A 144179-nucleotide genomic window follows, 5' to 3' on the forward strand; every position below is an offset into this window, starting at 1 on the left:
TAGAGATTGACACTTACAAATAAATCTAGCTTTGTGGGCCTATAGAACGAGTATTCATACTCCTACTAGGGCTACTCTTTTTTACCTTACATATGGTGCTGAAGCAGTGTTACCTTTAGAGGTTGAGATTCCTTCACTTAGAATTTCTCTCAAAGGTCTAGTTATAGATGAAGACTACTATGCCATGAGGCTTCAAGAGTTAGAACTTCTAGATAAGAAATTTCAAGCATAATTTGACCATATGAGGGTTTATCAAAAGTGCATGTCCAAAGCCTTCAACAAAAGGGTTTACCCTAGAGAATTCCAAGTGGCAGATCTTGTCTTATGTGAAAATCCTAAGAATCAACAACATAGAGATCAAAAGGGAAAATTTGAACCTAATTGGCTTCAACCTTACATAATTTAGGCAACTCTTGGGTTAGGTGCTTATTTACTGCCTACAATAGAAGGAGAGCAACTCCCTGATCCTATCAACATCTTGCACCTGAAGAAGTTATATCCATAATGCATGTTCTGTCTGGGGGAATCCTTTGTACATACTTATAGATATTGAAAAAAAATGATATATTGTCTCTAAAAATTAGAAAATGTCCTAAAAAGATGACCATCTTAGTGAAAACCTAGCAATAGGAGTTTGATGTGTCTAAAAAAAAATTATATATTCCAAAAATTAAATTAAAAAAAAATCAAAAAATTGCCTTGGTGAAAATTGAGAAACAGGATCCTTAGTAGCAAACATACAAAAAATAAATGTAAAAGTCCTGAAAAAAGAAGAAAAAAATGAAACAATTGCAATAAAATCCAAGTAGTGAAAACCTAGAAACAGGCACTACTTGAGGCCTTAGGACCCCTATTTCTTAGTGCATGTCCTTGACACTGAGCCTTTCACCACCATACCTTGTCCTTGTTACCCTTGTTTGAAATTGGTCTTTGTCTTTGTGTAAGGGGCATAAATGTGTTAGCTTTGGTCTCTTGGATGCATTAGTCTTCAGGACACCTTACGAATAGTGTTTTTTTCCAACACCACCCCAACTGTATTTTTCAATAAAACCCCTAACATCTAGTGTTTTCAACACTTATTAGTTTGGGCTTACCCAATTTTGTCATGTGATCTTACCTACTTTCAAGAATTCGATCCTTATCCTTAGAACTCAATATTAGTTAACAAACTTAAATTTTTAAACACAAATACTTACTACTTAAGCTATGTCATGCTCTTTTCTTTTTGTGTTGGCTATTATTTATTTTTGTTAATTTCCCTTATCTAACAAGTCTCTTCAATATGCATAGCCAGAGGACTTGGGGCATGAGGTATTTTTTTATTTTCTTTCTACTTGTGGGTGTGGTCTTGAAACTCTAGAGTGTCTCTTTTTGTCCCCTCAAAACACTTAGGAGATTTGAGGCATCATCCTTGGCTATTTTTGTACAACTGTTCTTATAGTCATCCTAACATCTATGCCTTGATGCAAGCATGGTTTTTCTACATTAAATTGGGTGAGTTAAGATTGAATTCATCTTGACCTTTATGTATTTGATGCTTATGTTAGAATCTTTCCACATTTTGATATGATATAAATCATATCTTCATAGTTGTGCTTGTGAGTAGTGATAATTGTATGATTTTTCAATTTCCACTAATAATTGTCGAATGATGAAAATAAGTTACTTAACATTCTCTGATAAATGATGAACACAAAATCCTATGTTATAGTTGCTCTATTGCAAGTACACCTTTGCATTTTCATGTACCTTGCATTGTTAGACTTTATGTTAATTTGCATTTTTAGTTTGCATTATGAGTTTGAGAGAGTTTTCCTTCGTCTTTCTTGTGGAATTTTAATAAACTACGATCATGTTTGATCTTCAATTCCTTATCTTCTTTCGTGATCTCAATAAAAATTTTCTATCTTAAATGGTTGATTGGTTTTGGGGCATTCTCTTTCTTGAGGAAAATTCTCTTTCTTCTTGCCATTTCTTTCCACCTCTTCCAAACTTCTATTTTCCATTCACTTTCACCCCACTTCTTTTCTTCTAATTCAACTTTGGGGCATAATCTTTAATGCTTGATGATCTACCTTGGTTTTTTGATCCTTATATCTTTCATCTTACATTGGCAACCTTATCTTTTGTTTGATTTGATCAAATTTATTAGTTTTTTGTTTCTCCTCTATCTCATTTTGATTTTGATCATGAGGGGGTAGTACCTATCAAAATTCAATCCTTGATTTAGCTTTATCAATCTTTTCTTTTCTTGGGGCACCTCACTTGAGATTCTTATCTCAAACATGTCAATTACCTATTTACATAGATGTTGATCTTGTCTTTTTCAAATCAAAATTGTATTCTTTGTCTTGATGTGTTCCCAAATTGATTGCACATATGGGTTATTTTGTAATCCCAATTCGGCCTCACACTTCAACTACATTCTTTGACTACATATGTTCCCAAATTGACGACACATTATTCAAAGAGGTACAAATGTTTGCACCCTAAAATGGTCACCTAGACTATGGGCCCCCATTTATCAATTGCTTAAATCAATGCCTTACAATATTTTATCAGATCAATTCAAATTATTTTCCTTGATCTAATCATAATTAATTCAATTATTTCAATATTTCCTAAGGTTTGATCATTTTATCCTAAGTTTTATTTAATTAAAAGAAAACTTCTCTTTTAATAAAATAAAATAATCTCATTTAATTAAAAGAAAACATCTCTTTTAATTAAATAAAATAAATCCCCTTTTAATTAAAAGAAAATCCCTCTTTTAATTAAATAAATAAAATCCTCACTTAAATATCTCTTTGTGATGAAAAAAGGAAATAAAAAAAATAAAAAAAAATAAAAATCCCTTTTTTCTATACTTAAATGCACATATTTCTAAGTGGGATAATTTTTTCCTCTTTCCACTTTCTTGTAAACACTCTTCTTTTCTTATTGGTGGAATTTTGTCTCACATGGATCAAACCCTATTAACCCATATTGGTTGTGAGAAGCCTCCCACCTCCACACTTGACTATATAAGGAGCCCTCTCCTTCTCATTTCATAAGAAGAAGAAGGTTAGTGGATATAGTATTGGTATGTTGTAGGTTTGGAGAGAAATTTTGGAGGATTTTGAGCATTAGGGTTTGAGCCTTAGAGTTTGGAAATTGGAGCTTCATTGAAACTTCTCTCTTCTTGTATTTTTCTCTCATGCATCCATGGCTTCCATCATCATGTTTCATCCTTGCAATTTCATTTTAGCTTAAAGTCATATTTGTTTTCATAGATTAATCTTGCTTTGTTATTTCCTTTCACTGATTAGATTTCCTTTCTTGCATTGCATTTCATTTTTATCATTTATATTAGCTTGCATCTTCATTTGTATACATATTTGATGATCATGGAGACTTACACTCTTACTTTTCCTCTTTTAATCTCTTATTTTATTGTGTACTTGCATGAACACAAACTAGGTCAAACTGAGGGCCTCCATTACAAACCCTTGCACTCCATGAATAGAGAGCTATGAGTTGCCATTTGAGATCTCATTCTTGAGAAATATTGGATATAAGGATTCATAGAAGTGTCTAAACATTTTAGCACACAATATTAAGGAAGAGTAAGATAACAATTTGATGCAAAATGTTTATACGTCTTATTTAAGATGTTTGACATGGTTATCGAGTTATTGATCTAAAAGTTTTACTTGGTATTGAATTATTTTGATGCCTAAAAGATATCTGGATATAAATGATTCATGCCCCTTCTAATTTATCTAATAGATATCACAAATGAATATATACAAGAGGATTTCATATTGTTGGAGAAAGATCTAGCATGCTTGTTGTTTGATAAAACTAAGTATCAATTTTATTTGTAGAAGCATAAAGAGTTACAAAGGAAACATTCCTCTTTACAAATTGAATCATTTATCAAAAATAAAAAATAACTAACTACTAAAGATCAACCACCATACTATATTGACTTATTCTCACCATACATAATAGATACTTACTATGTCCTATATTAATAATATGGGGAAGATACCAGAACTAACATCCCTAATTAGATGTTGTTAATTAGTATTGATGTTCAAGTAATGAATGCCCATAGGAGTTATGACTATACTACAATATCAGCCAACAAGATTCATGAAGCCTTGTAACATTAATGAAAAGAGAACTTCCAACTTTAGGTATTATTCTATTTTGATGCATATTTTATTGCATATGGACTTAAGGCATGGGACCAAGAAATCCAAGTTTAACATGTGGTTGGAGATGAGAATGTAATAGCCTAAGAGTGGACTTACATTTGAGAAAACATAGTAGAGGTTCCTCATGGATCTTATTTGAGAATCATTTTATGAGAGATACCTTAATGGAGCTATCCCATGGCGATTGATAGATAAACATAAGAAGTTATTAAGGAAGATAAAGATGGTAGACCATAACTAGTGGTAATGATTCTATTATAAATATCACATGGTCACAATAGTTTTTGGGAGTGTTATGGCACCAAGTGCATTACCCATAATTGTTCTATATAGAATTTATTTTCTTCACATTTTGCATCAATTGGTATCTATAGAGACTATTATTGTAAATGGATATCATAGAAGGGATACTTCTTCTCAACTCAAGTAGTGATTCATAATGTTTATCATTTTTTAATTAGGAGGGGATTTGAAGTTATACCAATTAAGTTAGATCAATACTTCCTACCCACTAAAATTGATAAAAACTATAATCTAGATAGATTCATAAAGAAATATTTGTAATAATGTGTTGGGTACAATTGTTCAATTGTGTGTTGTCTTTGATGTTACAAAAATGTCATATCAGTTATTAGATAGAGTCTACTGAGCTTAGTTGGTCAAAAAGGCAATTCACAGAGTCTACCGAGCTCAGATGGTTAGCAAAGAAAATTATAGAGTTTAACGAGTATTTCTGGAGTTACACTATGGAAGATAGTTTCTATCGAGCTCACTCACACATCAAAGGATTTTGTGGTAGAAGTTAGTTTCCACCGAACTCACAAGGTCAGCAAAGGAAATTTAGTGTTTATCGAGTTCACTCGATCTCCAAAGGATTTTGCAGAGTGTGTAGTGTTTACCAAGCTTTAGTTGGTTAACACTCGAAATCATTTCTAGAGTAGTGTTTACCGAGTAGGGTCGGCCAATGAAAGATTTCATTATTTTGGGAAATAAAGTTTAATTGTTTCATGTAAAGTTTGTAGATGACTGATGTAATGATTATTGGTAAATGTAATTTGTAAATGAGTCAACTGGATAATTTGTATGGTATAAATAAAAGGTCAAGTTGTGAATTGAAGTACGATGAATGAATGAGCAAGCGTGCGAGTGAGTTAATTATGTGAAGAAGAAAGTGTGAGAATTTTTTGAAGAAGGATCAGTTATCCTTGAGGAATAGCAAAGGTGTATTTGATCAGAGAGGATCTAGTGAAGCAGAAAAGAGATTTGTAATAGAAAAGATTAGTTGTATCTCATTCAGGTCACTTCATTGTTACTTTTTCATCATTGTAGTAGTGATTCCTAAATCTTTTGATAGAGTTGGTTTAACAACCATTTTTGTAAATCATCTAACAAGGTGGATACTTCTATTGAATTGTTCTCAAGTCCTCTAGCAAGGCCACTCCTAGTAGGGTGTTTAAATCCTCTAACAGGGTCACACCTAATAGTGTGTTTTGTAACCTTTAATAGGGTTAGCTCCTAATAGGGCTCACTTCAGAAGAGTGAAAATCGGTAGCTAGTTACTTGGTGGTTTTTCTCATATTGGGTTTCCATGTTAAATTTGGTGTCTCTTGTGTTGATGTTATTTCTTTCATGCATGCATGCTAAATCTTTGTGAATGCTTAATAAGTTAACATACATCTATCGAGCTACAACATTTTTCTGTGTGGCTATTGAGTGACAATAATAACTAAGTTTATAAGACATCTAAGGGATCTATGGATTTTTTTTTGTGGTAACTGATTCACCCACCTCTTAGTTACTCCATCTATATTTCCAACAATTAGTATCAGAGCTTTTAGTGCTTGTAGGAAGGATTTCAAGGATCTAAGCTAAAGATTAGGATGTCTTACAAGAGGGAAATTCCAAGGCTTAATAGGGATAACTTTTCTGCATGGCAAGGTCTCATGAGACTCCATCTAGCTTCCATTGGAGATACATGATTAAAATATTTTGATGAAGAATATGTGACTCCTTCTAGTACACTATCTATCAATGACATTGCTGAGAAGAAGATTCATAGCACCATGATGATAGACATTGCATCTGCCCTGACCTATGAAGAATTTGATGATGTCAAGGACTGCATAATTTCCTTTGAAATGTGGAACAAGCTAAAAGATATCTATGGAGGTGATGATAATGTGAGAAGAGCCAAAGTAGAAAGTCTAAGAGGACAATTTGATCAAAGGAGGATGAGAGAGGATGATAACATTGCCAAATATGTTGAAAGAGTCAAAGTAGTTGTCAGTGCAATCAAGGCTTTTGGAGGAGACATTGAGGAGGAAACAGTTATAAGTAAAGCTCTTTGAACATTACTTCCCATTTATGCAATTAGAGTTTTTGCAATTTGAGAAAGAAGATGTGAAGCAAATCATAAGATAAATTTAAAAGCAATAGTAGGAAGATTGACTACATTTGAGCTAGATAACTATGACAACTATGTTCTAGCTTCCAAGAACAATGAATCAACATTTGAAGCCCAATTTTCACTCAAAGAAAAGGGCAAGAAGATAAAGGAATCTTAGTCAAAAAGTGAAGAAGAATCAAAATAGAGTTTTGATAGTGATCTTGAGGTAGTTGAAGCTCTACTAGCAAGGAAATATTCTAGAGGCAAAGGTAAATACAAAGGTAAGGTTCCTCTAATTTGTTTTTCATGTGAGGAAATATCTAGGTGCCCAAACAAGAAAAATAAGGATGAGAAAAAAGGTCACAAATGCAATGGCAAGAAAGACTTCAAATAATTCAAGGACAAAGGTAAGAAAACATGTTTCATGGCTAAGGATTCTAATGATGGTGAAGATGAAATTGTTTACATTGCTGTAAAAGATGAATCTGATAATGATGAGGAAGATAAAATGACACTTATCTCTCATGTGAGAAAAAAATGATATATGGATCATAGATAGTGGTTGCTCTCATCATATGACTGGTGATAAAACTAAGTTTGAACATTTTGAAGACTATGATGGTGGTAGTGTGAGGTTTGGTAATAATGAACCTTATTGCATAAAAGGAAGAGGAAGAATCTCACCAACCAAAGAACTTGTATGTGGTAATGCCTATTGGGTTGAAGGACTAAAACACAATTTTTTGAGTGTAGCATAGCTAATCAATATTGGATTCAAAGTGGAATTCATGCATGGAAAAGAAAGACTGCTGGATGACAAAGGATAGCTGATTGGATCAGGCATACAAACAAAATGTAACTTGTTCTATCTTGAACTTGGTGAATGTTCATGCTTTATTGCTCAAGTTGAAGAAAGTTGGTTATGCCACAGAAGGTTATGTCATGTGAACTTTGATAATCTGATAAAAATAAGAAAATTCAGGAAAGTAAGATGCATTCCTAGTATAAAGAAACTTGATGTTGGTCTATGCAAGAATTGTCAGATTGCTAAGATGGGAAAGACTAGCTTTAAAAGTAAGAACTATCAATCTAAAGAATTTTTGGAAATTGTGCATAATGATTTGTGTGGACCTATTGGAATTGAAAGCTATACTAGAGAAAAGTTCTTCATTCTTTTTGTTGATGATTACTCTAGAATGATTACTGTCATGTATTTGAGAGAGAAATCATAAGCATTTGAGAAGTTCAAATGGTATTTGGCTAGAGTAGAGAAGGAAATAGGGAAAATATTGAAATGCTTGAGGTTAGATAGAGGTGGTGAATTCATCTCCCATGAGTTCAATAAATTTTTCATTGAAAGGGGAATAAAAAAATAGGTATTAGCACCTAGAACTCTTGAGCAGAATGGAATAGCTAAAAGGAGGAATAGATCTATCATGGACTATGCAAGAACCTTAATGATTGAAAAAACCATTGCTATCAAATATTGAAAGGAAGCTATCAACACTGCAGTTCATACCTTGAACCGAGTATAACTGAAGAAGGACTCATTCAAAACCCCCTATGAGTTATGGTATGGCTATAAACCCAATGTGAGTTACCTAAAAGTATTTGGAAGTAAATGTTATATTCTAAAAGAATCTAAAAAAGGTAAATTTGATGTGAAGGGTGATGAAGGAATATTTTTGGAATATTCTTGCAAAAGTAAAGCATATAGATGTTTGAATTTGTCTACTCACAAAGTCATAGAAAGTGTACATGTGAAAGTTGATGAGTTTGCAGAAAGGACTAAAGAAGAAAGCAAAAAGGAACCAAAAGATTACAGGAGATTTGTTTTCATTGAACCTAATACAGTGCCAGATACATCTGTCAATCAAGAAACTTCTACTCCCGAGTCTTCAGGCATCGAGTTGCAAGAAGTTCAAACTGAGCTACAAGAACCCGAGTCATATTCGGATGCTACCAAGCCAATGCCTACCGAGTCTAAAGGACTTGAACAAAAAGCAGAATAGCCAAGACCCGAAGTTGAAGTGAAAGAGGATGACAATGCAATTCATTCAAAAGGAAAGGAACATGTATTAGCCAAGTATGTCAGGAGACATCATGTACCAGATTAGATGATTGGAGATAAAAATAAAAGTACTATGACAAGAAGTAAGCTAAAAGGTGCTTGTTTACTTGCTAATTTTGAACCTAGAAATGTCAAAGATGCATTAGAAAATGAGAGTTGGATTGAGGCTATGAATGAAGAGATAGAGCAAATAGAGAAGAACAAAACATGGACTCTTGTACCCAGGCCTAAAGATAAGAATGTGATTGGAACTAAGTGGTTATTCAGAAATAAGTTGAATGAAGATGGTAACGTGTCAAAGAATAAAGCTAGACTGGTATGTAAATGATACTCTCAACAAGAAGGAATAGACTATGGAGAGACTTTTTCTCCTATTGCAAGATTGGAAGGTGTCAGGACCCTACTTGCATATGCTACATACAAAGGATTTAAGGTATATCAGATGGATGTCAAATCAACATTTCTCAATGGTATACTAGATGAAAAAGTCTACATTGAACAGTCTAAAATTTTTGTTGATCCAAACAAGAAGGACATGGTCTGCAAATTACACAAAGCATTGTATGGTCTAAAACAAGCCCCTAGAGCATGGTATGAAAGATTGTATAACTATCTTATTCAGATTGGTTTTCAAAGAACTAATGATAACAGTAGCTTGTACATCAAGGAAGGACCAGATAGCAAGCTTGTTTTGGAAAAAATATTTGTGGATGACACTTTGTTTATAGGAAATGATGATCTATGCAAAGAATTTTCAGAGCAAATGAACAAGGAATTTGAAATGTCAATGTTTGGTTAGATTAAATACTTTGTTTGTCTTCAAATTCAATAGAGTAAGAATGGCATCTACATCACTCAATCTAAATACATTAAGGAGATACTAAAAAAGTTTGGCATGGAAGATTGTAAACTAGTTGGAACTCCTATGTGCATTGGACTAAAGCTTACCAAGGATGATGAATCAAAAGAGGTAGATCAAACATTATATAGATCATTGATTGGAAAGTTGTAGTATGTAGTTCATACAAGGCTAGATATTTCTCTTGTAGTTGGTGTAGACACCTAAATTTGATTACACTATTTTAGTAATCCTATTTAGTTATCTAAAAAGGCATTATTAATTAAATTTCTATTTAATTAATCCTTTGTCATCCCCTAGTTGATTAATTTAATTAATCATCTATAGTCCTAATTGATAAATCAAATAATCTATTATTTATCAATTAAATCCTATTCTTCTATCTAATTCCAAAAATCCCCATTTATTAAATAAATCTATTTGATAAATGAAATCCTCAAATTCAAAAACCCCTAACCTATCTCTAATCCTCCATTTAGCCTAATCCACCCCATCCACCCATACTAACCAAGCTTAGCCACTAACTCACCCACCCTCATTAATGCCATCCACTTGCACATCTCTAACATCCCTAATCTAATCCTAAACCCAAGCCTAATCCACCCCCTAATGTTGTCACATTCCTTAAACAAGTTTAAGACTTTCCTAATCCAAACCAAAGTCTCCCCTCAAAAAAACCCAACCACTAAGTCATGAGTGCTCTTACAAAACATAAAGACTCTTACAAACCCACTCATGACTCTTACACCCATATTCCACACTCTTCCCTCTTCCACACTCATTCCTCTTACATCCCTCTTACATACTCAACCCCACTCATCATGACTTTAACCAACCCTTTACCCTACCCTCTCACACTCATCCTCCTTGTGACAAGTGTCACCTTCCCATTGGTGCTAAACAAGCACAATCCATGTGCTCCCCTTTGAGTGCATCTTAGCCCTCCTTAAGCCTTCATCCATCCTTGCATCTAAGCCCTCCATCTCTCTACCCCTTAGCCTATAAATTGAATCCCATCCCAAGCCATTTCATCAACAATCTTTGAGCTAAAGTTACCATGCTATTTTGAGAACCAAAGCCATCAAACATACCCTTATAATGACAAATTGAGAGCTCACAAAGCTACCAATTTGCCATTACCCACCTCCATTGAAGTAGCTTTTGAGCATCTTGAGCATACATCCACAACAAAAGGACACATCTACAGAATCAAGAAAGCATGGAGTGCTCTTTCTTGTGAGGTTTGCACTTCTTGTTTGCTTTCTTTGTCTAAGCATATATGTGAATTTAGTTTTTGGTTTGTGAATGTTTATTTTATTTTGTTAATGTTCTTTGCATACTGATTCTGGTTCTACAGTTGGTAGTGTAACAAGATTTTTTGCAAAACCAAGAGAAAATCACATGATGGCAATCAAAAGGATCATTAGATACTTGAAAGGCACTGAAGATTATGGATTATGGTACAAATTTGGAGGTAATCTAGATTTGAAAGTGTTTACTGATGCAGATTGGGTAGGAAACATTGATGATAGAAAGAGTACAAGTGGAGGAGCATTCTTTCTTGGAAAAAGGTTGGCTTCTTGGACAAGCAAAAATAAAAATTGCACATCCCAATCTATAGTAGAAGTAGAGTATGTTGCAACAGAAGTAAATTTCTCTAATATTGTTTGGTTCAAATAGTTATTGGAAGGCATGAAGGTGGAAATACAAGAACATATTGTTATGTTCTGTGACAATACAAGTGAAATCAACATATCTAAAAATCCAGTGATACATTCGAAAGCCAAGCACATTGTAATAAAATATCATTTTGTCAGAGAATTGGTGTAGGATAAGGAGATCAGATTGGAATATGTCCATACAAAGGAAATTTTTTTTGACATATTTACCAAGCCATTACCTAAGGATGCATTCTTGTATCTAAGAGGTAAGTTAGGGGTCAATCCCCTATTTGAGGCTCACTAAAATGAAGTTTTAGTGATGCATCAATAGGTATCAATTTGAAGATCTATCAGTTGATGCAGCATAATCAAGGAAACATTGCATATGAATTAGTACTCTAGGTACATTGTTACTCATTTGGTTTGTGTTGTGTTGTCTTTGGCATGTGTTGTCAAAGAGGGAGAGTATACTGTGATATCATTTTGAAATTTGAATTTGATTGTGGAGAATCTGCTATTTATGTAATTCCTTCATAGAGGGAGATTACTGTATTTAAGAAGTTTGTTCTCAAATTTCATTCTACTATGACATGTGTTTCCATCAATGCAAAAGAGGGAGATTGTTGGATACAATTGTTCAATTGTGTGTTGTCTTTGATGTTACACAAATGTCATATTAGTTATCAAATATAGTCTACCAAGCTCAGTTGGTCAGCAAAGCAATTCATAGAATCTACGAAGCTTAGATGGTTAGCAAAGTGAATTACAAAGTCTATCGAGCATTTTTGAAGTTACACTATGGAAGACAGTTTCTATCAAGCTCACTTAGGTGTCAAAGGATTTTGTGGTAGAAGTTAGTTTCTACTGAGCTCACAAGGTCAGCAAAGGAAAGTTAGTGTTTACCGAGTTCACTTGGTCTCCAAAGGATTTTGTAGAGTTCACAGTGTTTACCAAGCTTTAGTTGGCTAACATTGGAAATCATTTCTAGAGAAATGTTTACCAAGTAGGGTCAGCCAATGAAGAATTTCAATGTTTTGGGAAATAAAGTTTAATTGTTTCATGTAAAGTTTGTAGCCGACTGATGTAATGATTATTGGTAAATGTAACTTGTAAATGAGGCAATTGGATAATTTGTATGGTATAAATAAAAGGTCAAGTTCTGAATTCAAGTAGGATGAATGGATGAATGAATGAGCGAGCATGCAAGTGATTTAATTGTGTGAAGAAGAAAATGTGAGCGAATTTTGAAGAAGGATCAAATATCCTTGAGGAGCAACAAAGGTGTATTCAATTAGAGAGGATCTAGTGAAGCAAAACAGAGATCTGTAACAACAAAGATAAGTTGCATCTCATTCAGGTCACTTCATTGTTACTTTTTCATCATTGTAGCAGTGATTCCTAAATCTCTTAAGAGAGTTGGTTTAATAGCCATTTTTGTAAATCCTCTAACAAGGTGGACAATTCTATTGAATTGTTCTCAAGTCCTCTAGCAAGGCCACTCCTAGTAGGGTGTTTAAATCCTCTAAAAAGGTCACACCTAATAGTGTGTTTTGTAACCTTTAACACGGTTGGCTCCTAATAGGGCTCACTTCAGAAGAGTGAAAATTGGTAGCTAGTTACTTGGTGATTTTTCCCATATTGGGTTTCCATGTTAAATTTGGTGTCTCTTGTGTTGATGTTATTTCTTTCATGCATGCATGTTAAATATTTGTGAATGCTTAATAAGTTAATATACATCTACTGAGTTACAACATTTTTCTATGTGGCTACCGAGTGACAATAGTAACTAAATTTATAAGACATCTAAGGGATTTTTGGATTTGTTTTTGTGGTAATTGATTCACCCACCCTCTCAGTTACTCCATCTATATTTCCAACATAATGCTCCCCCACTTTAAGAGAATAAGCCTAAAGATTGGATCAAGAATGTAAATGATTATGAAGAGTTCATGAAGATGAGGAGGAGGTGGTATATTATCTAACATATTGAGAACATGAAAGATAATGAAGATAATTACTCCCCTACACATAAGTTTTGGGAAAATGGTGAACTCTCTCCTTAAGATTCTTGAAAAGGGACTAACCACATCCTATGGATTTTATAAGTCTAGTGGTTGTATCATGCATTGACAAGTTGATCTTTTGGTGTAATAACAACCACACTTTTAATCTAAGTGGTATCAAAGGTTAGTTATAAGTTCAAATCCCCTTTCATAATGATGAGATGGAGATTATTGGAAAATTATTTTTCACTTTCCTAAATATTTGTGAGAAGGTACTAATTGCCTCATGTGTATTCTATAAGTATAGTCATTGTATCATGAATTTATTATTGAAGCTTGTTGTTTAATAGAAACCACACTTGTAACAATAAGATGACACAATATGTAGAGATTAAGATAAGGATGCTTGCTACTTTATATAAGGATGCTCATGACATGAACTTGAGTTACACAATAAATTCAAGAGTTAATGAGCCTATAAAAACTCTTATTAAAGAGGATTATGAATCTTTACCTTTTTCTCATAGCATCTTTTATTGGAGAAGAATATCACCTCAAATTATAATCCAACCTATCCCACCTAGTTTTGAGAAACCATCTATTTATTCTCCTCATGTCCCTAATTTTCCACAACCACCTCCTCAAAATTTATTACTCCTACCTAGAGCTTTCATTACATCATCATATAAGGATCACATGGAATCACATGTAATCCCCATCATCACTAGGGTCATATACTTTATAAAAATTTAGTAAACTATTTGAAAATTGAGCCTTTGTAAGATATTATCCTCAGGTAATCTAATACCATATACTTTTAACGAAGGTTTGATACTAAAATTGAGAAACCCCTTGTACCTTATAAATTTGATATTAAAAAAATAGTAAAAATTTAGGAGACATATGGAGAGGGTAAGAATATTTAGAATAACTAAGGTAGGGGTGGGGGTGGGGCGGTGAATTAGTTATCCTTAGGTCTAGATGTACCAATTCAACTTTCACTAACTTCAAACAACTTATACAAACTCATAAAAGCACTAGTCCATATAGCAACTCATTAGAAATTTAACATATTCATTCAACACTTAATTTATTTAGTATATGTTGACTAATAGTAAATAAAAAATATAGTAAAATATCATGCATCACACATATAAAATTCACATATGTTTGACATGAGGATTTAACATGGAAACCCAATTTGGGAAAAACCACCAAGTAACATGCTACCAATTTTTACTCTTTTGAAGTGAGCTTGGTTAACAACTAACCCTATTAAAGGTTACAAAACACACTATTAGGTGGGACCCTATTAAATGATTTAATCACTCTATTAGGAGTGGCTTGGTAAGAATATTTTGGATCATGCCATTAGAATGTCACATTGATTAAAAGATTTTAAAAATGACTATTAGTTCAACCTTGATTAAAGGATTTTCACTTCCACAATGGTTAGAAAGTAACAAAAGGTTTTATTTGTTAAGATATGATTCAATTTACAAATTTAGATATTCATTCATCTCATTTTCTAGTTTATTGACTAGACTTCATTAACATCTTCATCTCTGATATGTTTGGCAACCCTTCAAGCAATCACACTTCACCAATCTTGTCAATTTTCCTCTGCTACTTTGTACTTTGTAGGTTTTCCAAAAAAATGACAATCAACAATGAACCAACCTTAGAAAAATCTCTTATGCCTCCTTAAATAGGTAGCTTTGATATTTTTCCACTTAAACATCATCGTACATCTTAGGGTTTGATTAAATTCAATGAATCTATCCATCATTTTTTTCTTCTACTCCTTTCTTGATACTTCTAGAAACTTCTCTTTAAATCCTTGCCTTTGATAACATAAAAAAATTAATTTGTGCATTAAATATGCCAATGCATCAATCCTTATCATCCACACATTTTTACTAATCCAAAAATTCAACTATCTTAGCCTCAAACTAGATTATTTCATAAACTATTATTTTTCTGACACTCGATCATCACTATGTTCTTCTACTTGGTCAACACTGTATAGCTTGGTCTCTACTATTCTATCTCACTCATCTTTCACTGGCTTTCCTAGTCTTCATTATTCTTGATCGTTACTATATTTTTCTTCTTCAACTTAGTTGACCAAAAATATTACTCAGCTAAATATTATGTTCCTTAATCTTCTTCTTCGATAGACTGGTAAAAGTGTCACTCGGTTAAGCTTAGTGATCTACTCAATTGTTTGTCTTCTCTTCTATATATCAACTCAATTGTCTTCTTTACTTCATATAATTTTTAAAAAGTACATCATATCATCAAAAACTAAATGATCAAGTGCCCATTGTAATTCCAACATACTTCTCTTTACTCAACAACTTTATTAGTTCATCTAGTTATCTCTCTTTTCAAATCCTCTTCATCAATCAATAGATATGAAACTTTGCACTATTAGTAAATGTCTCTCCATTATGTTTGACATCAATGAAAACATGAAAATTATTCCAAGTGTAGTTTCCAAAAATCTCCCTCTTTGGCATTGATGACAACACCTCTAGTTACCATGCATATGCAAAAGACATTCTCTTGATTTATCATTATCATCTCCCCGTATGATGATATAAAAATCTTTATTAATATCCTTACTTTCATTTTGATTCTCAATCACACATATTCAACTTCATCATGTCTTCCTTTTTGACAACAATCTTTCTCTTTGCTTCATCATTTCTTCCTCCAAGTCATGAATGGTAACTGCAAACATAATATCCCTCACTCATTCTGATATATGGTGGTAACTCAAAAATATACTCTCCCTCTTTATATGTAGCATTTATGGTAACTTGAACACATTCTCCCTCTTTGAAAATAATGCCAAAGAAATCATCCATAGCAAGTATCTATATCTCCCTCTTTACATATACTCAACTTTCTTTGATTTTATCATACATAACATCTTATTAGTCACCATCTGACCAATATTTCAAGATCATTCTCTCTATCATCTTTAACTTGACTCTTTGTAGTCTCATCTTTGTTAGAATTTTAATTGGGAAACTAAGATACTGGGGGGGTGGGTGCGTGGGGGGTGAATCAGAACTATTAATTTTTTATCCTCTAAAACAACTTTATTGTATTCACCATACTGACCATCTCATATCTAGCTTATGCATAAAATAACTTGAAAAATCAAATATTTTAATAAATCTAACTGTGCATCACATCCATGAAATGTAAACACATAAAAAAAAGATTTGGTAACCCAAAAATAATTCAAGTTGAAGGTGAAACTGGGATGGGGATGACACCCACAAATCTTCACTACTAGAGTATCAAGGTTAACTTGTTAGGTTTATAATTTTCATCACATTTGATGATCTCCCCTATGAGGGGTTTGCTATTTTAAAATATTTTAAGACTATTAAGTATTACCTTGATTAAAGTATTTTACAGTTATAATGAAGTAAGGACTCTATTAGGATATTTAAATAGGTATGATAAAACCACTATATTAAGAGATTTTCCTTGATTCAATATGTCAAAACTGATTCAGTACCCAATCGTTCGATCTATACTTATAATTATTGATTATGGATCTCCTCCTTCCAATATTTTATTTGATCTCTCATCTGATATAGATTCACTCTGTCCTTCATTGCTTCATAAGGTTTTCTAAATTTTGTTCTTCACAACTTTCACATGCAACATCCAAGAATTAACTCCTTCACACAATACTTTCTTCCTTTGCACACTTCACATTCTCTTCTCTGATAACTCACTCCACACTTTTAAAGATAGAGTCTGGATCAGCTTATTTAAAGAGATATGTAGAGTCTTCTAGATGCTTTACTTTTTGCCTCTTCATCTAATTAGTTGTTCTTTCCTCACAGTGATTGATGATCCACATCAGAATGTGTAACAACCTCTATAAGAATCTCTATGATCATTAAATGTAATATCCATCTCGGCTCAAAACAATTTATCTCAAAGTTTTTATCATTCTAGACTTTTATGTTCTCTCTATTTTATTTAGAACACACTATCTCTAATGCTCAGTCATAACTTTTCTTTTTGCTATTGCTCAACCTTAACTACACTTGGCTCCTTTTTTACAACTCAATATCTATGTGCTTTGTCTTCTTGAAATTCACTAGGATCAACTTATGTTGAAAGTACTCGGTGACTAAAGACTTGCTCAATTACTATATAGATTTATATATACATGATCATTTACAAATTTTTACATGACTTGGCCTATATAGAGTAGCTCAATCATAGTGATGACCAACTAAATCTACCTTATATATGACTAAGTGTTTGATACTAATAGACAATAGCACTTAGAGTTACCATTAATCTCCCCCTTTGACATTAGCAACAAAAATACTTTGTCATGGTTACATCTTTACAATAATAGAACAAGAGTACTCCCCCTAATCCTATGACTTAGTTCTTATAGAACTTCAAAACATTTTCTTTTACAATAAAATATACAATACATACTTTACATGAATCAAATCAGTCTGATTATAACATTGTCATACCTTGTATTCTTTTTGTCTCTCTAATCTTTGAATCTCTATATCTCATCCATTCTATCCCCTTTGTAACTCATCATTCCCGCTTGTATATATCAATCATCTATATCATCATTCCCCCTTGTTTTTGACACTTATCTCTATTTTTGGGGTGTTTTCTTATGGGGTCATGTAGGTGAAAACAAACCAAATTTATTAATGAATGGTTTATGAATTTGATTGATCATGGCAAGAGCATGATCCCATGTGGTTCCTGCTGATTCCAAAACATGAATCTTTATCTCCAGATTGGTTTCCAAGTCAATCAAACTATGAACAATAGAAATATTATAATCTCTTTGCCCTATATCTATTTTTAAAGTTATCTCCTATTGCATAACCTCCAAATGAGGTATCAACATTGAATGGATGGAGATGATTTTGGCATGTATTTTGCTATATGTTGTTTGTAGCTTGGCCAACCTCCCTTATGCAAACAACAATCTATTATAATGCATTGAGCTTGATTCATCTAACTGAGAGATAGAACCTCCTCATAGCTTCATGTTAGCCTTAATATTGTACATATCTTGTACTTTCTTCACAAGATTTTGTATATTCTATACAAGTGCCTGCAACTCAAATTTTCTAACTACAATGATAGTAGAAATGTTATCTATTACTCTCTTCTCAAATTTCTTCTTAGACTAGCCTTAAGTTTTTCATTTGCCTCAATATCCTCAGTATTAACTTTGTCAATGATTTCTACTAAGATATGATAGGGGCATGTTCATAAATGGTCTAAGTATAAAAGGCATCAATAAACATGTCCTTGTGTTGGTTAACAATTTCTCTCTCTTGCTAACTTGACTTTACCTTGACTCTGGACACCTAGAATGCGAGGAAACAAAAGGATGTCACCAATAATTGGGCCAATGTATGTTCTATAACATTTTCCTCTGAATTATAAGGTACAAATCCCTTATATATAAAATATGCAATGAATTATGTCTTTGATAGATCATTTGGATGGGGTTATGCTCTTAACATGAGAGCAGAAGAGGATAAACTAGGATGTTCATAACAACAAACACCCTAGGTAGAAATAGATTTGGGCAACCTATAACACCCAGTGGAATGGACATCATAAGTTACCTTAAAGTCCTTGTAATAATTCTCCTAATCTAATCTAAATGTAGATGAGTCCTACTGAACTATAATCTAGGGAGAGAGCAAAGATGCACATGAAAGATGAAATGGAATCCACCTTAACTGATAACCCTCTACTAAACTAGAATCTAGTAAAAAATTAATAGCTCCAAATGCCTCTATCCTACAATCCCATAGAAACTATTCTAAGATGCAAGGTTAGCTTAGCCAAAGGAGACAATGAAAGAAACCTAGACATGCTAGTCCAAAATGGAATCAAAACATCACATTACCTAACCACAAACATCATACAAATCCTTCATTCCATTTAACTCTTCAATTCTCACTAAACATCAATAAACTTAGGGGGAAAAGTTGGATAAAATTTTTGATCCTTGTATTAACTATGAAAATTACATTTATAGGTCTTTAGATACCTAGCCATTACAATTCATTATTACATTTTGGAGCACTTGAACTATTTAGAATAGGATAGATAAATAGTTTCCCATTACATAATTATACATTAGATAGAGAAGAAGAAACTATAAAGATAAGGCTAATAATGAAGCATCACATGATATTTATGGCATGATCTTGGTGGTCGACCTTCCTCATTGACATCTGACACCACCCATGGCCTTTGCGATCCTTGGATTGCCCTAAAAAATGTTTAGTCTTCCTTCCATGCCATCAACTGCATCTTTATATTCTAACAAACATCCAAGTTTAAATTATCATCCTTGATATATATTTCCTTATTGGCTGATGAATGTTCATGATTAAGTCCTCACGTGTTGAAAAAGAAAATGTCTTTACCTTCTCCTGAAATGTGGCACTTTTTAGTTTATTTTTGAGCTTAAAACCTTTAGCATGATGTATTTCCTTTACTTTGTCTTGGGAGACCATTGATTGTGGGCCCACTAAGACACATGTCTAATGCTCACATTCTCACTTTGGTTATTCTTCATGCATCTTTGAAAAGCAATAAAGTGATAGGAATTGATTTTCTTTTGTTCAACAACTTCCATAAAGTGAAGAGCTTTTATAAGAGTTAGAAAATCCAACCAACTTGAGCATTCCATTTAGACAACTTATTTGACAAATTCCTTTTTGCAACCCATAGTTGAGTTCGGTCCCACCTTCTCCATTTATTGAATGCTTGTGTTCTTGCTTTGGTTATTTCTCATGCAACTTTATAAAGTAAAAAAGTGATATTTTATGGTAGGGATGATGCATCATTTGACATCACTTGGAAACCAAAGAGGGGCCCATGGGGAAAGGTGTCAACTCATCTCTTCTTCACAACTTGAAAACCTTTAACTGCATTATTACCTATGATGATGTAATCACTGGCTAGAAGGCTACTTTAGCACCTTTGACTATAATTTTATAATCTTCACTCTATCACAACTTTAATTTGAAAGTTAACATTAACATATGTGACTCTGTAATGACCATTTAGAGTTAACTATTTCCTTGTCTGCAAGCTCACAACTTAAAACTCTAACTCATGATTTAACCCTATGAAGTTGTGAATACATGTTTTCACTCCTTTGCAACCCTAACCTTAGGTTACTCTTAACTACTAGTGACAATGTGATGAAGAACTTTCATTGATTTTCCACTTTGACCTCAATTTAAGTTTAACTACATGTGATGATGCAATAGCCTTTGAGCTTTAACTACTATTTCATTCTTTGCATCCTCGCAACTTGAAAAGTCTTAACTATTTTTCCAATAGTGATATCATGGTAATCATCTTGATTTTAGTTGTCACCTTGTGTGCAACTTTGGAACTTAAGATTTTAACTTCCCTTTAACTATGTGATGTTGCAATGACTGCAAACTTAACTACCTAGGTCACTTTTCACAACTTTGTGACTTATCTTTCATCATATGGAATATAAGCTATGATGTTGTGAAATAGGGATTATCACTACTTCACATCATAAATTTGAGAGTTTATTGGGTTGCTTGTGATGGTACAAAAACCTTTGATTTGATCCTCATCTAACAATTAGGAATCCATCTCCAAGTATGCACCGTTGATTTGATTTCCATCTTTTCTCTTGCCACCTTTTACTAGGATGTTTTCATTGCTAGATATTTGAGCTCTTCTTCTATATTGGATTCAAATGCTCTTCCTTATAACTTGTTTCCTTTATTTGCATCATATCCTCTAGCCTTGACATCATTGTTTTTTACTACCTTTTGCTCTAAATATAAGTGTGATCTTTTTTAATGCATCCTATCATCACCATGAACACTTGATAAAAGAATTAGGGTTTTAGAACAACTTACCTCTCATCTAGGAAATGCATAGACTCACCCTTCCTTTCTTAATCATCTAATATGAACAAATACATTAGATTTCTTTTGAATACCCACCTAGGTGCAGACATAGGGATAGATAAGAAGAGAAGTTCCTTAAGGGAAATATAGACATAGACATGATATCATATTGACTCAACCCTAATCTTAGAAATGTGAAAAATATAGAGGAATTGAAAGTGATCTAATAGTTGGCTCTGACTTGAGGGCTTAAGTATGTGAGTGCCTAATTAGGGACCTATATATGTCATGGTTTTGCAAAGAACTTGACAAAAAACACACAACAACAAATCACCTACTTCCTTTATTATAGAAAACACCAAATTGCAAAGATCAATGCCTTAGTTCATTGGTTTACAAAGTCTAAAATAGCATAGGGGTATGCTTTTGTAATTGGAAGGTGGGGAAGTTAGGTATCTAGCACAAAGAGAAAAAAAACACATAGAAAGTAGGAAAGAAAGGAAAGACAACTACACTAGAAAATAGGAAAACACACAACTAAAACTAATTATATAAAAGGGTGGAGTGAATCCCACCTTAAAAACTAGTAACATAAGTTACTCATGTGAAGCCACTGACTAGTTGAGAGAAGTAGGATCATTTCCTTCATAATTTATTTTTCTATCCAAGTAGGAATCCTACTTGTATCAATGTCATGACAACTCGAACTCTCCAAGTATTATGCACGACTTGATTAGATGCCAACTTAGATTTGAACAACCATGCTTTGTTATATATTACTTTATCCTCCTCAAGTCCTTTTACACTCACCTTTTTATAATCTTATAGGATATGAAGATGGTCACACACCTCCTTATTAGGAGTAAGGTGATTAGTGCTAGGGCCTTCAGTTACACTCTCACATAGCTGGGTTTCATCAACCAGGGTAGAGAAAGGCTTCTCCTGCACAAGTTCTATAATTGGATGGGTACCTACTTCATTGCATTTAAGGATAAAATATCCCTTAGCTATGCAATAATCTACATTCTCCCTACCATCCAATGCATCCTTATTATCTTTAGGAATGAAAATAGTAGGAATAAACAAAGGAGAAAGGAGAGAAAATTCATACATTAATGACCCTTCTTTAACTTGATTTAGATTTTTACTTGGGCCATCAAGTGATTCTTTTGTTTTGAAGAGTGGCAAGGACCAATAGACAACCTCTTTCTCTTTGGAAAGAGGACTTATATCCATTGTTGATGCAAAAAATGCCAAGGGCTGATAGTTGACAAAATGACTTTCTTCTTTAGTCAAATCTTGCTTAGGATAGGATTCCTTACCAACGAACAACTTTACTTTGTCTTCTTGAAACTCTTCTTCATACTGGTAGGGTTTCTTCATGGATTTCTCCTTGCATATCTATGAAGCTAATGTTGAAGTATTACATCTTAGTTTCTAATCATTGAATGGATGCTTTAGAATAGGATGATGATCATCAACCTTTGATTTGAGATTTGCTTCAACAAATGTACCTAATGAAGACTTATTATCTTTTTCTAAAACATCAAGAATGTTCACCCGCTCTTCAAAAATTTGGAAATCAATAGAGTTAGCTAACTTCACCAAGGGTTCTTTATGTTCAATTGTTTGCACTTATTTCAACCTCTTTCTTTTAGCTTCTTATAGGTCCTTGAGCCTATGAATATGAGTATAGATGTGATTCCAAAACATCTTTGACATATGATCATCTTCTATGTTGATGTTCTCTTGGGCTACATAGGAGATGCTTTCTCTATACTAATCAAAAAGCTCACAAAGCACCTTGTCATCCATGGCATGTAGTTCTTCAAGAGTAGGAATGAGCTTCAACCATTCTTGCTTGAACCTCACCTATTCTCTTTGCATGTATTTCATCTTGTAGAATATGGCATACACACATTCCCATAGAGATGCAAAAACATGATTTTCTTCAATGTTGATATTCTCTTGAATGACATCAGAGATGCTTTCTTTATATAAAAGTACAATCTCTTATAGTAGATTGTTAATAGTCTCAAAGAGTTCTTGGAGAGTGGGTTTAGGCCTTGGGCTTCTCTTGGTCTTTGAATTTTGCATGGCCATTGAGTTACACTAGACCTTTTTACACCAAAGAAAGTATGTCCTTCATATAGAGTCACCATCCTCCATCTTGGGGGAGAAACCTATTGATTTTTGAGAATACAAACCCAAGCCCTAGTCTTTGATTCAGATCCCTAGCAGAGTCACCAAAAAATTTTGGTTAATAGTTTGTCACTCTTGCTAACTTGGCTTTACCTTGACTCTAGACACCTAGAATGTGAGGAAACAAAAGGATGTCACCAACAAATGGGTCATTGTATGTCCTATATCACTGCCTTATAAATTATAAGGTACAACTCCCTTATATACAAAATATGCAATGAATTGTGTCTTTAATAGATCATTGGGATGGGGTTATACTCTTAACCTAAGAGAAAAAGAGGATAAACCAGGATTCTCACAACTACAAACACCCCAAGAAGAAATAGATTTGGACAACCTATAATAACCAGTGGAATGGATATCACAAGTTACCTTAAAGCCCTTCTAATACTTCTCCTACTCTAATCTAAATAGAGATTAGTTCTACTAAAATGTAATCTAGGGAGAGGGAAGAGATGCACATGAAAGATGAAATGGAATCCACCTTGACAAATAACCCTCCATGAAAATGGAATCTAGTAAGAAATTAACAGCCCCAAATGCATCCATCCTACTATCCCATTGAAACTATTCTAAGATGCAAGGTTAGCTCAGATGAAGGAGGCAATGGAAGGAACCTAGGAATGCTAGTCCAAAATGGAATCAAAACATCACATTACCTAATTGAAAACATCATAAAAATCCTTCATTCCATCTAACTCTTCAATTCTTTCTCAACATCTAGAAATGTAGGGGGAAAAGTTGGAAAGAATTATTGATCATTGTATTAACTTTGAAAGTTACATTTATAGACCTTTAGATATTTGGCCATTACAATTCATTATTACATTTTGGAGTACTTGAACCATTTAGAATAGGACAGATAAATAGTCACCCATTACATAATGATACATCAAATAGAGAAGAAGAAATTGTAAGGATAAGGCTGATAATGAAGTTTCACATGATATTTCTGGCATGATCTTGGTGGTTGACCTTCCTCATCGACATCCGACACCACCCATGGCCTTTGCAATCCTTGGATTGCCCTAAAAAATGTTCAATCTTCCTTTTTCACCATCACCTACATCTTCATATTCTAATAGATACCCAAGTTTAAATTACCATCCTCGATATATCATTCCTTATTGCCTGATGGATGATCATGATTAAGTCTTCGTTGTTGACAAAAAAAAAGTCTTTACCTTCTCCTAACACTTGGAACTTTTTTTTAGAAACAATAGTCCACCAAGATAACTGAGAGGGAGGGGGGTTGAATTAGTTATCTAACAATTAAAATATTTATTTTCTTTAAACAAACTTAACCATTCAACCAAAGTAAACAACAACCATAATAAGATGCAAATAGATAATTACACCATATATGTTGACTAGGGAAACCCTTGATAAGAGGGAAAACCCCAGTAGGAATGATGCCCACAAGATGATGTACTGATATAAATATTACTTGTTAGAGGATGGACCCTATTAGGAGTCTATTACAACATTCAGTACATATGAGTGCCTATTAGGAGTTGTGGTACAATGTATGCAAGAAGACCCCACTACTCAAACATGCAATTTTAACTACAAGAAGAGCTCACTAATCAAACGTGCAATTTACTATTATGTTCTTCTTTCCTTTGTTTTATCAATAAAAACAATTGCTATTAAACCTTATAGACTAGGTCACAAATCTTGGATCAAAATATCAAACCTTGGATCACTCAACAAAACCTCAGCAATGAAGTTTCCTTCACTTCTGCTCTACTCTACTCAACTTCACATTCCTCTCTCTTTGCTACTTACAATCACTTTGCATCAATACAATTCCATACTTCAATGATAGAGGAAAATGTACTTCCTTTATACCAAGTCCATAGAACAATTCCTTGAGTTGGTTGTTAGACCTTCTCAATTAATCATTATAGGACCACATTAAGGACACACTACACTTATTGATAACATTAATCTTCCACCTTACAGCTTGAATATCTTTTCGTACATGTAATATTATGATGAGAAAACTTAGCCATGTCATCACCAACATGTATTCTTCACGTTCTCAACCTAAATTCTTAGAATAACAACTCTACTAAGAGATATAAATTTTTTACCAAAACATGCCTTTGTAAACTCTATCTCAGAACATACAACACCAAAATTTACATAACTTCTTCTAGACTTATCATTTCTTCTTCCAAAATTGACTGCACATACCAGATACTTAGATGTATCTCCCATAACCTTAGATAGTTATAATATTCAACTAGCCATCTGTACCAACTTGATATATCTACTATTCTGCTATCAAATACCACATAAGACTGCTATGTTGACATCAATGACAAACTTAGTCATGAATGTAACCTATCATCATAGTAACTTATCTACAATACTCCCTCATAGGAATATCATTAACATTCATGCTTCAAACAATCTCTCAACAATCTCCCCCTTGGCACTGATGGAAACATAGATGAAAAACATCTAGTTCAAAGAATACCAACAAAAGATTGTTCATCTTACTTTTCAAATTCTCTTCATCAATCATTCTCCCCCATTGATATACCTCAATGTGCTTTCTATCAAACTATCATTCCATGTTTTACTTCTTCTAAGACTATTTTTCATGTTGAACTCTTGCCCCATTGATATCAATGTCAAAGGTTTTAGAAAACAACAAACTCAACAACAACTAATTCTTACTAGCTCAAGTGTCCAAAGACACTGTTCAAAACAACATCTAACAAGAGTCCAAGATGACTCTGTCTATCATAGATACTACCCCATATAGGAAGCATTAACATTCAGTCTAGACAATAATTGTTCTCTATTATGCTGGAATGATGCACTCTTGCATCATCTATTCTAATGTAGGAAGGGGCATAACCCCTAACATACCTCACAAATACTCAAAAGTCTCTTTGGGAAGAGGCTTAGTGAATATATCTACAATCTACTCTTTCATGCTCACATACTCTAATCTAATTTTATTTTTTACAAATTTCTCTCTCAACATGTGATACTTGATAGAAATGTGCTTGGTATTAGAATGCAACATTGTATTTTTAGACATATTTACTATGCTTGTATTGTCACAATGTATGACAATAGATTCACTAATTTCTATCCTTATATCTTTTAGTATCTTCTTTATCCAAACAACTTGATTACAATTATTTGATACTGCAACATATTCTACTTCTATTGTAATTTGTGATGTACAATCTTGCTTCTTGCTTAGCCAAGAAACCAATCTTCCTCCAAGAAAGAAGGCTCCACCACTAGTGCTTTTTCGGTCATCCATACTGCCTACCCAATCAACATTAGTACAAGCATTTAGAGTAAAATCATTAGATCTGTCATACCACAATCCAAACTCAAATGTTCCTTTCAGATATCTAAATATCCTTTTGACTATTGCATAATGTGCTTCTCTTGGATAAGCTTGGAATCTTACAATAATTCCAACTACATTTGCTATATCTGACCTTGTCTAAGTTAGATATTGCAAACCTCTGATCACAGATCTGTACCTCTTCTGCTCAATAGTAGGTATCTCATCCTTTCTAGATAAGTTGTGTCTAGTTACCATAGGTGTTTCAAAGGATTTTCATGTTTCCAAACAAAAATTTTCAATAAATCCTTTAACTACTTAGTCTGAGAAATAAAGATTCCTTCTTTATTCTGTACAATCTATAATCCTAGAAAATATTTTATTTCTCCTATCATAATCATTTCAAATTCTTTCTTCATCTCTTCTACAAATTTCTCATTTTCATCATCATTTCCTCCAAATATGATATCATCAACAAATATTACCAAAATCATCACACCATCATCAATTTCTTTCCAATAAAAATTACTATTTTCCATACCTTTTCTATATCCAAGCTTTGTCAAATGCTTGTCCAACCTTACATACTAGGTACTGGGTGCTTGCTTCAAGCCATACAATACTTTCTTCAATTTGCATACTATGTCCTTGTCATCTATCAAAGGACAACCTTTAGGCTACTCTATGTACATTTATTCTTCATGTTCTTCATTCAAAAATGTTGACTTGACATCCATCTAATACACTTTGAATTTCTTTTGTGTTGTATAGGCTAAGAATAATCTTACTACTTCCATTGTAGCCATTGGAGCATAGGTCTCATTATAATATATTTCTTCTTGTTGTGAGTAACCTTTATGTACCAATATTTATTTGTTCCTTACAACTTCACCTTGTTCATTCATCTTGTTCCTAAATACCCATTTAGTTCCTATGACATTCTTGTCTACTAGTCTAGGGACCAATTCTCATGTCTCATTCTTTAGAATCTGATCCAATTCCTCTTTTGTAGACTTGAGATATCAAACACAGTTCTTCATTGACTCTACTTCTTGTCATCACACCTTTATCAATGCTTCCAATGATCTACTCAGATGGATGATTCTTTATCATATTCTTTCCTAAAGTAGGAGTTTCTATCTCAACTCTTGGCTTTACTGAAGGTTCTAATCTTTGTTCCTGCCTTGGCTCTCCTTCATTTTCCAAATCATTGTTAGTCTCAAGAGAGACTTCATCATTCCTTGGCTTAGCAAAAACATCATCATCTTTATTATAATCAATTATTCTCTCTTGTATCCTAAATTTCTCATCAATTCTCACATTTGCACTTTCCATAATAGTCTTAGCTCTTAGATTATAACATCTATAAGCCTTTCTCTTCAATGAATAAGCAAGAAGCATTCCTTCATCACTTCTAGCATCAAACTTACCAATATCATCATGTCTTTTGATATAACACTTACTACCAAAAACTCTAAAATACTTAACTGTAGGTGAGTGACCACACTATAGTTCATTAAGAGTCTTGTTTGTGTCTTTCTTGACTTGTACTTTGTTCATAGTGTAGATAGGTGTATTCACAGCTTCTTTGCAAAACATCTTGTATACATCATTCTCAACTAATATTTCTCTTGAATCTTCTGTAACTAACCTATTCCTTTTCTCTACAATTCCATTCTATTCAAGGGTTCTCAACTTAATTCTCTTTTATGCTCTAGGATTAGATCTCTGTTCTTCAATTTGATTCCCATTCTACAAGTCATTTCTAGTGAGAACATCCACATTTTCATGGATAGTCTTTGGATCAATAATTGTTACCAAATTTCTATCTTCTACTACTTCCTTTTCCATAACCAATTCAAGCTCATTATCACAATCATTTAAGAATTTTTCCATACTTGCTTTAAATTCTTCATCTTCATTAGAAAGTAAACTCTTTCTAGTTTTCCTTACTCTCTTAGGGCATGTAGATGAAAAATGACCAAAATCATTACATGTCCAACAAGAAAAAAAATTCCATACCTTCTTATTCCTTTTTCATAAGTAGACCAATACCTTCCTTGATCATCATGTCTTCTTTGGATATGGAACTTATGCCTCTATCTAGAAACTTAGTGCTTAATTCTGTACACAATTCTGATCTCTCACCAAGAAGCTCCATCTTTTAAGTGTTAAAATTTCCTCCATTAGATTCAGGACTATCTTTTTGAAAATAACTCACCATTGATCTCCCAAAGCTATTAAGATTTATCTTCAAGGACTTGATGCTCTGATACCAATTGTTTAAAATAATAGTCCATCAAGATAATTGAGTGGGGGGCAGGGGGGTGAATTAGTTATCTGAAAATTAAAACATTTATCTTCTTTAAACAAACTTAACCATTCAACCAAATTAAATAAAAACCATAATAAGATGCACATAAACAATTACACCAGATATGTTGACTAAAGAAACCCTTGATCAGAGGGAAAACCATAGTGGGAATGATACCTGCAAGATGATCTACCAATATAAATATTCCTTGTTAGAGGATGGACCTTGTTCGGAGTCTATTACAACATTTAGTACATATGAGTACCTATTAGGAGAATCCAACCCTATTAAGATTCATGCAAACCCTATTAGGAGTTGTGGTATAATGTATGCAACAATAGCTCACTTCTCAAACATGCAATTTCAACTACAAGAAGAGCTCACTGCTCAAACATGTAATTTACTATTATGTTCTTATTTCCTTTGTTCTATCAATGAAACCAATCACTATTAGACCTTTTAGACTAGGTCACAAACCTTGGATCCATATATCAAACCTTGGATCACTCAGCAAAACCTAGGCAATGAAGTTTCCTTCACTTCCACTCTGCTCCGCTCAACTTCACATTCCACTCTCTCTACTGCTTACAATCACTTTGCATAAATAAAATTCCATACTTCCATGATAAAGGAAAATATCCTTCCTTTATACCAAGTTTTATACCGAGTCCATAAAATGATTCCTTGAGTTGACTCTTAGACCTTCTCAATTAATCATTAGAGGAACACATTAAGAACATGCTACACTTAGCGATAACATTAATCTTCCACCTTGTAACTTGAACATCTTTTCGTACACATAATATTATGACTAGTGAACTTAGACATGTCATCGCCAACATGTCTTTTTCACATCATCAACCTCAATTCTCAAAATAATAACTCTACTAAGAGATATAACAAGTTTAGTAGAACATGCCTCTATAAACTCTATCTTAGAACAAACATCACCAAAACTTACATAAAATGTTCTAGACTTATCATTTCTTCTTTCAACATTAACTGCATATACCAGATACTCAGATGTATCTCCCATAACCTTAGATAGAATATTCAACTAGCCATCTGTACGAACTTGATCATTCTGTTGTTCTTCTATTAGATACCATAGAAGACTGCTATGTTGACATCAATGACAAACTCAATCATGAATATACCATATCATCATAGTAATATATCTACAGTACTCCCCTATAGGAATATCACCAGCATTCATTCTTCCAAAAATCTCTCAACACTTTTTAATTTGTTTTTGGCATTAAACCCTTTAGTGTGATGTCTTTCCTTTACTTTGTCCTAAGAGACCATTAATTATGGGCCCACTAAGACATGTATCCAATGCTCACATTATTTCTTTGGTTATTCTTCATGCATCTTTGAAAAATGAGAAAGCAATAGGCACTGATCTTATTTTGATCAAAAACTTCCATAAAGTGAAGAGATTTTATAATAGTCAGAAACTCCAACCAATGTGAGTGTGCCATCTAGACAACTTATTCTAATGCATATCTTCTTATGGCCTATAGTTGAGTCTAGTCCCACCATCTCCACATGTTGAATGCTTGCATTCTTGCTTTGATTATTTCTCATGAAACTTAATAAATCAAGAAAGTGAGGCATTGATATTTTAAGATCTGATAGTTGGGATGATGCATCGTTTAATATTGCTTGGCAAACCAAATAGGGGCTTATCGGGACATGTGTCAACTCATTGATTCTTTGCAACTTGAAAACCTTTAACTAAATTATTACTTGCAATGATGCAATCATTGGATATAAAACTAATTTACCACCTTGGACTGCAATTTTATGCTCGTTGCTCCATCATAACTTAAATTTGAAAGTTAACATTAAAATTTGCAATGTTGTTATGACCATTTAGAGTTAACTATTTCCTTGTTTGCAAGATCACAACTTAAAACTCTAACTCATCATTTAAACCTATGAAGCTGTGAATACATGGTGTCTCTCCTTCACAACCCTAACCTTAGTTTACTCTTAATTGCTAATGATGATGTGATGAAGAACTTTCGCTGCTTCTGCACCATGACCTCAAGTCAAGTTTAATTGCATGTGATGATGTGATAGCCTTTGATCTTTTACTATTATTTCATACTTTGCATCCTCGCAACTTGAAAAATCTTAACTATTTTTCCACCCATGATGTTGTGGTAATTGTAGACACCTAAATCTGATTACACCATTAGGTAATCTTATTTCGTAATCTTCTAGGACATTATTGATTAAATATTTATTTATTAACTAATAAATCATCATCCCCTAGTTAATTAATTATTTAATTAAATATAGTCCAATTGATAAAATCAAATGATAACCCAAAATTAATTTATCAATTAAATCCCTATTCCTCTATTAAACTAAATAAATACCAAAATCTATTTGATATAATTTTTCAAAACCCCTTTAGTAAATAAATCATTTAATAAATCATCCTAAACCCCTAAACTATCCTTCAAACCTATCGTTACCCCTAATTCAACCCATTCACCCCATACTAACCTCACTTAGCTACCTAACTAACCCATCTCATCAAAGCTAAGCCACTTACCTCCTAACCCCCTTTCTAAGCTAAGCTTAATCCCCCTCCTAAACATGTGCACAACTTTAAGCAAGGGTTAAGACTTGTTAACCCAAGCCAAAGTCAATGGTCTCCCTTGTCCTCTTCCATCCCTATCCAAGAGCATTAATGGCTCTAACATGCCATTAATGCCTCTTATGTCCTTCTTACACACTCTTCCTCCCTTATTACTCCCCTTGACCCTCCATTTTTACCACCCAATCCTCTTGTGACACTTGTCACAAGGCTAGAGCCCAAAAGAAGCAAAATCCATGTGTTCTCCTCTCATTGCATCCTATCCCTTCCTCACCTTCTCTCCATCCTCACATCTTGGCCCTCCATCTCACTACCCCTTAGCCTATAAATTGAACCCTTCCCCTCTCACAATCCATTATCTACCAATGAAATCTTATAATGCCTCACTAACCACTACAACACAACCATTCTACACCCTCAACATGATAAAACTTGTCTTCACCTTCATTGTTGAACCTTTCACCCACCTCCATGTATAACCACTTACGATTTGAATTTTAAGCACATCGTGAGCACACATATCATCTATCTATATAGACACACAAAAGTCATCATAGGGCACACTTGAGGAGCTTACCAATTTTGGTCTACTTTCCTCTATAATTTTTACCTTTTTGTCTTATCATAAGTGTTGTTATTTTCTTTAGTTGTGGATGTTAAGATAATTATTAGTGTTCATATCATGCCAAGTATATAGCGTTACAATAATCATCTTGAGTTTAACTCTCACCTTGTGTGCAACTTTGTAACTTAAGATTTTAACTCCTCTTTTAACCATGTGATGTTGCAATGACTGCAAACTTAACTGCCTAGGTCACTTTTTGTAGCTTAGTGACTTATCCTTCATTACATGGGATATAAGTTATAATGTTGTGAATTAGGGATTATCTCTACTTTGCAACATAAAGTTGAGAGTTTAGTGGGTTTCTTATGATGGTGCAAAAACCTTTGATCTGATTCTCATCTAATGGTTAGGAATCCATCTCCAAGGGAAATTGACCTCTCAACTAGTGACATGGAGATTCTAATGTATTCTATACCATTGATTTGATTTCCATCTTCTCTCTTGCCACCTTTAATTAGGGTGTTCACCATTGCTAGATATTTGATCTCTTATTATGTATTAGATTCAAATTCTCTTCCTTCTAACTCGTTTCCATGATTTGCGTCATATCCTCTGGCCTTAACGTCGATGTTCTCTACTACCTTTTTCTCTGAACATAAGTGTGATCTTCTTTTTGAATGCATCCTATGTTCACCATGAACACTTGATCAAGGCATTAGGGTTTTTGAATAACTTTCCTCTCATCATGGAAATGCATAGACTTGTTAGTTTGTGGTGACTGATTATGAAAGTACTGTACATACTTCATAAATTTTTGGGCAGTGATCAACATTGTGGCTGATGTTATGGCTAACATATGGATGACATGTTGTAACCCTAAAGTGGAATGAAATACTTATATAAAAGGGCTTAAAGTTAGGGATTGTTCCATGGTGGTGATGTGAAAATTGGTTCTTGTGGTAGTATTGAGCTATAAGGGATTACAGATTGTAATCCGGTTGTAATCACTGGGTCATAATAATATCAGACTTGTTTGGTGGATGTAACCCAAGGATTAGGTGAACCAAATTAAATCTTGGTGTCTTGTGTTCCTTTTTGTGTGATCTAGTATTTTATGTTATTGGTTATATTTGGATGTAATTGTTATTTATGTCTATGCTTTAATCCTAACAAGTGGTATCAGAGTGAGATTGTTTTTTTTTAGTTATTCTCTGTAGGAAAGTCTCATGATTGAGTGGGAGTCTCACAGTCAAGTGGGAGCAATGGAAAATGAGGGTAAGCTAAGGGTTGACAGGTTTAATGGCTAGAACTTTCAGTTATGGAAGATGGAAATAGAAGACTATCTTTATTAGAAGGATTTATGGAAGTTGTTGGAAGGCAAAACCAAGAATCAGGGATCTATGTAAAATGATGACTGAGATCTTTTAGATAGAAAGGCACTTGGAAGCATTTGATTATGCTTGGCACCATTAGTGGAATTTAATATTATAAAAGCAAAGACGACAAAAGAGTTGATGCAAATCCTAGTGAAACTATATGAAAAGCCCTCTGCTTCAAACAAGGTATTTCTCATGAAGAGTTTATTTAATATGAAAATGGAAAAAGGTGGATCTATTGCAGATCATTTAAATGAGTTTAATACTATTACTAGTCAGTTATCTTCTATGGGTATCAATTTTGATGAAGAAATTAGGGCTCTCTTTATTTTGTGTTCTTTGCCTAAAAGCTAGAATGGCTTAGTAATGGCTATGAGTAATTCTATTCCTAGATCTAATATGCTAAAATATGATGATGTGATTGGTGTTATGTTGAGTGAGGAAACTCGTAGGAAAACTTTAGGTGGATCTACATTAGGAAGTGCTTTGAATGCACAAAGTAGTGGTATAACAACTAAGAAAGGAAGTAATTATGGAAACTGTAGGAAATCAAGAGGAAAGTCAAAGGGGAGGAGGTCTCAATTAAGAGAACTAAATGACTACTAGTACTATGGGAAACTAGGGCATAAAAAGAAAAATTGTTGGAATCAAAAGAAAAATGAAGGAGATAAACTAGATGGAGAAAAGGAAGGAAATGTGGTAAGTAAAAAATTTGAAGAGGATTCTTTTCTTCTATCTTTAGAAAGTATTGATGATTCATGGATTTTAGATTCTAGTGCTTCATTTCATACTACACCTCATAGAGGTTATTTCATTGATTATGTTCAAGGGGATTTTGGACTTGTTTATTTGGGGGATAATGAACCCTATCATAGTTTTAGAAAGGGAAAAGTTAAGATTAAGTTGCATAATGGGAATCATTGGCTAATACATGAGGTAAGACATGTTCCAAGGTTGAGTAGGAATTTAATTTCACCAAGGCAACTCGGTGATGAGGGTTGCGTAGTTACTTTTAATGATAAAAATTGGAAGGTTTCAAAAGATTCCCTTGTAGTAGAAAAATGTCTGAAAGTAGGCACCTTATATCTTTGTACATGTCATTTTGTTCCTTCTACTTTAATTGTTTCAGAGAAAAAAGAATGTTCAAGAATAATTGCTGCAGTTGAGTAGGGAAAACAAATAGCTGTTGTAATTTCTGATACAATGCTATGGCACAATAGACTTGGGCACATGAGTGAAAAATTTATGAAAGTACTTCATTCAAAGAAAGTTTTACTAGGTCTAAAATGTGTTAATATGGATTTCTATGAAAGTTGTGTATATGGAAAATAAAAGAGAGTGAGTTTTGTCAAGATTGGGAAGGAAAACAAAGAGGAAAAATTAGAGCTTGTGCATATAGATGTATGGGGACCAACTCAAGTATCTTCCCTTGGAGGCTCTCATTATTATGTTACATTTATTGATGATGCAACTAGAAAGGTATGGATTTATATCCTTAGACAGAAATATGAAGTATTTCAAACTTTTAAGAAATGGAAATGCTTGGTTGAAAATGAGACTGGTAAGAAATTAAAATGTCTCAGATCTGATAATGGTGGTGAGTATTCCAGTCATTAATTGAAAATTATTGGTCAACTAATGGTATTTGTAGACAAAAAAATTATTCCAAGGACTCCACAAGAAAATGGAGTGGCCGAATGCATGAACAAGACTATAATGGAGCGTGCAAGGAGCATTAGGTTGCATGTTGGGTTGCCCTTACACATGTGGGTAAAGGCTATTAATACTACTATATATTTGATTAATAGAGGCCCCTCTACTCCTTTGGGTTATGGTGTTCTAGAGGAAGTATGGACTGGTAAGAAGGTGAGTTATTCTTTTCTCAAAACCTTTGCTTGTGAAGAATTTGCTCACATAGATTCAAAAAATAAAACCAAGTTGGAAGCTAAGTAAAAGAAATGTGTATTTTTTGGATATGGCATTAATGAATTTGGTTATAGGATTTGGAATTTTGAAAATCATAAAATTGTAAGAAGAAAGGATGTCATATTCAATGAGAAAGTGTTGTACAAAGATCTGTTGCAGCAACATAAGAAGAAATAAAATGATTATGTAGTGCTAGATGATACTCCAAAAGATGATGTTCCAGCCATTCCTTATGATGTGCAACAAATGTAACAACAAATACCACATACATCAATGAATGTTAGATGGTCAACAAGGAAAATTAGACCTCTAGAAATATTTTCTCCCTCTTTGTATTCAATTTTACTTACTGATGCTAGTGAACCTGAATGTTATGATGAAGTAGTGCAAGTGGATACTAAGATTCAGTGAGAGTCTACAATGAAACACAAAATGGACTCTTCACTAAAGAATAAGACATGGGATTTATGCTAGTTGCCTATAGGAAAAAGAGCTTTATAGAATAAGTGGGTTTATAGGTTAAAAGAAGAGGATAGGGGTAAAAAAAGATCTAAAGCTAGATTAGTTGTAAAAGGATTTGCACAGAAAAAGGGCATTGCTTTTGATGAGATATTTTCTCCTATTTGTGAAATGACTTCAGTTCTTCTTGGAAGAATTGGGACACACTTAGAGGGATATTATTTGTTTATAGATAGTTAGAGTGCCATTCATCTTGCAAAGAATTCAGTTCTACTTTCAAAGACCAAACACATTCAGTTGCGGTACCATTTCATTTGGTTAATTTTGGAGGATGGACAGTTAAAGCTGGACAAGATACATATAGATGACAATCCAACAGATATGTTTACAAAGGTAGTGACAAGGGGGAAGTTGAATTCCTCTTCACCTTTAGTTGGTCTTCTAGACTAAACATGAATAAATGAATAGCAGAGTCTAGGGTGGTTTGATCCAGTGGGAGCCCCATGTGGTAGCAGTATTGCTATAGAATCAATCTCCAAGTGGGAGATTGTTGTCTAGTGTGGAGTCTGATTAGTCCCCAAGTGGAAAATTGTTAGTTTGTGGTGACTAGTTAGGGAAGTACTACACATACTTCATAAATTTCCGAGCCATGGCTGACATAATGGCTGACATGTTGTAACCCTGAAGTGGCATAAAATACTTGTATAAAAGGGTTTAGGGTTAGGGATTAGTTTGTGGCGGTGATGCAAAAAATTGGTTCTTGTAGTGGTATTGAGCTATAAGGAATTACAAATTGTAATTATGTTGTAATTATTGGGTCATAATGTAATGTCCCCTTTTCTGATTTGATATGGTATTTCACACCTCTAATCAGATTTTCAAAATCAAACAACTGCTATCACAAAGATACACCAAATTTCTCAAGAAACCCCAAATCGGGTATGTTGAAAATAGTGCTAAAAGCTTCACAACTTCACAAATTATTAATGAATCTGAAAATGGAAATTTTTACAGAACTTTCAGCAGCATAACAGCCTACAAATTGACATTTCCAGATCCGTATAGCCTTTACACAACAGCTCAAAAATGTAGGACCAAAACTATGCTCATCGGGCTCCCGAAATAGCACAAAATATGCCCGGAAACACCACAAGAACACTAATAATCTATCTCAGAAGTTTAATCACATCCCAATATATATATTCAGCTCTATTTTAACAGCTTAAAGTATAAAATACAGCAGCAACCAAAACTGATATGAAATACTCAACCGGAAACACCAAACTCTTACAAAAATACACCCGGAAACTCACAAATTTGCACTGTTCAGCACAAAGGCAAACTCTGTATGAGCATGCACATGGAATGGCTTCAAACTCCCATCCTTAGCCTTCCTAGAAACCTGCAAAATCCCATTCTTGGGTCTCCCTGGAAACCTGCAAACTCCCGTTCTTGGGTCTCCTTCTCCATAGGTTTGGCAGCCTCTGAAGAATAACAAAGAATGGGCAAAAATCAAGTTCTGGAATCCCCCCCCAAAATGCCTCCAAACCTCTTTAAAAACGGCATAATTGTAACTCACATCCAAGAGAGGTTAATGAAACATATTTTAATAATAATTATCATTTATTAGTCCAACGGTTTCCAAAGATTAACTCCTTTTTTCCGAAACTTCACTTTCTTGGGCCTGCCTTTCTTAGCAAAGATTATTATTTTTTAATTATTTGAAAAGGGGACATGAAATATAATAATATTAAACTTTTTTTTTGGTGGATGTAGCCCTAGGATTGGGTGAACCACGTTAAATCTTAGTGTCTTGTGTTCTTTTCTATGTGAATTATTATTTTTTGTTATTGGTTATATTTGCATGTAATTATTATTTCTATCCATGGTTTAATCCTAACAAGACTTACCCTCCCTTTCTTAATCACCTAATATGAACAAATACATTAGATTTCTTTTGAATTCCCACCTAGGTGCACACATAGGGATAGATGAGAAGAGAAGTTCCTTAAGGGAGATCTAGACACAAACATGACATCACATTGACTCAACACTAATATTAGAAATTTGAAAGGTATAGGGGAACTGAAAGTGCTCTAACACCTTGATATAACACACCACCTATTTTATATTATTGCTCTCATCTAATCTCTTCTTGTTTTCTCTTTCTTGCTAGGATGTCTCGCCCGATGCCAATTTTATCAAAAGTGAGATTGGTTAGATCCCATTTTGGCATTTCAATAACTTCATCCAGAGTAATTATATTGTTTGGAGAGTGGTCCTTTTTCTTCTTTCCTTTTATTTTCTTTGGATTATTTTTGCTTGACACTGCTAGAGTACGAGTAGGTGATGGGGTGTCACCACTTGGTCTTGCTTATACTTCAGTGCTAAGAACAATAATAGTAGCACTCAACACTACATTCTCTTTTTCTTTTTCTTCACCTTTCTATCTAGTCTCCTTATTTGCCTTATCTTGAGGTCCTAAGACATGTGGTCCTTCTTGACCTGTAGTAGATATCTCTACTTTTGTTTCCTTTTTTAATTCCTCTTTCTCTTTCTTCTTCCTTGCTAGTTCCCCAGCTTCTAAGGTTTTCATTTGTTCATCAATATTTTGTACTTGTATTTCCCCTTCCTTGGGATAGTTCCTTATTTTCTATAATATAGGAGTGTCAGGTGCAATATAAACAATAGGTGATACATTGTCTCGCAAGCTCAAAATACCTACACTTTACTCATCACTTTGATTATCCTCAATGGTTACTATGTCCACTTCTTTCTCCTATTTATCTCCTCTTGTGGTTAATCCAAAAATGATCTTCCATAATAATTGATTTTGTTGTACAACAACCTCAATTTTATTATGTAAAATCATGAATGTTATCAATCTAGGATAAATCAATTCCTATATTTCTCTAGTTTTTTTGACATTTGCTTATTTTTCAACTCAAGCATAATCTTGGCTAATGTGCCTTCTCTAACTTATTATTCTACTTCTATAGCCTGTTGCCACTTTCTATCAAGCTTATTGTACAAATCATTTAGAATATTCTTTTCCAATTCAACTGGAGAAATTTTATTGTTAACCATAATATCTATCATGGCCTCTTCTACCTTGGATTTATCAATGTTTCTCAATGTATCATACTTCACATATCTAAATCCCAATAGACCTATAGAGTTTCTAATGTTGGTACATACCTTGTCAATATTTCTTGGCTGTGTAATTACAATGACTCAATGATGACCAGGTTTGTCAGACTCAATCCTCTTTGCATCCTCCTCTTCAATGTATTTCTACTTCACTAGCCTTCTCTTTATCTAGCCCATAACAACTATCACTTTTCTCTTCTCTACACTTGTGCCACTAGGTTTTGTGATTTTAACCACTCCTTTTCCTAACTAGTGGCTTGACACTTACTGCTCCTATTACCCTAGTCCTTTGTCTTTGTGGTGTAGGAGGAGAGAGGGCATTAGATGTCATATTCTTTGTAACCTTCCTCACTATGGGCTTAGTGGATTCTACTATTTTAGCTTTCTTAACTGGTGGGGCGACCAGCTAGGGCTTTTCCCTATTTCTCTACACTTTCTTCCTCTTCCTCTTCACCACAACCATTTTTTAATTATTCCCCAAGACCTTGAGTCATCATCAAAGGTTCTTTGACTTTAGAATGTGTGCCTATCTTTCCTTCTAGGTATTCAATTATTTTATTTCTCCTCTTATCAGTAGAAGCAATCTTGATATCAACAGTTATTCTAGCATTTTCTTCTTCATACTTGGCAAAGGGCTCAATCTCTACATCAATTTCTTCCTTTAGTAGTACAACAATATTTGCACTTACATCATCAACTTCATTTTTATAGCCAAAAGGTTTAAGCCAGGCTTTCCTTGGCTTAACTGCCTATACAAATGTGTTGTCTATATTAACTAGAAAACATATGCCATTATAATGCTTCATAAAAAATAATGCTGGGATCCTCAGTCTCTTTCTCATTTTATGTTTGAATTTTTCAAAATATCCATCTAGAATATCTTCAAAATTTCCCCCCAACTATGTTATATACACAGTGATATGCTTTGTAATAAGTTTTTCTTATTCCCATACGATATTACCAATGTTGGAATTCTTTAGAATAATTGAGAGGGGAGGTGAATCAGTTATCCAAGGTCCAAATGTATAATTAAATTTTTTTACAACTTAATGAACCCAAATCCATAAAACATTTTCATCATGCATGCATCCATTAGATTATGCAATCACTTAAACTTGTAGGTTACTGTCAAATCAACTTTGTAGAAATGTAAACATGAAACATAATAGATTCAATAACACATTTGACACAATAATTTAATAAGGAAACCCAATTTAAAAAAAGCCACCAGTAACATGCTACTCATTCTCACTCTTCTGAAGTGATGCCCTATGAAAGGCCAACCCTATTAAGGGTTCCAATGCACACTATTAAATGTGACCTGGTTAAAGGATTTAAATCACCCTGTTAGGAGTGAGCTTTATTAGAGGACTTTAGATCATCCACTTGGAATGTCACCTAGTCAAAGGATTTACAAATGGTTTTTAGGTCAACCTTAATCCAAGGGATTTACCCTAGATTGGTACAATAATAAGAAAGTAAAAGTAAGGCTTGATTTGATAACAACTTATAACTCCATTTGTAGATTACAGATCTTTGTTTTAGTCCTCCATTCTACTTGGCTTTCACACACTTCAACTTTGATAGCTTGTTCACCCTTCAAGCATCCATAACCTTAAGCCTTCTTTCTTTTCTTCCCAGTGTAGTCTCTTCACTTAGGTCACTAAATGAGCAATACTCTAGACTCCTTATCTTTCTTAGGTTCTCACACATGACAACCTTTTCTAACCAATCATCTCTATAAATAGAGAATTAATATCTTTTTTAGTTCATCCTCCATCATCCATTTTAGGGTTAGGTTAGATAAGGTAGGATTCAATGAATCTACCCATCATCTCATTATATTCCCTTCTAGAAACTTCTCCTTCAATCCTCTTTTAATTCACCTCAAAATGGTTCACCATGAATTTTGTGCCACTAGCTCATCAATCTTATCTTCCACACAGTTCACACAATTCAAGAAATTAGACTTGTCAATTTAGATTCATCAAATTCTTAATCCTTCTCAAAATTCTAACACTCCATATTAATTGGCTTCTGATGCTTGGCACATACTACATTTCTTGACATCCTCTATCAAATCAATCAGCACAAACTAATGTTTACTAGTACTTGACATCAACTAAACTTTACTTAGCTTACACTTTTTCACTAGGCTTACACTAAAATTGACTTTTCTTGGCTCCAACTATTTTTCTACTCAGCTTGCACTAAGTTTTCTCTACTCCTACTCTGCATATTATTAAGCTTGGCAAAAAAAATTTGTTTAACTTAGTCTTTTGAAAATAATTAGTGTAAACATCCTTCACAACTTTAAGTAGATTATCAATGTACTATAATATAACTGTCTTAGCTAATCCTTGTACTCCTTTTCTATATCATAACTCAAACTTTATTCTAGGTGCTATTGTTACCTCATTTGATCAAATCCTCTTCATCAATCAAATAAATGATAGTACTCAAATCATATAAGTAATTGTCTTACCAACAAGTACAAGGTTTGACATTACTGACAAAACAATGATTAAAACATATTTATCATACTTGTATCAATCTATTTTCAACAATCTCCCTCTTTGGAATTGATGAATAACCAAATTAACTAGAATTAATTAGTATGACCAAAAAAATACCAAAAAGAAAATAATTCCTTGTATTGAAATCTCTCCCTTTATCAACAACTTTCATCTTCTGAATAGCTTACAAAATTCTGTTCTGATTACTAGACAATCAATCAACTCACCCTTATGAATCTCTCTTGATCACTTCTTATATCTCCCTCAACATTATCTCCCTTTTACTAGGTAGATGCAATAAGTAGGTATTATTTCTCCCTCTGAGTAGATATTCCATGTCTCTTTTATCTGTATCTTCTATCTAGATTTCTCCCTCTTTATATCTTTCTTCCTCAGTAGTCTATCTCCCTTATATCTTGTCTTTCTCTCTTAATGGTTTCTCCCTGAACTCAGATTTCTCCCTCTTTGACAATAATGCCAAAGATGTGTCATCTTCATATGAAGATATCAACATTTATAGTTTCTCCCTCTATCACCTTTCTTGTGATTGATTTGTAATTCTAGCTCTTTGATTACTTTAGGTAGCTCCTAAAGTAAGATCCACTACATCAATGTGTAACACATGTCAATCAACTTGTTTTATATAGGGCACTCCTCATGCTTCTTAGATAGCCTTTGATAGGGGTATCACCCCTAATTTACCTCTTAGATACTCATGAGCATCCTTAGGTAATGCTTTTGTGAAGATATCAACTATTTTCTCTTTTGTGTTACATATTCCATCTTCACCTCTTTATCTTGAACTATTTCTCTCAAGTAATGTTACTTGATTGCAATGTGCTTAGTCTTTGTATGCATCACATGATTCTTTGATATATTTATAGCACTTTTATTATCACAATAAAATATCATAGGTTCAGTGATTTCTGCCTTCATAATCCATACACTATTTGTACAATTTACTACAAAAAAAACATATTCAACTTCAACGATAGATTGAGAAATGCAGTTTTATTTCTTTGCTAGTCCATGTAACCAACCTTTTTCCTAAGAAAAATTATCCTCCACTCTTTCCGTCATCAATATTTCCAACCCAATCAACATCAGTGTAGGCTCTCAATTTAAATTTCTCATTTTTCTTGTAGTATAGACCATAGTCTTCTATTCCTTTTAGATATCTCATTATTCTCTTAACAACCATCAAATGATTCTCCCTAGGATCAGAAAAGAATCGTGCAACTATCTCTACAGATAATCCAATATTAGGTCTTTTGTGTACTACATAATGTAATTTTCCAATCATAGACCTATATAATGTTTGATTCACCTCAGCTAAATCATCATTCTTTGACAATTTATGTCCTATCACCATAGGTGTACTTACTGTCTTGGAATCCTCTAATCCAAAAGTTTTCAATATCTTCTTTACATATTTTGACTAAGTGATGTATATACCACATTTCATCTAATGTACTTGCAAACCCATAAAGAACTTGATCTCTCCAAACGTAGACATCTCAAATTCTTTCTTCATTTTATTTGCAAAAGCCTTACATAAAGTATCTTGACCTCCAAAGATGATATCATCAACAAAAAATTTAGATAGTACAACACCTTTTCCTTTCTCTATCTTCAAGTAGAGATTATTGTTATCAATAGTCCTCTCAAATCCAAGCTTCACAAGATAATTATGAAGCCTTTCATACCATGCTCTTAGTGCTTGCTTCAAACCATATAAAGCTTTGTGTAGTCTACATACCATGTTTTTGTTGTCAACATCAAATTTTTTTTATGGTTGTTCTATATAAACCTCTTCCTCTAATATACCATTAAGAAATGTGGACTTAGCATCCATTTGATAAAATTTGAAACCTTTGTATGTAGAGTAAGCAAGAAGAGTTCTTACTCCTTCCAGTATTGCAACAAGGGAAAATGTTTCTCCATAGTCAATCCCTTCTTCTTGTGAATATCCTTTACAAATTGATCTTTCCTTTTTCCTTGTGACTTTACCATTTTCATCTACCTTATTTCTGTATACCCACTTGGTACCAATCATGTTTTTGTCTTCTAGTCTAGGAACTAGAGTCCATGTCTTATTTTTCTCAATTTGTTCAATCTCTTCTTCTATGGCTTTACTCTAGCCCACATCTTCTAAGGAATCTTTCACTATTTTAGGTTTTTTCATGCTCAACAAACATGTATCATTTCTCAACATGTTCCTTGCTATTGGTCTAGCATCTTTATCTCCAATGATTTGTATAGTAGGGTGATGTCTCTTGACATATTTAGACATTTTGGATTCTACTCTATTTTCTTCATTTGGTCTCTCAACTTCTGAACCACTATGTACATCTCTATTAGGTAGTTCAACCTCTCCTTCATGTACACTAATCTTAGAATTAGAATGTGCCTCAACTTTATTCTATAACTCGATGCATGAATGTAGCTCGGTTCCTAAATGCAACTCAACATTCATAGTATGTGACCCGACAGTCACTGAAACTTTCTATTAGTTTGCAACTTGATTTACAACATCTTTATTAGTAGGAATACCTTCATAAAGTATACAAATGATTTTTATTCTTCTAGTTCCTTCATAGGTTTAGCCTCTTATACTTTTGTATATCAAATTTTACATTTACACTTTCCACAACTTTGTTAGTATTAGTATTTAAACACTTATAAGCTTTACTTCTTGTGGAATAACCAAGGAATATAACTTCTTCACTTTTTTCATCTAGTTTACCATTCCCAAAATCTTTGAGAATATAACATTTTCTTCCAAATACCTTAAAATATTTTACAATGAGTGAGTATCCAAACCATAGCTTGAAAGGTGTTGAATGAGTACCTTTCTTGACTTGTACATGGTTCAAGGTATAGAAAACAATACTTACAACTTCTTTCTAGTATTTCAAAGTAACTTTTTTCTCCATCATGAGTGTCCTAGCACAATCCATTATAGATTTGTTCCTCCTTTCAACTACTCCATTTTGTGGAGGGGTCCTAGGATTATATGATTTTTTATTTATTCCTCTCTCATTACAAAACATCTCAAAAATTTTAGACTTTTACTTATTTCTTTCTCAACTCTTGCTAAGTACCACTTGAACATTTGGAAAGCATCAAATTTCTGTTTTAGAAACATAACAATCATCATTCTAGAATAATCATCAATAAGTAACATAATTTAATCATCTCCTTTGTAGCTTTGCACTTTAATTGGTCCACACTAGTCAATATGAACAATCTCTAATATTCCTTTAGAGGTATGAGTCTTACTCTTAAAACTTGAAATTTTCATTTTGCCTAGTTGAAACTGTTTGCAAATTATATTGTTAGGCTTCTTCAACTTGGGAAAACCTCTAACTCTTTTCTTGTTATTGATACTAACCAATTTATCAAAATTAACATGACATAACCTCTTGTGCCATAGCCACACATCATCAAATTCTACAAATAGACAAGTAACATCCTCTATATCAAGGTAGAATAGATTACCTCTAGTTTGATCACCTTTTTGAATTAGTTTTCCATCAATATCATATATCTTAGCAATCTCGTTTTCAAACTCAACCTTACAATCCAAATTATTTAGTTTTGACACACTCAACAAATTATAGTTAAATCCTTCAACATAATAAGCATTGTCATATAAAATATTTTCTGTGAACTTGATAGAACCTTTTCCTTTTATAAGATATGGTGGATAATTACCAAACCTTACACTATTTCCATCATAATAATTCAAGGTAATGAACGTACTTTTATCTCCATTCATGTGATGTGAACACCCACTTTCAATGATCTATCTATCATTATTGTTCATGCAAGGCACTAGTGCAGTTGCCTCATCCTCATCAGATTCATCCTTCATTACAACATACATCATGTCATCATCATAATTGTTAGATCCATCTTTTGTTTTCTCTTTAGCAATGTAGAAAGTCTTCTTGCCTTTATCTTGGTAATATTTGATGTCTTCATCTCGTCTACTTTTGTACTTCTCACCACCTCTGTAATTCTTCTTCTCTAGATATCTAGCAAAAATATGACCAACCTTATTACAATTGAAACATATGATAGGTAACTTACCTTTGAACTTGCCTTTACCTCTATGAAATCTCCTTGATAGTAGTGCTTCAAGTTGATCTACATCTTCCTCATCTGTATCACTATCACTGGACACATATTTTGTGTTCTTCTTCTTCTTCTCATTAGGTCACTTCAATGACAACTTAACTTTGAAAGTATATTCAACATTGAAAGGTTGTCATTATCAATATTAGATAGCTCAAAATTAGTGAGCCTGCCTACCAGACCTTCAAGAATTTGATAGTTCCTTGACATACATCTAAGTCCTTGTATTACAGAAACTCTAATAGAATAGATGGGAAAAAGTATTCTCAAAATTTTTCTTATTGCAATATCATCATCTATTAAACCAGCAACTCATCTTATTTCATTAACAACATCTTTTTATCCTAGAGAAATATTCAACAATATTCTTACCTTCTTGCATTCTCATATCATCAAACTTAACTCTAAAACTTTTAGCTTTGGCTCTTAGATTCTTGTCGGCTCCATAGATAGTGTGTAGAGAATCCCACATTTTCTTTGTACTATCACAACCCTTGATATCATCAAACTCAACATAAATTAGAGCAGAGACAATCTCCAACATTGCTTGGTTGTGGTCTTTCTTCTTTTTCAGATCTTTAATGTTTAAGACTCTAGCAAAATCGACATGCTCAACAACAATGGTAGATTGTGCATGATCTCCAAGGCCTCCTAGATGTAGCTTCATTAGATTTTTCCATGCAAGATAGTTATCTCTATTAAGCTTGGGTACCTCTTTTTTTGACATCTTGATCTTTTTGCTTCTAGTACCTTCAAACTAGTCCTCTTAAGCAAATGATTCTGATACCAATTTTTGGAATTCTTTAGAATAACTGGGGGGGTGGGGGGTCAGGGTCGGGGGGGGGGGGGGGGGGTTGGTGGGGGTGGTGGAGGTGAATTAGTTATCCAAGGTCTAGATGTACAATTAAAATTTTTCACAGCTTAGTGAACCCAAATCCATAAAACATTTTCATCATGCATGCATCCATTAGATTATGAAATCACTTAAACTTGAAGGTTACTGTCAATCAACTTTGCAAAAATGTAAACATGAAACATAAAAAATTAAATAACACATTTGACACAATGATTTAATGTAGAAACCCAATTTGGGAAAAGCCACAAGTAGCATGCTACTCATTCTCACTCTTCTAAAGTGATACTCTATGAAAGGCCATCCCTATTAAAGGTTATAATGCACATTGTTAAATGTGACCTCGTTAAAGGATTTCAATCACCCTATTAAGAGTGAACCTTGTTAGAGGACTTTAGATCATTCACTTGGAATGTCACTTGGTTAAAGGATTTACAAATGACTGTTAGGTCAACCTTAATCCAAAGGATTTTTCCTAGATTGATACAATGATTAGAAAGTAATGGTAAGGCTTGATCTGATAATAACTTACAACTCCATTTGTAGATTATAGATCTCTATTTCAGTCCTCCATTTTTTTTGCCTTTCATACAGTTTAACTCTAATATCTTGTTGACCCTTCAAGCATCCATACCCTTAAGCCTTCTTGCTTTGCTTGCCAATGAAGTCTCTTCCCTTAGGTCACTGAATGAAGCAATTCCCTAGACTCCATCATACATTTTAGGGTTAGGTTAGAATAGGTAGGATTCAATGAATCTACCCATCATCTCATTATATTCCCTTCTAGAAACTTCTCCTTCAATCCTTTTTGAACTCACTTCAAAATGGTTCACCATGAATTCTGTGCCACCAACTCATCAATCTTATCTTCCACATGGTTCACACAATCCAAGAAATCAAACTTGTTAGCTCAGATTCAGCAAATTCTCTATCTCTCTCATAATGTTGACACTTGACATAACTTGGCTTAAGTAGTAGATTTGACATTAGTGACAAAACATAATTGAAACATATTTATCATACTTGTATCAATCTTTTTTCAACACCAAATAGCAGGCAAATAACTCTGAGTGTAAAAGAAAATACACATAATCAATGATCCAAACTTACACATTGAATTCTTTGCCTTGCTAATTAATGTCAAGTTCTCTAGTAGTTTCAATTATTACAACTTGGCAAGATCATATTCATGATCCTTCAGCATGATCATCCATGCTTGATCAATTTCCATACATGACACACTATTCAATCAACTTTTGACAGTTGCAACAATATCCCTCAAATCTGGGTACAATAGGTATATGGTTCATCTTAGATCTACACTCATGTATTTAATGTCCTTTCTTCTTGTAATAAAAAAAATTACTAGTAAACTAAGGTTTAGGTTTTGCATACCATTCTTTCTTTTGAAAATGTTTGTAATATGTCAAGTTTACCATAGTGATAACATGTAGGTATGTCTTTTGATCTTGCATTCTTTAGCTCTCCACTCTTGGATGATTCTCCTTTTTAAGTAGATGAATGTTTCTTTATGTGTCCTAGTCCATAAGTGTTGCTATATGACCTTGGTGATCTCATCAATTCTTGAAAGTATCTTAATACTTCATTGGGAATGTTCATTTTTTCCACAAGTTATTTCTCAGATCTTAACTCATTCCTCAGTAGGCCACTCTGTGATCTTAGATTTTCTATCTTCATGTCTTTCCTATTCAATTTATTGATTTTCTAGCATCAATTGATTCATCATATCTAGCTAAGTCTTTGTAAGCTTTTGTATATTAGATGATCTTTCTTCAACTATGATAGCCCTTTGTCTTTTGTCTTCCTCAACCACAAATTTTTCTTCTTCAACTTTAGAGACATGTGTAGAGTCTTATAGATGCTTCCCTATTTGACTCTTCTTCTGATTGGTTGTTCTTCCCTTATAGGGATTAATGATCCACATCAGAATGCATAAAAAACTCTTTAAAAAACTCTATGATCATTAAATATTTTGTCCATGTCAGCTCAAAATGGTTTACCTCAAATTTTGTATCATTCCATACTTTTATGTTCTCTCTTTGTTACTCAATACACACTATCTCTAATGCTCAGTCATAACTCTTCTTTCTATTGTTTCTTGGCCTTAACTATACTCAGCTCCTTATGTATAACTCAATGTCTTTGTGATTTTTCTACTTGCCATTCACTAGGCTCAACTTATATTGAAAGTACTCAGCAAACAAAGACTTTCTTGACTCTTATAGAGCTCAACATATACATGATTATTTACAAGTCTTTACATGACTTGACCTATATAGAGTAGCTCAGTCACATTGATGACTAACTAACTCTGGCTTACATATGACTAAGTGTTTGACACTAATAGACAACAAGACATAGAGATACCAATAATCTTCCCATGCATTATTCCATCTTTCACTCTCTTTAGGTAGCTCCTAAAGTGTGACTTCCTACATCAATGTGTAAGATATTCTAATCATCACATTTGATGCAATGCATAATCTCTTCTCAACTTTCCTTAGAGAAGCAATGACCCCTAAATTTCCTCTAAGATAATCATAAGAATCCTTAGGTAATGTGTTAATGAATATATTAGCTATCTACTCTTTTGTGTTCACATACTCCAGTCTCATTTCTTTGTCTTGAACCAACTATCTCAAGTAATGATACTTGATAGCAATGTGTTTAGTCTTTGTGTACATCACAAGATTCTTGGATATGTTTATAGCACTTGTGTTATCAAAATATATCACAATAGGTTCAATAGTATCTTCCTTCATACCTTTCAATAATATCTTGATCCATTCAAAATTTGAATAATATACTGTTGCAACAACATACTTATCTTTTGCTGTGGATTGTGAAATATAGTTCTGCTTCTTTCTTGTCCATGAAATCAATCTCCTTTCTAGAAAGAATGTGCCTCCACTTGTACTCTTTCTATCATCAATGTTTCCTTCCCAATCACCATCTATATATACCTTCAGCTCAAATTTGTCACTTTTTTTCTACGATAATCTATAGTCTTATGTTTCTTTTAGATAACTCAGTATTCTTTTCATATCCATCATGTAATTTTCTCAAGGATTAGCAAAAAATCTAGTCCAATTGGTTATGCAATGTTATGTCTTCTATATACAACATATTGCAATTTCTAATCATTAACCTATATAATGTTTGATTCACTTGAACTACATCATCATTCTTTGAAAGTTTGTGACTGGTAACCTTAGGTGTTCCAACTGGTCTTGAGTCCTCCATTTGAAAAGTATTCAATGTCTCCTTGATATACTTTGATTGAGTAATGTAGATAACTTTCTTCATCTAATAAACTTTCCAACCAAAAAATAATTTGATCTCTCCAAACATTGAGATCTTAGATTCTTTCTTCATCTCATTAGAAAATGATTTACACAACATTACATGTCCTCCAAATATGATACCATAATTTTTTTTTAGCTAGCAATATCTTGTTCTTAGATTCACTTTTCAAGTACAAATTTCTATTGTCATTGGTTCTACATCATCATTCTTTGAAAGTTTGTGACTGGTAACCTTAGGTGTTCCAACTGGTCTTGAGTCCTCCATTTGAAAAGTATTCAATGTCTCCTTGATATACTTTGATTGAGTAATGTAGATAACTTTCTTCATCTAATAAACTTTCCAACCAAAAAATAATTTGATCTCTCCAAACATTGAGATCTTAGATTCTTTCTTCATCTCATTAGAAAATGATTTACACAACATTACATGTCCTCCAAATATGATACCATAATTTTTTTTTAGCTAGCAATATCTTGTTCTTAGATTCACTTTTCAAGTACAAATTTCTATTGTCATTGGTTCTACATCATCATTCTTTGAAAGTTTGTGACTGGTAACCTTAGGTGTTCCAACTGGTCTTGAGTCCTCCATTTGAAAAGTATTCAATGTCTCCTTGATATACTTTGATTGAGTAATGTAGATAACTTTCTTCATCTAATAAACTTTCCAACCAAAAAATAATTTGATCTCTCCAAACATTGAGATCTTAGATTCTTTCTTCATCTCATTAGAAAATTATTTACACAACATTACATGTCCTCCAAATATGATATCATAATTTTTTTTTAGCTAGCAACATCTTGTTCTTAGATTCACTTTTCAAGTACAAATTTCTATTGTCATTGGTTCCTTCTCAAACCAATTTTCACTAAATTAGTGTGTAACCTTTCATACCATGCTTTAAAGGCTTATTTCAAACCATATAATTCTTTTTATAACTTGCATACCATATTCTTCCTACTAGGATAAATGAATCCTCCATATTATTGAATGTAAACTTCTTCTAAGATTCTATTAAAAAATCCAGATTTGACATCCATATGGTATACTTTGAATCCTTTGTAAGAAGCATATGCAAGAAAAGTTCTCACTCCTTCCAACCTTGCAACTAGGGCAAATGTTTCTCCATAGTCAATTCCTTCCTCTAGTGCATATCCCTTACAAACTAGTCTTCCCTTGTTCCTTGTCACTTCACCTTTCTCATTCAACTTGTTTTTGAATACCCACTTAGTTCTAATCACATTCTTTTCCTTAGGTATAGGTACCAATGACCATGTCTTGCTCTTTTCTACTTGATCAATTTCCTCATTCATTTCTATGATCCAATCTTCATTCTCCAAAGCTTCTTTAGCTAATTTAGGTTCTACATCACATAATAAAAATCTATCATTCTTCAACTTACTTCTTGTCACAACTCCTACATTTTCTTCAACTGATTTGGTTTTGTGTATGGTGATGGGCCTCTAAAAGGCCATCTTTCTTAGTTCTATTTATCCACTTTTTAGACAATTATTTTGTAGGCAAACATGAATTTATGGTTTTCAAGAATATGAACTTATGGTTTATAAATATAGATATATAGATATATATATATATATATATATATATATATATGAAGACATGAAGTAGAAATATGGATGGTTTAAAGAACTTATATTTTCTTTAATTCATCAACAAGAATGGTATAATGTAGTAGTTATAAATGTTGATAAATGTTTCCCTATCTATGCTATGTTTTGAGTAGTTTTCCTCCTATAGCCATAGGATTTACAAGAGTGTTAATTGGAACTTTACACATTTTTCCTAGTAATATATGTGGAAGGTTGTGTGTGCATTGGTTATTTTGCAGGAGTTTATCATAGACATTCAAGAACCAACATTGTGGTGTTGGAATAGCCAACACCAATCGTATATTGCAAGACTTTTGCAAGTGAGGAAAATCAATTTCTATTGAATGTAGTGCATGAATGTAGTTCCCTTAACATGATATATTCCTAGAAAATTTATTCACATTTATTTTTGTTTTTGTTTTAAAATTTTATGAGTTTATAACCGATCCTCATTTATGAAGTGATCTTAGATTTAGGAGGTAGTTGCATGTTTTCCTTCAAATAAGTTATTGTTGTAACTTTTTGAAATGAAGAGAGTCAAATGAGTTGGTTTTAAATAACATAACTATTATGATATTTTTTTTCAATCAAGTGCAACCTTTCTTCATGAATGAATAGAATGGACAGTACAAGTTTATATCTCTTCTCTTGATTGTATTTTCTATTCACTCATCCAAGGGGGCCCACTTGGTGAGTGAATTGTTCTATTATAGTAGATTTAATTTTCTTGTTTATTTCTAAGAAAAGTAGAACTTTGTTGCTCCTATAGCCATTAATAATAGAATTGGAGGACTGTTCCTGTAGAATAGGTAGTTAGAGTAACTCCTACCCATGATTACATGCTTTGCTAGAGTAACTTCATTTACTAGTTTTAGTTTAGTTTTCCTAAAGCTCAAACATTTGAATTCCAAAGGTTAGTCTTAATATTGAGAAATTTTAAAGCATATAGTTTTCAAATTCCATTCCAAGTTTACATCCCTGGTCGATAATTAAATGTGACTAAATAATTCATTTAGAAACCAATTAGGGTGTCCAATCTTAAATAGGTAGTCCATTGTTGTAGGTTTCTAAACCAATTATTTGGCCAAGCATATGGTTCTTTCTCACATACTTTTATTGGAGAGGGTTAGATCCTCTTTGTTCTTCTTGTATTTCACTTGGTTCTTCATGTTCATCTTCTTTTGGTATCTTTGGTTGAAACTCAATATTTTCTATCTAATGTTTAGTTTCTTCTATCTGATGTTCAACTTCTTCATTTTCTGACTTGACTTCTACAACCTAATGCTTGGTGGCCTATTGATGCTCAATAGGAATTTTTTGCTAAACCTTGGTAGTGTCTAGCTACTGATACTTGACAACCTCTCTCTCTAGTTTAGGTAAAGTATTTGGTTCTCCTTCATAGATGTAGAAAAAATTTCTGTAATCTTAAGGTTCTTTCTTTCATTCATCTTCATTCTTTTCTACAAATTCATCAACTCTAACATTTTCTATTATCACAATTTTTTAGTGTTAGAATCCAAACACTTATATGCCTTTCGTTTAGTGGAATATCCTAAGAATATATAGAATATCCTAAGAATATACTTTCATAACTATTTGCATCATGTTTTCGTTTCCTTGTATCTTTTAGTATGTAACATTTTCTTCCAAAAAAATTGAAATAATTTACATTAGGTCACTAGTAAATTTGGACCCAATTTTTGATGAATTTTGGTCAAAATTTTGACTAACACATTCGTCAAAAAGTTTATATCTCTATTGAGCATAATTTGTCATTATTGGTTGAAATCTCAACCAAATATTGGCTGAAAATTTCCAAGAATTGGTCAAAATTTAGACCAATTCTTGGTGGCAAAATTTCAAGAATTGGTCAAAATTTAGACCAATTCTTGGTGGAAAACTTTCAAGAATTGATCAAAATTTTAACCAATTCTTGGTGGAAAACTTTCAAGAATTGGTCGAAATTGCAACCAATTCTTGGTGGAAATTTTTTAAGAATTGGTCAAAATTTTGACCTATTGTGGCCATCCCATGACTAAGATGCCATGGTCATGGCAAAGGGTTGGTCAAAATTTTGACAAATTTTTGGTCCATCCAATGAACAGGATTCCATGGTCACAATCAAAGTGTTGGTCAAAATTTTGACGAATTATTGGTGGAAAACCTTGAGGAGTTGATCAAAATTTTGACCAAACTAAGTTGTTTAAAAAATAAATACAGCAGGTGAATCCCCCAATGAATGCCTACCCATGGACTCTCTCTTAGATCATCTTCTTCGATAGTGGTTGCCATTATATAATGCATCTTTTCAATGATTTTGAAGTTGATCTAATGGTGAGCCCTCATCTAGCATTAGGTGGCTGCTTGGTGCTTACTTGGTGCTCTAGCAATTTGTTATGAACCTATTGTGGCTAATGGGAGATTTGATAATGAAAGCTCCCAATGACCCTCCAATAGAATCAGTGATGGTGTTCAACAAAGACACATTTTCTAGATTTTGAATATTGGCATTAGCATCCTTTCTCTTGGAGGATCATGAAGCATCCCAATTTCTATGCAAGGGCTCCCCAAAGTTGTCTCTATGCAACTTCATTAGCACAATTTGCAGAATAGTTCAACAGTGGTTATTGTTCCAACATGTTGTTGTGGTTGCCTTGAAGGCAATCTGAAGGGAAAGCCATCCTCTAGCAGTTGGGTTACTTATCATGAGTGACAAGGGAGATTTTGTTATCAAAATCTCCCCATGGCCATCGAACAAAGCCATTTCCAAGAATGAGTAAAGGATGAATGTAGTACCAGATTCCAAATGAAATCAATGACATCATATCTGTAAGAGCAAAATGAAGAAGCAACCCATTTGATATGCATGGCTCCCTAAAGATGCTTTTCTTTCTTACTCCATTGGCACAAATTTGGGACTATGGTCCAACAACGGTTGTTGTTCTAGTGTGTCATTGTGGTGATCTAGAAAATGATGCTAAGGGTGGAGCTTGCATCTAGTACTTGGGATGTTTTTGCAAGCGAGTATGGGAGCTTCTATTATGCAAGCCTGGTCAGATAGAGCAAAGATATTAGCACCATCACCAACCATAAATGAATCATTAGGAGTAGAGTTTGAATCCACAAACCATTAGGGGCATCAAGTTTGATATTATCAGGGAGACCCTTCAAAGAATCAACCACCATGAAGATGCACACGAAGATCTTCCATGATAGCAATGTTTCAACATAAATGGAATCATTGTTGTGACAATAGCCAAAATTCAAACTATCATTGGATCACTACATCCATAGGTCAGGTGTCTTCATTGGGCTGATGTATCTACAAGACATGTGTCTTCATGGGACTATTGTGGTCATAGGTTGTAGGCTTTCAGTTGATTGCAATAAGAGCTCATCTTGTTGACAAAGGTGCATTACAATGGTAATAATTTATCATGCTAACATCTAAAAAGTTCATTAAAAGGATTTACAATAAAGCATTTTCTTCCTATTCATAGATGCTTCCTAATTATATTCCTAAGGCACTGCAAATGGCTCTAAAAGAACCTTAACTCTTTCCTACTAGAAAAGCATGGAAACAACTGATATGGAATCATATCGACAAAACTTGGAAAAAGACTAAATGAAACTTTCCTAAACCAGATATGCCCAACTAATATTAGGTGAATGCTACAAATGAAATCCAAAAAATGTAGTAAAAAAATAATGATACTATCAACATTTATTATTTTCCCATACTACCATAGTCAAATGCTTTTTCACCAAGAAAAACTTCTTCAAAAGAATGAGTCCCAGTTGACATTAAAATACCCTCCTCATAAAATTATATATAACAAAATCTAATCATATTATAAGAATAATATAAAGTACTATCTAGAATAATGCAAATTGAATGCCATTTTATTTCTAGTAACCTAACAAAATAAAATTCAAAATAATTTGGAGATACCCAGGCCAATGACATGTCATCAATAATCTTGAGAGCATTATCCATCTACTTTGAAATAGAATTTCAATGATCTATCAAAGGCAATTTTATTACTTACCTATTTGAAACAAAAGAGGAAAGTTGTGGCAATCCTAAATATAAGATGAATTGTTTGTCTCTTGCATTATAGGAGAGGATATCAATACTTAATGATGTAAATATCTGGTACTTTTTTTTTCTATAACCTTGAATTTAGGGTTGACTATATTACACTCTAACACCATTGTGTCCCAAATAATCAAAGTTGAATGGGAACTTAATTGCTTCTTTTGAACTAAACCATATAGGAGAACATTAAACATTTGTACAGTAGGAATGAAGCCACATCCCCTCATCTGTCTAACTATTTTTAAAGCCATATTCATATCTTAAGAGCATTATCCATCTACATGATCTTGCTAGCCTATAGGTTAAAGTGAACCTGCAATACTTCCCCATCACATGGGGATTCATTGTCCTCCAAATCAATATGCAGATCACTTCTAGACTTTCCCTATTAAGAGGAAGTAAAATGATATTTCAATCAGGATAGAATAATCTTGATCAATATTTTAGTTCAAACATCAAAAGTAAAAAAATCTTTGAGCTTTACAGAAAGATACAACCATAGGATAATAAACAACAAATTACACCCATTTTCAAAAGATTATACTTTCTCAATACACTCAGGACAATATTAAGGACTCAAAACAATTAAGCAAATGTCTGCAAACTCCAAAGTAGGAGCATAAATACCATGCACATTAAAAAACCAAGTTTAAACTTATATATACATGTTGATGCAATCTAATGGTTAAGGACCCCAATGAAGGGCAATTGAGTATGGCAGCTAATAGAACTCAAATGAGAGTGAAATTACTGAGATCTTATTCAAAACCAGCAAAATACTTATTAGCAAAACTCACTATAGCATGAAAATAAGACTGGCAAAAAAGATAACAAATGATCACTAAATGAAACTTAAGAAATCAACACCATCTTCAATAACCAAGATCACTGTAAAATGGAAAATTTTTAATAACAAATGCCACAACCTCCCTTCAACAAAGAAAATCTTCTAATCTATATGGCTCTTAATGATTCCCTTCAGTACGTACAACATGATTTCTTTCTCATGAACATGGTATCTTTATAAATGAGCTGATTCCTAAAATAATAATCCAATACCATCCTCCACTAGTTGTCTCAAACAAAATGCCTACAAATTAGTCTTTTTGTGGAAGCTTGACTTGGTGCCTTTAAACAATGAGACTTTTTTGCAAGGAAATAATTGACTGCTCCTCAATACTGCAAACAAGAATAAAAAAAATAAAGTTGCACCAAATCTACCCCTGCATCACATGTAAATTTGAATCTTCCTCAGCCAAAGCCAAATTGTTCAATCAAAATTATGATATAGACTCATACATCAATTTATTGTTTTGACCTACACAATGTTCTTCATGTAGTCATCGTATTCATGATTCTTTGTTTTCTTGTAACATTTAGTATTTATAAGAATGATTGATGACCTACAATTTATCTATCAATAACAAGATAATATAAAAGTGGAAGACTCTTCAAAACCCATGATATTGAATTCAAAGAAGAAATTTACATTTTTAGAAATGAATTGTGTAACTAAGTAGAGACATTTTTGCTAACTAACTACAAGAAACAAGATACTTGTAATGAAAATAACAAATAATGTTCATTATTCCTTCACTTATTGCTCTAATCCTTATGTGTTCCTCTTTTTTAGAACTTATTGTCACTCTTAACATTTATGAAATGCTCTATTTAGCTCTCTTACAACCACCTTCAAAGCCTTGTTTTATTACTACCAAGTTATAGATCATATCATGCACAATTTTGTAATACCACAAATGTGCGATTACAATGCAATGTAAATTGTGATTTTATTTTTACATATACTAAGATTATTCTCTTCTTTGGCATCAATCTATAATCCTCAAAAAGTATGGTTTTCAAGTACCATTCATAATTGCTAAAACCAAATAAGTTGAGAACAAATCAAACTAGCTTACACACACACTCATACTGAAGAAATATCCTCTTAAATCAAATTGTTCTAGATTCCTTAGGTGCAAGGCAATGAATGGTGGCTTGCCCTACATTATACCAAGAAGAGTGTGAGATAGACTTTGAATAGGTTCAACAATATTCAATGCCTGGTAATTAGCATGGAAACAAAGCTTTTGAATTAAATTAAAATAACTCAAGAAAAAAATATGGAGAATTGAGCAACTTTATAGGTACAGGCACCAAGGCAAATAATCTACTTTTCAACTATTCACATCACAACATAAATTGGTCTAAATCATGATGATAAAATTGAGAATCAAATTGTAAGAGACTAGTACTAACTATTAAGTGATGCAAACTAGTTCTTAATGAGGAATACTTAAAAAAATTTAACCAAAGAGCTTAAGCAACTACTAGACTGATTAAATTATGGTTAGAATACTAAACTAAAAGAGCATAATTTATTATTATTTAATAGACTTTGATAAGCCATTTGAACCATAAAGTCAGTTATGCTGCCATTTATAGGAGTTGATAAAAGCCAACTCCAGAGCTTGCCAAGATCACCTACATTCAAATAACCTATCAAAGGGAAACCAAAGAAGGAAGAGGTGGAGCTTGGAAAAACCCTAAATAGATTTGAGAGAGAAGATATTGCACAACAAAGAAAATGTATTTACAATGAAAATGAGATGTGAAAATATAATGAGAGAGATCAAATATAAAGGCCCCATGAAAGCTTGTAGAACAAGTTGGAAAGTGGTAGAAGATAAGGTTGACAACTAAGCATACTTCCAAAAAAAGGTGAAACATGCTAGATGGGAACAAACTCCTATGTTGTTAACAACTCATCACTACAAAAATTAAATTAATTCATTAACCTAAGTAAACTTAAGTAAATAGAATAAATAAATAATTATTAATTATTTACTCTAATACCTCCCCCCCCCCCTCCCTGCCCTTAAGTGCAACTTAGGGGAATGCCTTAAGCTCACAAAAACTAAGATGAAATGCAGAATGGGTCCTAGCAACAAGGCCATGTTAGGTACCCATGTACAATGCAAAGAAATGCAACCTTTAAAAATGGGGAAAGAGAGAAAACCACATGGGAAAAATGCTCCCCCAAAAAGAGGTAAGAACCTAGTGAAGGACTAAAGAAGCCTCCAACTAGAGGAATGTCCCATAAAATAGGAACAAAAAGTGATCATGAAGAGCATCACTAAAGCATCAAGAAGTCAAAAATTCTATCATCAAAAAGAAACTTCTAATTTGAAGAACCTCCATGGAAGAAGAAGGCATGAGCTAAGTGTGTCTATATGGTAGATGATCCATCTCACCGAAATGCATAGGTAGCCATCCACTGCAATTGCCTAGTATAAGATCAACCACTGAGTACATGGCTCACACTATCAAACTATCAAACCAAGGATGCATTAGAACAATAGAATAACCCCCCCTTAATGCAGACAGGGTGAGATGATAGGCAACTAAGAAGGTGGGCAAAAATCCTCTGTAGAATGAATGAAGAATGATGAGAGAGGTGAAGAGGTACAAACACCTAAAAAGACATGGTCACAGCAACTCTGCATGGGGCAAAAAAGGAAGAGGGCACAAAAGCAGCAAACAACTATCCCCCCCATGGTGCTTTATAAAATTAGTGCAAGTAAAACTGTCTCAAAACAACATTCATGAACTCGAAATGCAAGAGTGGCACTTTATCTCAGTGTGTATACATAAAGATGCTTACAAATGATAGCTACAATGATTAGAAAAGGGAAAAGAGCTGATACAAAAGATAGTACAACCCACAAAAAAAAATCCCATGCCATGAAAATGATCCTCAGACCTCAAACACCCAAGATATCCACCATAGAGAAAAAAATGCCAAAAATATGATATAAAGAGCATGGGAAAAAATTAGAAGGAAATGAAAACCTTTCTAAAAAGAGGACAAAACTAGCTTTCCAAAAATATAACATTTTCAAAAAATAGACATGAGACGCAAAAGATAAGCTTGCCAAAGTCAAAAAGAAAACTTCAAACTTCAACTACAAAAACAAACAAGAAAACTACAAAAAAACCAAAAATACTACACCAATATCTATATCTCATAACCAACTTTTTGACACTTCTTTCGGATCAGAAAAATACCTTTGTATGCTCAAGTTATGGCAAAAAAACTGTAAGTAGGTCAAAAAAGACCCTAGAGAGCTTGGCAGGCATGCTGATGCAGCACTAACATCATGCTAAAGTAAACATTTTACTATCTTAAAATTGATGGCCTAGGGGCCACATAGCACTCATGCCACATGTCACCCATGAAGTGGTCCAACAGTGCTGGAAAAGTCCACATGGGCAGAGGAGTTGGTGGGGCTACAGAGCTGTAGAGCACATGTGGTGGAGACTAGCACAAGTGGCAGAAGTAGGTAGAGGTGGGCTGTGGTGGAGGGTGGGCGACGACCAAGCTGTGCACTAGTCTTGCAATGGCACAACAGATTGTGGTGGCATGCAAGCTAAGCATGGGCTACATGACAATGGCCCCATGGTGGTGTGGTGGTGCACCAAAAATTATATATTTTTAATTTTTTTTTGCTCAAAATTTGTTCATACAGGTTCATACAACCTTGCAACTAAATTTTTTTTGCCTCCTAGAGCTCCTATCACCAAAATTGAAAAATTTTATATGAATTATAACTATAACATGCCTTCTAAACTCAATGACAACATCTATTTAGGTCGAAAATGCTCTTCTCACAAATTGAAAAAAAATGCACAAACAAACTAGGGTTTATGTCTCTAAATCACAGCTTCAAAAATCTTTTAGCCAAGAAGTAATAGGGAGGCTTTGATACCATGTAGGAGTTGATAAAAACTAACTCCACACACTAATAGATTGGGGGTCAATTTGCGACGCCAATTTGTGACGACGGGAAAATGTTATGTTGTTTTGGGTTTTTTTTTTGAATTATACCCCGACGACGTCGCAATTGCGACGTCAGGTGTCACAATTGCGACATCGTCAGGTTATAAGAAAAAAAAAGAGGGCGCATTGGTTGTCATTATACACTTCAAGAGTTTCTAATCGAGGGTCCCTGTATGGAGCGACAAAGTTTTTGAAGGAAGGCGCCACCATTGAGAGCCGAGCATTCTAAGTGGAGTAAGGGGAAATTATAGCCAAACAAGCAAGAGGGTGCAAAGATTTTAGGAGAAGCATTGACTTTATGGATTCTAGGGTTCATGCAAAAGAATCGATCGATTCATGCTTCATGATCTCCCTTCGGAGCTCCCATTGAAGTGCGAATGCATCGACTTCCTCTCTGATTCCAGGGAACAGATTCAAGGGCACAGAATCAGTTGCATCGATTTCCAACTGAATAGTTTATGAGAGGTGCATGTCGAGAAGTATTGTTTGAATTTTTTTATCAATGGCTCCTGATCCTCTTACTCTTACCATATTGCTACTTCTGTTTGATAATTTGAGTCTTCATTTTATTCTCAAAGGATGTTGTAACTTTTTTGTTTGATGAATTCTTTGTGATTTTTTAAATAAAATATTTCTCTTTTAGTCTTGCTTGTCAACATGTCATAGGTTAATAAAACTGAAAGCTTGCTTTTAGATAGATTTATTTTTAAAAAGAATGTTGAAATCTCTTGCATTGGAAAAATATTTCTAAAACATTTGATATACTCTTCATTCCTACTATTACTCAAGAAATTCAAAGACATGGTCATTAGGTGCCTCTTGGAAAAAACTATTTCAGTGAAGACCAGTACCATACTTCTATTCTGAAAGCTCCTTACATAATTTTCATTTTTTTCTTAATGTAGATGCTACCTTTTTTCAAAGCTTCAACTGGTAGTAAACTTTGTGCTTCATTTTCTGAGTTATATCTTAAATATATTCCCACTTGTGTAATGAAGTTAACGTGTCTTAAAAATGTGATAGCTTTTACACTAACACTACTCCTTGTTGCATGTTGATGATATAGTTTTTCCTATGTATAACCTGTGTTGTGGACTATTCTTAAGTTATTTTTATTTTAGATCCTACAAGAGTTGTACTCCTCTCTTTGAAATTTTGAATAGATCATTTGTTGGGTCTTCAATAATATATTAGGAATGTTCTATTCGTCATAGGAAAGCTCAGTATAGTTCTATTATAAGAAATTCTACTTGATGCCTTTGAATTTCAAAACATTACTTCTGCTATATCAATGCCATGTTCATAAAAATCTAAACCTTCTAAAAACATGCTTCTGTAAAATATCGTGCTTAATAATACTCTTAGAATTTTATATGTGGATATCTCCTATAGGTTTTTTGAAGATTTTTCGCATGAGAGCTATTTTGGTCCATTCTGTACAAAACCCATATCATTAGACAGATATCAAATTGACGAATCAGATTGTGACTCATTGGGACACAAAAAAATCAAGGAAGGAACTCTAATATCATTAGTTTAAAGGGAAATCATCGTATGTTCACAAGTCTTTATAGCAAGGGAACATTACAGTAAAATTCTGAATCTGCTCTTCACAAATAAAAGCCTAATCTACACTAATGTAATTATTGATCCTTACAAAAATAAGGATTTCCACACTTTGAAAGTTAGTCTATAGATGCAAATCAATACATGATGGATATGTAGTCAGTAGAACCAAGTCTCCATGGTAATTAGTTGATTAAGTTTGAATCTCAAATGTAGGATAACTCAAGTGGATGAGTTGGAACATTAAGGAATATTTTTTATTAGGGAAAAACTAGTCTTTGAAGGGGATCCAAAACCCTTTACAATAAAATGTTTAAGGGTATGTGGTACCCCACTAAAATAAATAGCTACAATATAAAAATTATTACAAGACAACAACCCAAAACAAGAAAACAATTGACAACTAAAATAAAGTTAAACAAAAATCCACTTGCCCAAAAGTTAGCACAATGTTAAAGCCACACATAACATAATGATTCTATCTATCAAGGAGACCCACGAGGTTTAGAAAGGCTCCCTGAACCTCATCATTGGGTTTTGACTTGGCTCCCATAGCCACTACTATGGGTTTTAACATGGCTCTCAAAAACATCATCACCCACAATCTTAGAAGATCAATCATAAAAAATCCAACTAAAACTTTGGGGTTTTGGAATGCTCCCAAATTTTGAATTGGATTGCACAATTATTTTGATAGGATTCCCAAGTCTTTTAAAAATTGCATACCTCATAGAAATGATCATTAGAAAGTGATCTAAAACTCTAGGGTTTAAGAAGACTCCCCAAACCTCCATGGGATTTTTAGAGGATCTCCAAAAGAACACAATTTTTTTTAAAGGATCCCCAACCCTTCAAAATGGGATTAAACTTGGCTCCCATAACCAAAATGTCACCAACAAAAAAGAGACCCCACCAATCATCCATAGTTGTAATGTGTATTTGGCATTTTTTTCAATAAATTCCCTATGTGAGCAAAATCATGACTGATTTATCATATCTCTATTTTATGCAATTTGAGACAACTTTTCATGGTTTTGTTTGATCAAATACACATGGATTCTTGTCCATGGGTTCCTACAAAGAAGAGGGAATATGAGTACGATTATAGTTAAAAGTCTAACTATCTATCTCAAACTTACACTTATGTTCTACATGTAACTTGGTATGGTACCGATCTTATTGATTCAAAGCATTCACCCTTGCACCTCATCAACCTTGTAAAGTTTCCTGCACACTATCATTTTATTGACAGCAATAATATAGCATGAAGTTCAAACAACCTTTTATAGATAAAGATTCTATACAAATAAAGCATATATGTTACATTTTAGACTTTGCTAAAAGAGATTTAAGATATGCTTGGGACTGAATGGCTCAGTCGCCACCTGCTAAAAAAATAACATTACCTACACAGTTATGCTTGGGACTGAAAGGCTCAGTTACCACCTACTCCTTGTAGCTTTTAAAACCTTCAATGATCACCTTGAGTGAATTACTTAGTGATTAGCCTATTTCATAATATAATACAAGTGTTTGAACTTAAACACAACATTGTTGGAAATATTGATGACACGTGCACATCAATTAACATGCTTCTAAACATGAACAAAGAAGCAACCCAAAGCAAGCCACATAAACATAGAACCACCAAAAATACAAAATAAAATCGTTGGTAGTTATTTTAAAGCTATATCATGCTAAAAACTTATGCAAGGTAGTAGCAAAATCATGAAAAACAATCAATATAAAAAAGCACATTCTCTTTGTAACATTTTTGACTGGAGGTAGATTCCTAATTTTTCTTTGATTGGAGGTAGATTCCTGATTCTTTTCCTTAGAACACTATCATCTTCAAAATCCTATATGAAATCTATATGACCATTTCATTTCTTCAATATGCCCTATGGATGTCCGTATCTAACTATATATCTTTTAATTGCACCAGTAGAGAGTACACTACCAAGGTATGTGATACTGTTGAGAATGCAATTATGTACTAATTAACCTCTATATTTATACTGTCTAACATATTTCAAACTTTTCATAGATTTCCTGACACATCAAAGGAAAAAAAGGCAAGACTAGAAAAGCACGGGACACACACGCTCGGCTCTGGTGGTTTTTTGAAACTTCAAGCACAAGTTGTAAGTATTCCTGATCCTCAACTTTTGCAACTTGTGTATTTCCTTTTGATATTTTAACTACCCTCCATTGGTTGATGAAACAATGAGAGTAAAATTCACCATACCACACAAAAATGTAGGGCTCAGAGTTCAAGAGATGCCTCACAAAAGAGGATAAGAGAATTGGCTTCGAACAAGGCTATAGAGCTATGGTTGAATGGCTACGAGCTGAAATCAGTGTGGAAGGTTCTAATAATGATGCATCTGAGCCATAGGTAAATAAGCTAAATGAAATTTATTTCAAATTGAATACTTTACCAATTATTCTATTTGATGTTAAGTTCCAATATAAAGTGAGTATATCTATTTTAAGCAAGCAATGATAACAATGCGTAGGATGTTGGAATGCAGCCTGACAATCCTTCTACACAATCTGTGAATGCTGAAGGTTCACATGATGTGCATCCCAGTGGTGGAGGTATACATTTGCTATTAAATTTTTTATATGTAATTGCAATTGGTGTTTGGATTAACGTAACATTTTGTATAGCATCTATAGAGGATTGAGGGGTGGATGTTCATGAGCGTGTTGACATTGAGTCTAGACAAAATGATGTGGTTAGATCAAGTAAAGAGTGCCATAGTTATGTTATTTAAAATAATTAAATACTTGTAACAATGATAATAAATTATTTATAATTTAACTCTTTTATTTATTATTGTAGAGGACCCCCCTTTGCAACAACATAGGAATTTGAGATCATCAAGAACAGAGAAAAGAACTGATGAGGGGGGAATTGATGATGACAATGATGCTCCTCTTAGAGCTTACATAGAAAAAAGAAATAGAAAGAAAAAAATGAAATGATTGGCATCTACATACCTTAATTGATAATGACTGAATTTCATGTCTCAATGAATTTAATTATGTGCTAATGAATGTTCATGAATTATGTGTTAATGCAAAATATTGATGAATGTTGCATGTTTATGAATCTAATGTGTTAATGAATGTTATCATGTGATATTGATTGAATGTTACATTTTATTAATGGTTGAAAGAATGAATGAATGTTAGATATTAACGAGGAATGTAGAGTTATGTTAGGGGGAGGCGGGTGGGGCCAAATGAGCTTCCACCTTCACGTGGTTGGCCCTGTTTAGTAGAGAATATTAAACTATTCTTGAAACAAAGTGAAGCTCAATAAGATGTAAGTGAAGCTCAAATTGGCACAAATAGGGAGTCAATATGTTGTAAGGGGTCATTTGAAGTCCTAGGGTTTCCTAGGAAGATTTATGGGTGGATGGTAGTGTTTACATGATGTAATAGGCTATTAAAGCCCCTAAATGATGTAAAATGCACTCAAAGTGCAAGATCTTGTAAAATTGCCAACATTGGCAACATAAGCCAACTTAGGCTTGAATGGGGTTAGTTAAGGTTATAGGTGTGTGAAGAGTGTTTTAAAAGGTCTTTTAGAATCATTTATGAGTGACATTATAGTTGACATTATAGGAATGACGAGGATTGATGATCTTATTTTTACCTTTTTCTCTAACACACCTTACTTCCCATGTTATCATTCTTTATGATTCTCTAGCTTAAGGATCCTCATATTCTCGGAGATTCTTCTTATATGTGACTTAAATTGATAGGTTTAAAGATATCTTCTAGGAGGTATATGAGGCCAGTTGGAAAGCTAAATATGACACAGTAGGAATCTAGTTGGTTTTGTTTCTTGGCACAATAATATGAAGATTGCAATGTTCATTATCTTGATTTTGTCGAGCACACAATAACTTCTTTCAATGATTGATTCATGAATAGGTATGAGCATAGGCTTATTGATGACATGGTAGCCTATGATTTGAAGAGTGATGGTGCCTATGTTTGGGCATGCAAAAATTATGATGGTGATGTGCAGAGTGATTTCCTTGCGCAGGGTTAGTGGTGCAAAATACTATTTTTCATTGAATCTAGTTTTGAACTGATCATTATATCTAATCTTACATCTATCTATTGTTTTTGTAAGGAAGGAAACATGATTACTTTCTTTAGAAGCAAACCTGACTGGATTTTCTGTTTTCAGGATTTGGATCTCTTGGTTTGATGACATCTGTCCTGGTGAGATTGTAATCCACTTTACTATTATATATAACTTGGTTCAGTTACCTATTTGTTTGATGTATATATTTTCTTACAAGTAAATCATTTTTAAACATGAGATTATTTAGTAGTATTTATGTTATTTTTCAAAAAACATGCACACGTTCATCATATTCTATACCCTCATTCTTATTCATACTTTAAGTTGGTTTAGATTTGGTTCATGAGTTGTATGCTCTAATTAAATATTTTGCTGAATTAAGCTCAATTTTCATATCCTGTACTTGGGGTATTACCTATCATTTGTTGTGGCATTCATTTTTGAGCAAGCTTGTCTTCATGTACACACCATGACATCTTTACATGGACATTATGTGTTGCCACTTTTATCCATTGGTGGAACTGCATGCATTTATCTGGCAGATGTGTCCATGATTTTGTGTATTTTTGTGGCTGTGAAGAGCTTATATTTCAAAAGTGAAACTTTTAGATGTTTTAAATATTTATTATTGTGATTGAATATAAACATGCACAATGGCATGGCTCAAGTTGGGCTCATGATTCATGTATTCCGATTTTAAGAGGACCTGTTCTGGGTTGTTGGCCAAGATACAAAATCCTATGTATCTGAGTTAATTTTGTCTCATCATTTTTCAAAATTTCAAATCTTAATCTTCTACAAGGCCAGGAGATTCCTAACAATGTAGAACATTTATTTTGTTAGAAGACTAAAAATATTCTGGTTGATCACTAAAATTTGGATGCAGTTTTAATTCTGTCTATTTTCATAAGTCTAATTGCATTGCCAGTTTGTTGAAGTTTCCCAAATTTAATGTCTACATATAGAATATTTTTAGTTTTTTGCAACCATTATCCCTATGGGACTTGTAGAATAATTTGAAACTAGTAAATCCATTCTTCGCAAATCATTCCTAATTTTAGTTATTTCACAGGTTTTCCCTGATGGAAAGACTATTGAGGCTAAAGCAGCTCATGGTACAGTAACTTGGCATTTCCGTGTTCATCAAAAGGGAGGTGAAACTAGCACAAATAGCATAGCTTCTATCTTTGCATGGACATGTGGGCTTGCACACAGGTATGAGCACCTAGTTTAGAAGTTCAATGATTGATGGGTGATCCACATTCTATTTATTGCTTTGACCAACATCTACATGATAGTGTATCCACTAACTTCTTTCAGATCTGACAAGCATTCATCCTAAGAATGATCTAGATTCACTTCTAGTATCTTCTCTGTGTTTAATTTCTTTTACTGCTTTTACGACAGGGCAAACCTAGATGAAAATCCAAGACTACTTGAATTTTCAGAGAAGCTAGAAACTGCCTGTGTAGGAACTATTGAGACAGGGAAAATGACAAAAGATTATTTAGGATATTTAGGTGTGGCAGAATATCTTTTATTTTGTTTGGACTAATACAATAATATTTGACATTTTGAAGTGTCTGTTTGTATTTTTTTATTATAAATATAGGATGCATACATCCCCTTGTAAAAGCTGATGATAGAGATGAAATTAATTAAGAAATAAGTCATAAAGCGCTTCATTTGAAGCATCATGAGAAAATTCTCATAGTTTCATGACTGAATGCTTCGTTGAAGTCTTTGTTTTAGTTTTTTTAAATTTCAAGATATAAACATCTTGTTGTGAAAGCCGATGGTAGAGAGAAAAATAATTAAGAAGCAAGTCATAATCAGTTGCATTTGAAGCATCGTGATCAAATGCTCATAGCTTTGTGACTGAATGCAACAATAGGTTCTATGTTTTGTTGCTAAGAAAAAAAAATCATTTATCACTTTGTATGTGCTTCCATGTAATATATTAATAATATCTTTTATCGGCATGCTTTTGTAGTATCTGTCAAACTATTGATGCTACTCACAAACTGAGTAAAACAAAGGAATACTATGAAATGTTTAATCTAGGAAATGTTTGTAAGGTATGTAACAAACTAGGAACTATGATGGTCATTTAATTTTTCCCAGAGAGAAGCACTTGCCACAAGCCATATTAGTAGCCAAGGATTTAGTTATGAGTAAATGGTTACACAAAGTTAGAGTGTTATTTAAATTTAATTAGATATAAATTAATATTCTTAGCATTCAAAATTCCAACTATCAGTTTAGTTCATTCCTGACGGTGATCTGTTGGTGATAATTTAGTTCAAAAGGTAATTTATGGAAGACCCGGTTTGATCCATCAATCTATCATGCAATTTTTTGCTTAATTTTTTCTCAAATTGCACAATTTTATGCTTTGATTGTGAATAGGACTTAATGTTAATTCTTAACATCATCACTGTAATGTGTTGTTATATTCGGTGGATTCCATCATTTTAATTCAGGCAATTCCATTTTTCATTATAGAACTAGTTGTTTTGTCACTATGTGCTGCTCTATTTTTCTCTATTCTTTCCTGCAAGTCTGGCTTCTATTTTCCTGGCTAGATCTGTGTAATAGAAAAAATTCTACAAGCTACACTCACCATGAAGAAGGTCATATGCAACACAACCAAAAGAAAGCCTATGATATAAATATAAAAATGAATACCGAGATAGCAATTATTCACTCAAACATATGTTAAATGGATAATGACTTACAATGGCTTCTAGGTAATTCTGCAACGGAATACATGCTTTATCAAACTTGCAACATGCACAATACATAATGATAATTCTTAGCCTTTATTACATGCGTATTCATAGCTGTCAAATTGTTTGCTTTCTCTCGGTTCTTTGAATGTCGCATGATGTGACAATGCTTTCTTTTTCACCACAGGAACAAGGGAGCAACAACATAGACAATAGCAGGTTTAGCTCTTTGACTGCATACCAGGTAATTTCCCCAATTCTCAAGAATTCAATTTTTTGACACTAAATGCAGAAGTTATAATTACTAGGCTTTACGAGCCCTGTATATTTGAATGAGCATTTTCTCTATCTGCCAAATTTTGAGACTATGTCTTTGGCCAATATTAACTTGTTTTCTTCATATAGCTGAATTCATATGTATGAAAATTTATTGATTACTAGACAAGTAATTTTATTATTTCCCACAACAATGGTAATTTCTTTTGGTTCAACTTTGATATGAGTCAATCACGACACTCTCTACTTGGATTGCTTATGTTGTAATATTATATCAATTATTATGCAGCATTTGCTTACACTGTGTGGATCCATCAGTTTTATTTTAATTGTGATATACCTAATAGAGTATTGAGTTTAGATAGTTTATTTGGTGAACAAATTTTGCCTAATTTAATCATGGACAGCCATATATGCTAATTGTAGCATCGATTTGGTGGAGCATTTTATGTTCCTGTTGTGATGATAGTTTGTATGAGTACTATATTGCTCAAACAAATATAATGACCAGAGGTTGAGACTAATGAGAATGATAATTTGGGTCAGCATGTTGGTGTAAGATTACATCCAATGTATCTATTATAACTTTTAAAAACATGTAACTATATGAAGAGAATGGCTATAATTTGTATTTCATAAAGAAAACTATAAGGAGTTTTATTGTTTATTTCTCCACTTTTCTCCTAAATTAATTATAGAATAATATAAAAGTTAGAACATTCAACACTTCTTATTGATGGCAGGAGACTATTTTTCCATTGACAAATAAGTTTTAATGTCACCACAAATCTATATAAGACATCTAGGATAGTAAGGACCAGTGGAGCCATGAAAAAGTATAACAACAATGCATCATAATTTGCAATAGAAGGCAACACCATTCCCCTTTTAATTGCTGAGACCAAAGTTCAAACACAACACCTTAGAAACATTACCGATAATCCCTCCCTACCCACTCCAAATTTGATTCAAACAACATAGAAAAACCTTTCAAACAAGCTTACTTCCAGCTGAAGAGATAAGTTTCATTTCTTGTCGTCTCTCTCTTTCTGTTTGGCTTTCCTTTGAGTCTTCTTCTGGAATCAATTCTTGAGATCTCTCAAGAGCTGCATACGTAATGATTTAATAGTAAGTTTCTACAATTTATAAGAATTCTTCAATTGATGCTTCTAGAATTGATTGTTAAAGGATTTTTTCATCAATATTTCAGAACACACTCTGTGATCCATCCTCAGGATGTGATGCAAAATGTTGATGAAAAACTAACTCTGAAAAACTATGATTTACATGGACAGGCAGATCATTATTTTCTTGAGTATTTTGAATCACCCAAGAATTAAGAGAAAGGGGATTTTAGGGATTCAACTTACAATCTAAATAATTTGAATTACCCAATACAATCAAGAGAAAGAGGATATCAAGAATTCAACTTACGATTTAGATAGGCCAATGCGAGGGTGTAGAGCAAGTTAAAGAGAGCTGCGTATCCTGCCAGTACTCTAATGGTCATCCAATACCAGTAGCTTTCAAGAAACAATCCACAAGATTCTAATGTTGCCACACTAATTGTTTCATTGCTTGCTCTGTGCTGCAACAATAACCAATCATCACATTATCATAACATTTCTCAACTGAAACACAAAACAAACATCAATGCCCCTTTCTGATCTATATATGTTATAAAACAGTTATGATCCTAACCTTTAGCCAATGCATTGATAAATATTCATTCACTGAAATGGCATTTTGAGCATACATGAGAGGAGATATCCAATACCCCCATATTCACCAGGGCTTGATGTCCTCTGCAAACACAAGATCTATGAGGAATGTCAAATTATTTCAAGTCTAGATTACTAGAATCTATTCTACTTCGTTGAAAATGGTATGGTACCTCTGGATACAATGAATCCGCCAAGGACTAATACAATCAAGAGTACAAATGTTCCAAAGGTGTTTGCCACAAGCTTACTCCGTCCGACTACAACAATTAAATGAAAAAGCAAGAGAGACATTTGGTGTAGGACGAATAAGAGTAAAAACTGTCAAAAAAACCTACATGAGAGAGTAGATTAGAGTCATCAAATGCTGACTTGATGGCACTATGAGGAAATGAATGGTCTTGAATCTAATACCTTTGGGTATTTGGGGTAAAGCCAATGGTATAGTAGGTGAGAATGACCCATATGGAAGATTCCAAGAGTGAGAGAGGAACTCTCATGACCCATGTAGGAAGTGAATAAGCCCAGGCAGGATATAGCTTTGAATCTCTCTACTTGTAGAACATGGGAAGGTGAATCATAGTAATAGATAGCTCTATAAATCCATTGAACATGATGTTAAGTAGGGTGAAAAATAGAGCACCGGAGTAAATAGACATGAAATATTTTTTTTTGGTTTACTTCTTTTACCATCACAATTGCGAGGGCAACCCCAAAAATTGCGACAGGGTTGCTATCACATCTACAGCAACTCTGTCACAATTGCTGGGGTTGTCATCTCAATTGTGACGGCCACCCCAACAATTATGAAAGAGTTGTTGTAGATGCGACGGCAACCCCGTCGCAATTGTGACGAAAAACATAAGAATTGTGATGGGGTTGATGTGCCAACAAGGTGGTTGCATAGTGACGGATAGGTGTCAAAAATGCGACTGCAAGGGTAGACATCATAAATTGTGACTAAATAACTACAACATCAATATCTTTCACAGTGGCGACACATTGCTGTCATAATTGTGACACATAGCCATTGCAAATTGATGCCAAATCTATTAGTGACAACTTGCCAAGATCACTTGCATGCAAATAACCTATCAAAGGGAAACCAAAGAAGGAAGAGGTGGAGCTTGGAAAAACCTTAAACGAACTTGAGAGAGAAGATATTACAAAATAAAGAAAAATTATTTACAATGAAGATGAGATGTGAAAATACAATGAGAGAACCTGAATATAAAGGCCTCATGGAAGCTTGTAGAACAAGTTGGAAAGTGGTAGAAGATAAGGTTGACAACTAAGCATATGTCCACAAAAAGGTGGAACATGCTAGAAGGGAACAAACTCCCATGTTGTCAACAACTTATCACTACAAAAATTAAATAAATGCATTAACCTAAGTAAACTTAAGTAAATAGAATAAATAAATAATTATTAATTATTTACTCTATTACCATTGATGCAACTAAGATGGTCCAAATGGAAAATACAAAGGCAAAGCATAGGGAAGTATGTACCACAATTCTTCATTCCTCAAAAATGTATGTATGCAATGCAATAGTTCAGGCTCAAACCATAAAAATGAGTGAGTGCAACAAGGATCTCATCATTTTGGTGGACAAGTGGGTTAGCAAAAGAGAAATGAAAAGGACTTCTAGTAACAAGATGGTAGATGCGGGAAATATGAAGGATCCAAAGTCCTATTGACATAAAGGAATCCCACAACTATAAACATTTTGGACTAATATCTATATTTTAAAATTATTGTAGTCATAGTTGCATAAGCTAACAAATTGGGTGTCATTTCCAGAAAGAAGATTTATAGCAGAGCACAACCTAAGAACTATTATAAATTCTTGATAAAATTAGAAATGATGGTCATTGCTTTGGATTACATGAAACTAAAGGTTTCCTTTATTATACAAATAAAAACCTTGCAGCCATGTTTATACCCAACATGAGTTGCATGTCTCAACTTAAGTAATTCATACTGCACACATGAAGTGGTACAATTAGGTTAATGGTATGAGATCTTATTTAAATCTCTTAAATTCAAACTCTGGAATAGTTTTATATCAAAATAAACACAAAATGAGACTTGTGTAGTACTATTTTTCATTACATCCTAGTTATAAATCTAACCGATAAATATAAGTGAACAATATAGCTAGTCTCTGCCAAATGCAAAAGTATGCTAACAGTAATAATATGCAACAAGAGTAGAGAAAAATTTAGAGTTGTGGGATCCATATGCTTAGAATGCTATAAGCATGATTTTCCATTGATCCATAAGATATTTTCACTAAAATTTGAAGTATCTCCAAAACTTCAATAATCAGTACCATGTTGAAGTCCTCACAATTCTAACTCCAATGCAACTTAAATGGGCAAAATTGGAGTTTAGATGACAAAGTTACAACCAGTCAAAGTTTGGTCAAACCAAGACCAAAGGCCATAAAAAAGTGAAAAAATAATCATCTCAAAAGTGGTCAACAATGGATTTCAAATGAAAGAGCTCGTCAAAAGCTTTCCAATGGTGTTTGTTTCGTCAAAAACAGAAGTCATATGAAAAAGTTATGACAACTTGAAGTTTTCAAGACAAAAGGTAATTTTGATGACACCATAAATCTAGTCACCATGCTGATGTGGAAAAAAAAGAAAAAGAAAACCCTAAGTTTACTTACCACTACACCATTTTTTATTTAATAAAATGGTGGATGTGTACTTTATTTTCAAAAAAAATGATGAGATTTAAAAGAAAATCTCCTCAAAATATAAACAAATAATTAAAACAATATCCTAAACTTATCCATCCAAAATGGATTTGTTTATTTTATATGACTTATAATTTACAACAAGCCAAAAGGAGGTTTTCATATGGTTTTATATTTGTTAATTTGTTATGTTAAAATTGGAAAATGGTTATTATGTGGTTATTTGGTTTTAGACCAAATATGACTAATTTTTATGTATAAAAGGGGAGTTACTCTCCTTTAGAAGAAAATTAGACTTGGGAGAAAAACTTCTTGTGGGAAATTAGACTTTGGCAGAAAAAAATTGTTGTAAGAGATTAATAGGAGGGAAATATTGAATTCTTAGGAGAGATTTTACAAGGTGTTATTCTACACCAAAAATTATAAAAGAAGAAAGAGATTGTGAAGGCTTGGAGCTTGAAATTTGTAAGAAACCAATTTTGCTTGGTAGATTTAATAGAGCAGTCCCCCGATTGAGAAGCAAACTCGGAGATATAGTCTGACTTGGATGAACTTCGTATCAATTTTTTTGTGTTTCTTTATTCTCTTTCTTATTCTCTCATCCATTATTGTTCTCTTTTGTATGCATTAAAAACATTATTTAATTAAGTGTTTTAAGCATAAATATTCTTTTAATTTCAATGGTTTTAAAATACATAGCCATACATTTATTGCTTGGATCAATAAAGTATATCTGATTGTTCGGATTAAGTCATAAAACTTGTAGATCCTAAATCAAATCAAGTTTGGTATCAGAGCCTATTTTTGTAGTGAAATTGCAGGTGGTGAATGTTAACCAGATTGAAGTTGAAACAAGGAGAAGGTAAACTTGTAGAGTTCAATCCAAATATTGGGAAAAGAAGAAATTTTTTGTGAGTCATGGCATCTGAACAAAATATTTTTGATTTTGATGCGGAAGCCTTCGAGAGAGCTTTTGTAGAGTTGAAAGCTTTGGTGGACATTCTTCTTCAAGAGAGGCATGAACGATAGTTAAGAAAGGTGGACAAGGCTAAGAAGAAGGAAGAAGCTAAATCTTCATCAAATGATGAAAAAGGAAAAGGAGTAGGAGGTGGTAGTGGCCCTCCTAAACCTCCATCCCCACCTTCTTCATCTTCTTCATCGACTTCTCCTTCTTTATCTACTTCTTCGAAGACACCCTTGTTAAAGCTTGATGTAAAGTTTTATTTTCCTGTATATAATGGTGAATTGGATGCTAAAAAATTGGATAATTGGCTTCAGAAAATCAAAGTTATTGCAAGGTTCAAAAGATTTTGGATGATTCTTCCAAAATCCAACTAGTTACTCTCAAGATGGGAGGTACTGCATTAGTTTGGTTGGAGACAAAGATCTAGGATGATCTTGCTACACATGGTAAAATCATTTCATCTTAGTATGAATTTACTTCTACTTTGAAGAAACAATTTTATCCTTTGGGTTATTTGCAACAAGCCATTATAGATTGGCAAAATCTCAGACAAGGTAAAGGGCAGTTTATGTAGGAGTATACATAGGTGTTTAGGAAGAAGGCATTAACTCTTGGAATTCCTCTTTATACACAAGATACTTTATTAAAGTATATAAGTGGAATGCATTCTTATTTAAAACATACAATATTGATGTTTAGTCCTTCTAACTTTGATGAAGTATGTGTTCAAGAAACTCATATTGAAGCAGGTGGAGGAAACACAAGTTTATGTTCTAAGAAAGAATTTGTTCCTCCTGACAGCATCAAGAAAGGAAAGAAAACAACCATGGTGAAAAAAGAGGAAGGTAACAAGCCTACTTGTTCCCATTCTCAGAAGAAAGGACATGTAGAAGAAAGGTGTTGGAAATTGCATCCAGAGTTGAAACCAAAGTGGTTTAAGAATAATAACAAAGGAAAGCAAAAGTCTATGACTATTGTTCAGGATCTTGGATTAGATTCTGGTGATGAGGCAACAATATCAGCTATAGGTTTGAAAGATAAAGATTTTGATGATTCTACCACTGATGTTTTATATTCTTCCACTTCCAAAAGTCATGTTGTTCATGAAGATGGTAAAAGGTGTGAGCTTTTTCATATAAGGGTGATTTATAAGAACACTAAAATTGACACATTGATAGATAGTGGGTCCCAAGTTAATTTGATTTCAAAAGAAGTTGTTAAATAGTTGGGATTGGAAATTAAGCCACATAAGAGACCTTATCCATTAGGTTGGGTGTGTAATGATAAAAAATTGTGAGTCACTAAGCAATGTAATTTAAGATTTGCAATAACATCTAAGTTCATAGATGAGGTTGAATTTGATGTGGTTCCACTTGATATATGTGGGATTGTGTTGGGTAGCCCATATTTATATGATAGGAAAGCTATCTTCTCTAGGGAACATAACATGTATCACTTGTTTAAAAAAGGAATTGAATACATTATAAGAGCTCATCGCATGAAGAATAAAGGAGCAATTGTAAACATAGGACATTTGAAAATTATTGTAAATGCAAGAAGTAAACTTACTCTTATATCTGCAACAACTAGTGAGGATCAGGTGTAAGTAGAATCTAGTCTTGAGCCAGCGATAATAAAAGATGATTTGATAAGTTCATTTTCTAATGATGTTTCTGTATAAGAGGTCCAAAATTTTGATACTTTTTCCATTTCATTAGTTATTTTAGTTTTTTTGCTTCTATTTCTACTAGTTGGTACTATGTGGGTGATGGATGTGACAATGAACACTGATGGATATATGGTTGATTGTATTAGCAGTGTTATGTCATTCTTCATAATGTGTTTGATAGTTCAGATATTCAAAATTCTAGCAGTTTGTAGAGGTGATACTGGACAAGTGAGGCAAACATGCCTTCATTTTCATTTTATGTAAAAATAAATTTTTGGAGGTTCAAAAGTTTCTTTTCATTGGGGAGGCTTGATCCAAAGGATATTTTCACTAAAATTTTAAGTATCTCCAAAACTCCAATAATTAGTACCATGTTGAAGTCCTCACAATTTTAACTCCAATGCAACTTGAATGAGAAAAATTGGAGTTTAGATGACAAAGTTACAACCAGTCAAAGTTTGGTCAAACTAGGACCAAAGGCCATAAACAAGTGAAAAAACAATCATCTCAAAAGTGGTCAACAATGGATTTCAAATGAAAGAGCTTCTCAAAAGCTTTCCAATGGCATTTGTTTCATTGAAAATGGAGGTCATATGAAAAAGTTATGACAACTTGAAGTTTTCAAGACAAAAGGTAATTTTGATGACATCATAAATCTAGTCACCATGCTGATGTGGAAAAAAAAAAAAAAACCCCTAATGTTACTTACCACTACATTTTTTATTTAATAAAATGGTGGACATGTACTTTATTTCCCAAAAAAATGATGAGATTTAAAAGAAAATTTCCTCAAAATATAAACAAATAATTAAAACAATATCCTAAACTTATCCATCCAAAAGGGATTTGTTTATTTTATATGGCCTATAATTTACAAGAAGCCAAAAGGAGGTTTTCATATGATTTTATATTTGTTAATTTGTTATGTTAAAATGGGAAAATGGTTATTATGTGGTTATTTGGTTTTAGACCAAATATGACTAATTTTTATGTATAAAAGGGGAGTTACTCTCATTTAGAAGACAATTAGACTTGGGAGAAGAACTCCTTGTGGGAAATTAGTCTTTGGGAGAAAAAAATTGTTATAAGAGATTAATAGGAGAGAAATATTGAATTCTTAGAAGAGATTTTACAAGGTGTTATTCTACACCAAAAATTGTAAAAGAAGAAAGAGACTGTGAAGGCTTGGAGCTTGAAATTTGTAAGAAAGCAATTTTGCTTGGTAGATTTAATAGAGTGGTCCCTTGATTGAAAAGTGGACCTAGAGATTTAGTCATACTTGGATGAACTCCATATCAAATTGTTTGTGTTTCTTTATTCTCTTTCTTATTCTCTCATGCATTATTGTTCTCTTTTATATGCATTAAACACATTATTTAATTAAGTTTTTTAAGCATAAATATTCTTGTAATTTCAGTGGTTTTAAAATACATAGCCACACATTTACTGCTTGGATCAAGAAAGTATATCTAATTGTTGGGATTAAGTCATAAAACTTGTAGATCCTTAAATCAGATCATCCATCAATATGGCTTAGTCATAACTTTCATATATCATGCCAACCCCTAAAAAAATCAGCTAGACGATGCTAAATGTTTAGTTCCTAGTCCAACTCAAATCTATTAGGTGTATGCCTTGTGTGGCTTTTGTTAATTGCTATCATAGAACATTACAACATCAAATAAGTTGTTCATGATTACAATTTGATATACACGAAGAATTTGGTCAGAGACAATTTTAGACAATCCACCATGAATTTTAACTTTCCAAATGTTTCCCCACATTCTTCCCTTTTTATTTTCACTCCTTGGGAATTCATGTTCAACCAACACCGATTGCTTGGTAGGTAAATGTAGGAAAACACTAGTGATGAGTAATATGATAGTTGTACAAAATGTTGATAATAAATAATTACTTTAAACTTACCATGAAGGAAAGAAGTCCTATTAGAATGATGCACCCACGTGTTCATAGTAAATAATAATAAGTTAATCACAATATTGGCACAAAAATGAATTGTACTTGATTCCCAAATATGATAGGTACAAAATTCATGTGAATAGAGTACGGACAACAAAATAGAGTATATATACTCATTAGAGAATGCCCTTTTTCTACCTAATGCTAGTGCTACCTTCTAAGGGCCATGGACACTATTTCAAAGGCTAATAAATTAGAAAGTCCTTGTGAGTTTGGATAATACAATTTTAGTTTCGTAAATGCAAGATGACCACATTGTACATCCATGTTTTCTAATAGATGTAGAGTCAAATGCAAGATAATCTTGGCTTCTCTAAATTCTAAGAAATCTAATTTTGTTGTTCTTTATGTCAAATTGCTTGAACACATTTCTGAAGATAGTTTTGCTAGTGATGTTGAATGATTTGATCCTACTCTATACCTAACTTTACCAAGCAACAACAATAGCTTGATTTTGACATGACTAGTCATTTGGGAGATGGTAAAAACTTGCATAGTCTCTATGCTGCTAAGAAAATAAGATTAATGTTGTAGATACTTTAATACTATTCATCAAAAATTTCCTCTTCCAAATTTTTTTTGATGGAGTTCTACTAAGACATATTGAGCCATACAGACCCACTGACTTACTTGGAGATTCCAAGTGAGGAATGACAACTCTATTTTAGTTACACCTATAATTAATTTGCATATCAAAAGACCTAAAGAGGGAAAAAAATGAGACAACCTTGATACCAACAAGAACAATTAGAAGCTAGAATTCATATAGGGAGAACGAATGATGTGGAAAGATCAAAATTTTGGTAAGTCATTTAGACCTACCTACCTATCATTTTCCTAAAGTATGTACACCAGATATAAATGCTTTGTTCATTAATGTAAGAAATCCATATATATACTTTTAAGATTCAAGTGATAACATAATCAAAACACAAAAAAATGCACAAGTTCGATTAAAGGATAAAAAATTAATAAAATTATTTCTCCATGTATAAATGATATCTAATATTTTAGTGCACACAATAGTAAAATTATGCCCCAAGGTATGAATCCTTAGCCTTTCACTTTGAAACATGTACTTATCATAGTTAGTCATGGGACTATCATCATTCACCAAAAAGTGTCATGTGTGATTGTACACTATAATTCAATTAAATTACCACAGATAAGGAGAGCATGCAAATAAGTCATTCATTGGAAAATCGAAAAGAGCTTCCTTCACTTTCTAGAAAAATTAAAGTAAATTTGTTTGATATTACTAATCTTCCTTGGCCATCATTGTGAGGATGCAGAGCATCTATGATTAAGAACTAGCATTTAACTATTCCTACTAGGTCAACATAGACTAGTGGGAACCAAAATATAAAAATATTTACCATATTGTTTGGGGTAAGATCTTAGATATTTAAATGTTGAAAGACAGATGAGAAAAGGTCAAAAACCACTAAGTAAACAAGATAGAAATTCAAGGGGATGCTATCAGGTTGGTCGAAAAAAGAATAAAAAATTTGGAAATTTAAAACCATAACATGGCTAACCAGATGATCTCTATTCTAAACTCTCTCAATAAAAACATTGTTACTTTTGCTGGAAAGCTGAAAGCCAGGGGTCTTCTAGAGGATAATGAGGAAAAGGAAAGAGATGAAGACATGAAGGATGATGAAACCATCACAAACATATCCCGTAGCCAACTAGATCAGACCTACTTGAAGAAATAGGAGCAAATGGATGAGGAGTGTCAGAAAGCCTATGAAGTTGCGAAAACTATACAGGACCTTGAAAGGAAGGCAGAGGAGTAAGTTCAGGACTATCAATATCTATCTTTTCACTTTTTGGTTTCTGTAGGTTTTTGCTTGGCTTTTTTTCTATATTTCAATCTAACCTTTTTGTTGGCTATAGTTCTATTTCTAGGCTTTTTTTGTTTTATTTACAACCCTGTGATATGTAACAACTTTTGGGTTTTAGGATCCCTGTAAAACCTATTTTTCTTATAAAAAACAAGGTAGAAATTGAATTTTTTTTGAATCCCTGGTCATTCCTTTTACAAAGGGAAATTATTCATTCATCTAAATAGAAATTAAGAAATGTAGCCAAAAAATTTAAGGTAAGTGGATTGCAGCGGATAAGGATCAAGCTATGGAGCCACTGATTAATAGTTCACCTAATTACATGTTTTGAACAACCTCAAAAATGCTAAAATTATGGTTGTGACACACATTCTCATTACCCTATGATAGAGCAAGGAACAACAACTAAATTTAAATGTCCTTGTAGCATAACAAGTTGCTTAGATCATAAGAAAACAAAGCACAAATTGATAATATTCAAAATCTGGATTGAGTACCTTCTAGAATGAGATCTAAAATAAGTTAAAAATATAAGTCTTTTTAAAGTCATAGAATCTAGGAGAGTGAAGTAAAATTTTGATGTCCATTTATAGAAAATTTAAACTCTTTTCAACTTTCATACATAGCTCAAGCAATAAAAAAGCCATCATGTGCCTTAATCATGGAACAAGTCACCTTATTGAGGGAATTGTTTTATATAGCACCTACACTAGTAAAATATTATCCATCACTATCCATTCTTTCTAAATGTTCTCACCACAACCTAATTATTTGTTATGTTTTGACCCTAATACAAGTACCATCTCTCTAGAAAACTCAATTATCATTGCAAAATGTTAATCATACATGAGTTGAACAAAAAACACAAAGAACTTAAGTGCAAAAAACATCCAAAATGTCCTTCTGGTGTCTGTACTCATCCTTTCCATGTAACATGACATTATCCACACTTCAACTTTTGTACTTTGGCTTAAGATTAAATCCATGCTTGCAATAAATCTATTTTTTCCCTACCCTTTGGAATGTAAATGTTTAACAAGCATATATTTTGCATAAATCAAATTGATGATAGGAAAACTTTCTCTTAATTTTACTATTTACACCATTTGTAAATAAAAGGGACATGCAGAATACTTTCTATTTCAATTTTGGATAAGTGTACAATTCAAGGAATGATTGACTCTGAAATCCTCTAGCATTTACTTCCTAAGCTCATGGTTATCAGGCTAACATTACATATAGCTACTTTTGTGGCCACTCCACCTAAGATTGATCATATTGAGAACTTTAAAAATGGTTGAAATAAATCCATCTTCATTCATACAAGGACAATATAGAAAATAATGAGAAGTTGAAGTAACAGTAGATTTAGAAGGTTTTGTCCTAAGGCTCCTCTTCTAGATTCTACCCAAACCCTAGATTCCTTACATTTAGATCAAATTGAGCTATTCAGATTTTAGTTAGTCATATCAATAATGAACCATGTCTCCTATTTCCTTTTATGGAATGACTAAGCACAATAACCAACATGAAAGAGAAATTGTGGGTAGAAAACAAAAGCAATAATTTATGACCTTCTGAAAGCAATTGAACTACACACCTCTGATTTTGGAAATCTATTCAATAACATCATCCACAAGTCTATCAGAACTTGGGATATAACTATGTACACATTCTGATATAAGCATGTACACATTCTAATTTGTGGGTAGAAAACAAAAGCAAGAATCTATAACCTTCTGAAAGTAGATGAACTACACACCTTTGATTTTGGAAATCTATTCAATAACATCATCCACATGTCTATCAAAACTTGGGATATAACCATGTACACATTCTGAAATGCCAAATCCTAGATAACCCATTGCAAATACACCATATCCAGACACTACAAGTTTCTTGGAAATTCTTGCAAGTTGTGCAATTCTTCAAGCATCAATATCATGAACTGCTTAGCATTACGTAATTACTAGAATGAGAAAACCTCAGCCACAATCTAACCAAAGTTAATTTTTTGCATAATCTACAAGATTTCAATGAGATTGTTGATACTAAAATGTTAATATTAATGAGACAAAGTTGACAGTCTATATGACATAAAATTAACGTGATTAGTTTAAACATCTTTGTGGATATCTTTTATTTCTAGATGACGTATTGGTAAGCCTTCCTTGTAAAAAGGAAAAATAGAATGAAAAAATATTTACCATTTAGTAACAATCTAGTTATCCTAACTAATTATAGATAATTAGAATAGATAGTGGAAGCTAAAAGTCATTTACAGTTTAAATGAAAACTATATTATTCCAACTAATTTAAAATAACTCAACAAACAATACAAATATGATGATTGTCTTAAATGGCCCTATCAAATTGCTTTTACTTAAAAATTAACAATTTATATTTATTACTAGTTAAAATTAAAAACCAATGATGAATTATAAGTTTATAAAGAGTATACCTCCTCAATCTTTACTCTAGACCTTACAAACTGTAAGAAAATGTGATAAATTGTTTATTCAAACAATAGTGTTGTTACATAATATACTAACACTTATCCACAACTTACTGTACACAACAAATGCATAAAATTCATATACCTTGATATTTATTTAAGCTATTAAATTTGCATTCCATCATTTATACATTCAAACTATATAAACACTCCCTAGGTGGCATAAAATCCTAATGAGCCACTTAGAAAATAATAGACTTACAACCAATTACCATTGGTTTTGAAACATCCTATTTGTCTTTTCTAGTGTATCAGCTAAAAAAAATGGAAAAGAAAATGAGAAAGACTTGAGCTTGGTCATTACTACCATAACAAAATTCATTATTAGTACTTTATTTAAAAGAGGCATCAAGTTTTCATCCATTCATTCATCAGTTGAATAAAACACAATACAAACTAGGTTAAAACTCACATTATACATCAACACACTGACATTTACACAGGCCTAGCCAATAGAAAAGGATATAACTAATCAAACTTATACAAGCTATATAACTTCATGGATTGAACTCTTATGAAACCTTGATAAATCCTAATGCATCACCATACAATCCATGCTACAGAGGTTTATCCAAACTAGTTAACCTTCTACACTATTGTATATTGCTATCAGGATTTAATTGTGTAGTTTTTTAGTCAAACTCATTGACCCATGTTTCACAAGTAGTGATTCAAACATGAATCCATCTCTCATGAGAATAAATGGAACACTTAGAACTCATTAGATCTAGGTGATGCTCACATAGGTGAAGCACTAGGACTTCCTAGGAGCATCAAGACTTAGATATCACCCAATTGGATATAGGGGTGTCTACTTGATCAAAGGGTTCAAAAATAGAATAGATTCAAACTATAAATGCTCCACAAAACACAAATTATTCTTCCATTCAAATAAGGACATTTATTGATACATCTATAGATTTTATCTCTAAACCATTCAATGCTTCCTATATGGCTCTCTATGTTTCTCATCCCAATGATTCTTCTCCATCAAACTCTTCATGAGATTTTAAATATTCTTATTTATATTGAGTGTATGATAAGGATTGGATACTTGAGAATTCATATTCTTTTGGTAGACCACATCTTTAACTTCTATTTCAACTATACCACTAATTGAAAGTTCATCAATAGCCTTGAAGGTAAAGGATTCTGAAGGAAAATAAGATATCTTCCTTTCTATATTAAAAAAACACTTGAGCTAACACATTAGCTTGAGGTAGTGGAATCTAGGTACTTAACTCTATGTTGTCAATTGTATGGTTAAGTAAGATGAGATAAAAAAAATGGTATTATTCTTGACTATGTAACTATAATGGTATTGAGGAAATTCTTCTTTAGAAGAACAATAATCATCTATAGGATAACAATACACTTTGATGGAAAATTTAATTATACATATAGACTGCCTTCCAGAAATTCCATCTATAATTGAATCTAAGAATTCCTCCTGAAACTTCTTGAACATTTTTACCAAATACTATTAAACTTGTTGAACTTCTATGTTAGATCTTTCTTGTGTGATTAGAATATTTTTTTCCACTACACTAATTCATTTCCACGTTAGACACAATGAAACATGAATGCATATTGATTCATCTTAAGTTCGATGAAGATCTAAATTTAGACCATCCACACATATTATGACCTTTTTCTACTCTTCCAAACATGTAAAAGGTGAATAAACCCCTAAAATACGATGTGATCTTCATTTTCAATCATTTTATGAACACATTGAATGGAAAATGTAGCAAAGAATGGCTTTTTGGACTGAAATTTTAGCTGATTAATAATATGGTATCACCTCTCTTAGAAGGATATTGAAGAGTTAGTAGTGATGGAGCCCTATTTTTTTGCAAAAATCTATGGCCTCCATTTAAGAGATGATGTTGAAGATTTGATGAAGTATTATGGCCTCATATAAATCCAGTTTCAAGAACAACATTAGTAAACATTTTGTCACCCAATTATGGCTTAATATGCTCATTGTTCAAATTAAAAGCAATTTAAAATGTTATCAAATGAAGGATACCTTTAAACATCACATACTCACATGGTACTTTCTCTACTACCATCTTTGAATAGCAATACCAATTTTGAGCACCAAAAGAGAAAGAGGAGAAATTAGTTTAATAAAGTTGAAATATTGGATATAATTTAACAAGTCTTTCTGTAGTACCTCTCCCATTTGACTTCTGTAAGTCATCTCAATGGATGCAATCTTGTTGATCTCTCCTTGAGAAGGGATCATGATTGTGACCATGAGTGGTCTACACCATTGAGGTGATTGGATTTATGTTATTGTATCAGATGATTTGTTTATGCTTATGGCTGATTTATGAGATTATTTTGTGATTTATGGTTCACAAAAGTTTGTGCTAGTGGTTACCAGGATCGATGTGGTATCATGATATTGTTCCTTGATTACCCTAAGATGTGTGTAGAGACTAGGTTCTTGTAGTAGTAGTTAGTCATTTTTATGACTATGTTCACTTATGTGTTTTAAAGTTCCTTTTTATGTTGTGTAATCAGTCATTATTAAATACTTAAATAATTAGAAATGGATTTCCCATGTTGGATTCATTGGTTATGTGTTGCAAATATTTACCTTGTTATATTCTAATCTAAGAGATATTTGTTACTCATGTTAAGTTTTACATTTAAGATGACTTGAGGTTTAGATGTTATACTTTGATTTCAATATCATAGATATTAGACTACTATGCTACTTAGTTGATCATATTGCATGATGATGCCATTGTGAGGTGACAATGTGTTTTATGATGATATCTGGTTATCTGGTATTTGGACATATCTCAGATTTTTCTATGTGATAAATTTAATGCTATGGTTATTTAGTTCATTCCTAAATTACTATGCTTTATGTGAATGTGAGTGATGTAAATCGATTATTTTAGTATAATTAAATAAATGGTTAAGTTAGGTGATTTAATGCATTTATTGCTTCAGCTATGTTATTATATACAATTGCACTTGATCGTGTTGTTTAATGTGGAGGATTTATATTCTTGGCAGTGGCACATGGAGTTAGTGATTCACCCATTCATATTTTACTAGTGTCGTCCCTGTATGGTCAACGTATCCTTATTTTAATTATTTAATTAAACCTTTCGGTGATTATTAAATCCTAACTCATTTTCTTTATGTGATTATACCAATAAGAATGTCTATGCATTTAGAGGTTCATAGTGTCATGAAATTTGTTAAGGAAATTCTATTATTTTAGGGTTTTTAGGCTTTATTTTATTTTATTTTAATTTCTAGTAGCTTTACCATAGATGAATCCCTATTACTAGGAATAGCCTATTTTCATTTCGGTCAATTTAGGGTTTAACAAGGTGGGCTGGTTATTTTTCCTAATTGATTATTCACTCAAAAAGTGAATAAGTATCCAAAAAGGAATTTAAATCCCCACTTCTAACTTTTGAATTAGAAAGTTTAAGTAAAAACCAAAATCCTCTTCATGAGGATTTATTAATATTTTCATTGTGGGAGCTATGGGCATGGGATCATCGCAAGGTTGTTCTCATTGGATTCAAATCAGGGAGATATTGGATTGTTGTTGTTTTCGGCTACTTTTGTGGGATTATTATTTTATGGTTCAGATTCTCATTTTCCCCTTTTGGCTATGAGGTAGGGCTCTCCCATTTTATCATTTCTACTCCATTTTAGCTTCTATTTTTGGTAGCCATTTATTAGGAGGTTGAGAACTAGTGTTCCCCTCCATTTTTGTATGCTAGCTCTACTTGGTTGGGTGGGTATGAGCATTTCCCTATTTTCTAGGATGAGGTTTTGGGGGTTTGCACCTTTGTTCTGACCATTTTTGCATACGAACTACCAACCCAAATTTTATTTAATTTTTGTGGATTTTGTGCCCTAAGACCAAATGGGTTTTAATTTTGAAATTTTTGAGTTTTGAGGTTTTTTGCCTTGGTTTGTGTGTCACCTAGTTTTCTTGGGTTTTCTTGAAATGATGTTGGTCATGGAATTGGAATATCTGTAGGATGTCAATCAAACCATTGTTACACTTTTTATGTTTCTTTGAGATGCATACCACACTCGTACTCCTGACTTGGTCTTCAGTTGAGTGAATTTATACCTGGTGTTATTGTTTCTTTTGGAACCTTGTTATGGTTTTTTGGACACTAGGATTCATGCAAGATTGAGGCTAGTTGAGTGAGTTCATGATGTTTGGTCTTGTTGCATCATTGGGATTCATATAGAATCCATACTCTCAGATTGATTTCATGATGTATGGTTTCATTCTTCTTTAGGATTCATGTAGAATCTATCCTCCCAAGATATTTTTGGTTGAGAGATAGTTTTCTTGTGTTCTCATCTAGTCCTTATTTTATGATCTTCATGATGGTAGTGCATCACACATGAGTACATGTGCATACATTTTTTGGGTGACTTGCGAGGCCTGATCATCTATGGACTTGCCAGAAGTTATGATCGTTTGGGGTTGGGTTGAGAATTTGCATGCCTATAGGCACTCATTATTGGATGAGCATGGGTAGGGTAGTGTAGCATATGGGGGAGGCTTCTTTTCCATAGCTCGATGTATATTTCCTGAGGGTTGGTACACAAAAGTTTTGAATAAGTGATAACTAAATAAAATGTGTGAGTGATAATAAAACTTAAGATAATAAAATGTGTGTACGAGGCCCTCCATTAAGGAGTTGAAATGCATGATCCAAGCTTGGGCTTGGCAATGCCAAGCGACTCTCCATGATGTCAGCCCCTACTTAGTAGCCCATTGAGTGTTTGACCAAGACTTTTAGTTTATGCATTGTCTATGTTCTTGGTTCAATCATTATATTGTCTCATGTGAGTGTTAGCCATGGATGCTTGTTTTGTGTGTGTTTTTTGTTGGATCATTATCTCCATCAACATGGTTAGAGTGGGCCTACAGATTCCATGTGGTTGGTAGGCATAGTGACCTATACCATTACTGGGGACTGATGTACAAATATAGTCTGTTGTCCTGGTGCAACTGTTGCTAGATGTTTTTGCTTGATACTTTGGGTTTTGGAATAGGCTTTCTTATGATTTATGCTTTCATTGGAATGTTTGGATATCATGTTTAGATGAAGCTAGTTTATTTTATGCATTCCTATATTATGATGTTTAGCATATGATTAGATGACATGATTTTTTTTGTTGGTGTATCTATTGCTTATTGGTTTAACATGTTAGATTTCCTTATTCTTATGTTGTAGCACATTATAGTAGTGACGTCCTCATAACACAGCACTAACAATTTGGTCAGTAGTTTGGGATGTTACATGCAGGGGATGGCTAGGACCTATGATGGTCTTATGATGCTATTGCATACTTAGTTTGGTTGTTTAGTTATTTTGATGTTGCTTTTGTACACTTCGATGTTGCTTTCAGTTATTTCCCTTCACTATTGTGTTAGATGGTTAGATGTAGATCTCTCTAGTAGCTATTTTTTTTACTATTTATGCCTCAAAATGTGGATCCGATACTCCCTAGTGTGGAGGAACTTCATTCCTTATCTTTTTACCTTTTTGTTTTCTGGCTTGTTAACTAGGGATCTTGTGCAAAATCATACTTTCTCGCATGAGAATGCAAGATCTCACATGGTGTGTTGGGTTTCCTTGCATGGCCTTTGGTAATTTCTTCCATGAAACCCAACACCAATTTTGGTGTCTTAGTTGTTTGGTCAAGTACCTTCTCACACCAATTGGTGCACATCCTTGTGTGGAAGGTATTCCCTTGTGTGGCATACTACACATCTTCTTGCAAGAATATGTCAATCTGTGGTCCTCGTGTGAAAAATAGGGGACATCTCCACTAGTTTTTGAGGATCAATTTTTTGTGATTCTAGTACCCTTTAGGTTTACTTAATTTCCCATTCTCTAACAGATCTTAGATTCTTTGTGCTATTGTCATTTTGGGTTTTCATTTCCTATTGTCTATGTGACAATTTGGGTAGCAACATTCGAAGATTCATTGGTTGCTAGGATGGTGGTTAAGTTTTCTATTGTGATCTATGTGATCCGTGTATGATGTTGTCATGTGCACTCATAGTTGCTATTTTTTTTTTTTGAATCTTGGCTTGTATTTCACCCTTGTTCAAAGGATCTCTAGGTGGGGCATTACATCTAGTATCAGAGCTAGGTTCAAACGTTAGGATCTCTATGTTTATGTTGCCCATATGGTTTTTGTTATGTTGGTTGAGTGTGAGTGTCTTGGTGAAGAGTTTGTGATCTTTTGTTGCTTTGATGTCTACTTGGGATGGACTTGCTTGTCCAGTAGATGTGACTAGAGCACTGTGAGGAGATGAAAGTGAGTCTTCCTTATTTTAAAGACATAATTGATGTGCCTTGCTTTGTTGGTTGTATGTGTGACCTTTTTAGATGGAGTCATTGCCTAGTTTCCATGTGTTGGCTTTGAGTGCCTTTTTTTGTTTCTCCTTGTAGAGTAAGGTGCATTGTTTCCCTATTTTCTCATATTTATAAGTAGAAAAATGAATCTTAATTGTAATTATGTGTTTTTTCATTATAGTAATGAAATGGTTCCTTTCATCGAGAAATGAGTGTTATTGTGAATCATTAAAAAGTAGTAGGTTTTTCACTTTATCCTTTGGGTTAATGACTTAAGTCCCCAATCTGATTACTTCTTTAGCTTATGGAACTTATATTAAATTTATGGATATCTAAATGTTGCATTGCATGGAAATTATTATTATCTACTTATGCATGAGGTTACTGATGGTATACTACTTGATGTGTGTGAGTGTGTTCTCTAACACTGCTGGGATGATGTAATACTTAGCATTATGTGGTGATTATCCCTCTTGTGTGACTATTCTTAGTCATCACTTGTAATGTGATTTGATTGATACCTTATTTTATTTAGTTGGAGGTACTTTCCTCATATTGTTGGACTAGAATTGGTTTTTAGTATTTTCCTCTCTTGGGGTAGTCATCAAATTTTATCTATCACTCTATTTGTGGCTATTATCCCACTTGAATTATTGTTGAAATGAGCTCTTTTTTAATTTATTGTTGGAGTTGGAAATTCCCCCATTTGGGCTTTTTGTTTTGGTTCATGATGACTATTTTTTAATGTGTTTTACTACTGCCTAGTTATATGTTGTGACTCTATTACATTCATCTCGAGCCTCTAGTAGTATGTACAAAGGATAACATCATCAAGAAAATACTAGTGTTCATGTAGTAGATGTAAATTTGTTAATATAATTTGGAGGGTTTAAATGGTGATTAGACATAATGTTATTTTGGAAAGAAATTGTAAAGATATGCACTTATTTTATGGTAAGTGACTCTTGAACCCTTGCTTTGAAACCTTTTAGTTTCATTGTGCATTAGTGCTTATGTTATGTTTAATTAATGAAATTATCAAAAAGAGAAGTAGTTATGGTTTCATTGTATGAATTACCTTTAATTTGAGATCTTATGTCATTATGGGCATGTGTGCTCATTGGTTATTTTGGACATTTTGTCTATTACTTGTCTTGGTAACCAAGATGATATGAGTTTCCTATGATGTTTTATCTTGAGTGGTGATTAAAACTCTTAGGTCTTAGGACTCTCTTAGGTCCATCATTTTCTAGGCCTCATTAATATCTTTCTGACACTTTTCAAATAGAGTTAATTAGAGTTCAAACATGAAAGTTATGGCCTCTGGCATAAAGGCAAATTTTGTGATGATTTGAAATTTCACACGAGAATCAAGTGGTCATGCACTCTCTCACCTCGTTCATTGCATTTTATTTCCTAGTTTAGTGAGAAAATTCATGTGGGATTGTGTTAATGAAATTTTTTTCCTGGAGAACAACAAGAAACTCTTCCATACTTTTGAAAGTGTAGATTGAAGTTCCAAGTACCCTTTATTGAGTAGACGCCAATTCAATCATGACATATCATATTTATGGCCATTAGAGAAGTTTAACCCTTCATGTTATTCTTAGGAAGGTGTTAACAAATATTCATAATATACTAGGTACTTGTTGGTATTCGTGCTTGGGTTTGTGTGTTCCGTATCACACTATCCCACCTTGGTGAGAAGAAGTGTGCTTTGTGAGCATTCCTTATTTGAGGTGGATGTTGCCTTATTGTTTGAGAGTCACTTATTCTTTTGATGAGTCTAGATCTACCTTTTGGGATGTTGAATTTGGCTCATCTCTCTATCCCTTTCTCTCTTGAGAAAGTATGCTAGCATGGTTATGCCCCTAGCTTAGTTAGTGTTGGATGAGTATTTCGATGGTTGGCAAAATTATGAGTTTTCCCTAATGCATCTTGGGCTGATTTAGTACATAGGTTTAGAGTGACTCCCCCTCAGCCCTAATGCTCTATATTTTTTATCACTCTAAGCTTGTATCTTCAAGGGGATTGTCTTAGTCAAGTTTCTCTTTAACTGTTGGCTTGAGGTTGGAGATTGAGTTTAGCAGTAGGTTGGGTGTAGTATTCCCCAACATGTTGCTGGAAGGACATGGTATATTTGGACACATGTTACCATCTTATGAGTTGGTATGAAATTATTACATAAATTGTCCACTATGATATTCTTTGCAACCTTGTGGAAAGGTGATATCTTTTCTGGTTTAGTTATGTAACCTGAGTTCCCACTGATAGTTGAGCTCGTGTATCATAGAGACTAAATGCTCCTATGCTTGGTGGTTAGTAGTGGTGAGTATCTTCTTGGAATGTGTTATGTTGTTAGTAAACCATCATCCTCTATGTTCAAAGGGTGAGTTTCTGTGGATTTAAAGATGCTCATGTGTGGCATGATAGTATTCTTGGAAATTTTGGGATTATTTTACCCCATAATTCCAACTCTTGTTGGAAGTTCATGGTGCTTTTACTTGGTTTTGTGGTCACATGATAGCTGCATGTCATAGTTGGGCACCTGTTGACGAGGTAGAGTGGATTTTTCCTTACCTTGTATTGTTGACTTTATTGCTAGAGGGGTTTTCCTAGCACATAGGAAGTTCCTTGTTAGAGGACCTTGTGTTAGTGTGACACCTATTCTCTTGTGGTTAACCTATCTGGGGGTTGACGTGATGGCTTGAGGATGTTGGAGTTATTTGGTAGGACTTTTGAAGGAGTTGTTGAGTCATTATGACTGCTTGGTCTTGATTTTTCTTTTGGTATGTTTGTTTTCTATTCTTGGATTATAGGCTTCTGGGAGTAAGCCTAGTCTTTGGGGGGATGATGAAGTGCCTCTCCCATTTGACTTATGTAAGTCATCCTAATGGATGCAACCTTGTTGTTCTCTCCTTGAGAATGGATCATGATTGTGACCATGAGTGGTCTATACCATCGAGGTGATTGGATTTATGTTACCATATCAGTTGCTTTGTTTATACTTATGACTAATTTATGAGATTATGTTGTGATTTATGGTTCACTGAGGTTTGTGCTAGTGGTTACCAGAATTAATGTGGCATCATGATGTTATTCCATGATTACCCTGAGATGTGTGTAGAGATTGCACTATGTACTATTACCATTCTACATTGGACTAGGTTGTTATAGCAGTGGTTAATCATGTTTATGACTGTGTTCACTTATGTGTTTTAAAGTTCCTTTTCATGTTGTGTAATCAGCTATTATTAAATAATTAAATAATTAGAAATGGATTTTCCATGTTGGATTCATTGGTTATGTGCTGCAAATATTTACCTTGTTATATTCTGATCCGAGAGATATTTGTTACTCATGTTATGTTTTACATTTGAGATGACATAAGGTTTGGGTGTTATACTTTGATTTTAGTATTATAGATATTAGACTACAATGTTGCTTAGTTGATCATATTTCATGATGATGCCATTATGAGATGACAATGTGTTTTATGATGATATCTGGTTATCCAGTATTTGGACATATCACAGATTTTGCTATGTGACAAATTTAATGCTATGGTTATTTACTTCATTCCTGTGTTGTTATACTTTATGCAAACATGAGTGATGTAAATGAATTATTTCACTATAATTAAATAAATGGTTAAATTAGGTGATTTAATGCATTATTTTTACTATGTTATTATATGAAAATTTTCTTTATTGTGTTGTTTAGTGTGCAGGATTTATATCCCTAGCAGTAGCACATAGAGTTAGTGATTCAATCATTCATATTTTACCAATGTCATCCCTATATGGTCAACACATTCTTATTTTATTGTATAATTAAACCTTTTAGTCATTAGTAAATCTGAACTCATTTGCATTATGTGATTAGACCAGTAAGCATGTCTGTGCATTTAGAGGTCTGCATTGTCACGAAAGTTGTTAAGGAAATTCTATTTTGGGGTTTTTAGGCTTTATTTTATTTTATTTTAAATTTTGGAAGCTTTTCCATGGATGAATTCCTATTACTAGGAATAGCCTATTTTCATTGGGGTTGATTCAAGGTTTAACTAGGTGGGCTAGTTATTTTCCCTAATTGATTATGCACTCAAAAAGTGAATATGTATATAAAAAGAAATTTAATTCCTCACTTATGACTTTTGAATTAGAAAGTTTGAGAGTAAAACTAAAAATCCTCTTCATAAGGAACTACTACTGCTCCTTGTGGGAGCTATGGGCATGGGATCATTACAAGGTTGGTCTCATTGGATCTAGCTTGGGAAGACCTTGGATTGCCACAGTTTTTGGCTACTTCTGTGGGGTTTTTATTTTATGGTTTAGATTCCAATTTTTTCCTTTTGCCTATGAGGTAGGGCTCTCCCATTTTATTTTTTCTGCTTCATTTCAGCTTCTATTTTTCATAGCCATTTTTTAGTAGGATGAGAACTAGTGTTCCTGTCCATTTCTGTATGCTAGCTCTACTCCATTAGGTTGGTATGAGCATTTCCCTATATTCTAGGATGAGGGTTTGGGGTTTTGCATAGTTATGCTGGCTATTTTTGCATACAGAGTCCAAACTCAATTTTTTTTTTGATTTTTGTGCCCTAAGACCAAATGGGTTTTAATTTCAAAGTTTTTGAGTTTTGAGGTTTTTTCCTTGGTTTGCGTGCCACCCAGTTTTCTCAAGTTTTATTGGCATGATGTTGGTCATGGACTTGGATTATCTATAGGATGTCAGTCAAACCATTTTTGTACTTTTTATTTTTCTTTGGGATGTGTGTCACATCCATACTCTCGACTTTGTGTTTGATTGAGTGAATTTATACCTAGTGTTATTATTTCTTTTGGACCCTTGTTATGGTTTCATTCACGCTACGATTCTTGTAGAATCCATACTCTTGGATTGAGGTCCATTGAGTGAGTTCATGATGTTTGGTCTTGTTGTACCATTGGGATTCATATAGAATCTATATTCCTAGATTGAGGTCAGTTGATTAATTTCATGATGTATGGTTTTATTGTTCTTTTGGATTCATGTAGAATCCATCCTCGCGAGTTATTTTTGGTTGAGTGATATTTTTCTTATGTTCTCATCTATTCCTTTTTTTATGATCTTCATGATGGTGGTGCACCACACATGAGTACGTGCACATACATTTGTAGGGTGACTTGCGAGGCTCGATCATCCATGGACTTGCTAGAAGTTATGATCATTTGGGGTTGGGTTGAGAAATTGCATGCCTATGGGAAATCATTATTGGATGAGCATGTGTAGGGTAGGGTGGCATATGGAGGGGGCTTATTTTATGTAGCCTACTATCTATGTCTTTAGGGTTGGTGCATAGAAATTTTAAATAAGTGATAGCTAAATAAAATGTGTGAGTGGTAATAAAACTTAAGATAATAAAATGTGTGTGTGGAGCCCTCTGTTGAGGAGTTGAAATGCATGATTTGAGATTGGTCTTGTTGATGCCAAGAGACTCTCCATGATGTCAGCCCTTACTTAGTAGCTCATTGAGTGTCTGACTAGGACCTATAGTTTATGCATTGTCTATGTTCTTGGTTTAGTCATCATACTATCTAGCGTGAGTGTTAGCCATGGACATTTGCTTTGTGTGTGTTTGTGGTTAGATCATTATCTCCATCAACATGATAGGAGTGGGCCTATAGGCTCTACATGGTTGGGAGGCATAGTTACCCATACCACTACCAAGGACCAGTGTATAGAGATGGTCTTTTGTCCTAGTGCGACCATTGCTGGATGTTTTTGCTTGATACTTCATGTTTTGAAGTATGCTTTCTTTTGATTTATGCTTTCATTGGAATGCTTAGATATCATGTTTAGATGATGCTACTTTATTTGATGCATTCCTATATTATGATGTTTAGCATATGATAGATGATGTGGTTGATTTATTGGATTATCTTATGCTTTACTTCTAGCATGTTAGATTTCCTTATTCTTATGTTGTAGTACATTTTAGTAGTGACATCATCATAAGATAGCATCAATGATCTAGTTGATAGTTTGGGATGTTATGTATAGGGGATGGCTAGGACCCATAATGGTCTTATGATGATATTAATGGTTGGGAGGAACTATGTACTTAGTTTGGTCATTCAGTTATTATGAAATTTCTTTTGTACACTACGATGTTTCTTTCAATTATTTCCCTTCATTTCTATGTTAGATGATTAGATGTAGATGTATCTAGTAGCTATTGTTTTTTACTATCTATGCCTCAAAATGTGGATCTGATACTCCCTAGTGTGGAGGAACTTAATTCCTTAGCTTTTTACCTTCTTTTTTTTTGTGGCTTTCTATCTTGGGATCTTGCACAAAATTGTACTTTCTCACATAGGTATGCAAAATCTCACGTGGTGTGTCGGGTTTCCTTACATGGCCTTTGGCACTTTCTTGCACAAAACCCAACACTAGTTTTGGGTGTCTTGGCTATTTGGACAAGTACCTTCTCATGTCAGTTGGTGCACATCCTTGCATGGAAGGTACTTCTTAACATGGCATGCTACACATCTTCATGCGAGAATATGTCAGTTTGTAGTCCTCACGCAAAAAAAAGGGGCATCTCCACTAGTTTTCAGGGATTAATTTTTGGTGATTCTAGTACTCTTTAGATTTACTTAATTTTCCATGCTCTGACAGATCTTAGATTCTTTGTGATGTTGCAATTTTGGGTTTTCATTTTTTGTTGTGCATGTGACAGTTTGGGTAGTGGTGTTTAGAGATTCATTGGTTGTCAGGATGGTGATTAGTGTTCCATTGCGATCTATGTTATTTGTGTATGATGTTGTCATGTACACTCATACTTTCTTAATTTTTATTATTATCTTGGCTTGTATTTCATCCTTGTATCTCCTCACGGGGCATTACACTTTCCATGGTATAAAAATATAAAGTAAATGGGTTAATTTGGTTATGAAGGTTGCTCCAGTAGTCCTCATTGACTATGGTTTGTGGATTTTTGTTGGGATCAAGGTAAATGGAGCCAATGGAGGATGTGAGGTGTTTAGAGAAACTGTCAAATGACCACTAGAAACTAGAACACTAAGGAAGGCTATAATTACCTAATTAGAAAACAGCTAAGACCAAATACAAACATCTAATTGTGACTGTTTTGGGATAAAAAGTGCTTACCTAAGGTAGGTTTTTTCTCATGGCTAGCACTACAAAATAAAATCCTTATAGCTAATACTTTCAGAGAAAAAGGATATGCAAGTCTAAGAAGGTGCATATGATGAACCTGTAAATAGTCTCACCAATGTTGGAGTTGGTTACATAACAAGCTTGGATGGAACTTAGCAATACCAAGGTCAATCCTAAGCATGTTTTAAGCTTGGCTTATTCAAAATAAGGACTGTTTGTATGGTGGCTTGTGGACTACAACACCATCTATTGTCATATGGGAGTTATGGTAGGAGAGAAATAGATGCATTTTTAAAAATAAAAGGATAGGATAAGAACAACTAATCGACAAGACGGAGGCTTCCATTATGAAGATTTTGAATAATAGAATATTGAATATGCAAAAAGTGGCAAAAAATATGACTTACTGGGATGAGAAGATGAGAGGTAGATAGATTGCATTTAATATTCCTTATTATGTTAGTTTTAGCTTCACTTGGTTTTGAGAATACTTTAATATTCTCTACTTAACAAGGCCAACTAGGTGAAGTTGGAAGCTCATCTGGCCTCACCCCCTCCCCCTAACATTAATCTAAATTACCCATTATCATCTAATTACATACTTCATTCATTCATTCATCCATTTATGAACTATAACATTCAATAAATACAATCACATAACATTCATTAACATGATATAAAATTTATTAATACACAATACTAATAAAAAATTTATTAACACATAACAATATTCATTAACATGAAATAAAAATCAATATTGATGTACACCATTCATAGATAATTACTTAAAACAAAGTTCTTTCATTATCCAACAAAGTTTATCAAACAAGGTTTGTCAAAGAGCATTTAAAAAAAATCATTTCTTCTTTTAATTTTTCTTAGCTCTATTAAGAAAAAGGCTAATAGGAGCATCAATATCTTCCTCATTCTCCTCCTCTTTTGGCACATGTAATGTCAAATTATGATGCCTCCTATTTGGAGGACCAGGAGGCTACTGCACTAAAGGGGGCTCTGTTGCAAGAACAAGTAAAATGGGTTAAATTGGCATACTCTTTTTTTTTTTTTAATTGTTACAAGTATTTAATTAAGTAGTACAACATAACATGCATTTATATTACCTAAAAATACCACATCATGTACATTAACATTTTGATCTACCACCATGTCAACATGTCAAACACTCAGAACATGCTCCACTCCTTCACCATGATGTTCAAAATTCTCTAAAATATTCAAAAAATGTTACACGTCAAATTGTAATTGAAGATGTTAAATTATATTCATAATTGCATAATTAATTTCCAATAAAAAATTAATAGCCCCACCATTATAATGCACATCATGACCTTCATCATGATCAGGTTCTATGATAGGATATGAAGGTTGCAGTGAAATGTTATGTGCATTGTTATGTGGTCAATTTATGTTCAAAACTAGCACCAAAAAAGAATTTTTTGAACTATTTGATTTGATTTACTTTTCATCTGACCAATTTACCTATGTCTCATTTGGTGCACTAGATTCTTGACATAGGTGTGCAACCATGACTTTATAGCCTTCCTTCAAGGTAATTTTTTTATCTTCATCTATGAGCTCCACATTGAATTTCGTGCCCTATATTTTTTTCTTAATATTGTTAGTTTTGCATGTATGGTTTGATTAAAATAAATTGTTTACAACATTATATATAAAAAAAAAAATGAAATCTCATTATTTCTACTTACAAGTCAGGATTGAAGATTCAAATAGCCATCAGAGCCAAGTTTATGTTGGCCAACCTTTTCTAGTCTTTCTTTTTTAGCCACTGATGTATCCTGTAGTCTACAAATAGTTTGAAACATGTTAGATTATATATTTACAAAGATCACTAATTAGTGAATGATTAAATTATACTTAATACTATCGTGACATACCTGCTTTTGTCCTATGCTGGTTGATTTCATTTATTATCACATAGCCTTTCCTCCTTTGCATCATCTATTATTTCATTCCACTCCATCAGTCGAATCATAGGATGATGATCATACTTTGGGTTCTCCTTTAGAACCCTTCTATATTTATTGCTCACATTCTTTATACGCCTTGATGCTCTTTTCAAAAGTAGGGCAGTGTCAAAAATGTTTTTTCCAATTAGGTCCTCAAAAGATGTAATCGACTAATTTTTTAATTTAAAACCTTGTTCATTCCACCCTATTTTAAAAAATTAAATTTTTAGATCAACAACTTTAATATAGTACAATAAATAGAAGGAAAGAAAAATATTCTAACAATGATATGAAACTACGTACCTTTTACGTATGGTGGGTCCAAATAGCCTTAATGTCATATCAAAAACATGATCAAAGAAAACATTATTTGCTACAAAAAATTAAAGGGATTATCAGTTCAAAATGAGTTATGTACAAGTAAATGAAAATTACACTTTAAATAATAAAAGTTTTAAAGCACCTCGAAGCTTTCTTAATTTTAATGGAAACATAGTTTTCTTGTTCAATAAAAATGTCCTAACAAATGAACTAGTACTAGTCACACAGACTACTCTAGGAAATGGATCAGCTCCAGTAGTACTAGTCTCTATTGCTCTATCAACTAAAGGTCTATCCATTAGTGCACAAAATAGGTACATGAGTATAAAATCCACCAAAAAAAAAAAACAATGCATGATTAGCACATTACAAAATATAGAAAAATAATGTTTTACTAGTTGTAGTGGGCCTAGACGAGGATGTTTTCATGCTCGGACCACAAACTGGATATGAAATTTTTTCCTTTTTCTAAAGACCTAAAAGATTATGTACAATTATCATGTGCAACTTAAGCATACAACCATAATGTGTCAGCATTGTAATAGACCAAAAATATGTGACCTTAACAATATAACATACCACAAAAATGAGTTAGCCTAGGGGCATCATGTATTGTCCATACAAGCATTGCATAGAATTGAAATTAGCTTTGTCCTATTGGTCTAGAGATGTCATACATAGTGATTTCATTCCATAACTTCAAAAACTCATTAATTAGGGGCTCAATATACACGTTCATATCTTTAACTTGGTACTTACCTAGTAATTGAATAAACAAAAATATTACATAATTATTATGGCTATTTTCATGCACTATTTATAAATTAATTTAGATAACTGTTAAATAAAAAAATATCTGGCACAATAATTGAAAACATTGTGTACTCCCTCTTTATGGACATCCAAGGAGGAATGTTATTGTTAATATTAAAAATAGGCCACACTAAGTAAACAAATCTCATATCTTCAAATGGATTGACACCGTCCATTGCCAATGAAAGCTTGAGATTATGAGGTTCTTCTTTAAAGTGTGACCATGTTTCTTCTATCTCTTTAAATGAAGAAAAATCCACAAGCATTTGCATAATGTCATATTGATTTCTATTGCATTCATGGTAATCCATAAATTGTGCCAAGCTAGTGCACTTGAATAATCATTGAAGATGTGGAATAATGGGAATGTACCAAAGAACCTTGTGAGGCACCTTTTTTGTTATTTGATCTGATCGATATCTACTAATATGACAAGCAAGGCATTCTACTACAAATTCATGTTGTTTATGATATAGAATGTGATCATTGGGACATGCGTGTATTGTCTAATACTTCATTCCAATCTGATTCATAATGGTACATAATTCTTGGTACAAATGAAGTAGAATGTTTGATGGTCTTAACAAAAATCACCTATCAACCTATAATAAAAAATATTCATTGTCTTGAGAAAATTAATAAGACTTTCTTGTGGACTGGTACAGAGACTAAAAAAGACTTCCTCTTATTTCTTGGGAGAATGTTTGTTTACCTCGGGGGAAGGGATGGCTTGGTTTGCAAAGGATTTCAACAACGAATGAACTCTTACTAGATAAATTACTTTGGAGATGGTACCAGGAAGAGAGGGAATGGAGGAATATTTGAATTGACAAATATAATAGGAAGCACTTTGATTTTCAGCATTTCCTTTCGATTGATGTTGATCAAGGGGGTTCTCTGATCTGAAAGAATGCTCAGAAATGTAAACATATTTTAAGGAAAGGGGTTAAATGGAAGGTGGGAAATGGTAGGAAAGTTTTTTTGGGAAGAAATTCGGATCTTGGATCACCCTCTTTGTGTTGATCCAAGGTGGAATAGTTATATGGAGTAGTGCAAGATTTAGTATGGAACTTTTGTGAGTGATTATTGGAAGGATAATTTGTGGGTGAATCTTTATTGATAAGTGTTTGAATGCATTCTTTCTAAACCAAGAAGAGGATGTTCTAATTTGGAAAACTAATCCCAGTGGTATGTACACTATTGCTTCAACCTTTGCTAACTCGTTTGATGATCATGATAAACCTTGTTGGGCTATGGCTTGGGTGAAAGGTTTGACTCCCAAAGTTAATATATTCTTTTGGATTCTTCTGCAAAATAAAATTCTTACTCTTGATAATCTTAAGAAGAGAGGTTTCATCATTGTTAATCAATGTGTTCTTTGCAAGAATGATGGGGAATTGATGGATCATATTATGCTAGATTTTTGCTTTACCAACATGGTTTGGGATAAATCTTGGAGCTTAATGAATGTGGATTGGGTCTCCCATGCTGCCATCCAATTGTTCTTTTCTAGTTGGAAGGCTCACTCCAAGAATTCTTTGATTATTAAATTGTGGGACTTTATTCTTCCTTATCTATGTTGGGGCATTTGGAAGGAGCGTAATGATAGGATCTTTACAGGAGTGGAATCCAATCCTACTCAGGTATTCTATAAAATTAAGGTCCTTATGATTGAAAACATTAAAATCTATGGTTCAAGCTAGCAACCTTGTAATGAGTGGAAAGAAGGGGTACTTAATAGTTGGAACATAAGGAGTTTGGGTGTTAATATTAAGGATTCTAACCCAAGGGATAATGCTAGATGGGATTGTCCTCTAGTGAATTGGTTTAAGATAAACTTTGATGGGGTGTTGAAAGGAAACCTAGGTAAAGTGGGATGCAGAGTTGTTATCACAAATTCTAATGGAGACTTTGTGGGAGGGATGGCAATACCATTAGGGGCACAAACTAATCCCATTACTGAAGCTTTTGCTACTCTTCATGGTCTTATCTACAGTAAAAGGATGAATTTGAAGAACATATGGGCTGAAGGTGACTCCCTTAATATCATTAATTGTTTAAATAAAACTACTCAACCATCATGGACTATCAATAATATTATGTCCAAGGCTATTAACATTATAAATTCTTTCCAAACATGCATTATATCTCATAACTTTAGAGAAGTTAATTGTTTAGTGGATTGGGCTTTGAATGTGGCTTTTTAAAGTGATCATAATATCATTTGGGATTCGTATGAGACCTTACCTCCAGATGGATACCATCATATCGAGTATAATAAATGGAGATCTCAGAAAAAACACTTTTATTATGATCGTGTCAATGAATTTCAATTATGAGATTAACTCCTTTGGAGTGAGGTGGGTTATGATTATTAGAAAGGTGGGCTTTTTGCATAGATTCTAGGAAATTTTTTCCATTCCTATTTTTAATAGTGGTCTTGTTTACAGTTGCAAAGCATTTTGGGGTTTTCAGAGAATGAAAACTAGCAATTTTAGTGTTGATCAAATGGGGGGAAAGAGGAAAAGGGTGGAGTCACCTAGTTTCTCAGAGTGGAAGAACAAGTTGGAGGTGTGGGACATTTTGTGGCAGTGCAATTTCATAGGGTACATGGAATGACTACGAGGTAATAATCCAGCAATTACACACCAGTTCATCAAATCTTGGAAGGATGGCTCTGTGATGGTTGGGAGCGAACACATGGATATCAATGAAGAAGATATTGTAGAGGCTATAGGGCTGGACATGGATGGGATTAATTTTTATTAGGAAAGGAAGCTTTTGGACAAGGCTATTGATGATTTTGTGGAGACTGAAAAAGAGAGAAATCGTCTAGTCAAAATAGGTAACTCACATTATCACTTGGCCTCTATTTCTCGACCATGGCATTTTGTGCTCTTTGTGATAATGGAATATCTAACTTTAGATGGGAGATTCACCAAGCTATATGGGTATCACTTTATGTTGGAAAATCATTTTTGACATGATGTGAAGATCAATTTTCTTTTTTATCTTTTGCAATCTCTAGTATTTCCACTCAGGCCATTCAGAAAGACCCGAATGGAAACCATGTCTGCCATGAGGGTCTAATGGTCTTGATTATGAATGTGTTAAAGTCTTGAGCATCCTAGATAAGGGCTATGATTCTAATACCCAAGATGAAGTTGAAGGGGGTTTGGGAAGCATGAAAAAGGGCTCGGGTGGTAGTTCAAAAAAGAAAAAAAGATTGTTGAGGATGATGATTTTGACCGGGAAAGTGACTTTGTGGAGGCAATTATGAGAGACCATTACAACAAGAGGAGTGGAGGCAAAAGAAAGAGTAAAGGTTTTTCAGGATGATTGGGTTTCTCCTCCTTCTAATGACAAGCCTCTGGCTCACTAGTTGGAAAGGAAAAGAAATTCCTTAAGGTGGTAGGAGGACAAGTCTAAAATAAGGAAGAATGCAGATTTAGACAATGATGATGATGGAGAACATGGGTACATGTTAGACTTGAGTGATAAAGCTAAAGGTGGGCTTGGGTCTTCCAAGGGATTATTTGGCAACCCAGGCTCAATTCGAAAGGAGATTGGTACCCTTAAGCAACAAATGCAACTGTTGGGAAAGGAAACAAAGCAACTTAGTAAAACCTCTAGAGGGGAGCGAACTTTGGGCCAACATATTAATAAACTTTTGGAAGTTATTGGGAATGTAGAAGAAGTGAAAAATATCATGCATAAGATACCACTACTTGAAGCAAAACAAAGGGTTATGGATAAAGAGATAAGCAATATTTAGGGGAAGGTGTCAAAAATTGAAACAAATCTATGCAATTTGGATAAATTGTTCAACTATTTGGCAGACAATGTGAGTAACCTCTTGAAGAGGAATGAGAGTGACAAGGGCCAAGATTCTCCTTCAAGGGCTGAGACTCAAGGACCAAGCAAACGTACCCATGCTCACTCTATAAAGAATGAGGAAGTAAGTAAGAAGGACAAGATGAAGGTTGCTACTAAAAATATGTAGACTCTGGTGGACCAAGCTATTGACCTGATAAAGACTTCTTAGCTAGTCAGTTGTTGTTCTTTTGTTGTACATTTTCTATTTTTTCTAGCTCTATTTTGTGTGACCTCATGATTTTTTTTGTTGGAGGTCTATTTCATGTTGTTCTGTGCTTCTTTTCTCTGATGTTTATCTCTAGACTTCTATTATTGTAAAGGTTTTAGGTCCTTTAAAACCTATTTTTTCTTAATAAAAACAAATATTCATTGTTAATATAATGAATAGTAATGATATGCTAACACTAAAGATGACAAAAATGGCATACCTTAGCATACTTGGCATTGCTACATTGGATAAACCATTCATAACCTTCAAGTTCACCAACAACATTATAGAAGAGAGAAGAGTTGTTTGGGAGCCTTTGTATAGGGGCTCGTGTGCCTTCTCAATTAAAGGTATATCAAGACCATTTTCATCATCATTAGATGCACTAGTACCATCATCATGAGCATCTTCATCACCTACTCCTATACCATCTTCTTCAATCATGTCCTCTGGCACATTATCATCTTCTTCCATAGGAGTATTTAGCTCAGCTTAGATATTCACACCTCCATGTTCCTCCAGTAGGAAATCTACATTTAGCAATGGATGAAAATCATGGCCCCCTTCAATGTGACCATGTTGGCTACAATAACTCTAGGCTGTTGTGACCATAATTCTTTGATTCATTAAGCCCTTACACTTTTTGCAAGGACAATTACATTTATTAGCTTTTTTTGGAACTAAGACAACAATGCAGCCATTTTCTCATTATTTTGTCTTGGGTTCATATTGTTAGGTGTGGTCTTTCTTCATAGGAAAATATATCTACAAAAAAATTTGGACATGTTGTACTTAATGTTTATATCTACACATATGGTTTTGAAAGAAAAATTTGTTGTAACTAATGTGTATATCTACAAAAAAAATGGACATATTGTACTTAATGTTTATATCTACAAATATGGTTTTGAAAGAAAAATTTGGTGTAACTAATGTGTATATCTGCAAAAAAATTGGACATGTTTTACTTAATGTTTATATCTACACATATGGTTTTGAAAGAAAAATTTGGTGTAACTAATGTGTATATCTTTAAAAAAATTGGACATGTTGTACTTAATGTTTATATCTACACATATGGTTTTGAAAGAAAAATTTGGTGTCATCAAGAGTTGAATTGTTCTATGAAAGTCCTATTTTATTCATACTTTTCCAAAAATCATAAACTTTCTATTATATGTTTTGATGGATTGGTGCTCACATTGAAATTCAACCCTTTCCCTCTACATGGTTTAGTTTGTAACATAGATCTTTTGGACTGAAGTTTATTTTTTGACTAAGAGCTTTTATCAATCCATAAATAGCACCATCAACCTCCTCTATGTTATATCAGTGACCAATGTTGATAACTCTAAAAATCAGAAATGTAGGTGTCCATTGAACAAAATTTTTCAAACTAAGCAAACTTCTTAAAATTATGTTTAGGAGAGGTACTCTGATCATGTCCCATTATGATCATTTTGTGGTGCCACCAATCATGAGAAATAAAAACCAAGTGAATAGAAACATATTTAAATGGCCTCATCTTCTAGCATGGGGATAAACTAGATAGGTATATATTTTTATAACCCATGTTCTTTTCATTGTCTTGCTAGACCCATCATAGTAGAAGAGGATCAATTTGCCAACCTTTTTCTGCAAGTCATTTTCATATGGTCTTCAACTCTATAAATCAGTCAGAAGTCGTTATAATATTCTAAAGATGTCTCAGGATGGACCTACACTTGACTATTTTGTTTTATTCTTGCATGAAATAATCTTGCAAATCATTTTATGTAGGTTCATTCTCAACTTGTGGTTGGACTCTAGGAGAAATACAGGCATGAGAGGTCTATTATTGGCTATTCTAGCATGTTGATTTGCAGTGATGTTATTTAGTGAAATGGTCCCCTTGGCCATTATTTCCAGCACTATTATTATTATTAATATTTCTATTGTCCCCCAATGAGCCACCATATTCATGTACCAAAAGTAGAACCCAAATTGGCAACTTAGATGAAAATTTAAGCATAATTTAAATACTCCATCTGAGTAGCAAAAGGGAACACCGAGGCTTCAAGATCAAAAATTAATCACCATGATGTAACTAAAGTAAAAGGATGATGACAAGTGCCAACTCACAAACTTACTAAAAATTAATATGCTCTCCAAGAATTTTTTCAAACACCCCAAAGGTCAAGAACTTTGTCGAGCAACCAAAACATTGTGCATAGTCTACATAGTACTTTCTCCAATTTTTCCAACCCATTAAAAAGGTTGCCCTCATGCTTTTAAAGGTTACCCCATTGGTTTCATAAATATTCCAAATAGTTAGAGCATTGCAAACACAAATTTGAAAAATCTTGCAAAAAAGTTGCTCTCAGCAAGAAAATGTTGTCATGACAACATGATAATATTTTAGCAACTTTTTCCCAAATTGAAGTTAGAAATCCAAACTTGTTCTAGAGACCAAGTGAGAATATAATATGAATTAAAGGACCTTAAATAACATATCCAAGGCCATGGAAACTTTAGTAGACCATTTTACCCTTTCTAGAACCTAAGTCACCTAGTTGACAATATGTTGCACTTTCTAGCAACTTGGCCATTTTGGGTCTTGCCAACTCTCCTAAACACACCAATGGACCAAATAGGACCTCTTATTAAACTAGTGATGTGGCTACTCATCACTATAAGCCAAAAAAAAAGGAAGCCCTAGGTTTCATACTAACTTACCTAGGTGCTCCTGCACCACCTATTTATAATGGTCATGCCTACATTGTTAGCCTTTTCTATTTTTTCAGCAAGAAATTCTTATGGAAATTTATTATGATTCTTCCTCTGTCTTTCCTCTATTATTCAAGAGAAACACAAATTTATAACAAAAAATAGATTAGATTTCCAATCATACAAAAGATAATGCAGCTAATTCCAATTATAAATTGTCCATATTGATATCCTTATTTATAAAAGCATCTTAATTTTGTTGATCTTCCCCCAACTCCTTGTAATCCACTGCATGTTTCAAAATTTGATATATAATCAAGACATGGTTTAAAATGTGAAGTTAGGTCTAATTAACCTAAATGGTTATTTCCTTGTTGCAATTCCTAGAAGAGTGATTTACCCTCTATTCCTCGAACAACAATTTTTTGTATAAACCGATGTGTGTTTAGAAAACATGTGATTCAAATAAAGACAACATGTGCATCATACTTTGATTTTCTACTCTTTATTTGATAATCCACCACAAGTGATTGGCATATCACCCATTTTCAATGTTGCTAATCTAAAATTATGCAAAGGGGACAACAACAACATAGCTTCTTGTGATAGCAGTAAGGTAGATATTGAGGTTGATTGGATAAAGGATCTTCCACCAAAAAAACCATTAAAGTTGGAATGCATTTTAGATACCAAGACAATCAGAAGACTAGGAACAAGACATAAAAAGACTATTTGGTGAAATGGTAGGGTTTTCCTAAAGTAGAAGCAATATGGATGACTAAAGAAGGCATCATCAAGCATGGAACAAACCTTCAATAGTTAGCAACTCAAGGGACTTGAGTTCCTCAAACACAAGGAGTATGGTGCAGGGGCCCTAGCTCTTGATTAAGGTAGTTAAACACCGAGAAGAAGAGTGTGAAGGTCAATAAGTATCCAAGTTGACACAAATTAGTTTAGATTTTCTATTTCTACATTTCTAACATCTATATTGCATAATTTTTAACATTTCTAGGAAATTCAAGGGGTGGTCAATAGGTGGTCAAACATGGGAGTTGACCAAAAATCATCAATTTTATGTTGCATAATTTTTTTTTCATATTTTGGATATAGTTAGATGACGTTGGTAAAGTTCTTGTGTTTTTTTTTTTTTGGAAAAAATGTAAATTTGCAAAAAATTGCAAAAAATGTTGTCATGCAACTTTTCTTGCAAAATATGGAAGCTAAATAGTTAAAGCTTTATTTGATGAGATTTGTGGTAGCTAAAGTTGAAAATACAAGGGAAAAATTAAAATATTTTTTTATCTCCCACCTTAAAACATTAATGACACCCTGTATGGAATTGGGAATGAAAAATGGAATATTTTTTATAGCAATGTTATGGACAGTCAGCAATATTATATCTAAACTTGGAGTATTGTGCTAGTAAGTAATTGTTTTCATGTTTTAGAAAGTTGAATATATATATATATATATATTCAAGAGGGAATATGATGTTCATTCAAATAAGGAACATTTGTTTTTAAGTTTAAGATTTGTTCATACTTCTTTTTTACCCTAAGTCTGGATTGAGGGTTTAGAGGCAAATTTTTGTTTTCTTTCACTCTCTCAACCCAAAATTCTTGGTACCTAGTGGATAGTTGTATTAGAAGGTGGAGATAGTATGTAGGGTGAGGATATTGGGAGTTTTCATCAAATGGAGATGTAGCACTAAATTTCACGACTCTGACTACAAGTTTAATGTGCTAATTGCTAAGAATCATAGCACAGAAGGTGTTCTAGGATTGGTGAAGGAAAAAGCTTCAATTTAAAGGATGGAAACACCATGCCAATGATTTTTGTGGAATAATTTGCTTCATGGGTTTCATGGGAATGAACCTATAAGGCCAAACAACATTTTTAAACCTAAAAGGCCTAGGAACTAGGGCTCTGTAGAAAAGAGCTGAAAACTTGTGATCTTAAACCAATATTAGAGATTTAGATATTATTTTACATGTACTAAGAGATTATATAAATAGTTTTGGTAGTTGTGTGGAATTTTGTGAATTTTAGAGTAAATTTGTCAAAAACAGGGCTACTAGGAATGAGCCCCTTTTAGGCCTCCTAGTGCAACTTTTGAATTTGAAATATTGGGAAGGGCTAGACCTGTTAGTTGGCCAATAAAACTTGTAGAAGGTCAAAGAATGAGATGTTAAGGTGTATGGTGACTTGAGATCCTAGAGGATGTAGGCGAAGAGAGGTGACTCAATTACACAATAGTTATTGTATTAAAGAAGAAGGTGGGTTATTAAATCTGTTAGAGATTTATAGCTTTAGTCATATTACTCTAACCGATGAAATCAAATGTATAAGTGTCATGTTGTCCTTGAACATTTTATCTCTATCCTTTACCTTATCATAATTAATCTCTATGATATATATGATTAATAATCAGTGAATTAATAATCACCAATTGTGTATATGTATTTAATAATAATCATATTATTAAATATATATACATGAATGATTATATCAAAATAAATAATAATCATATTATTGCTCAAGTGCATCGATAATTATATCGATATATTATGGTGTATTGCATCATATATAATCAATCATGATTGTGATAATGATATCACTAAGTAAGGGTAATCAAACAGTTGTTAGTGGTAAAAAATGATGAGTTCATAAATGGCATGTCTCTATGTGAGATGTGGCTTTGCGTTACCTTATTTATTGAAGTCATTCCAATACTTAGAAAAGTACACAAATCATTTTAAGTGCTAATAAAAGTTTTAGGATTGTGGAAACACAATGGTTACCTTGGACCTAAACCATTGTGGAAATAATTTTTTTAACCTTGGACCTTGTAACCATTGTATTTTCTAGAGCTCCAACTAAGGGTAGTACTACATTCTTCTTTAGAATTCTCCTTAGTAGGTGGCTAAGCATGAAAGAAAGAATAATAAGCTGTAGACAAGAGAACTTTCTAGCAAATATAAAAACTCTCACTTGAGTGCTCCTTCTTATCAACTAACTAGCATGTAGTTAATATTTATAATATTTCTATAATAAAATTTGTTTTAACTTGTTATATTTAATTACCTAATCTATACCATACTAAAATGTAGCAACATCTTTGTACACTGTAGCTGCATTATATTGGTCGATTCATGCATTTTCTCATGAGTTTTTTTATAAAAAAAGTTTGTCATTTTTTTCATTTATATTACTCATGTGTAAGCTATCATACTAGTTTGTTGAAAACATCCCCTAAATCTAGGTCTAGTTTGTTCCCAGTCAGGGTCAAATGAGTGTGATCTAGTCTACTATGATATGAATAGTGAGGCATAGGTAAAAACACAAAGAACTCTAGGCATTTTCATTGTCCAAATTCTTTTTTCATGTAAGAAGGAATTGTCCAAATAAAATATCCCAGATTTTTTTGGGACTGATGGTATATAAATTAAAAAACTGTCAACTTAACCACATTTCCATAACAATAGGCAACAACAAGCTAGCATCTAAAAAATACAAATAGATTGAGTATATAGTATATACTTGCAAAATAAGTAGACAAACCATAGGATAATCCAAGGCTAGATACACAAAGAAGAGTGGAAAAACTCTGCTTTGTATGCCTGATGACTCAAACTTAAGGACCTTCTAACTAGTGTTGTTTTAATTGATATTGCTGACACAGTTTTCATAATATAGTTGTCAAGAGATTTTATGGCTTGCCCATTTGCAAAAACTCTCATAGTATATTGGTATATATTACCTACTGCATTTCTTTGTAAAAAGCAATTATTACTCATGTCAAATTATAAAAACAATGATTTTTTTACTAGCACCCATTAAGTGTCCACATATAGATGGTGACATCTTTTATGTTGAAGTCCATTTGATCTTATAAAACTTTTATGGTTTTTTTTTTGTTTTTTTTATTATACTTTCATTTATATAGCTATCTAACCTAAATTATGATTCATCTAAAATTCTACACATATATAATATTGCTTTTTACATATTTTTGCATTAATGTACCTAAATAGCACCCAATCCCATTTTTTTTGTACTAGCATCCTTGAAACTTGGACCTTGTATTTCCACAATCCTAAAATTTTTATTACCATTGTAACCATTGTAACCTTGGACCTTGTAACAATTGTATTTTCTAGAGCTCCAACTAAGGGTAGCACCATGTTCTTCTTTAGAATTCTCCTTAGTAGGTGGCTAATCATGAAAGAAATAATGATAAGTTGTAGATGATAGAACTTTCTAGCAACTATCAAGACTCTCACTCAAGTGCTCCTCCTTATCAACTAACTACCACGCAGTTAATATTTTTTAATATTTCTATAATGAAATTTGTTTTAACTTATTATATTTAATTATCTAATCTATACCATACTAAAATGTAGCAATGCAATATTCTCCTTATTATTTTACTAGAACCAATTTAAACTATATGTTGGTTAAAAACTTCTCTTTTGAGACAATTCTTGGACCAAATAGATTTCCATCAAGCTATATCATGACCATCACAAATGTGATAGCTCCCAAGATGAATTCTAAGTTCTTGGATTCCACATCTCCAAACTTTCAAATTGTGAATCTTTCAAATTATTAAACAACAATTCATATTGAGCTATATTCATTGTTCCATCAAGTTGTCTCAAGATCATTGTAAGGGTATAATTCTAAAGAGTCACAAACTCTTGAACTATCTAAGCAACCATTCAAATTGAGCTCTATGTATATTAGATCTTTGCATGTCTTCAAAGAATGGAGTTAGATTTATAATTACAAAACTTCCTAGTCCAGTCTTGTTCCATGAAGGGATACAAATGAGGAACTAGTGCTTTGTATAAGTACAATCTCTGAGAAAGAAGCATTCATGAGATGGAAAATCCCTCCAATATCTAGTGTCACCAACCTCTTATGTCTCTATTACACTATATTCATTTAATATTGTACTGGAATCCTAAAAGTTTTTTTAAATTAATTTTGTACTACTGAATGAAAACATTAATTTAATTTTCTTATAAATATTTTTCAACAACACTCTGGTTATATTTGCAAAATATCTAGGCCACCACAAATTACTGAAAGTAGTTTAAATAGAAAACAAATAGGATCTACTCGACTCACATCCGTATCCATGCAAGTTTTGCTAGCCAATCTACAACACTTAATGAACAAGAGACTCATAGCCTCCACTATTCAATGCAAGCTATAAAGATTTCTTTGAATTAGCAATAGAAAAAAAAAAATGCACAAGTTCAAACAACTGTTTCATAGATGATATATATGCATTTCGTCCTCTCTATAACAAATGAATTTAAACAAAGCTTTGTAAATGGTGGTGTATAAGCACCTAAAGCTCTACTTAGAGAATGTTGGATGGTCAAACTCAAAGAAATTTTTTATAATGTTTGGTTGAACTTGTTGAAAGTGCTTCATTTTATAATTACACTGTATTGGCTTATAAAAGCCTTGCTTTCCTGTACAAAACTTTTACACCAAATTTTCATTATAATAGTTCTTTTTTTTCATACCCATAATTATTTATTATATTAACTATATAATTTACATTTACTATAGTAAGATGTAGTATTCCAACACCCACCACTTATTAAGATAGGTGAAAAGCTACTGTATTCCTAATTTGATTATAGAAAGCTTTTGTGATATAGAAAAATATATTTTCTATTGTTTAATTGCCAAAGCACTCTAATAAATGCTCAATTAAATAATTTTACAGAGTTTTTGATGATCAATTTTATTAATTGTAGTTAGGACTCGATCCCTATTTAGATCATGTGAAATATGCAATTTTTGAAGTTCCTAATTATGCTTATAGTGCCAACAAAATAATCCATTCCTTAGAAAAATCTTTCCTATGAGAAACAACCCAATCATTACATAGATCTTGAAATCGCAAAGAACATTAACAATAAAGTAAACATTCACAAACCAAAACTAAATTCAAATATATGTTTAGACAAAGAAAAGAAAAAAAGAAGTGCAAACCTCACAAGAGAAAACACTCCATGCTTTCTTGATTTTGTAGATGTGCCCTTTGATGTTGATGTATGCTCAAGATGCTCAAATCTACTTCAATGGAGGTAGGTAATGGCAAATTGGTAGCTTTGTGAGCTCTCAATTTGGCATTATAAGGGTAAGATTGATGGCTTTGGTTCTCAAAATAGCATGGTAACTTTAGCTCAAAGATTGTTGTTAAAATGGCTTGGGATGGGATTCAATTTATAGGCCAAGGGGTAGAGGGATGGAGGGCTTAGATGCAAGGATGGGGAGATGGTTAAGGAGTGCTAAGATGCACTCAAAGGGGAGCACATGGATTGTGCTTGTTTAGCACCAATGGGAAGGTGACACTTGTCACAAGGAGGATGAGTGTGAGAGGGTAGGGTAAGGGGTTGGTTAAAGGCATGATGAGTGGGGTTGAGTATGTAAGAGAGATGTAAGAGGAATGAGTGTGGAAGAGGGAAGAGTGTGGAAGATGGATGTAAGAGTCATGAGTGGGCTTGTAAGAGTCTTTTATGTTTTGTAAGAGCACTCATGACTTGGTGGTTGGGATTTTTGAGGGGAGACTTTGATTTGGTTTAGGAAAGTCTTAAACTTGTTTAGGGAATGTGACAACATTAGGGGGTGGATTAGGCTTGGGTTTAGGATTAGATTAGGGATGTTAGAGATGTGCAAGTGGATGACATTAATGAGGTTGGGTGAGTTAGTGGCTAATCTAGGTTAGTATGGGTGGATGGGGTGGATTAGGCTAAATGGAGGATTAGGGATAAGTTAGGGGTTTTTAGATTTGAGGATTTTATTTATCAAATAGATTTATTTAATAAATGGGGATTTTTGGAATTAGATAGAAGAATAGGATTTAATTGATAAATGATAGGTTATTTGATTTATCAATTAGGACTATAAATGATTAATTAAATTAATCAGCTAGGGGTTGGCAAAGGATTAATTAAATAAAATTTAATTAATGATGCCTTTAGAGATAACTAAATAGGATTACTAAAGCGGTGTAATCAAATTTAGGTGTCTACATTTTGCCCCTCTTTTAAATAGTGTTGAGACAACACTATTTCAAAGAAGTTTGAATGAATACGACACGAGGAAGATTTTTTAGCAACAAGGTTGCCCCAGTCTTGGATAAGAAGAGGAGGGACTAGACTTAGATGATTCCCCCTCAAGAAGGCGACGGGGAGAGAAATGAGGCTCGACGACTTCTTGAAAAGTACAAGAATTTGAGATAAGCTAAGACACAGGTTAGCAAAGACAAGGGGCTAAATTAGCTCAAACTCTCACTACGAGAGAATGATAAAGGGAAATCAGAGGTACAATAGTAAAGCAAGCTTAAGACTTTCCAGGATTGGGGGGGGGGATGGAGGAACAGAGTGCTATAAAATGAATCCATGGTAGAGAGATGGATGATAGAATGATAAAGCTGATGCAACAGGATTTCAAAGAGTCAAATTGATGGAAGATGAGTTTCAAAGATCCCTAGGACTAGGAATGTGGATCTCAAAAAATGAGGCTTGGTGGATTTATTTGATTGGTGGATCCCTAAGACTAGGATTGTGGATCCCTAAAGCTAAGCGTGAGGAGTGATTCAAAGAGATACTGATGCATAAGCTAGGGGAGGAGTGACAGATGCTGGGGATGGATGGGGGATAATGGAGATGAAGGGGATCCATTGAAGCTTTTTGAGCGGGGGGATACTTCAAAGAGAAGTACCACCATGTAGTTGAGCACTAGATTTGCTATAGGGCTATTGGTTAATTGCCAAGGTTACCAAGAACATCAAGGCCTTTTCACCAACCATCCAAAGGACTGACGAATTGACCCGAAACAAACACGCAAGGATTGCTCCAGTATCACACATAAATCCAAGAGGAAGCAGCATGGAAACGACACTAGGAGAACCCACAAGCAGAAAAGAAAAATAAACAAAAGACCTGATCAAGACCTTACGCTCTAATTGCCCCATTCGCAACATACCATGATATGGAAGATCGTGGCAACCTTGAGGAGGGAACAAGGAGATTGCTTGGAAAAGATATTTCAACACCCAAAAGGGAAGATCCCAAATCAAAAGAAAGTGAAAATCCAAAAGAGAGCCGTTTGCCAACGAGATGGGTAGGATGAGGTACTAACGGACCAAGATTAGACATGAGGAAAGCTATATCCTACAAGGATCTATCAGAGAGCACCTAAGCTGATGGATCTGGATGAGTGATGCATCTGGCAAGCTGAACTAAGAAGGATAACACTTTGGTGATAGGAAATCTAGCTAAAGGATGCATTGGAATAGCTAACCAAGATGTGTGATGTGTGCAAGATGTTGATCAAGGACAAACTGACACGAACACTGGATAGATACAATGGTACTAAGCTAAAGAGGATGTACAAGCTGATGGACCAAGATATGTTACAAATGTACAAGTTTGTTCATGTTTTTTTTGTTTTTGTGAGATGGAAATGTTTGTGAAGGATGGGATGTCTGCAATAGTTGATAGGTGGATAGGTAGATGGTTTGTGAAAAGCTTAAGGAAAATGGGATTCTTTGTGTGCATGTGATAGGATACAAGCTAGGATACATGATTATTTACAAGCTAGAATATGGTACAAGCTTTGGACAAGATTCGGATATACAAGGTATGATACAAGGGATGATACAAGATTTACAAGCTATACAGGAGGTATTTACAAGCTCCATTAGATTTTGGATATTTGGTTGGAACACCAAGGGAACAAGAAGGTATCTTATGGGATGGTGGGTGGATGGATGAGGGATAGGATAGTGATAGATAATGGATTAGTCTTAGTACACAAGGTGCCTAAATTACCAGGTTTTCACCAAGGTACCTATCCAAGGTGCTTGAATTGCCAAGTTTTCACCATTGGATGCTTATTTCTCTTTACTATTTTTTTGTATTTTTCAAAAGCTGGGTATACCAAAGATCTTCAAGCATAGAACTTCTTGAGATGAATGATGTTAGTAGGATCATTCAAGAGTTCTCCTTCTGGTGTAGATAACTAATAGGCTTCAGAGCCAAAGGATGCAGTGACAACATAAGGACCAAGCCATGTAGGTTCAAACTTGCCTTTCTTTTCTCGATCTGCTTGGACTTTCATGTTTTCTTTGAGGACCATGTCACCTAGCTGAAAGTGTCGTGGGAGCACCTTCTTGTTGAAATTTATTTTGAGATGAGTTTGGTAGACTATGAGATGGTCATAGGCTTGTTGTCTCTTCTCCTCTAAGAGATCTAGCTGGGTGAGCCGAGCTACTCTGTATTCTTCATCTGAGATTTTCCCTCACAAAGATATGCGTAGTGAGGGAAGTTTAACTTCTATAGGTAATACCACTTCAACACCATAGACTAGGGAGTATGGAGTTGTTCTTGTGGATGTATGAAAGGAGGTTCGATAGGCCCATAGAGCTGGATTTATTTGTAGGTACCAGTCATGGCCGGAATCATTAACAACTTTCTTTAGGATTTTGAGGAGGGTTTTGTTAGTTGCCTCTGCCTGGCCGTTACCTTGTGGGAAATATGGGCTAGAAAAGCAGTGATGGATGTGGAGGGAAGTGCATAATTCTTCCATGTTGAGATTTTCAAAGTTACCTCCGTGGTCAGTGAAGATGGTGGATGGGATGTCGAAGCGGCAAACAATGTGGTACAAGATGAACTTGGAGACCTGAACTCCTGTAGCTAAGACTAGGGAGATTGCTTCCACCCATTTAGTGAAATAGTCTGTAGCTGTTATTATCCATTTATGTCCATCAGATGAGAGAGGGGTGATAGTTCCAACTAGATCAAGGCCCCAACAAGCGAAAGGCCAAGGTGGTGCAATAGGTTGGAGATCCTGTGCTGGAGCGTGCACAAGATTTGCGTCCTGCTGACATGGGAGACACTTTCTGACAAAGTCACAGGAGTCTTCTTCAATGGTAGGCCAATAGTAGCCTTCTCTAAGGATTTTTCATGCTAGGACAATACCACTCATGTGGGCACCACAAAGTCCAGAGTGTACTTCTTTTAATGCCATTGTGGCCTCATTTTCATCTAAACATTGAGAGAGAGTATCGTGATAACCCCGACGATATAGGGTATTGGCTATGATAACATAGCGGGATGATTTTTGGATGAGGTTCTGGCGTTGGGTACATGTGAGGTGAGGGGATATGATACCATCATTAAGGTAAGCGTGAATTTCATGGTACCAAGGGGATTGGGGACCAACCAAGATACAAACACGGTTTGAATCCTCATTCGCATAGGCGGGTGTGAGGAGTTGCACGACTAAAAACTCATACTGTGTAGCTTCTTGAAGAATTTCCAAGAGCGAGCCGATAGTGGCCATGGCGTCTACTATCTTGTTCTGCATTCGAGGAACTTGTGTAAATTGAAGCTTTGTAAAATGTTGGGTCAGCTGATCAACTAGCTCTTTGTAGGATAATAGTTTTTCATCTTTCGTTTGATATTCATTTAGGACTTGCTTGATGATGACCTGAGAATCACCAAAGATTTGTAACTTAGTGATGTTCCATTCTACAGCTATCTTTAATCCTTCTACAAGAGCTTCATATTCTACTATATTGTTGGTGCTAGGGAATTGTAGCTTGAAGGCTTTTGGAATATGATCTCCCTGAGGTGTAACTAATAATATTCCAGCCCCTGATCCATGAGATGTGTATGAGCCATCAAAATAAAGCTTCCATGGGGGTTGTTCTTCAATTAGGTAGATATGCTCATCTGGGAATTCTATGAGCAAAGGATATGCATCTATTAGAGGTGCATCAGCTAGGTGATCTGCTATAGCTTGCCCTTTGATTGCCTTTCTATCCACATACTGGATGTCAAAATCACTTAGTAGCATAACCCACTTTGCTAGCCGACCTATGAGTGCTGTTCTAGAGAGCATATACTTGAGAGGATCAATCTTGGAGACTAGTTGGATGGTATGACTTAGCATGTAGTAGTGAAGCTTTTGAGTTGAGAAAACAACTACCAAACAAGATTTTTCCATAGGAGTATAATTGAGTTCATAACCAACTAGGGTTATACTGATATAGTAGATGGCTCTTTCTCTGCTATAATCATTATGTTGTGCTAGAAGTGCCCCTAGAGTAGTAGGTGTTGCTGATATGTACAAGATCAAGGGACAACCAGGAACTGGTGGGACCAAGATATGGGGATTGGCTAGATATTGCTTGAGCTGATCGAAGCTGCGCTAACATAAAAGATCCCACTTGAAGTTCTCATCCTTCTTTAGTAAATGTGAAAATGGTGTACACTTATCTACAAGTTGGGAGATGAAGCACTAGACGGATTGAAGCTTTCCCTGAAGAGAGCGAAGCTGTCGCAGTGTCTGGGGAGGAGGCATGTCTAAGATAGCCTTGACCTTCTTGGGGTCGATCTCTATACCTTGTTTAGAAACTATGAAGCCTAGAAGCTTGCAAGATGTGACCCCAAAGACACACTTCTTGGGATTTAGCATGAGATGATATTGGGCTAACCTATCAAAGACTTTCTCCAGGTCAGTGAGATGATCCATGAAGGTGTGAGATTTGACTAGGATATCGTCCACATAATCTTCCAAAATGCTATGGATAAGATCATGGAAAATGGATGTCATAGCTCTTTGATAGGTAGCCCTAGCATTCTTTAGGCCAAAAGGCATCATGGTGTAGAAAAAGGTTCCCCAAGGGGTAGTGAATGTTGTCTTATGCTGATCCTCTTCTACAATCTTGATCTGATTATACCCAAAAAATCCATCCATATGGGACATAATTTCATGTCCAGCTGTAAGATCTACAATCATATCTATGTTGGGCAAGGGAAAATCATCCTTTGGACAAGCTTTGTTAAGATCTCTAAAATTAGTGTAGATTCTGATGTCATCGGAAGGCTTAGTGATAGGGACCATGTTGGAGATCCACTCTGAGTAGTCGATAGGTCGGATAACCTTAGCAGCTAACATTCTTTCTAATTCAGCTTTGACCAGTAATGCCATCTTGGGGTGCATTTTTCTAAGCTTTTGTTTGATGGGCTTGATCTTTGGATCGACTGCAGGATGGTGAACTACAAGCTTTGGATCCAACCTTGGCATGTCCTGATATGACCATGCAAATTGGCCAATGTTCTCTCTTAAGACCTCAAAGAGGAGATCATCTTGGTCTTGTGATAGGGATGCAGTAATGTGAATAAGTCTGGGGATCGCTGAAGAACCAATGTTGACTTCTCTAGTATCCTCTATTAGAATAGATGACACCTATGGTTGATTATCTTGAGGAGGAAATACTAAATCCTCATGTTCTGCTTGTGGCTCTAGATTTTCTTGTTGAGGGGTTCTCTTTGCTACCTTATCTAGTCCCAGATTTACCTTAGTTCTAGTTTTGGGTATATCGAAACTAGGTTGGGGATTTTCTCCAAAATACCCCTTGGGATCTAGCTTGTAGATATAGGTAGAATCTGGCTTTGTCTTCTTGTGAGGTGTTTCAGCTCACATGAATCTTAGAAGAACTTCCTCTGATGTGAACTCATCAATGTGTATGATACTTGGTTGGTCCCAATCTATGAGTTGTGGATGGGCGAGTGGTAGGTCAATGAAATGGATGGATAGTTCTTAGAGAACAGAGTCTCCAAGGGAGATTTGGTCTGAGATATCGTCGTAGACTCTCTTTTCAACTTCCTCAGGAATGTCTTCGATTTTGACAAGGTCGCGGTGGATGTTCAAAAAAGCATGACTATTCTCGTTGGTGCCCCCAGTTGTGGGTATGCCAAAGCCAAGACCTGACTTCATTTCCCACTTATGTGCTTCGATGGGACATTGCATGCCCCTTTCTTCTGGTCCTAGTCCACCACCTTGATAGTTCCATTTTTCAGTGATGAGCTTATGTTCTTGGGGATACTTCTGGCTAAAGTGATCAAGGCACGCTTGATTTCTTGGAGGTGCATCCTTATGTAACCAATTGTTGATATCTGGAGTAAGCTCCTCATAAAGAGGGGTTTTTGAGGATACAAAGGTTGTTGGGCCAAACTGTTTGTATCAAGGAGGTGGAATCTCCTTAGCTTTGTGATATGTCGGCTATCCATGGGTATGTGGATCAAGTGGGATTGCTCTGACAACAAATGCATCTGATAGACTATACTCTCCATAGCCTTTGTTGTTGATCTTTATGGTAGATAGGGTGGATGCAAGGATGGTTTCTGCGTCATTACAAGTGTGGGATGAGCTAGTGATGGTTGTGCCTGTAGACACCTAAAAAACCTTTAGAAAATAAAATATTTTTATTTTCTAAAAAAGTCCTGATGACATCATCATTTATTAATTAATTATTTAATTAATTAATTAATTAATTTTATGCCATTAAATCCCTTTATCTTAATTAAAAATATTTAATTAAGGAATCACTCCCAAAAATGTTTAAATCTTATTTAAACATTATTTCCTTATTTATTAATTATTTAATTAATAAATTGACCAAAAATCCTAAAATAAATTAAAAAATTTATTTTTTGCCCAAAACTTGGCCAATTTCCTTAAGACCAATAACCTCTTCCAAAATCTTCTAATCCTTCTTTAATTTCGATTAAAGGCTAATCTCATCATTTCCTACCCCTAATCCCAACTCAAAATATTTAATCAAGATTAAATATTAATCCTCATGTTTATTAAAAATATTTTAATAAATATCTCCTCAACCCAAACCCTTGAAATAAATAAAACTTTATTTATTTCATAAATCTTATCCTAGGAAGTTCTAGACTCTTCTAGAAAGTCTTCATCCTCATCCAAAGCCTAGACTCTTCTAGAAGATGTCTTTAACCCTAATCCTAATCCCCTCCTAACCTTGTCACAGTCCCTAAACATGGGTTAAGACTTACTAACCCAAGCCAAAGTTAACAAATATCTCCTCCTTCACCCACCCTCATTAAATGCCATCCACTTGCCTATCCCTAAGCTAATCCTAAACCATTCTAATCCATCCTCTAATCATTTGCACAAGCCTAAGCAAGCTTAAAACCTTCCTAATCAAGTCTAAATCAAAATTGCTCTCATCTCTCACAAATATCTTCAACCACAAAACTTTATAAATCCCACAAAGTCATAAATGTTCTTACAAAGCACTTATGAAGGGTCTTTATGAAGATTTTATCCCTTGAGCCTCCTTTGTTGACTCATCCTTCCCCTTTCCTCCATCCTCTCACCATGTGACATGTGTCACTCCTTGATTGGTTGTAAGGAAGCACAATCCATGGGCTCTCCTCTCATGCAATCTAAGCCCTCCATGAGCTTTTTCTCATCCTTGCATCTTAGCCCTCAATCCCTCAAGCCTCTTGCCTATAAATTGGATCCTTCCCCTTTGCAAAATAACACAAATCCATGAAGTAAAGTCATAATGCCATTTTGAGAAGCCATTTTACATCAAAACCATACACTCACACCCAAATTCCAACTCCATTTGAAGCCCTTTTTGAAGCATAAGCTTGAGCATACATCCTATCTATTTAGACAAAGCTACTCAACAAGAGAGCTTCTCATTGAGAGAGCCCATTAATGGCTCATATTCTCAATTTAGAGTTCATCTTAGTCTATCTTGAAGTTTATGAAGTTTGTTTAGTTTGTAGAAGCTTTATTTAAATTTGGTTTCTATTAGCATACTAACATTGCTCATATTCAAATTTGAGGGTTTAGGTGGGTTTTAAGCTTGCTTAGGGTTCTAAAAATGATTAGAGGAAGGGTTAGAGATGGCTTAGGACTAGGCAAGTGGATGGCAAGTGGATTGCAATTAATGAGGGTGGGTGAAGGAGGAGATATTTGTTAACTTTGGCTTGAGTTAGCAAGTCTTAACCCATCTTTAGGGAATGTGACAAGGTTAGGAGGGGATTAGGATTAGGGTTAAAGACATCTTCTAGAAGAGTCTAGGCTTTGGATGAGGATGAAGGCTTTCTAGAAGAGTCTAGAACTTCCTAGGATAAGATTTTATGAAATAAATAAAGTTTTATTTATTTCAAAGGTTTGGGTTGAGGAGATATTTATTAAAATATTTTTAATAAACATGAGGATTAATATTTAATCTTGATTAAATATTTTGAGTTGGGATTAGGGGTAGGAAATGATGAGATTAGCCTTTAATCGAAATTAAAGAAGGATTAGAAGATTTTGGAAGAGGTTATTGGTCTTAAGGAAATTGGCCAAGTTTTGGGCAAAAAATTTTTTTTTAAATTTATTTTAGGATTTTTGGTCAATTTATTAATTAAATAATTAATAAATAAGGAAATAATGTTTAAATAAGATTTAAACATTTTTGGGAGGGATTCCTTAATTAAATATTTTTAATTAAGATAAAGGTATTTAATGGCATAAAATTAATTAATTAATTAATGATGATGTCATCAGGACTTTTTTAGAAAATAAAAATATTTTATTTTCTAAAGGTTTTTTAGGTGTCTACATTTTGCCCCTCTTTGATGTGATGCCGCAAGTGGCATGACATCAAAGATAAGAAAATAAGATGCCCAAGGCTAGAGCAGAAGAGGAGAGAATGGACTGTGAGATGCCCCCTCAAGAAGGCGGCGGGGAGAGAAAGTGAGGCTCGATGGCTTCTTGAAAAGTACAAGAATCCGAGATGAGCAAGGAGACTCAAATTGGCAAAGAGAAGGGGCTGAATTAGCTCAAACTCTCACTATGGGAGAATGATAAAGGAGAATCAGATGCAGAAGAGGAAGCAAGCTTAAGACTTTAGGGAAGGTGGAGGATGAAGGAGCAGAGCGCTATAAAAAGGAATCCAGGATAGGGAGATGGATGAGGGGATTATAAAGCTGATGCAATAGGATTTCAAAGAGTCAGATTGGCAGAAGATGGGTTTCAGAGATCCCTAGGACTAGGATTGTGGATCTCGAAAGATGAAGCTTGGTGGATTGATTTGGATTGGTGGATCCCTAAATCTAAAGGTGAGGAGTGATTCAAAGAGATACTAATGCATAAGCTGGGGTAGGAGAGACGGATGTTGGATATGGATGGGGGATAATGGAGATGAAGGAAAACCATTGAAGCTTTTTGAGTGGGGGGATACTTCAAAGAGAAGTACCACCATGTAGTTGAGCACTAGATTTTCTATAGGACTGTTGGTTAATTGCCAAGGTTACCAAGAACATCAAAGCCTTTTCACCAACTGTCCAAAGGACTGACGAACTGACTCAAAAAAAAACACGCAAGGATTGCCCCAACATCACACATGAATCCTAGAGGAAGCAGCGTGGAAACGACACTGGAGAACCCACAAGCAGAAAAGAAAAACAAACGAAAGACCTGATCAAGACCTTACGCTCTAATTGCCCCATTCGCAGCATACCATGATATGGAAGATCATGGAAACCTTGAGGGAACAAGGAGATTGCTTGGAAAAGATACTTCAAGACCCAAAAGGGAAGATCCCAAATCAAAAGAAAGTGAAAATCCAAAAGAGAGCTGTTTGCCAATGAGATGGGTAGGACAAGGTACTAACAGACCAAGATCAAACATGAGGAAAGCTATATCCTACAAGGACCTATCAGAGAGCACCAAAGCTGGTGGATTTGGATGAGTGATGCATCTGGCAAGCTGAACTAAGAAAGATAACACTTTGGTGACAGGAAATCTAGCTAAAGGATGCGTTGGAATAGCTAACCAAGATGTGCGATGGGTGCAAGATGCGGATCAAGGATGAACTGACACGAACACTAGATAGATACAATGGTACTAAGCTAAAGAGGATGTACAAGCTGATAGACCAAGATATTTACAAGTGGGCTAATCAAGATATGGTACAAGCTAATAGACCAAGATATTTACAAGCGGGATAATCAAGATATGGTACAAGCTAACAGACCAATGATATGTATGATACAGATGGATAAAAAGCTCAGGATGAGAGGATAGCGGGATGGCTCAAGTTGGTGCAAGAGGCAGAAGCTAAGGATGAGGTGATAGCGTAAGATATGGATTTGGAAGGATGCATCCAATGATGATGATAGATGTGCGACCAAGGATGGGGACAATGCTAAGGTTGGTGGTAGCTGAGCTAATAGATAGTGCTAGAGTGAATGGCTAATGAGAGGATGACATTGGATTTGCATGAGGATAGCCTAGAGCGAGGTACCAATGACAAGAGAGGATGGACAAGACAAGATCTCCAAGGAATACAGTGCCCCCAATTAGAAGATAACATGCAGAAGGAGGTCTTATGATGGATGTGATAGGATTGAAGCTAGGATGGAAAAAGCTAAAGGGGCTAGGGAGATGGATGATAACTAGGATAATGGGGTGAGGTTGCAGAAGATAAGTGGATAGTGATAGATAAAAGTTGGAGGATGAAAGATAGGTGGATAGTGATAGATAAAAGCTGGAGGATGAAAGATAGGTGGATAGATTGGAAGATGGAGGTGGATTTCAAGAGATGACCAAAAGCATGAGGGTGATAGACTAAGCTGGGGATGGCAGGATTATGCATGACGCTTTTTTGCCAAGTTTTCATCATGGTACTTGTCCAAGGTGCTTGAATTGCCAAGTTTTCACCAGTGGATGCTTTATTTTTCTTTTCTTTTTTGACTTTTTGACTTTGGACTTAGCTGGAATGATTTTGGCTTTTTTCAGCTATTTTGGCTTTTTTGGGATTTTTCACTGGCTGTTGGAATGTTCAATTTTGTTGCTAGCTGTTGGTACACCGGATGTGTGATTTATGCAATAGATCGGATTAGATGGGATTTATGGTAGGAGATGGAGGGATGAAAATGCTGGAAAGGAGCATGAGATGGGGATTCTTGCAAGAGCAACATTGGCACATGTTGGAATGGGTGTGAAAAGAGCATATGGGGGATAGATGGTAGATGCGGGTGTGATGGAGGATTTGTGGAAGCGTGCTTGGGGATATAGGCACCCAAGATGGAGTTAGGAGATGGGGGACATGAGTCACTAGATGGGGGATTAGCAATGGTGGATGCCATTATGCATTGGGTTTCAACTTTTTTCTTGGGGATCCACATGGTTTTGGATTTTCTTTTCATAGGCTTTTGCATTGTTTTGCATTCTTTGATTGGATTTTGACTTTTTGGAGTATGTCTTTTAGAATAGACATATGATTGCCTAGGATGTGGATTTTTAGCTTTATGCATTTTGAAGTTGGCATTCACATTGTTGTGGTAAGCTTTGTGAGATGGAGAGGATATGAAAGAGCATGTAGGGGGATGATGATGGATGATGTGCCCTGATATGTGCCTTTGTTGATCTTGCATAGAAATGGATGGAATAGGATTTTTATGATGGCTGATAGGAGGATGGAGGATGGTATATTTTGGGACATAGGGACCCAAAATGGTTTTAGCGGACGAAGGGGGGATATGGTAGGTTGTTTTGGGTTGCAAAGATGGTGGAGGGGGGATGACATAAGATTTATTGAAGGAGTGATGAGAGGCTGGCATGGTGGGCTTGGAGGTAGGTTTGGTTTGGGGGTGTGGTGTACCAACACCTTTAGATGATGAGCCTTTGGATACATATCCAAGACCATGAAATCCTAGATTTTTTTGTGCAATAATAGGCTCTCTGATTCCTTGCTCTTGTGGTCCTAAACCTTGACCTTGATAATGCCATCGATTGAGCATTTGAACAAGTTGAGGAAACTTTTTGCTTGCAAAAAATGGTAGAAGTGATTTATTAGGTGTATTGCAATGGGGAGACACTGTTCTTAATTCTTCTACTGAGAGAGGGCCACCGTGGATGAATGTAAGTGAACCAAGAGGGTAGATTATAGATGGTGGAATAGCTTGGATAGGTGGTAAGATGGAAGCATGGAGCGGGGGAGATGGAAGGATAGGATCTTGATGTAGCTGGTGGGATGACAAGATATCTTGTAGTGGAGGAGATATGGCTTGAGGTTTGGGAGATGGAGGAGATGGTGACTACACTATGGATGGAAGACATGGTATGATGATATCTTCATTTATGCTTTGGGGGATGTCAACATGCTTTTGGGCAGGATCTTGATAGGATTGGTTTGGAGTGGATGGTGTGATAGGAGGTGAAGGGATGGATTCTTCAAAGGCAGCAGATGGATAGATGGGAGATTCAGTAGTGGAGATGGGTGAGTAGAAGATGGATGCATAAGGATCATTACAAGAGATTTGGGAAATGCTTGGAGGCAATGTGGATAGGATTTGGAGGGATTTGACAGGTGGTGGGATTTTGATGCTTGCAGGAAGTGGAAGGATTTTAAGCAATTTGATGAATGGTATGGGGATGATAGCTATGGGAGATGGAGGTGATATTATAGATGGGGAAGCTTCATCACTGACTACTTCACATGGTTGGATTAGATGACATGGCTTATCGACTGTTGGAGGCAACTTTTCTTGTATTTCCTCTAGGAGATTCCTTGGAGACTCGTGTGTCGAAGGTGGAGGTGGATTGACAGGAATAGCTAGTGTGATGGGGGTGGAAGATTGGAAGCTTGGTTGATGGGGTGATGGAGGGGAAGCTGGAATATCAGATGACATGACTAGATAGTTTGGAATAACTCTTGGATTTTGGGGGATGCTTGGGGGAATGTTTCTAAGGCTTTCAATATACCCGTCATAGTCAACAAGATTTTCATCATCATTGGAATAGGAGGTGGCGGGAGCAAGGACAATGCGACCAAACACATCATGATAGGATTGGTACTTCATGCTTTGATGATGAGTTTGATGGGGATGGGGTCTTGCATATGGATGAACACGGAAGCTCATGGTTGGATTTGGGTTAAGCACAGATTTTGGATTGGCTGATGAAAGATTTCCTAGGGAGAGTCAAAGTTGCATGACAAACCTAAGGAGGATTGGCTGGAGATTTTTGGCTTTCCTGTGGATGGAAGACTTCAAGGGCATGCTGTCAAAAGGTGAGAGTTTTTCTTTCCTATGCGCTGAATTTGGTGGTAGCTGTGTCAACTTGAGGATAGACTAATGATCCTATGGGCATGACACGAGATTGACCACTCGTGGATCCCAACCTTTAGCTCAAGGTGATGAGGGATGCAAGTGACAAAGCTAGATTACCCTAGACAATGCTCTGTCAGAGGGATAACCTTGGTGAGATTGGTTGATTGGTAGGATAGATTGATTGGATAGCAAATTTTGGCAAAGTGACAACAACTCTTTAAAGGCTTGGGTGATTTTGGATTGGGTTGCTAGCTGGCTAGGGGGATGATTTGGATGGACTTTGGATTTGGGATTGTTCTAAGGCAAAGAACTAGATAGATTCGGTTGCAGCGGGGGAGCTTGGATAATTTTCTAATAAGGCAGTGACTACGCTAAGTATGCCTTGAGCTGGGAGATTTCTACTTTTTTGGGATTTCGACCAAAATTGGCAAACATTCATTCAAAAGCTATGAACAAACAAGCAGACAAAAGTTTTCAACAAGAACATCAAACACACCAACATCCTAGGAAGCTTTCTACAAGGATGAAATTTGGTTTAGCTAGGGACTCCTCGATATACACAAGGTACGTGAGGCCCAAATCCGTAGATGAAACCAAAAAGATGTCACACAGCCGAGAGGAGCGGTAACCCACTTCTCCTCTTTCACTTCTCAAGGGTATAAAGTTCCTTGAGGCTTAGCCCGAGTGACAAAATCTTGATCCCAAGAGAGGTGTCTTTCGATTCACCTCCCAGTTTTTATACTCCACCGAAACGCGGGAGTTGAGGTCGTCCCAAGGGGTGATGAAATCCCCAAGTAGGCCTCCTAAAAAGCTAAGACAAGATTTTGAATCCTAATATTATGCACCCAAGATGGCCTCGAAAGACGACAAGGGGAGAGAAGACTTGGATGATCTTGGGCTAAAAAACACGCTTGTTCTTTTACCAACTGACACTTAAGTTTTCTAATTTAGACTTTGCAAGCACTCATGTTTAAGATACAATGTTTATTCCAACTTTGAAGCATCGACAAAAATAAAATTGATCGAAGAATGCGAACAAGAAGAAGAGTTAGGGTCAACAAGAAGGTAAACCCGTGCGCCCGGAGGCCCTCCACGTCAAGTATCGATTGATTTTTCTTTAAGGCATTCAAGATTGAGTGTGAGTTTATTTTAAGCCCAAAACAAAGGTGTGTGAGATTCAATTTCAAGCGCATGCTCGGAGGCCCTCCATGTCAAGATTTGTCCAATTTTTATGCCCAAATGAAGTGTGAGCGAGATTAATGCGCATTCAAGGAATTTTCTAACTTAGAAAAACCACTAAAAACCCAAGTGAGTGGAGTTTGATTTGCGTGGAGCACTTAACACCCTCTTAGGTGGACCCATCCCCATAGATGGCACTGAGATTGCAAATAATGGTTAAATTGATGGGTGATTAAAGAGGGTGAGTCCAACGACAAACTCACTCAAAGCATTTTTATTTGTTTTTATAACTTAAAAGATTACAAAAATGTAGATTCTTTTTATGCTCCAAAAGATGATTATTTGATCTATGGCATTCAAGATTGGATTTTTTTTTTTAATCATGCATTCATAAAAAAACAAACTTTGATTTTAGTCCATGGCACTCAAGAGTGATTTTAGCAACATGCATTCAAAGACAAGTGATTAAACATTCAAGTTTTTTCCTTTGAGCATTCAAGATTGAGATTTTGTGTGTTGTTTTAAGAACTTTGAAGTGCTTTGTTTTAACCTTAGATCATTCAAGATTGTTTTTGGACTCAAAAGTGAAAATTACTCTTTGGACTTTGCTTTTCATTCAAGATTTTGTGTTCTAGTTTGCATGTTTTAAGCCCAAAAATGATATTCCTAGATTGTTTTGATGCATAAAAAACCTAAGAAACATTCAAGATTTTGCAACAAGACATTTGTTTGGAACAAATAACAAAGCTTTTTAGGACAATTTTGGCAACCATTTAGGACTCTTAGTTTTCATGAGATTTTTAAAAGAACTTTAACATATTTGTAAATGAGGTTCATTTTATCCTTGATTGATGCTCTGAGTTTGATTTAGATTTTAGTGTGCACTTAGTGTTGATTTTGAACCTTTTGAAATGGAAACTTGAAGTTCTTTTTAAATTCCCAAAAATTAAGTGTTCCTAACTTTGCATGAATGCATCTAAAACCTTGATGTTGCAAGGATGCAAATGATTAGATTGGTTTAGTTTCACTTGTTAAAAGATTTTTTCTTTTTTGCAAATTTTTAATTTTTTAATGGATTTAAGTATGATTTGGGGGTTCATTTTAAGCACTAAAAAGAAGTGTGTATGATTTTGCTTCCTTAAAAAAAAAAATGGCCAAGATCTCCCACAAGAAGAAGAAGAAGAAGTAGATGGAATAAGAAGAATATAGACAAGAAGAGGAAGAAGAATTCCAAGTGCTTTGTCCACCTATAAGCTTGAAAAATCTGCAAATACTATGAGATAGACTATGAGTTCTTTTGTCTTCTTCATGCTCATGTGGACCTAAAAAACCAATTTATACAATCCTACCAATCACAAAAACAAGCAAAATTAGCCAAAATTAGCAAATGACATACAAAACTTGACTAAAAAAGCTAATGAAGATGACCCATGCGGGGTCCCGCCGGGCGTGCCAAAATGTATATTTGCAATGTTAGTATGCTAATAGAAACCAAATTTAAATAAAGCTTCTACAAACTAAACAAAATTCATAAACAACAAGAGAGCTTCTCATTGAGAGAGCCCATTAATGGCTCATATTCTCAATTGAGAGTTCATCTTAGTCTATCTTGAAGTTTATGAATTTTGTTTAGTTTGTAGAAGCTTTATTTAAATTTGGTTTCTATTAGCATACTAACATTGCTCATATACAGTGCCGATGTCTATTCCATGGCAATGGTTTGTAAATGAGGCTTTGAACGCATTGCAGTAAGCAAAGGGTTCTGGATCAGCATGGATGGTTACCTCAGTGCCTTGATGCAGAAATTTGATGCACTGATGGTAGGTGGATGGAACGGCCTTCATAGCGTGAATCCATGGGTCACCGAGGAGGATGTTAAATGGTAGGTTTAGATCAACAACATGGCAAACTGTCTCTTGGATGACCGACCCAACCTTGATTGGCAGCAAAATTGTTCCTTCTGTGGTTCTTTCCAAGTTGTCATAAGCTTTGATGGTGATAACTTCACTGATCATATCTGCCTCAATATACCCAGCTTGTTTTATGAATTTTAGGGTGCAAATTTTCAAGTCTGATCCATTATCTATCATTACTCTTTTCACAGCAAAATTGGATACCATGATGGCTATGCGAAGCGGAAGGGTGTGATCTAGCTCGACCGCAAGTATGTCGGTGGGTTTGAATGATAGGGCACATGAGGAGGATAGGTGTCCGACAAGATTATGAAAATCAGTAGCATTGATATCTGAAGGGACACAAGATTCTATGAGAGCACTGTCAAGGATGTCTTTTTACATAGGACTAGTGCGGAGAAGGTCTAAAATGGAGATTTGGGTTGGCATGTTCCCAAGGTGTTCCAAGATATTGTACCGGCTTTTTGATGGAGCTGATGGTGCTAATGAAATTGGTGGGCCTGCGATGTTAAATTGCGCTCTTTGAGTGGTGACTGTACACTCATTGTCTGGTCCTCAGATATTGATAACATTGATAGAAGGCTCTTTCTCGGATATACAACCTATAAGGCTACCATAGTATATATATGATTAAGTGTGGTCATTGTTCTTCCCATGCTATTGGTTTTGCTGGCGGTTGTTGGTGTTGTTGTTGTTTTGGATAGGTGCTTTTCCAGGATTTTGGTTGTTGTGTGGAGGAAAAGCATTTTGATAAATTTGTAAGCCTGTATTGGGAGAGGTTTTGGCATCAACAGTGATTTCTTTCCAATCAATAAGGTCTTGCACGTAGTCTTTCAGTTTCATGCATCTAAGGTTGGTGTGACCGTTTATCCTATGGAACTTGCAATACTCATTGTCCTTGTACCATGTAGCTTTGGATTGGCTTGGATCAATTTGCTGGGTAGGAGGAAATTTGATGAGGTTTTTCTTAGCCAATTTCTCAAAAATAACATCCAATGACTCACCAAGGGGTGTATAGTTTCTAGGTGCGGGTTGGACTCTGGGTTTTTGCCCTGCAGCTACATTGATGGCATTAGCTTGATTGTTAGACCCTTGAAAGTTGGGTCTTGTATTGTGGTTTTGATAGCTTTGGTTATTTCATTGTTGTTAGTTGATAGCTTGTTGATTGTTTGTTTGATATGGTGGCTTAGACTGATTTTGGGAAGGACCAACAATATTCACATGTCTGGTGTTAGTAACTCCGTCTGTTGCAACATGCTTATTTTTGTTCCAATACCTAGACTTGTCATTGGAATGTGATTGATTTTGATTGGCCTCCTTGTAGATCTTGACCAAACCATCTTTGATGAGTCCTTGCTCAAGGATCATTCCTTTCTCTTTGATATCCTTATAGGTCTGTAAACAGTTCATGGTCATGTAGTGAGCCAAGCTAGGATGTGCATTATCAATAAACATTTTCACCACATGGCATTCTAGCAAGGTGCAGAATGTGCGAGTGGTAAGGGTTTGCCATCTTTGCACGTATTCGGCAAGGCTTTATCCACCTTTTTGTTTGGTGTGGACAAGATCAACTATTGATAGATTTGTTTCAACAAGATGGGCATATTGGGCTACGAATGCCTCAGATAATTCAGCAAAGTTTTTAATTGTGCCATAGAGGATTCTGTAAAACCATTCAAGAGCTGGTCCAGCCAAGCTTTTGGGAAAAATGCGCAAGAGGAAGACATCATTGTATGCCACGTCCTGGCAGTGCATGTAAAATTCTTTGATATGTGTGACAGGGTCTCCTTTTCCTCTAAATTTGTCAAATTTGGGTACCTCAAAGTGTTTAGGAAATGGTGTCATGGTAATGGCTCTGTCAAATGGGTAAGGAAACACATTCTCAAACTTGAATGTCTTCAGATCATTCCCTTCTTGGATGGCTTTCAGAGTTGTCTTCATTTGCTCCCATTCTGAATTGATAGGTGATGATTGGGGTGCCCCCAATGTAGGAGTTCCTTGAGGTAGGTATGCGCTAGATGGGGCCACTGAATATGGATGGCTGTGAGGGATTTGCTGATAAGGATTGGAAATTGTTTGGAAAGTTGCATGGTCGATGACGAGTTGCTGAGGGGGAGGTGGTGCATATTGCTGCATGTGCTATAAGGCTTGTTGTTGATATGGGTTTTGAGGTTGGGATTGAGGGACATAAGCTGGCTGTGGGATAAATGGATTTCTTTGTGGAGGTAAGGTATAAGATGGTTGTGAGGCTTGGGGAAAGGATTGGGGGGCTTGTGGGATTTGACCAATATATGTGGGTTGTGTCCCCATTTGGGATGGTATCTACAAATAATTGGTGGTTGGATGGGGTGGTGGATTACCTCCCAGAAGTGGCATTGAAAAGTAGTTGGTAATAGGAGGTAATGGATTAGTTGGTGGTGGAGGTGGTGGGAATTGAAAGCTTGGGAATGGAACTGATGGGGTTTGATAGCTTGGTGGCTAGATTTGGAAGCTTGGTAGAGTGGTGGCAGGAGCTGGGGTCACTTGGGAGCTTGGCATAAAATTGGCAGTAATTTGTGGTTGATGGTATTGAGCTCCCAAGACCTAATGGAAATGATGGGATTGTGCTTTGGGTTGTGGTGAACAAGCTGGGGGTGATGAAAGGTTGATTACTTGGCCCCATGGGTGGCATCCTTATTGTATATTGCTGAGGTTGTCCAAAGATACTAGCACTAATTTGGGAGATGGGTGGATTTGGAAGGTTGGGTTGGGGAGCAACAACAATAGTGAAGGGGGTGAACGACGAGTTGTTTTGGGTAAAGGGGGTTTGGAGCGGAGAGGTATGATTTCTGTTGGATCATATTGATTGGTTGGAGGCTCTTCTTTTGGCATATATTGAGGATAATTTGGATCATAAGAGCCTATGGGTGGTGGCAACTACCCAAACAATGGGTGAGATGGATCTGATAATGGAGGGGGTCTTCCAAAGTCAAAGGTCCCTACATTGTCCCTTCAAAAATTAGCCATGATTGTCTCTTTGTTCTTGTCTATAATGGCATTTACCAATACTGCATTTCCTAGTTGGTTCATGAAAGCTTCAATGTCAGTAGGTGATGGCATAGCTTTCTCTGGGCTGAAGGATGGCTGAGTGCTCAAGGGGGGTGAGGCTATTCAATCCAAATGATAGGGCTCCATTGTTTCTTTCTTCTTGGCAAAGTGAGTGATGGGTGGCATGAAAAATGCTCCTAGGGATGAGATGCAACAAATGCTGGTGGATGCAAAAAGGGGGGAAGGCTTTTCTATGCAAATGATTTCATAGGTTGAGGCAAAGCTATATGACAAAACCTAAGGAGGATTGGGTTGGGGGTTCTAACTTCAAAGATATGTTGCCAAAGCATGAAAGGTTCACTTTCTTATGTGTAAGCTTGGTGGTAATTGTGTCAACTTAAGGATGGACTGATGATCCTTTAGGAAGAACACGAGATTGACCACTTGTGGATCCTAACCTTTAGCTCAAGGTGATGAGGGATAACAAGTGACAAAGCTAGATTACCCTAGACAAAGCTCTATCACAGGGATAACCTTGGTGAGATTGGTGGATTTGGAAGATTTTAGGAATGGAAAAATTTTGGCAAGGTGACAACAAATTTTGAAGGCTTGGATGTGAAGATTTTGGATTGCTAGCTAGATGGTTTGGTTCTAAATGAGATGGATGAGCTAATAATTCTTAAGGGGATAACCTAAGATGGCTAGCTTTTCTACAAAGATGACTCTGAAGTGAAGCTTATCCAAGAAGATGTGGAAAAACAAGGGTGTCTAATCATAGAAATCATGCCTAGTTGGTAAGGCATAAGCAGGATTAACTCCTGGATGTTGACTGAATTTGATGGTGCGCTCTAACCAGGCCTCTTGAAGTGCTTCGTCGATAGCTTTGTCCTCTACTTTGTGGAGTTTGGCAACTCACGGGCTTGGTGTTATTTCTTTTCTCTTGGTTGAAAGTTCTTGGTATGCCAGAGATGGCTTGAGTTTGACTTTGTGAAACTTCTGTTTGGGTTTGGGTTGTTTCGACATAAATTCCTAAATTTTCTTGGCTTTGAGAGATCTCAATTGTTTTGCTTCGACTCATTCAACTTGTAAAATAGGCAGTGACTACGCTAAGTGTACCCTAAGCTAGGATTGACCAAATTTGGCAAACATTCATTCAACAAGTAAAATAAAATCAAGCAATAGATAGGAACACCCAGATAGAAGTTTGTGGTTCTCAGAATGTGATACTTGTGCCGAGGAGTGTGTATGTTCTACAAATGTTTTGATCAGTCACTTCAAACACATTAACATCCTAGATAGTTGTCTACAAGGCTGACAGTTGGTTTAGCTAGGGAGTCTTCGATATATGCAAGGTACGTGAGGCCCAAATCCGTAGATGAGACCAAAAAGATGTCACACAGCTGAGAGGAGTGGTAACCCACTTCTCCTCTTTCACTTTTCAAGGGTATAAAGTTCCTTGAGGCTTAGCCCGAGTGACAAAATCTTGATCCCAAGAGAGGTGTCTTTTGATTCACCTCCCGATTCTTATACTCTGTCGAAATGCTGGAGTTGAGGTCGTCCAAGGGGTGATGAAATCCCCAAGAAGGCCTCCTAAAAAGAAACAAGGTTTTGGATCCTAATCTTATGCACCCAAGATGGCCTCGAAAGACGACAAGGGGAGAGAAGACTTGGATGACCTTGGGCTAAAAGACACGCTTGTTTTTTTACCAACTAACTCTTATGTGTGCTAATCTAGACTTTGCAAGCACTCATGTTTAAGAGACAATGTTCAATTCCAACTTGAAGCGCCAACAAAAGTAAATCAATCGAAGAATGCAAACAATAAGAAGAGTTAGGGTCAACAAAAGAAAACTCGCGTGCCCGAAGGCCCTCCACGTCAAGTATCGATTAATTTTTTTAAGGCATTCAAGATTGAGTGTGAGTTTGTTTTAAGCCCAAAACAAAAGTATGTGAGATTAAATTTCAAGCGCACTCCCAGAGGCTCTCCATGTCAGTTGTTGTTCAATTTTAGTGCCCAAATTTGAAGTGTGATCGATTTAATCTAGAGTTTTGGTCATTTAAGAATTTTGATAAAGTTAAAGCAAACGTTCAAAGATCAAGTGAGTTAGTTAGATTGTGGAACATTTAACACCTTTTTAAAGTAGACCCATCCCCATAAATGGCGCCGAGATTGCAACCAATGGTTGAATTGATGGGTGATTAGAAAAGAGGTGAGTCCAAGAAACTACTCAAATTGATTTTTGCAAATTTGTATTTAACTTAACAAAATTTCTTAATTGTCCAAAAATCAAACTTTACCTAAGTTGTATGTGAAAAAGAGATTTGTTTTGTTCAATTTTAGAAGATCCAAATGAAGTGTTTGATATTGCAATGGTTAATTGATCCTTGGCATTCAAGATTGGATTTTTTGTTTTAAGCATGCATTCGAAGGAAAATTGATTTTAATCCATGGCATTCAAGAGTGGGTTTTGAGCAACATTCATTCAATAGAAAATGTGTTTAACCATTCAAGTTCATTTTAGTAACATGCATTCAAAGAAAAATGGTTAAACATTCAAGTTATTTTTTTAGCAACATGAGAACCTGCAAGAAACATGGTTAGTGATTCCATATGTGCTCCAACCTGCAATGAGACAAAAAAAAGCAATTTAGTTAGTTATCCAAAATCTTCAAAAATGAGAGCTTAACTATAGGAAAAAAAAATTAAACTTTTTTTGGCTATTTTTTCTACACGTAAAAATGCTTAAAATGGTGTAGAAATAAAGATTTTAAAATAGAAATAAAGTTCAAAAATAAAGATTTTAAAACAAAAGTGCAACAAAGACAGGCGAAGACGACAGTTCATCAAGCGCAGACACCAAACTGCAGAGACGTTGATTTGCGAAGATGCTAATCTACAGAGACAACAAAGGAAGAGGCAAAGATGAAAAATTAAGTTGGTGGTGGCAGAGATGATAGTCTAGGTTGTGGAGATGACAGTTTGATGGCTGGCAGCAGCGGAGATGACAGCTTGACTGATGGTGGCAGCGGAGACGACAGTCCAGGATTCGAAGACGACAGAGTAGCCGATGGAGGTGCTGATCTGTAGAGACGATAGTCCAGGATGCGTAGATGACAGTTAGAGATGCCAAATTGTGGAGATGACAATTTGGTTACGGAGATGACAGAGTAGCTGGCGGAGACGACAATTTGCAGGTGCAGACACCAAATTGCGAAGATGACACTGCGCAAAAAAAAAGCTGAAAAATGCAGATTTTTTCCAATTTTTTTTTAATTTTTTGTTATTTTTGAATTTTTGAGGGTATGTCTTCTTCCCAAGTGCGTTCTTTAATTTGAAAAAACAAGCAAAACATCCTCACAACACACTCAAACAACAACAAACATTAGATGGTTAGTTTAAAACAACATATAGATAGAAATTGATGATTAAATTACCCATAGTGGGGTCCCATCGAGCGTGCCAAAATGTAAAACAAGATTTAGTATGCAAAGAACATTAAAAATAAAGTAAACATTCACAAACCAAAACTAAATTCACATATATGTTTAGACAAAGAAAAGAAAACAAGAAGTGCAAACCTCACAAGAGAAAACACTCCATGCTTTCTTGATTTTGTAGATGTGTCCTTTGATGTGGATGTATGCTCAAGATGCTCAAAGCTGCTTCAATGGAGGTGGGTAATGGAAAATTGGTAGCTTTGTGAGCTCTCAATTTGGCATTATAAGGGTAAGATTGATGGCTTTGGTTCTCAAAATAGCATGGTAACTTTAGCTCAAAGATTGTTGTTGAAATGGCTTGGGATGGAATTCAATTTATAAGCCAAGGGGTAGAGGGATGGAGGGCTTAGATGCAAGGATTTGGAGATGGTTAAGGAGGGCTAAGATTCACTCAAAGGGGAGCACATGGATTGTGCTTGTTTAGCACCAATGGGAAGGTGACACTTGTCACAAGGAGGATGAGTGTGAGAGGGTAGGGTAAGGGGTTGGTTAAAATCATGATGAGTGGGGTTGAGTATGTAAGAGAGATGTAAGAGGAATGAGCATGGAAGAGGGAAGAGTGTGGAAGATGGATGTAAGAGTCATGAGTGGGCCTGTAAGAGTCTTTTATGTTTTGTAAGAGAACTCATGACTTGGTGGTTAAGATTTTTGAGGGGAGACTTTGATTTGGTTTAGGAAAGTCTTAAACTTGTTTAGGGAATGTGACAACATTAGGGGGTGGATTAGGCTTGGGTTTAGGATTAGATTAGGGATGTCAGAGATGTGCAAGTGGATGGCATTAATGAGGTTGGGTGAGTTAGTGGCTAAGCTAGGTTAGTATGGGTGGATGGGATGGATCAGGTTAAATGGAGGATTAGGGATAAGTTAGGGGTTTTTAGATTTGAGGATTTTATTTATCAAATAGATTTATTTAATAAATGGGGATTTTTGGAATTAGATAGAAGAATAAGATTTAATTGATAAATGATAAGTTATTTAATTTATCAATTAGGACTATAGATGATTAATAAAATTAATCAGCTAGGGGATGGCAAAGGATTAATTAATGATGCCTTTAGAGATAACTAAATAGGATTACTAAAGTGGTGTAATCAAATTTAGGTGTCTACAATAGGGAGGGGACTACTTTTCCATGCTATCTATATTCTTCCAAGGGATGAAGACCTATGGATATTAAGCATATCATCTTTAGCACTACCAATAACTATGCAACTAAAATAGGCATTTGATCTTTTAAGATATAAAAGAAGAAGAAGTTGACAATGACTACTCTATAATTCACAGACTTTCTAAAGCCATCAAGTTGAAGAGAGCAGTGTTGCATCTTTGACTTAGTTTTTTAGTGCTTTGAATTATGCGTCTTTGCATACTCATGTGGTAAGCACCAGAGGATGCACTGAATATATATATATATATATATATATATATATATATAGACTATTGAAGATGCCAAATATGGTAGACAATAACATGCAGTAAAAACATCCAACCAATTTAGCTCCAAATTCTAATCTTGAAAAATTGTGTTTGTGCTCTATGTTGACATGACCATGTAAATGTTCTTCTATTGAATTGTTGTTTAAATAAAGTTGTAATTTGCATATGACAACATTCCTTGTTTATTTGAATATCTTGATCGAACAACTTATTTAATCTTCAAATGAATCAATCTAGGAATGTATTAGATTTCATTGTGACTAGTAGGGCAAGGATTTATCAAGTGTCGTGATGGCTTATAATCTAGTAATATTGTGTTGAGAATAGATTGAAAACAATAAAAGAGGGAGATTGTTGAGATCAGATTGAAGAAGATTATCAAAGAGGGAGATTATTAAGAACATACAAGTATGATCAATATTCTTCAATCATTTTTTTTCCACTGATGTCAAACCTACTATTTTCTAGTAAGGTAACTACTTATATGATTTAAGTACTATCACTTAGTTGATTGATGAAGAGGATTTGATCAAAAGATATAACAATAGTACCTAGAGGAAATGTTGAGTTATGGTTATGTAATGAAGTACAAGAATCAGTTAAGATAGTGATAACATGATGTATTGATAAGGTTACAAAGGCTGGTTACACTAAGAAAGTTTAGAAGAACAAGTTACACAAAGGTTGTATGCCAAGCTTGAACGAGTGGATAGTAAGTGATGAGTAAAGTCAATGCAAGCCCAAAAAAAATTAGTTGGAACTGAGTAAATGTTCATTCTAGTGTATGTTGATGAGAATATAAAATATCATATCTATATCCATTTGTTATAACACTTTACCCCATGATTTTAGTATATATATCCAAGCCATTTCCATATATTAATTTGGTTTATGAAGCATTAACTATGATAAACGATGTATTGATTAACAATTGCATGTATAGCTAGTTGATGCTAGAAATGATGATTTATTGTAAAAAATGGTTAACATTGAATAATAATATTCTTGATTTGGTTAACATGTTGTATGTGAGTTATTTGGGTCATTCATGCACCTGAAAAGAAGGAAAAGAAAGTTGACACTTGTCAATATTCAGCAAGTACAGGAAATGAAGAAAAAGTTAAAAGCCAATTCCAAAAAAAAAAGGCATATCTTGCTCAATTCTTAATGAAATTAAGAATGGCTTACAGTTTTGGAAATTTAAGAAGAAGGAGCATAAACCCTTTTGAGCATTTGAGTTGGTTTGAAGTAGTTAATGAGCAACACGGATCAGAAGTTGGTTGAGGAAAAAGTGGCATGTTTTCAGGCAGCATAAAACCACTTTCAGAAAAATGACCATAACTTTCACATTACTTGATGAAATTCAGATTTTCAAAATGATATAAAAAGATGAAAAGGAGGAGCATAACATGATAAATGGGTTTGAACTAATTCATAATAATGAAAGAGAACCATGCATTTGAAGTGGACTGCTGAAAATGTGGAACTGAAATTCAGCCCACTTTGTCATTACTTTTGTAATAAGATTCTTCCTTATTTAAAAGGATGATGGGGGAAAATTGTTAAGTAGTTAGAGGATTGTTAGAGGTAGAGGTAGAGAGGTAGAGAGATGTAGACATACATAGAGATGTAAACAGTTTAGATAATATACAGTTCCTATAACAACTATTGTGCAGTTTCATGCAGCCATTACTGTGTATTTAGTTTGTTTCCAGCATTATTATTTTGCAATGATAGAATAACTTAGAGAGTTTCATGGTGCATATGCTTTGCAAACTTGTTTCAAGTATACTTCCTTGGGTTGACAATTTAAATGAACCTTCTCTATTAGAAAGATAATTGCTCATTTTGGATGTCTAATCTATGAGTTGTGTTTATAAACCAAGTTATTGATCTAATTGGGAGGCCGGCATATGCCAAGTAGAAAAATCTATGTCGAGTAAAGTTTAGTTATTGCTAAGCACCAATGAACTTTAGTTCATGCCGAGTGATTTAACAAAAGATGCCGAGAAATGCAGTATGTGCCAAGCATCAGAAGCTAGATAATGTTGAGATGTTGCATTATTTTAAAGATTGTGAAATTGATGAATCTGGGCTGACAAGTTTGTTTTCTTGGAATTTGTGAGCCAGGTGGAAGATAAGATTGATGAGCTAGTGGCACAAAATTCAAGGTAAACCTTTTTTAGAAAAAATCAAGGATGATTCAAGAAGAAGTTTCTAGAAGAGATATGAAATGTGGGATAGATTCATTGTATCCTACCTAATCCATCATAAACCCTAATTTAGATGATGAAGAATGAGCAAGAAAAGATATTAATTTCCTATTTATAGGAATGACTTGTTAGAAGAAAAGGTGGTTGAGTGTGAGAACTTAAGGAAGACAAGGAATCAAGGGTTTTGCTTCATCAAGTGACCTGAGAGACGAGACTACATTGGCATGTTAAGAATGAAGGCTTAAGGATATATATGCTTGAAGGGTAAACAAGTTGTCAGAGCTAAAAAGTAAGAAGGCCAAGTAGAATAGAGGATTGTAATAGTGTTTGTAATCTACAAATGATTGTAAGTTGTTATCAGATCGAGCCTTACTGTTACTCTCTATAAGTTTAATCAGTCTACAGTAAAATCCTTTGGATTAAGGTTTACCTAACAATTATTTTTAAATCATTTAACTGGGTGGCATTCCAAGTGAATGGTATAAATTCCTCTAATAAGGCTCACTCCTAATAGGGTGATTAAAATCCTTTAACAGGGTCACATTTAACAGTGTGTATTGTAACCTTTAACAAGGTTGGCCTTTTACAGGGCATCACTTCTAAAGAGTGAAAAAGAGTAGCATGTTACTGGTGGTTTTTCCCAAAATGGGTTTCCATGTAAATTATTGTGTCAAGTGTGTTGATGAATATGTTATGTTTCATGTTTACATTTCTGCAAGTTGATCTGATAGTAGCCTACAAGTTTAAGTAATTGCATAATCTTATGGATGCATGCATGATGAAGATAAATGTTTTATGGGTTCACTAAAGCTATGAAAAGTTTTTTTTATACATCTGAACCTTGGATAACTGATTCACCCCACCTCTTAGTTATTTTATAAAAGTATTCCAACAATTGGTATCAGAGCCATCTTCTTAAGAGGACTAGTTTGAAGGTACTAGAAACACATAGATCAAAATGTCAAAAAGAGAAGTACCATAGTTCAACAAAGATAACTTTCCTGCATGGAAAAGTTTGATGAAGCTACACCTTGGAGGACTTGGAGATCATGCAAAATCTACCATTATCATTGAACATGCTGACCCTGCTAGAGCCCCAACTACTGAGGATATGAGAAAGAAGAAAGAACATAACCAAACAATGTTGGAGATTGCCTCTACCCTAAGTTATGCTGAATTTGATGATATCAAAGGTCTTAACAATGTAAAGAAAATGTGGGATGCCCTAGCCACTATCTATAGATGAGACACCAATGTTCTTAGAGTCAAATCTGAAAGTCTTAGAGGTAAGTTTGATGATATGAGAATGGAAGAAGGAGAAAACATTGCTCAATATGTTGCAAGAATAAAAGAAGTAGTTAATACAAGAAGAGGAGACAATGGAAAATTAGATGATGATACTATGTTAATCAAAGTTTTAAGAACACTACTGCCTATATATGCTATCAAAGTCTTTGCAATTCAAGAAATAAGATGCATACCAAGGAATGATCTTTCACTTGAAGGATTGGTAGGTAAAATTATTTCTTTTGAGCTATCTAACTTTAATAATTACAAAATTGAGAGTTTTGAATCTACTTTAAAGGCCAATGTGTCATTGAAAGAACCTAATGAGAAGAAGAAGAAAAACATAAAATATGTATCTAGTGATAGTGATACAAATGAGGAGGATGTTGAACAACTTGAAGTAGTAATAGCAAGAAGACTCCACAAAGGTAAAGGTAAGTTCAAAGGTGAATTACCTATCATTTGTTTCAATTTCAATGAGGTTGGTCATATTGCTGTTAGATGTCTAAAAATGAAAAATTATTGAGGTGGTGACAAGTACAAGAGTAGAAGAGATGAAGACAACAAGGACTACAAAGAGAAAGGAAAAAAGTTATGCTACATTGCTGAAGAGGAAACATCTGATGAACATGATGATGAAGTGATATATGTTGCAATGAAGGATGAATTTGATGAAGATGAGGCAAATGCACTTGTAACCTATGTAAACAAGAATGACAGGTGGATCATTGATAGTGGGTGTTCACATCACATGAATGGAGACAAAAGGAAGTTCATTTCCTTGAAGTGTTATGATGGAAATAGTGTAAGATTTGGTAATGATGCACCATGTTTGATAAAAGGAAAAGGTTCTATCAAACTCATACACAAAATTTTATGTGGCAATGCTTACTATGTTGAAGGACTTAACTATAATCTCTTGAGTGTGTCACAATTAAACAGTTTGGGATGTAAGGTTGAATTTGAAAACAAAGTTGCTAAGATATATGACACAAATGAAAGACCGATTAGAAAAGGTGATAAGATTAGAAGTAATCTATTCTATCTTGATATAGATGATGCTACTTGTCTAATTATAAAATATGATGATGTATGGCTATGGCACAAAAGCTTATGTCATGTCAATTTTGACAACCTGGTTAGTATTAGTAACATGAGAAAGGTTAGAGGTTTGCCTAAGTTGAAGAAGCCTAATAATGTAATGTGCAAATAGTGTCAATTGGGCAAGATGACAAATTCAAGATTAAAGAGTAAAACTTATACCTCTAAAGAAATACTAGAGATTGTTCAAACTAACTTGTGTGGACCAATTGAAGTGCAAAACTACAAAGGAGATAAGTATATTATGTTGTTTGTTGATGATTATTCTAGAATGATGACAACTATGTTTCTAAAAAATAAATCTAATGCCTTACAAATGTTTAAGTGGTATCTAGCAAAAGTTGAAAAGGAAATAGGTCAAATTTTGAAGTGCTTGAGATCTGACAGAGGAGGATAATTCACATCAGATGAGTTTGAGATGTTCTATAATGACAGAGGAGTAAAAAGATAGACATCTTCCCCTAGAACCCCTACACAAAATAGAATTGCTGAAAGGAGGAACAAATCTATAATGGACTCTACTAGAACACTCATGATGAAGAAGAATGTTTCTTTGAAATACTAGAGAGAAGTTGTAAGTACAATTTTCTATACCTTGAACCATGTACAAGTCAAGAAAGGTACTCATTCAACACCTTTTGAACTATGGTATGGATACTCACCCAATGTAAAATACTTTAAGGTATTTGGAAGAAATGCTACATTCTTAAAGATTTTAGGAATGGTAAACTTGATGAAAAAAGTGAAGAAGGTATATTCCTAGGATATTCCACAAGAAGTAAAGCTTATAATTGTTTAAATACTAACACTAACCAAGTTGTGAAAAGTGCAAATTTTGATAAATATATAGAAGTATATGAGGTTGAACCTATGAGAGAACCATAAGAATACAAATCATTTGTATACTCTTATGAAGGTATGCCTACTGAAGAAGATGCTACAAATTAAGCTACAAACCAGCAAAAAGTTTTAGTGATTGCCGAGTAACACACTATGAATGTCAAGTTACATTTAGTTACCAAGCTACATTCTAAAGCTGTGATACAAAATAAAGTTGAAGCACATTCAGATTTTGAGATTAGTAGAGATGTTGAGTTACCTAAAAGAGATTTACAAAATGATTCTAAAACTAAAAAATCAAATGAAGAAACATGAGCTGAACCAAGATTGTCTAAATATGTCAAAAGACATCATCTTGCTACACAAATTATTGGAGATAAATATGCTAGACCAATGACAAGAAATAGATTGAGATACAATACATGTTTTTTGACCATGAAGGAACCCAAAATAGTAAAAGATGCATTAGAAGATGAAGAATGGAGTAAGGCCATGGAAGAAGAGATAGAACTAATTGTCAAAAACAAGACATGGACTCTAGTTCCTACACTAAAAGACAAAAATGTGATTGGCACCAAGTGGGTATTCATAAAAAAACTAGATGAAATTTGTGAAGTAACAAGGAACAAGAAAAGATTAGTATGCAAAGGATATGCACAAGAAGAAGGAATTGATTATGGAGAAACATTTGCCCATGTTGCTAGATTGGAAGTAAGAACTTTACTTGCTTATTTTACATACAAAGGTTTCAAAGTTTATCAAATTGATGTTAAATCTAAATTTCTAAATGGCATATTAGAAGAAGAAGTTTACATAGAATAGCTAGAAGGTTTTGTTTTTGTTGACAATCAGAACATGGTATGAAAATTAAAAAAAAGCTCTATATGCTTTTAAAAAAGCACCAAGAGCATGGTATGACAGACATCATAATTATCATGTGAAGATTGGATTTGAAAGGACTCATGATAGAAACAATTTGTAGATAAAGACAGAGAAAGGAAAAGATATTTTGTTGTCTAAATTTTTTGTTGATGATATCATATTTGGAGGTCAAGATGCCTTATGTAAAGCTTTTGCAAATGAAATAAAGGAAGAATTTGAAATGTCTATGTTTGGAGAGATCAAATTCTGTATGGGTTTGTAAGTATATTAGATAAGATATGGTATATACATCACTAAGTCAAAATATGTCAAAGTAATATTGAAAAATTTTGGATTGGAGGATCTAAAACCGATTAGTACACCTATGGTGATAGGACTCAAGTTGTCAAAGAATGATGATTCAACTAAAGTGAATCAAACATTGTATAGGTCTATGATTGGAAAATTACAATATGTCGTACATAGTAGACTTGACATTGCATTATCTATAGGGATAGTTGCAAGATTCTTTGCTAACCCTAGGGAAAATTATTTCATGGTTGTGAAGAGAATAATGAGATATCTGAAAGGAACAGAGGAGTATGGTCTATACTATAAGAAAAATGAAAAATCTAAATTAAGAGCCTACACTAATGTTGATTGGGCTAGAAACATTGATGATAGAAAAAGAACTAGTGGAGGAGAATTTTTCTTAGGCAAGAGACTCGTTACATGGACTAGCAAGAAACAAAATTGCACCTCACAATCTACTATTGAAGCTAAATATGTTGCTATTTCTATAAATTGTACAAACATTGTATGGATCAAATAGCTACTCAAAAGTATGGAGGAAAAAATCACAAAACTAGTGATAATACAACTGCTATTAATATATCA

This window comes from Cupressus sempervirens, chromosome 6, assembly GCF_028749045.1.
Source record: "Cupressus sempervirens isolate cs-2001-9-10 chromosome 6, ASM2874904v1, whole genome shotgun sequence".
Classification (NCBI taxonomy): domain Eukaryota; kingdom Viridiplantae; phylum Streptophyta; class Pinopsida; order Cupressales; family Cupressaceae; genus Cupressus; species Cupressus sempervirens.